This window comes from Anthonomus grandis, chromosome 7 (assembly GCF_022605725.1).
Source record: "Anthonomus grandis grandis chromosome 7, icAntGran1.3, whole genome shotgun sequence".
Classification (NCBI taxonomy): Eukaryota; Metazoa; Arthropoda; class Insecta; order Coleoptera; family Curculionidae; genus Anthonomus; species Anthonomus grandis.
Window position 1 is genome coordinate 5,392,568 of NC_065552.1, and position 144,179 is coordinate 5,536,746.

The 144,179-nt window shown below is 31.1% G+C and overlaps 2 protein-coding genes across 2 annotated transcripts; one reads left to right on the plus strand and one right to left on the minus strand.

Annotated features, from left to right (window-relative positions):
• Positions 1 to 5,099: 5,099 nt before the first annotated feature.
• LOC126738200 (uncharacterized) lies at positions 5,100 to 117,633 on the minus strand. The gene is made up of 6 exons (XM_050443409.1): positions 117,312 to 117,633; positions 63,450 to 63,662; positions 45,816 to 46,003; positions 28,791 to 28,947; positions 14,498 to 14,704; positions 5,100 to 5,994 (listed from the first exon to the last, which is right to left on the minus strand). The coding sequence occupies exons 2-6, from the start codon at positions 63,649 to 63,651 to the stop codon at positions 5,795 to 5,797; spliced, it is 954 nt and encodes a 317-aa protein (XP_050299366.1). The 5' UTR covers positions 63,652 to 63,662; positions 117,312 to 117,633; the 3' UTR covers positions 5,100 to 5,794.
• LOC126738704 (tigger transposable element-derived protein 4-like) lies at positions 85,546 to 97,003 on the plus strand. The gene is made up of 3 exons (XM_050444144.1): positions 85,546 to 85,718; positions 95,812 to 96,086; positions 96,150 to 97,003. The coding sequence occupies exons 1-3, from the start codon at positions 85,546 to 85,548 to the stop codon at positions 96,629 to 96,631; spliced, it is 930 nt and encodes a 309-aa protein (XP_050300101.1). The 3' UTR covers positions 96,632 to 97,003.
• Positions 117,634 to 144,179: the final 26,546 nt, after the last annotated feature.

Here is a 144,179-nt window from a genome sequence, read left to right on the forward strand (position 1 = left end):
GATATGCTAACAACCATCTTAAATAATTATTCTGATTGAATTAAATTGTACGGTAAATCATGCGAGAAAGTTAATTAACTCCAATATGAATTATTTCACCGAAACTATACGATAAAAAATATAAATGAGCCGTTAAAAAAAAACAATTGAAAAATTTCGATGCTTCTTGCTTGCCACCTTGCTATATTGAATTACGTCAACATATGGAGAGGGCACAATTTATCTTCAACATATGGACAAACGCGACTTTGTTTGATCCATATGAATTGGAAGCCGAAAATTACGGATGGACTTTGGATGGATGGTTCGAAGGACCACAATTGTCACCATGAGTCAAAGATATTCTCACTGACAGTGAACAGTCGGAAGGTAATTTTGTGTAAGTAATATGTTATCAAAATGTCAGAAGTGAACCTGATGACAAAAAAATTAAAATGCGAGATATTATGAAGGTGGGAGTGGAGCGCCGACGCTCATATTATTAATAATATATCCGTTATTCTTCCACCTGGACTTCTGACGACTTGCAGGAAATGTCAATTTGAATTATAAAAAAAGTATGCAAAATGTCAGAAGTGTACTTAGTGACAAAATTGTTGCAAAAATTTTTGCAACATTACCGATTTCTGACGACCATTTATCTTCCTCGTAGACTTCTGACAATTTTTTTCCTATTTTCTAATATCGTCTCCTATAATACTAGTGCAAATTGTCAGCTTTGTACCTAATCAAAAAATGCTTATAAAAAAATTACATGCTAAACCCCCTACTCTCACTTATTCCGTCCAGGGCGAGTTTTGACGGTCTGCCCCTTGCTATGTCAGCAACCGAGCCTGTATATAATAAAGTTTCACGTTTACCGAGTGACCAGTCAACCTACGTAGCCAGCTCTCCGTCTATAAGTGTTTATCACTTCCATGCATTTGACGCCCTGCTTTCCAGACTTCTTGCATAACTTTTTATAGCTGCCAGGAATTTCAGCAATACTCAAATATGTAATTATAAGGTTCTTGGTGAACGTACGTGCGTATTCCTGATAGATAATTTTTAAGATTATCCAGTTCTTTTAACTAATTTTTTATCCCTTTCAGAAATTTCAATCAAGAAGTGAATTATCAGGAAGTGATACGTTAAATTTGTCTGTATGTGCTACATTTATTCCCAAATTTACCTGCATAGTGGTCCCTGTTTGTGCGACTGGGGTAGTACCATTACTTAAACCCATTTATGCCCAAGGGTAAAAATAATAAGAAAATTTAACACTTGTATAGAATTTTTTTATTTATTTACCCCTAAAAACAATATTTCGAAACAAAAAAAAATTTTTTTCAATATTTTTTTTTAAAAATTCTGTTGCGAAAACGTATCACTGAGACAATTAATCAAAACTATTATTCTATTTGCATTTAAAAAAAATTTATTGCTGAAAAAAAAAACAACTACAAATAGTCTAGTATTAACTGATTGTATTAAAAATAAACAAATATTTCACAAAAAAAGTGTAGAACAAAACATATTTTAAATTTCATAATGTTGCGAAAACGCATTAGTGGGACGATACGATATAATATTTGGTACTACGTTTTATGACGCCGTGTGATACTCAGCAAAGCATCGATACCTCCTTCGTGCCTTGTCAGGACTATGGGTCAACACATGGCCTATATTGTCGAAATGTAATTCGTTGATTCCTGTTGCAAGATTTCTAATTACCGTGATTTTCTCTGTTTTTATAAGACCAAGTGCTATATAGGATTTGAAATCAAGTTGCGACATTGATGTATCATTGAAAATGTTATAAAATTTCCATGCATTGACAGTTAGGCTGTCAATGGCATTGATGAATATAGGCCACCACCACTTTTTTCCCAGTACATTACACCTGTAATTGGCGATGCCATTATCGTGCAAATCCACTCCCCCCATATACTTGTTATATTGAGATATAAAATTGGGTTGAGGAACAGACTTATTAACTCTTTTTTTCCTATCAAATCTTTTCACACGACTAATAGGCTCAACGCCAAAAGTATTACTAGCAACAGTCACCACCGAATTGTCGTTCCAATGAACTATTGAGACGTTTGATAATTTGTCATATGCCGCTGACACGGTCCTTCTTTCCTATCGACCTAGGATCTTCAACTGGACATTTGTTAGTTCTGTTGTCCCTGATGGTACCAGTAGCAAAAAAGCCATTATTTTTCAAGTGTACAAATAATTTAAATGAGGAAAAAAAGTGATCAAAAAATATTTGGTGGTTTACAGGCTTTTCTACTACCGACTTAAAACGACATCGCCACCAAGTCTAAGTTAAGAGTACTTTTTATTGGGGTCCTGTCCTGCATATGGTAAAGAATAAAAAAGATTCCCCCCAGATGAACAAAGGCACCAAATTTTAAACCTAAATCGAGCGGGCTTGCTCTTCAAAAACATCTTACAAGAGTGCCTACCGAAATAAGGCACCATTTGTTCATCTATAGATAAATTGTGAACAAAAACACCGAATTGAATATTTTTTTTGTTTAAAATATTTAAAAATGGATGCACCTTTGAAAATTTGTCAGTTTTGTCTAGCTTTTCATTGTCTGAAAGATGCAAGTTTCGCTTGATACTTTTGAAATCTATTTCTACTCATGCAATTTTTCACTACATCAACACCTTTATCTTCATCATTGGACCAATAAAGTCTAGTTTGTGGAAGCTTATGATACCCCGATAAAAGGAGAATGCCAATAAAACCAAAAAATTCATCTTTCTGTAATAAAAAGCTATGGCGGTTATTATCTCTAGCATATTTTAGCGTAAACTCTAATACTAGGTTCACAACTTCATCGTCAAAAAATAAAAATAAAATTTCTAATGGAGTCTTTCCACTATATAAATTTTTTAAATGTTCTTTATTTTGAAATTCTACTGAGGTTGGAGAGTGTGTGTAGCTGATCTCACCTTTTTCCCATTTTGCTCCTGGGGATTGCTGAGGCACTTTACCTGTAAGTAACTTTCTCCGAATGGAAGCAAGCGTTTCATCGTCGGACAAATCGTCAATCAAATTCTATTGAAAGTCCGGCGAGTTTAAAGTACCTGGCGAAATTGGCAGATCCTTCTCAGACCTTTTGTCACTGCCCACTGTCTCAGCTTTATCCTGAAAATCCTTGTCTGAGGGACCCTGTAACTCAAATGTCCCTGCTATATCCTTCGGCTCCCCTACTTCGCATAAATTGGCCTCATCATGAAGAGTCTCTTCGTCGGTAAGGACATCAGGGTCTGGTGGGATATAAACCCTATCGATATACCCTAAAACAATTTTTGACAGGAACAATCGAATGTATAAAACAAATTTAAATTTTGTGGAACATAATAAATAAATATCACTAAGTTTATAACTTACCTTCCTCTTGTTCTAAAACAATCTCCTCCATAGCTTCTACTAATTCTTTTTGAGTAACAAATCGCCTATAAGCCATTTTAAACTTGTTTCACGACGACACGAACTGTAAAATACAAATTCTTTCGCTAGACTGCAAATCTAAGCACTTTAGTTCCCGACTATTATTCCTTTCTTGACAGGCTCAAACGTGAAAAAGTCACATGTTGCTTTATGGCTTATACCAGTGATGCGTTTTCGCAACAGCAGATTTTGTTATATTTCTTTTATCGCCAATAAAGATAACTGATTCGTAATAACATATGTACTGTAAGGATTCATGTTCATATTTGAAGAAAACAGTGTTTGCATTAAAAAAAGAAACCCGAAACTATTTTTTTAGAATTTAATATACAGCGAGAAAAAAAGAAAATTTTTTACTACAATTCATCTTGCCGTATTTGACATTGATTTGGTAAAAGAACAAACATTTCCAGGTTTTTCCTAAAGTTGCATTGTAGTTCTCTTAAAATAAACTAGATAATTCAAACAGAAAATAATTAGCTGCCACAAAAAGAAATAAATTAGGTGTTGCGTAAATGCATCACTGGGACAAAATGGGTTAAGCTGAAGTTGTAATGATTTTTACACTATATATATTTTTTCTTTTTATTCTTGGCAAAAAAAGAATTTTTGTCAAAACACACCATAAATGCAGATTTTTTTGTCCTTTCGATATCATAACCTTACTTGCTGAAAGTTAAAAGGACGTCTAAAAACCAATTTTCTTTTTAATTTTTCCTTAGGTAAAGTGAGGATGGAGTTAAAAAATGCAAAATTTAAAAAATCATAAAGGGTTTTCTACTTGAATTCACAATTAAAACCTTAACTTTCTTAACTTACCAAATTCTGTTAAAAGGACTTGCATCACTTCTTTAAGTCATAAGCAGAAATTTCCACACGCGAATCAGAAATTTTAATTTTTTTTTGCGAATCAGAAAACAGAAATTGGGATTGGGATATATAAATAAGAGTTTGATTTTTCGACCTATTTTTCATATTATCGTTTAATTTTCCAAGTAGAGTTTCGAACTTCTGGCATTAGTGTTATACCTATTATTCAATCAACGGTTATACTCTCGTAATGTGTCTAGGTATACCCGAAAAAAAAATTTATTTCTATTCCCTTCTAACTTTCACATTGAGATAGGGATGTATAAATCAGAATTTCAAAGTTTGAGACTTTTCATTTTGTGGGTATAATTGCGGGTATACGTATCAAACTTTTTCATCAAAAATTGTTTTTTTTTTGGAAATCAAACTAACTATAACAGCTGCTTGCTCTCATCATCTACACCACGAAAACACCGGGTTATAACGGGAGTCGAACAGAATTACGGGAATGCGAGCACTTTGAAAATTCGGAAAAAAAGTCATTTTTCGACCTCGTTTTTCAGCTCAAAAATGGGCTCTGAAAATGTGATATCTTGGCTAATATTAGAGCTACGACCTTGCGGATCTTGTTGGGTTTGAAAGGACAAAACTTAGACATAACCGTTGGAATTTTCCGGATAGTGCCTATAAAAGCCGAGATATCGGCCTCCAAAGTTTGGAATTTTTAATTTTTCGGGTATACAATTTATTTACAATTTTTCATTTATCTCTACTGACTTAATGTAGAGTGTGTGCATATTATTTCATGTAAAGGGCAGGGTGAGTCATAGCCGACTAGTTAAATCGCAAGATTTTTATTACATAATTATATTAATATATTAAATAGTATAAAATGCTCTACTACAGTTTTATTAAGGTTGCATTGGGTCCCTCACGTTCAACAGCAACATATATATTATTGAAAACTCTACCATATGAACTCTATTATATAAGAAATATAATATAAAAGCTTATTAAATAATTTTTTATATTTAATTTACAATTTTAATTTAACTGTCTTAAAGCCTAAGCTACACCTAAAACAAATTAGTACTAAATAAAAGAAAAAAAAATTATCACAGATCAGAAGCAAAACATTTCTTTATTTTAAAACCACTGCTAAAAAGGGGATTTTCTAATAGATATTTTTGGCAAAAGTATCACTTTCTTACACCAAAAAAATATTAATGCAAAGTGACTTTTTTACCAATGGGTTGTAATATTTATTTAGTATAGGTCTAGAAACACTTATAACCTACATTAGGTATTTAAAATATTATTACAAAATATAAAGGTTCTCATAAGAAATGTTTGGTTTCGATATTTTAGTAAACTCTGTTATATAAGGATGCCTAACCTATAAAATGTAAAACTATATTTTAACACTACACTAGACGCATTACATAGCCTTACCATGTACTAAATTCATTCTTTTTTCAGTCAATATATACAAGATTCTTTAGGTACTACAAGCTGAATAAATAGATGCCCCATTTAAGAATCGTCCAGCTGATGTATTCTGGGATTTAGTACTCCAGGTGTCCTGGGAAGAAGTTCCTTGAGGGAGTAGTACCTCTCCGTATCCTCCTTGTCTACGGAGGTGATGTGCTGGAAACAGCATGGCTGAGAAATGTGGTTTTTACTAGGTAAAGGAGCGGGTTTTTCTTTTTTCTCTTTCTTCTTCTTCTTTTTGCCTAGAAATTATGTAGTTTAATATTTTGACCCTCGTATACTGAAATATATGTATCATTAAATAAATATTACAAGGCCCTAAACAAATATGTGGGGATTGATTATCTGTTTGTTTGGAAATGTGGGTAACCCGTGAGTCAGGGAAATTATCAGTTGTTTAGGTAAACATTAGATATATGTGGTAAGTGTGTAAAAGATTAAGTTATTTGTACGTTAGAAATGTGTTATATATAAGTGGATTTCTTATTTCTATTTCGAGTTTTCGTTAGAAAAATATGCAATTTTATCGAAATTTATAGAAAATTTACTTTATTTTTAAATTTTAATATTATTGGTTTATATGCAATTTTTTGGATTCTACTAAAAACCTTATAGGAATTAAAAAAGTCAAAATTTCGAAAGAATTTGCAAATTCCGATAAGGTGCTATTTTTTCAGAAATTTTCAATAGTATATTCTATCAAAAAACTTAATAAATATTAAAACAAACGAGAACGCATAAATAAGTACAAAAAAAAATTAAGAAAAAAATTTTTAATATTAAAAAAATGTAAATATTCGTGTATTACACAAATTCTAGAAATAAAAGGTGTTTCAATAAGAATGCAAAATTTGAACGTCACCTGATTATAATGTGATCTGAGATGGAAAGTTGAAAGATGGGCATTAGTAAACATAGAGCAATATACAGTAGAACGACACGTACTAATTGTCAAAAATTATTACCAAAATGGTGAAAGTTTAATAATTGCTCTATTTGTAAAGTGGTAAACTTTTTAGAATATGCTTTATATCCACGTATAGATTGACAAGATATTTAGCAATTTTGAATTAAATCAAGTTGCAGGTAAAATTTATGTAATTTATATCTGAATAAAAAATTCTTACTTATTATAAATTATAATCAATAAAATACTAATCATTTTATAAAACTTTTAAAACAACGAAAGCATGAGGCCTATCAATTTCAGGATTCTGATCAAAAATTAAATACAGTCAATAACATTTTTTAATTATACTTTCAAATATCATTCTTACTACAAACGCACAGAAAGAATAGAAATCATAAGTAAATCAGGACATAAAAAATAACAAGATTTAAAAATAGCCACATTAGTACATAGACACATTAAAAATTAGAAACAATTTGACAATGTACCATAAATTTTAGACGAATTTACACATCAGGACTTTCCGAGTTAGTCACATAAAAACTAACTTTTATTAATTATATATGCCTCGTTTACTTTGTGATTTATTATCATTTTAGAACGTATAAACTTAGAACAATGTTATTTATTTATTATTTACGTATTGGATGACATAACGCAAGTTAAATTTATTTTAATTATGTTTTAAGTTTTTTTTATACAGTAGGAAAAATCCCAAACTTAAACAAAACCCAAAAAATCACTTTTTAATTTTTTTTTACTTTTTTTCAGAAAAAATATTTTGCACTTTCTATTAAAATTGAATGCTGGCAATAATAAAAAAAATTATGCAAAATAAACGGATTATTCCACTGATTTGTTTTTAGTCATGTTTAATTCTTAGGAGTGTCTTTTAATTTTAAAATAGTTTCAAAAACTCTGTTCTCTTCTAGTTAAGAAAAATATGATCTTAAAAACAAGTTTTGTTTTCAAAAAATATGAATAATTTTTTTAATGGATGCTGATTCAATGAAATTAACCTTTAAAAAACTGACTCATCCTTAGAAAATCTTGAGAAATTAATGTACAACTCGCCCGTATCGAAATGGCCTTTGAGGTGCGGGAAGAAAGAATGAGATAGTCAGTGTGCGATGAAGACAAAAAATGATAAACCAACGGCCTAAAGTGGGCTTTCGAGGATTTTGCCACTGCGCACCATGGCCATTTCGATATTTCCGAGCTTTAGTTTGATAACATAATTAAAGACTTGAATACAGATTTGTCTTACCCAATTTCTAATGGAAAATACTTTAATTGTATCATTGCCACATTTTTTCAAAAATACAAGAAATTGTAATAATATTTTTTTTCATTTAATTATTAATAAGGTATTAACTACAATAAATGTTCAAAATGTCTGCCGCCTACCCTTACACATAATCTACATCGTCGAATAAAATTTCTTTTTAACCGTTGGAATCTCCGCTGGTTGTTATTGATCACTCTGATCGCTTCTTCTATTTTTTGACCCAATTTCTGTTCAGTGCGACTTTTTGTAGCGTAAACTAATTCTTTAAAATAACCCCACAAAAAAAAGTCCAATGAGTTAAGGTCGGGGGACCGCGGTGGCCAGCGGATAGTCCCACCTCTTCCAATCCAACGATTTGGAAACTGTTGGTTGATATAAACTCTCACTACTCGAGCGTAGTGTGGAGGAGCTCCATCATGCTGCAGCCACAGGTTTCGACGTGTTTCTAAGGATACGTCTTCTAGTAAGCGATTTAAATGATTTTGTAAAAAATTGAGGTAGCTTTCCCCATTGAGTCGTCTTGGTAATTCAAAAGGGCCAATTAACTTACCCTCAATTATTCCAGTTCGCATGTTTAATCCAAATTGATGTTGGAAATGGAAGAAGTTCTTAAAAAGACCCCTAAATTAAAAGATATGTTTAAGAAATTAACCAACTCGGATACACAGGAGCAGGACGACCGGAAAGTACAGGAAGATTCTTGCTCTGATTCTGTAGATTTACCTAGAGTCCATCTAAGACCACCGACTACATTTTCTACGCCAGAAGATGCGTGTAGTCCTGGACCATCTTCAGCACAAAAAGAAGATCCAAGTACTTGGATAATAAAATAAATCACAACATATCAGAAGATCCTAGTAATTGGATAATAAACGAATATACATGTAACTATATAGCAAATCAGAATTTCAAACAGGATATCAAAAAATTAAATTTTTCAAATAGCAAACATGAATATTCAGATCAGACACGATATTGCCCAATATCAGTATTCGGAAGAAAATTACCCAATGGTGAAAAAACTAGCCGAAACTGGATCGTTTATTCGGAAAAATTAGGTCGAGTGTTTTGTGCTGCTTGCTTACTTTTAAAAAATATTGATTCTTAGTTTGGCTCGGGTGGCTTTTATGACTGGAAAAATATGGTTAAAAGGGTTCAGGAACATGAAAATTCAACCAACCATAAAACATGTGCTTACAATTTCTTATGCCGGCAAAATAAACTCGAAAGGATTGATTTGTTACTTGGTAAAGGGACACAAAATGAAATTGCCTATTGGAGAAGTGTCCTGGAGCGAGTAGTAGCAATTGTAAAGTCTTTATCTTTGCGAGGTTTAGGTTTAAGAGGCAAAGAGGAGAAACTTGGAACGACTAATAATCGAAATTTCCTTATGTAGTATTCTGGGGATTTTTTCTGGAAAGGATAAATGTGGTAAATACATCATTACAAAAAGTAGAGACAAATATAATTCAAACCATTACATTATAATATGATTCTCTAATTGCGTTGTTCAAATCAGTCCGAGACAAATTTGACGTATATGAAAACTATGCGAGGAAATTTGTGTACTAAGTGAATAACGTACGAAAAAGACCACAAACGGAAAAAAATAGCTAAACTACAACCTGGTGAAACTAGAGATAACGAGGTAGTTTTGACTGGAAGAGATGAATTTAGAGTTTCAACCTTTTTACCTATAATTGATTCCCTTCTAGTTGAAATTCTCAAACGGCGAGCATGTTACGAAGAATTTAATAAAAAAATTTCTTTCCTAGATATTACTCAACTGAGGAATATGAGTTCTGGTGAATTAAAAAAAAACTGTTCTGTTCCTACAGGAGAGCTATCCCAACGACCTAGACATAAACTTTGAAGGTGAAGCATCACATTTTCTGGAGCATGTGTTACATTCCAAAAAAGACACCCAGTGCTCCATTTTAAAACTATATGAGTGGTTTACAACCATGAACTTAAAAAGTATATATCCAAATATTGACATTGTATTTTGATTGTGCATTTGTTTACCGGTCTCAAACTGTTCTGCTGAACGAAGTTTCTCTTGTTTGAAACGCATCAAGTCATATTTAAGATCAACCCTCGAACAAGAAAGACTAGAACCTTTGGCAATATTAAATATTGAACTAGATGTGACAAATAACATAAATTTTATTGATATCATTAATGATTTTGCAGAAATGAAAGTTCGAAAAAAAATGTAAGACTTATTTTTTTAATATTTTATTTTTAGTTTTTATTTTTTTGTATATTCTGTGAAATGTGTTTGTTTTAAAGAATAATTGTTGTTAAATTTTGCGTTTTACTTTTGTTAAATTTTGTGTTTTTTTTTTTGTATTTGTGTGTTACAGTTTACTTTTGTTAAATGCTGGCCAGGAATTTCACTATTCACGTATATCCTATGAATATTTTGAAACACTCTGTACAAAATTTTAAATAACTGTCAACAATTAGATAACAACATATATAGTTATTTTAATTCAAAATGACCTCCCCCTTCTCCTCTTTAAGTTTGATCGACGACTTTTGGGACACCCTGTATGAATATTTTTATTTTTTGCAATAGATTTAACGAATTCAAAAATTAAAACTTAAATTTTTATGGTCATTTTGTTTTTAGTTTTTGTCTAAAACTACTGGAAATTTTGAAGTTGAAATGCTCAGAAAAATACAAAATTTACTATAAAAAGGTGTTTTTATTTTTAAAATTGTAACACATTTTAAAGAGTTTACGACTTAACCAAATTGTTTTTTTTTGCAGTATAATGGGGTCATATAAAAAAGATTTAAAGTACATTAAATTGATTTTTTAATTTAAAAAAAAATCACGACAATAGTAAAGAAAACCTGTAAACTAGAAATGTTAATTTTTTTTATAATTCACTAAAACTATGTTTCTAAAAATTTACCATACAATTTTTTTTCAAAATTTGATTTATTTAAAGTCGGAAAATAATGAGAATATTTTTCAAAAATTATTTTATTTTTTTTTTATTAAAAATTTAGAACGTGTGTATTAAACAAAATTTAAAGCAAATTATATCTTTTGGGCTTGTCCATTTGTTAAAATTTTTGGTTTTTCCTGTATCTGTAAAATCTGTTGGAACTTTTCTATACTTTTCATTAATTTGTTAAAAATTTAGTGGAAGTCAAACAGTTGTCAAAAAGTATTTTTTATATAAAAATCATTTAATCTCTATCTAATAATCTATTTAATTTCTATTAAAAAATTAATAAAGAAATTAAAAAAAAAACAACAAAAACCTATTCAAATTTGAAATTTTAAAACAAGGTGAAAATGGTGATAGCAGTTTTAAATATGATTTTTCTAATTAAAAATAAGTAGATATATATGTCTGTTCAGACTGAAAAAATATTCGAAAATTAAAGGATTTTGATGGACTAAGCTGCGTGAATATTATTTTATTTTGAAATTTTTAGAATTTGGTTTTTTGTTAATTTTGTTTTTCACAAACTAAAAACAGAACATTAAGTATTTAATCATTTAATAGTAGAATGCTATAAGCGTTATTTAGAAAAAGAAATTAACTTCTCCATACAAGTAGTGAAAAAATATATAATTCTCAAGAAAATAAATAAATAATGGCTTTATTTGTACTTTTCAATAGTGTACATAGGCGAAGTCTAGCCAAAGGCTAATCTACTTAACCTATTTAAAAAAAGTAAGCAAAATTATTTTAGATAGCACAACAGAAAGAAAAATATTAACATTTGTAATGGTAACACTAATATTAATATAAAAATAAATAGATATACACCCATTGGTCCATAAAAATAAAAAAATTATAAAATAAGAAATACCTACTGACAATTTAGCTATTATGTTTTGTTAAAAAATGCAGCTTTAGTTTTTTCTTGAAACCCGCTACTGACATTTCTTTTATAGGATTCGGAACAAGGTCATTGTAAATTGCCACAGCATTATACAGAAAACTACGACGAAAGAAGGCTGTTCGATATCTAGAAATTGACAACTTATTTATAAATCTCAGATTTGCTTCATGTAAATTTTTCCGAAAAGTAAGTTTTTTGCGGAGGTAGGGAGCAGTAGACGACGCTAGCAGTTTATGCATAAAAACCGCCAATTGCAAAGAGAATAGATTTTCCACGTGCAGCCAACTAAGTTTACATAGCCTTGCAGAGACTCTATCATACTTTCTCAGTCCATAAATAAATCTGCAGCATTGATTTTGCAGCTTTTGCAAACGGTACGCAGTGATTTTGTCTAAACATGGAAAATAAACAATATTGCAGTAATTCATAATAGGTAATACTAAAGACTCACACAGTTTTTTCCTTACCTTAAAATTAATTATATTTCTGTTTGCATACAATGGCTTTAAAGAATAGTATGACTTTTTAATAACATTAAAAATTAAAGAAAATGTACATTAAGTAAATGTTAATATTGTATTAAATACGCCATAAAATTGATTTTTTGGCGAAATATAGAGAACAATCAAAAATTCCATACGACCAAGAAAATTAAATTAAAAATAGCTGAAAATTATTTAATGAAAGTAAAAAAAATACTATCATATACCCTGGGCTTGGTCTTTTGATTAAACGTTTCCTTTTTCGTTTACATTAAAAACAAATAAAAAAATTAAAAGTATACTTTTCGAAAAATCTACACGTATTTTTGGTTACTCATAATCACTTATGAAAAGCAAAAATTTAATTTAAAAAATTTAAAAAAAACTACCAAAATCTTAGTTAATTTTTTTTGGTTCGAAATTTGATATATTTTTATAAATAATATTTATTTTTCACAAAAACTTAAAAAAGTAAAGTTTTCGAAAAACCGAAACATTCGAATTGGAAACAAAAAACAAGATAAAAAATTGACAAACACTTTGCTTTGTATTATTGTTTTTATATAAATTCTTATTAGGGTTTTAATTTTAGGCTTGTTTATATTTCATTACATCTTATTCGGATATTTTAGCAACAAAACCTACCTGAAGTTTTTTATATTTTTGCATTTTTAGTTTCAAATACATTAGTAGTAATATTTGAATAAGCCCGTACTAGTTTTTGGGCCTTAGGAACCTCATGACACCTTTAAACCCAAAGCTTCTTACTCGATAATATCTTGAGAAATGTTTCGTTAATCTGTCAGTGCTTATTTTTTTCAGTTTTTGAGATATTGTATATTTTTGGTAAAACTGACCTCTAAAGCCAAAACTTCTTACTCAATATTTTAGATCACACTCTATTATGAAAGAAACATTTTAGGAACCGGTACTTATTTTAATACGCACTCCTACATACAATTTTTTCTCGAAGTTATTATTCATTTATATTTTCATACGAATAAATGAACTAATTCAATTCCTGTAAAAACTTTCATTTGGTTTGTTTGGTTTTTGGTTCTGCATTCAAATAAAAAAAAGTCTAGTAATTTTCCTGATGCACTTATTTAAATATATATATTAAAATTACGATATTCCTCTAGTTATAATAATGTAGAGCCCCTAGTTCGTTCCTTTTATAAACTTTGAATTATTTTCAATGTTTATAAGGCAATGTTTTTAGAAACCTGCAGTTTCCTTCATGGTAAACTTTTTTTACTGATAAAATAAGCCACTAGTTATTTTTTTAGAGACCCCTAGTTTATTTCATGATTTTTTAACCATAAAGATCAGAAGACCTACTAATTAGCAACTGCTAGTTTCCTCCTTCATACACTTTAAATTATTTTCAATGTATGATGAACCACTGGTAATTTCTTTTCGGTACAAATCTAAATAAATAACTGAAAATTATGCTATTGGAAAAAGACACAACCAGAAGTCGTCATTGCGTAAAATCTGCACGTGGAACGTTCAAGGTCTTAATAAACCTAAGAAAGTAATGATTGTCGAAGAGGCCATGAAAGATTTAGCCATTATTGGCATATCAGAAAGTACCTGGATTATTCGGGATCATTAAAGGGGTACTCTCAAGAATTCAGAGGCACATATTTGAATATAAAGAAGGACGGGATGAATAAAATTGTGATCCAAGGGACAGTGATGGAAAGAGAACGAGATGCCAGAACAAGATTCATAAAAAAATCAAGGAGCTTACAAATACGTCAGTAGAAGAAGTAATGAGAACCATAGAGGATATAGGAGTATGGCGAAAGCTGATACCATAAACAGTCATGACTCTCGAAATTAAGCAATGACTGGAAAGAGATGAGAATCATTTACTCTTCACAAAAAAAGCTAAAAAAATTAAAATATAATCAAAACTTAATTTTGTTTAGCATATAGTATTTAAAAAATATATTTTTTGATTTGTACCTTGAGATTTAACCAGAAAAAAAAATTTTAATGTTCCTTGCTGATTTTTTATTTCATTCAATTATCTTGTCTACACTTTTAAATAATAAAACTTCCGATCAAATTTTTCTCCTAAGTCTCCCTTTTAAGAAACAAACCCCATTTAACCCAACTTTTCAACTCCATCGCACTCAGATAACACCGAAATGCAAAATAACCCCTTTCATTAAACTTCTACCTACCGGGGGTGCTTAGTGAGATATTCTCCGGACACGCCACCAACTTTTCGATGTGTCCCCACATTTCCTCCGCAGCGGTTTTGGTGTCAAAACTGAATCCAACTTCCATTGTATGGTCGCATGAATATCGCATTGTATGGAAAGAGGCTCCGTCCATTTTGTACGAGGAGAGATTGTCTATTGTGTCCGACCATAACATAAAACAGGTACCTGAAAATAATATTTTAAAGCATATAAATAGAGGCTTTTAGAAACTAGAGCTCTTTTATTCAAAGTATAAAAGGTCATATTATTTCTATTCTTATTTTCTACCTAGTAAGATTCTTTAGTCAATATCGTTTGATCTACCGAAGCTTCATTTATCAAATGAAGTTCACCTAAACAAAAATCAATTTTTCTTTAATGTTTGTGAAGACTTTCCAAGCTTTAGAATTTGTACTTAATCAAATACCCTAACCTGAAGGTGAATTGTGAATAATGACTCTGAGTGATCAAACTCCTTAGGGAAATCTAACAAATCTTCTTTAGTAGTCTGATCATAAATATAAGCAACATGCTAAAATACAATATAATCTAGTTAAGGCAACCATAAAATCATCATCTAAGAGATCAACAATTTATAAAATACCATCATCCATTAAATTCTTGCTGAGGTTAGTTGAACTTTGAAGTGTTCACTAATTGATTTCTGATCTACTAAAGCTATAACGATTAAAGAAAGTTCTTTTGAAATAAAATCCATTGCTCTTGGATATTGTTATTACTTTTGTAACTCAAACTCTTATATTTAAAAAGTTATCAGGCCCAAGAGCTACAGATCTGTTTAATGGCCATATCTTACGCGTCTCCATTTTCAAACATGAAAATGTTTTGTCTGATCATAATTAATTAAGGTACAGTTTAAGGGAAAGCGTATCTAACCAAACCAATCATAATATTCTTTAAAGGGATATTCATTAAGGAAATATCATTTAAGTATTGGATGACGTCACTTGGTTCTTGGTGCGTCGACATAGAAGTCATTGAAGAATATCTCCTAACCTACTGATGCTACGATTCTCGAATATAGTTTATTTAGTATATAAATAATGAATCTTTGTAAAAACTATCACATCTTCTAATCTAATATTTCAGGTAGTAACCAGCTGCCTAGTAACTCAACTTTATTAGATATTCTTCAGTATCATTTTTTATATTGATTTAATGATAAATATTAAAATAAGCAATACAATGCACTGAGATATGTAGTATCTAAGGCTGGTTTAATATTTTTTAGAAGATTGATAATTTAGGAAATGTGGTCATTTAAGCTTTGTCTGACATCAGTTTGCTCTTGTTGCATCGACCCAAAAAATCCAGAAATTAGAGAATATCTTGTGATCTACTATTGTTCATCAAATATCGTTTATGTCGTATACAATTGGCCTAGAATTTATTTATAATAACTTAAACCATTAAATTTAATATTTTGTGTAAGGTACCCGGGGGTAATAAGGCCCACCTAAGAAATTATAATTAATATCTACGAGAGAAATTTACTTTTTTAAAACTTTTATTATTATAAAAAATAGAAAAGGGTATAAACAACATTATGGTAATGTTTGAACACAAAATAACCATACTTATATGTAAGTCGAGACGCGAACATTAAACAAATTGTCTTCTCGGCCTTAAAGCCTGCAAGTGCATATAATGAGGCCCATATATTTAAATGAACAAAAAACGAGTCAAACGGTTAAACAACACTAAAAAAATAAAAAGAAAATATTAAAATATTGATATCCAAACATAAATATTAAAAATATCCTTTTGGGCCTTAATATCTGCATTGACATATAATAAGATTTGAATGAAAAATAAAAAAAAGAACAGTTTAACAAAATACTGAGAGAATAAAAAATAAATGTTACACACTAAAAAAACAGTATCAAAGATAGGTAAAATATCGTATTAAGTATAAATCTAATACTTAAAGCATACAGCCTGGACACAAAAAATGTTCAGTATCGTCCTCAGTCAAACCAACACAATCCTCATGGACCCGAAAACCACAAGAAGTACATCGTCTCATATCTGCAACATAGTATTCGTAGCAAATCACACAGTGCCATTCCTCGTTATGTTCTGATGCAATGGAAGACACAGATTCAGATGGCGATTTAGCGGTATTCGGTAATGCTGGAACGGGATCAAGTTAAGACTCCACCTCCTTTAAAAATACGGATCGCTTGACTTCAATTGCTTTGTAATTTATAGCTTTACATCTCGGAGCAGATTTTTTTTGACTAGATTTGGTGTTGTTAACACTTCCGCGAAGGAAATCTTCAAAGGGATTAATTTTTTACGCAATTCACTTAAAGGCAGGTTGTCATCTAAGTCATATTCCGAATTATCGGCGGCGGCGGTCGTCTCCTGGTAAGGTCTCTCAGTTACAAGACTTGGGGCAAATGCTTCAATGGAAAGAACATCCTTATCATAAGGGCATATCCCCGTAGCTCGAAAGCTGCATGTAATATTTCCAATGGACATTGCTTTTTGCCATGTAGGTGTAAAAATTTCAGAAAATCTTTCCCTGTTTAAATCACGTGTAGGATGTTTATCCCAGTACTTTAATAATTCATCGTCCCAATAAGCTTCAAATGTTCGAAATATAGATTTGTCCATCGGCTGAAGCTCATGGGTGGTGTTACTAAGTGAATGTCATGAGCTTCTGCTTTCTCAGCAATGTTAATATCCAAATGGCATTTGGCCCTATCAAAAATTAAAATTACTGGCGGAGGCGACATGTATTCAATGAAATGGTCTAGCCATTTATCAAACGTTTCTATCGTCATGCTCCTTTTAGGACTCATCATAACTTTTGAGCCAGCCAGTAAGCCATCTGAGTAGGTTGGCTTCATTCTCTTGCCCTTAAAAAGAATGACAGGCGGTATGGCATGTCCGAGAACATTAGCGCAAGCGTCAATAGTTGCGTTTTCGGCGTGTTCATGAGAAATGAAATGCACTCGTTTTGCTCCTTTGGCTGCTAGAACCTTTTTTGTTGGTGGTGAAGAGTCAAGCGACCCTTCTCGTTCATATGATAAATTTTTGGTTCATTATTTTTTAATTGAGTGCACTCCAACAAATCTCCTAGTTTTTTGAAATGATCTTCTACGATAAAACGATTTAATTTTTGGGCTCTTGCTGGATTCATAAATTCAGATCGACGTTTTGATATTCTCAGATGATTTTTTAGAAATGTCCTTATCCACTCCTTATCAGCGAGACGTTTTTCCTGATTGAAGCAATGCTTAATTTTCTTTTGCTCAACATACCTAAACACAGACCTTTAATGCTTTTGGTGTAAGAGGAAAACCTTTATCGGCTAGCCGAATTATTTTATTCTCAAGATCAGTTTCTTCATTATCGGTTAAAATTGTTTTTCTATTCTACCTAGTTTTCTCTTCACGCTTTGTGATTCAATGTGGTTCCTAAGTGTTTCTTCCGCATTTTTGTTTCACCCAGCGCTGAGATTTTCCCTCGTTAATATGATTTAATGCCTCTCTCATCATCTCTTCATCCCAATTTGCCCTTATCCCTCTGCCTTTTTTACCCATCTTCTGTAAAAGAATAAATAAATCTAATGAATACGTGTATTCATAGCGGCAGAAAATAAAGCCCAAGCCTTTTTTCAATGCTTTGCAGAAAATAAGGCCCGGGCCTTATAACCTGTAGCACAATAAAATTTATTTTGAGGTTATGAAACAACAAACAAACCCAACATAAAATGAAACTATCAGACATAGATTATCATGCATATGTAATGAAAAATGTACGTATTATTAAAACAATTTATTTGCTAACTTACCGGTCGAAACTCTTATAAAATATAGCACAGCGAAACGTAACACCATAGAACAAGCCAGGAGGCTCATAACCATAGAACAGAATTACGTTTCCGGCCACAATAATACCAAATATTATTAACAGATATAAATATTTTAGGCGCTTTCCATCGGGAAAACCAGCATTGGGCCTTAATATCTGGTGGGCCTTATTGCCCTCGGTTACCTTAATAGTAAACCTAGAAACTGCAGATCTCCTTATTGATTCAACTTTATCAAATAATTCACAGTATCACTCTTATCACTGATTTATTGAGGACGATAAAAAAAGCAATATTGTAGATTCAGGCTTGGTCTATCCAATATTTCTGCCCTCATATTTTTTTATAGGATTAACAGTTTATGAGATACCGCATTTAAACTTTGGATGAGGTCAGTTGGGTTTTGATGCGAGTCTTTGGATGTTATTTTAAGATCTACGATCCTCAAATGTGGATTATTTCATCATCAGTTAAGTGCTCGATGTTCTGTAAAGGACATTTAATATTAAAATGTTTAACATCAAACGTAGAAGTTACGACTTAACTTTATCGGAAGTTACAAGTTATTTGTTGCTCCTAAGTGGTCCATAATTATCAGATAATTTTTCCATATCCTTCCTAATATTGATTTTATGATAAATATTGCTTATAATATAGAAGTCCTTCAAGGATATCTTGAAATCTACTGATGCTACTATCATAAAATCTGGTGTGTTTAGTCTCTAGTTAATTGCTCAATGATTTCTGTAAAAACCATTAGATCTCTCAATCCTAATAATTTTTTCTAACATCAGACGTAGAAGTTTCAAGGATTCCTAGTGATATAACTTTAACAGAAAACCTTCAGTATCTTTTTTATTACTGATTTTTTAATGACTGTTAAGAAATATACACACAATAAAGAATAAACCTGTAATTATAATAATAATTTGGTTTTTATTTTACTTTTTTACAAAGGAATGTAATTTAAAAAATCCTATTGTTTTAGTTTTTTCTTTTCTGTAGTAAAAAATAAACGTGTAAACATATATTTTTGTTTAATTTTTTTTAGTAAGTAACAAGTAAATATAATATTATTTAGTTTAAAAGAAATGTAAATAACATCATACCTATAATAAAATAATCACTTTTACATTATAAAATAAACTAAATATATTGAACTTAAGCAAAATCAAACATATCAGTTGTTTAATTAGCAATAATTCTTATGTTAATTTACTAATAAGGACCAAAATAATATCTATCAAGTCTGTAATACCAAACCTTTTACATGCACTATCATTTATTTTGATTCAAGTTCACAGATGCCCTATTGGCGCGTTTTTCGCATATACAGGGTGATTTTTAAGTTGATATTTTTTTTAACTGTGTATAGAACTCGGTAAAATATACATTTTTTTCAAATAACTTTTTGCGATACACTCAAAAACAAGGGACAAGGGACAGAATAAAAAAAGTGAATATGGGTTTGTTTTTTATCGTCTGTTTATGTTTAGTTTTTGCTCGAATTTTTGTATTATCGATCACGCATTGTACCGATCAGTTAGTCTTAGACACTTTTGGTTTATTGTTGTTAATTTTAAATTTGCAAATCCTAAAAATGGCACATCGTTATGAAAACAATGAACTTGTGGATATGTTGCTTATTTATGGAAAGTGTCTTCAAAGTGCTGCTGCTGCTTCGGTATTATACGCAGACCACTTTCCTTTGCAGAATCATCCTACACCCAGAAGTTTCATAAATCTTATTCAACGGGCTAGGGATACTGGCGATTTACGGAAGCATCGTGGAGGGCATGCAGGAAGATCCAACAACAAGTACTCGAGTTGTTGCAGGGCAGGTCGGATTAAGTCAAACAAAAGTATGGACAACATTGCGCGAGAATAAATTTAATCCCTTTCACGTTAAACGTGTCCAAGCGCTACTGCCTGAAGACTTCCCCCGCAGAGTTCAGTTTTGTGAATGGTTCCTACAACAACATGAAAATGATCAACATTTTTCGAATAAAATTTTAGCCATGGATGAGGCAACATTCACCTGAAACGGAATTTGTAGACAAATCGGAAACAATTTTCGAAATTCGCATGTTTGATCTGTTGATAATCTCCATGCAATTCGCAGAACCAATTTTCAACACCGCTTTTCTGCTAATGTGTGGGGAGGAATTGTGAATGGGATACTTGTTGGAACATTTATCTTACCAGACCGTTTGACGGGCGATGTTTATTTCGACTTTTTGCAAAATAATCTGCCTGTTCTGTTAGAAGACGTGCCACTGAATATCAGGCAAGCTATGTGGCTCCTGCAGGATGGAGCACCTGCCCATTTTAGATAAGAAGTGAGCGAATTTTTGGATATAAGTTAGCCAAATCGGTGGATTGGCCGAAATGGACCAGTTGCATGGCCACCAAGGTCGCCAGACCTAAATCCATGTGACTTTTTTTTGTGGGGGTATATGAAAAGTTTAATTTTCAAGACTCCTATCGACACACAAGAAGAACTAATAGCACATATTGAGCAGGCTGCGGCGACAGTTAGACAAAAACCGATTTCCCTATTGCGTGCCGTTACGGAATAGTAGTTACGTCGAGCAAATCGTTGTCTTGAAGTTAATGGTGACAACTTTGGACAACTTATTTAAATTAGAGAGGACCGTATTGGACTCATTTTGTAACATTTTGGCAATGCAATTTTTTTATTTTTCGGTTTTTTGAATAAAGTTATTTGAAAAAAATGTTTATTTTACCAAGTTCTATACACAGTTAAAAAAAGTATCGACTTAAAATCACCCTGTATATGTCGAAATTTTATATAATAAATTTATTTGGTTTTTCTTGATTGATTCTCATTTAAACTTTGTCTGATATCAGATTATTACAAATTGCAAACCTCCCTATTGACTCTAATTCATCAAATAATCTTGAATATAATTCTCAATGCTGATTTTTGATAATCATAAACAAAATAACATTGTAGATTAAGACATATATTACACCAAAAGCTCTTATAATAATTCTTATAGGATTAACAGTTTAAGAGATATGGTTATATAGGCTTTGGATTACGTCAATTGGGTCTTGGTGCGTCAACCTAGAAGCCGTTGAAAGATATCTTGAAATCCACTGATGCTGCTTTTATTAAATTTGGTTTATTTGGTATTAAGTTAATTGGCTTATAATTTCAGTTAGGGTTATTGAATCTCTTAACCTAATAATTCTTCTAATATCAAACGTAGTAGTTTCAACTTTCAGAAAATCATCTTCAGTATCTTTTTTATTACTGACTTTTTAATGATTATCACTAAGAGCAATATCGCAGCAAAAATGAGCAAAACTGCTATAACATTTTTAAATGGTTAACAGTTTAGTAGATATAGTCATCTAAGCTTTGGCTAACGTCAGTTTGTTCTGGTTGCGTTGACCTTTACGTTTTTGACATCTTTAGGATAGGATATCTTGTGATTTTGTGTATTTTTCGTTTATTACCTTATGAATCTACAGACTATTAAACTTTTTAATCTAATATTTAATCGTAATATCAGACCCGAAAGTTGCAAGACTTCCTAATGACTCAACTTTATCAAAAAATATTTAGTATCTTTTTTTTATTGCTGATTTTCTGATGATTATCAAGAGGAGCAATTTGGTAAACTGAGACTTGATTTGTTTAAAATGGCTATAATATTTTAGATGAATTAACAGCTTAGTAGATGTAGTAACTTTGACTGACATCAGTTATGTCTAAATGTTTTGACCTGGAAGTCATTGGAAAGTATCTCGTGGACTAGCTTTGTCAAATAACTTTAGTATCATACTTAATACTGATCTTTTAATGATCATCAAATTAGCAATAGTGTATATTGAGATCTGGTATATATAAACCTGCTATATTATTTTTTGTAGGATGAACAGTATAGGAGATACAGTCATTTATACTTTGAATAACGTCGGTTGGGTCTTGGTGCGTTCACCTTGAAGTCTTTAGAGGATATCTTGTGATCGACTAATACTACGATCATCAAATACGGTTTATGTGGTACTCAGGTAATTGCCTCTAATTTCTGTAAAACTTAATAAATCTCTTAACCTAATATTTCTTCTAAGATCAGATGTAGGAGTTGCAGGGCTCTCTAGTGACTCAACTTGCTCAAAAAATCTCCAGTATCTTTTTTAATACCGTAGTTTCCCCTAACTTTAGTCCTAAAGCGCAACTATGGTCCAAAGACCGCGTAAATTTAAAAAAATCACGTGTATGTTATCCCCACTTAAACGAACGAAAAATTCAGCTACGCGCAAAGACAACTATTGAAACCGCCTAGAGATTTAGAGAAGTTGTTCCAGTTGCCGTCCGCATAGTCCCAGACGCAGAGCGATTACAAGATCAAACGGCTCAGTTAAGTGTGAGTTTCATAACCTGCGAACTTTGTGCTGTCCATCCCTTCCGGTAAAGATTTACCTTATATACTTTTTCCTGTATATTTATTGTTTCCGCTTATTAAAGATGTTTGAAATTAATATAACCTTAATTTATTTTTTTAAATATTTTTGTTTACGAAAAATGGCAACTTCGAACCTAACAATGACCCCACTGGACCAATGTTGGAAATTTGTGGATCATTGTTGGGATACAGTTTCTTAAAGATTAATATTAACCTATTATAGGTGCCAAACTATTGTTATGTGCCAAAAAATAAAACATTGCATTTCTTAGCTTTTAAAAAACAAATTATTGCTTTTTCAGATGCCTAGATCAAAATTGGAATGTAGAAAAGTAGGGGCGAGGCCCTATTCCGAAAAGGTTTTGGAGCAGTGCATTGGAGATATAAAAAATGGAAAAATGTCTCAAAGAAAAGCTTCAGAGACCTATAATATTCCACGAAGCACTATTATTTCAAAACTAAAAGCAATAAAAAATAACTATATAAACCCACCAGGACGGAAATGCGTTTTTACTGAGGAAGAAGAACAGTATTTTGTTCAATACTGTATTGTGATGTGTGAGTTTGGCTTTCCCGTGAGTCCATTTGATTAAAGATGTATTTGGATAGTACCGGGCGCAATGAATCAAGGTTTCAAAATAATTTTCCGGGAAAACGTTGGATGGAAGGCTTTTTACTGCGGAGAAAAGGGGATTTGTCGAAGAGGCTTTGTAGTAACATTAAGAGATGCCGAGCTGCTGTCGATGATCAAATTATAAACAGCGATATTTAACTACGACGAAACTAATCTGGTAGATGATCCTGGCAAAAAAACTGTTTTAAGTAAGCGAGGCTGCAAATATTCGGAACAAATTAAAAATTCCACTAAAGCGGCAGTTTCTATTATGATGTGTGGCAGTGCTGCAGGTGAATTATGTCCTCCATATGTTAACTATAAGGCCAAAAAAATGTGGGATACGTGGAGCGAAGGTGGACCTGCAGCAACCAGATATAATAGAAGTAAAAGTGGATGGTTTGATGGATCTAGCTTTGAGGACTGGTTTATGTCAATTCTACTTCCCATAATAAAGCGCAGTAGATTTAAATAAATAATATAATATTTCGACCAGGATACAGTTGCTCGACGGCGCTTTTGAAGGTCACAGATGATATTATTCAAGCTATCGAAAATGACGAACAAACTGTCTTTATTCTTCTAGACTATTCAAAAGCGTTTGACAGGATAAATCACACTCTTCTTTTGGAAATTTTAAAATATCTGGGTTTTAATATACATTCATGCATCTTAATTGCTAGTTATTTACAAGGTAGAAGTCAAAGGGTAAAATTGAATGGTAAATTGTCCAATGCAAGACAGCTTTTATTTGGTGTTCCATAGGGATCCATTTTGGGACCTCTTCTGTTTACATTGTATACTTCACAGATGGCCAAATACATTAGATTGGCACTTCTTCATTTTTACGCAGATGATACACAAATGTATAAATCCTGTAAGTTACACCAATTGCTACAAACCATAAATCAATTAAATGAAGATTTAAGAACGCTTCTTTCAATCTCACAGAAACATTGTTTCTAAACAATCCTTCTAAATCTTAAGTCTTACTTTTTGGTAGAAACAGGGCACAAAATTCACATTTACCTAATATTAAATTAACGTTAAATGACGAAAGTCTTATTGTCACCGATTTTGCTAAAAATTTGGGCCTAATTTCAGATAGCAGTTTAAGGTTCACTCAACACATTATTATGTGTATAAAGAAAGCCTTTATCAATTTAAAACTTATATTTAAGCAAAGACACTTATTAACAACTTCAACGAAAAGAATGCTCTGTGACTCTTTAGTGCTTTCCCATTTTAATTTTGCAGATGTAGTATATGGACCATGTTTGCTAGAAAAAGATAAATACCGTATCCAACTAATACAGAATCATTGCGTAAGGTTAATTGGGGGTCTGCGGGGCAGGGAACAGGGAGTATCGGCTAAATTAAGAGAGTTGAACTGGCTTAGAATGGATGAGAGGCGTATTTATCACTCAATAGTTTTAGTTTATAAAATAATAGCAAGGAAATGTCCAGAATATTTATACAAAAAAATTAAGTTTCGCACTGAAATACATAACTTAGATCTTCGCGACAAAGGCTTTATAACCATACCACGTGACTCCACGTCTATCTTTGAGAGATCTTTTATTTATAATATAGCGAAGCTTTACAACAGGATTCCAAATAATTTGAAACATTTGCCGGAAGTGTCTTTTAAAAGAAAAATTAGGTCTTACATTAAATATTTGATGTAGTATATTATGATGTTTTATAGTGGCTAATCTGATTGCAATAATGTTTAGGGTGTAGTACTTATTGATATGAAATACTAAACTCACGAATTTACATTTAATTTGCTTTTTTTTTATATAAATTATAGTACCTATGTAAATTGTTATGTAGTTAGTTTTAGCTTAAGGCATAGGGTTCAGTAGAGTAGCTATAAGCTAGATTGCGCCGTAATAGACCTTAGCAATAAGTTTATATTTTTGTATTATATGGGAAAATAAAAGTCATTATTATTACTATTATTATTATTATTATTATTATTATTATTATTATTATTATTATTATTATTATTATTATTATTATTATTATTATTATTATTATTATTATTATTATTATTATTATTATTATTATTATTATTATTATTATTATTATTATTATTAGTTGAAAAATCTGTCATGATCGGAGATAATTTAAGCTCACATATAAGTCCCAAGGTTATTAAATTATGCGAGGAACATAACATTGCCTTTGTAGTATTGCCTCCAAACTCGACTCACTTAACTCAGCCGCTGGATATTTTTTTTTCCGGCCTTTTAAAAGTCATTGGCGAAAAGTGTTGGATGAGGGAAAAGCTCTTCTGCTGGAAGAAGACAACCTACAGTCCCTAAAGACGTTTTTCCATCCCTTTTAAATGAATTGTTTGGGAGAACAAAAGAAAATGCTGCAACCAATTTACAGTCTGGTTTTAGAAAAGCAAGGATTTATCCTTTCAGTCGGGATCAGGTTTTAGCTAGACTTTCCAGCAGCAACAGGGTTAATGAGTCTTCTGATTATGATTTGATCAATAAATCGTTTACAGCTTTTCTTGAAAATGTCAGAAAATCAGAAACTGTTCCCCGGATTATCAGGAAAAAGAAAAAATTAAATGTTGAGCCAGGCAAAAGTATAGGACCAGATGATATCAACAAGTCTAGTATTTCTGGAACAGAAAAAAGAAAAAAAGTAAGCAGCTTAATAAATTTGCATTGAGTGATTCAGAGGAAGAAAGTTTAGAAGAAATTTCTTAAGGCTCCGATACTCCATCAGAGACTTTTAGTGATATGCTACCAACCTTCATTGATGAACCTTCGTCACAAAATAATCAATCTAGTACAATATCTGAAGGCGATTTTGTTATAATCATTTCTGAACAAAAACATTTTCCGGGTGTGGTCGAGAAAACAACAAAAAATGGGTACATGGTCAGCTGCATGGAACAAATTGGGAATATATGGAAGTGGCCAATATAAAAGGATGTCCTAAAATCTAAAGAAGATATTGTAAAGAAAATAGAAAATTATTTTCTAAGAGTAGACAGCTGTATTTAGTTGCAGAATTGCAAAAAGATTAGGCTAGCTAGAACACTTTAATTTTTTTAGTTAATTTAAAAACAAATCTTGTGTGTTTTGTTAAAGATAAATCTTTTGTTCTCTACTAATTTTGACTGTAAAATGTTTAACCTAAAAATTTGATTTTGCTTTTACATATGAGGAGTTATAAGTTTTCTTTTTTGGTAATTGAAGTGCTTGGATACGATTGATCGGATATTGAAAAGTATGTTAATTTACCCTAAAATACCTTTTTTTTTAAATAAATTTCGAATCTGAGTTTTATTTTTCATTATCGGTTTTCTGAACCATAGTTGTGTTTCAGTATACCAACTTTGGTCCAATGCATCATTTAGATGATATAATCATTCTGGACCATAGTTGGGTAACTACGGACCCAACATTGTACCGCTTATTTTTTATTTATTTTGCTTTATATATAAGGTCTATCTATAATTTGTTTAAAAAAGCTAATAAGGTCACCTAACAGGAACATATCTTAAAACAAACATTTAGTCTATAGGGCTTTGTACACTTGTAAAGCAAGAGAAAATCTAAAAAGTGGACTATTGTTATGGGAAATTACGGTACTCATTTTCTGATAATCATCAATAAAAACATTATCGCAGACTTTATATCAGTTAAAAAGATATAGTCAGTTAAACTTTGTCTAATGTCAGTTGGCTCTTATTGCGTTGATCTAGAATTATTTGGAGGATATCTTGTTTTATAATTAATTTCTCTGTGATTTTTATAAAAACTATCAAACCTCTAAATCTTTACATAATATCAGACCCAAAAGATGCAGGGTACCCTAGAGTCGTAAAGTTTTTTCAGTATTTTTTTTTAATACTGATGATCACCAATTAAAGCAGTATGGTAGACTGAGACGTGATATATTCAAAATTGCTTTAAGATTTTAAGACGGATTAACAGTTTAGTAAATATAGTTACTTAAAGTTTAGATGCGTTTAGTTGGGTCTTAATGCATGGACCTAGAAGTCTTGGTACGATATCTTGAGATATGTTGATGCTACGATGGTGAAATATCGTTTGTGTGGTATTTCGGTAATAGCCCTATGACTTTCGTGAAGATTATTAAATTTCTGCTTCTGTTATCATTAGGTATTTGGTAATTACACCAAAATGGATAAAGGTATCAATATGGGGTTTTCCATAAAATGTAGACTTCGCTTTTATATTTGTAAGTTAAAAGACCATACGGATCAATTTGAAACTTTACAAAAATTTTAGGAAAACTCTAACAATAGTGAACAGCGCTATCTAACTTCTTTTTTTTAACTAACTTATGTCACTGAAAAAGTCCAATAAGAGAGATAAAAATTATCTCTCATATGACACCTTGTTTAATAACATTGGTTAAGAAGTGTACTTTATATAGCGTTTTTAATGACATTTATTTGTTTTCCTCAATATACTGAGCTTTCCAATTGCGTTATCAATCTTAATTTAGTAATTATGGCCAAATTTTAAATTTGTATTTTTATTTTGACACTTGCGTCTCATATTTTTGGACGATTTTTCGTTGCTGTTTTTATTATGATTTTTTTTTCTCCTAATTGGCTAAGTTTAGGGATTATTGAGATATAGATAGTGTACACCTTAACCGAACACCTTGTATAACTATATGCTCTATAATCTTTATAGAGACTATCAAAGCTTTGAACCTAATTCTTCATATTCATTTTCCAGGAGATGTCCAATATCTTAAATAACCAATTAAGATCGTCATCAATAGAATCGATGTTGTAGATCAAGAATCCATTTATCCAAAACTGATAATACATATACTCCTTGAGAGATACGGTCCTTTAAACAATATCTGATGTCTGTTGGCGCTTGGTGCATTGACCTGGAACTCGTTGGCTTATATCATGTGATCTACTAAAGCTATAATCGTTAAATAAAACTTATTTGAATACAAATCAATTGCTTTATGATTTTTGTGGAGATCGTTAAATATATGAACTAAATTAATAAGATATCAGGCCTGTAAGATCCTGCATCAAATTGAGAGTTATAGGAATAAGACTATTTAAAAACTGCCAGATAGCAGTCTTTTCCTGGATCAAGTTAAAACTCATTTTGTGATATCTGGATGTATACTAAATCATGAAATAAAGTCCTTTTCAAAGAAAACGATTTAATCTGAATTAAGTGACTAAAATAACACTAAAACCTACGTGAATCATATTTAGAGACTATAAAATTATCAGGATTGTTTCTATTTATTTCTACCTGGTTCTTTATTATTTTTTACATCAAATACGAAAAATGCATTAATTTCAAGCACCATTTCGTAGGATTCGTATAAAGGGTTACACAATACCTCTTTCTGCCAGAGCAATTTGTATTCGTCGTTTGTCTCGCGCCCTGGATTCTCCACAATCGAGAATAACAACGGGGATGCCGGTGTATTTCAGCTGCCAGTCCTGATCGTTGGGCCCCTTTGTATACAAGTTCGCTAGAGAGTTACTAACGAAAACCTGAAAATTTAAAATAAAACATTTGAATTTTTATATATAATCGAATATTTACACATCTTATTGACCCTTTTTAAAGTAACGCTTTAATAAATTGATTTGTTTGGTTACCAGATTATCAAGAACAAATACAGGCTTTCAGAAGCAAATGATTCTCACAGCACTAATTCTAATTCGTACTAATTTGCTTTTGTTTCTAAGTGATTTTTAAACAATGAACAATTGTTGAGACTGTTTTACTTGTGCTTGGTTATGGTATTTGCTAAAATTTCCCTTAAACAAATTAATGAATTGAAAACGTTATTTTACTGGTTGTGGTTGAGTTGAGCTAGAATTACTTATGAGGTGTTTATCCGTAAATTTTATAATTTTTAATATTTTTCTGGTTCTTTATGGGGAAATTAAATTTTTTTCAGAAGAATCAACTTTTACTAAGAAATACAAATTTTATCAATTTTATGCCAATAAAGATTGATCTGAACCATTCATATTAATTTTCTTATGAATGTGTAATCAATTCCAGGTGGATAATGACTTTTTTGAACCATAACAGTTTTTTTATCACTATAATCCTCCTCAATTATTTGCCTGTTGATTAACAATATTATAAAAATTTATAACAATAATCTAGGTTATTGCAATCAATAATTTTTGAAATTAATTTTTAACTAATTTATGTACACTGCTTAATCAATTCCAGGCGCATGATTTTATTCACAATAAATGCCGCATTGGAGGCATCATTTTAATCAGATCAATCTGGTTATCACGATGATCATTTTTAATTAATTTAACAGGATTAATGTCCGTAAGTTTCATACAAATTATTGCGATTTTTTTTTCTATTTTTTTCTACTGAAAAAACCGTTTAATCAATTCCTGTTGAGATGAATATATAATTGATACGTCTAAGAAATGTGTTAAATCACAGCATTCCTTTTAAAATTATAATATTTTTTATTAATGAATTAATCAATTCAATGAGTATTCAATATTCACCTAAATCTTTCCAATCAATTTTCCTCTATTGATTCTTAGAGGTTTGTTCAATAAATTTATGTAGTAATGACTATTTAACTATTTTCGTCCGTATTAAAATTACTTTTTAGTAGTACATTCTCACAAATTAATAAATTACCGGATATTAGATTTTAATTTTTTAATTAATTCGAGACCAACAAAAGTTTGCACATGCAACATTTTGATCAATTTTTTTTATGATAGGTTAACTAATTTCTGTAGTGAAGATTTTTTTTAATCAATTCTACGTAAATAAAGTATGATTGTAATTAAAACAATATTGCCATCACTATGATTTAAGACAGTTTTTAATAAACCTTACAGAACGTTAATAGATAATAATCAATTCCCGGCCTATAAGTTTCATAAAAATCATAAGAAAATTGTTTAATCATCCTCTATTATGATGATTAAATAATTAATTTCATATACGTGTATTGATTCACATAAATATTTTTTAAAATGCGGAATTTTTATTAATTAATTTCAGGAGCATAAAGGTACGGGTGAATCTACTGTTTTTTGAATTATAACAGGTTTTTTTTCACTATAATCCTCATCTAATTAATTAATTACAGGAAATTAAGAGATAATGATCATTTAATCCATTCGAGGTCAATCAAGATTTATCTGAATAATTCTGTTCAATATTTTTTCCGACTGGTTAATTAATCCCTATCATAAAGGCTGTTTAATCAATTATAGGGAAACAAAGCATGATTTTAAATATAACGATGTTTTTATTAAATAACTGATGATTTCCAGGCGTATATCATGTAATCAATTCCAAGCCCATAAGTTTCATGCAAATTCTAATGATTCTTTTATTGTTGTTGATGCAAAAAAAACTGTATGATTAATTTCTATTTTGATGATTAAGTAAAAAATTCTATGTACACAACAAGGGTCCTATTGACTCACAGCAATTTATTGTTATTATTTAATTTCAGTAAAAGATTAGTCTGAGTCATTTTATTCAAGTTTTTAATATTGATTCGTTGAAGTTTGGTTAGTCGACTCGAGTATTTGACCATTTTGATGCGTATAATAGTTACTTTTTTCATCATTATAATCATCAACATTTAATTAACTACAGGATATTCAGAAATAATAAATATTTGATTAGTTAGAGGCTAAAAAAGGACTATCTGAATCATTCTATTAAACATTTTTTAAACTGGTTAATTATCCTCATTGCGAAGACTGTTTAATCAATTTTAACGGGATAAAGCATAATTTTAATCAAAACAACAATGGTGTTATCAATATAATTATTTTTAATTAACTTTAGATGTTTTTAAAAGATATTGATTATATACTCAATTCCAAGCCCATAAGTTCTCTACAAACCATTCTGATTCCTCTTTTTATTGTTGAATCTAAGAAACGTGTTTCATTAATTTCTATTCCGATAATTACATAATTAATTCCATTGATATTAAAAGTGTGTTAACTCCCAGCATTTTTTTTTAAATTATGATATTTTTGTTAATGCATTAATCAATTTCAAGGGCATAAGGGTTCATCTTAATTTAATTGAATCAATTTTTTATATTGATTCATGCAAGTTTGTTTAATCAATTTGTGTAATAATGCCTATTTAACAATTTTCACGCTCATAAAACTAACTAAAATTATCGCCAGTAGATCAATTCCCGGCATTATATTGCAATGATTATGTAATTAGTTCTATGTACATAAGAAGTCTGTTGTTCCATAGCAATCTTTTTAAAAGTATGTTTTTATTAAATATTAAATCAATTCCAGGCAAGCAAAGAGTCGTCTGAATAATTCTAATAATTTTTTTAATATTGATTTATTGAAGTTTGTTAAATCAACTTAAGTATTTGACCATTTTCATCCATATAAAGATTCCTTTTTTCATCATTACAATTTCATCATTTTAATCCTCACCAATTAATCAATAACAGGCCAATAAAGCTTATTCTGAATTATTCTGTTTAATATTTTTCTGACTACTTAATTAATTCTTAACATGAAGACTGTTTAATCAATTCCAGGCAGATAAAGGATGATTTTAATCATAACAATGTTGTTTACTATGGTCATTTTTAATTAATCTATAGAATTTGAAATGTTAATGATCTGATGATTATAGATTAAATTCCGTCTATACAAGAATTGTATTGACTTACAGAAATATTTTTAAAATTATGATATTTTTAATAATTAACTAATCAATTCTAGGTTCATGAAGATTTCTCTAAATAATCCTATTCAATTTTTTAAAACTGATTCTTGGATGTTTATTGAAATCAATAATTTTAAGATACCCAAAATTTAATTTAATTGATTATTCTATGCTTGATACCTAATACTTAGAACAAAATTATCACCCTAAACGAACACAATCTAATTTACGTCTGAAATTGACTAAAAAAGTCTTAACAATAGGGATTCAATAACCACTTAGACAAATTTTAAACATAATGATTCAGATAAATCTTTATTAGCCTCTAATTAAATAAATAATCATTATCTTTTATTATCCCATAATTGATTAATTGTTAGGGATCATAACGATAAAAATACTATTATGATTTAAAAAAGTAGCTTTTATATATAGACATGAGCATGGTCAAATAGTTATTCATACACCAATTGATTATACAAGCATTCCAGAATCTATATTAAATAATTGATTTAGACGAATTTTTATCTACCTGGAATGAATTAATTAATTATTAAAAATATCATAATTTAAAAAAATTGCACTCTATTAAATACTCTCTTAATACGAAGAAATATAACGTAATTATCGAAATCTTTTAGGGTACTATAGATATTATTTCAAAGGAAAATATAAAATAAAATTTTTATTAATTAATTAATTAATCAATTCCAGGTGCATAATGGTTCATCTGAATTATTTTTTTTTATTTCTTTTAAATGATTTTGGGGTATTTGGTCAAACAATTTAATCATTTTCAGGCATATAAAAACTTTTTTAGATCGTAATTCTTTTATTGGTACAATTATTTTTAATCAAGATTCATAAAATTTATTATGATTCATTACTTTATTAATTCTGAGATGCCCAGGTAATCAGTTTCTGTTATGGTGAGTATTCAAATAACCCCACGCTGATAAGAGATAAATTTAAATAATCAATATCAAATCATGGTTCATCTAAATCCCCCTAATCAATTTAATTTAATTCCTGGTTCATAACAATTTTTGTCATGATGATATATTTGACAAAATTATTAGAGCAAAGTACTTTGAGCGACTTGAATATAGTACACCTGTTTTACTCAGAAACAGTAAGTCTTCCGTAAGCCTTCTTCTGATGTCAACAGGAGAGCAGTCAGTAACATCCTGCTCGTTCTAAATAAAGAGATTGAGACTTTCGAAGCTATTGCTTCAGACCAGTTTGTATTTAGACTTTGGTGGAAAAATTCAAATTTCAAATTCAAAAATCGAAAAAGGTGTAAAATTTTTAGAAACAGGGCCCAGAAGCAGATCGTTGAGTTATTACAAGAACAAATAGGATCCAGGGATAGTTCACAACTTATACACTGGTATCCATCCTATTTTATTAACTTTTAATTTTTATCATGGGCTTATAATGTAAAGTGCTGTTTTTCTGTTTATTAGTTTAGATCTATTATGATATTTATAGACTAAACAATTTAAGTTGGTTGTTTCATGTTTAGTATCATAATTGAATTTGTATTGCACCAATTAATTCAATAAACATCTCAGAATCAGTTTTAGAAAATTTAATAAAATCATTCAGACAAATCTTCATGCACCTAGAATTGATTAATTAATTATTAAAAATATCATAATTTTAAAAATATTTCTGTCTGAGTCAATACAATTCTTGTGTACACAGAATTTAATCTATAATCACTAGATCTATAATCATTACACAAGAAGATCTAAAGATACCTAGACAAAGCAGTGCGATCATCCTTTTATCTTATATTCAATGTATCTAAGACCTGTGACTTGAAATTTAATTTTTTACTATTTAGGCCGATTTCTTCGAGAAAAAATGAACCATTTCTTTGAATATTCAAACGTAAACCTTCTGAGTGAACGTCACTAAAAATGATCTCAAAAGCTCCAAACTTCGGATGATAATAATTGTAAAGAAGATACATAGTAATAAAAATTGAATTTTAACTTTATATCTAATTATCCAATCCTTATTACCCTAAATAACCAATTTGACCTAAAAAAAAATTTGAGAAAGACCTGACGTGCGTTCGTCAAGTGTGGCCGTTTCAAAACACAATAAATTCGTGACATTTCGTCGAAATTCAATGGCTTATCTCGCCTCGAAAGGATATACGTCAAATTAGTCGACAACTAACAATATAAAGTAATATGGAAAATGTCACGTTCTGGCCGTGCCCGCACAATTAGTTCCCCATCTTGCGATACTCACTTTTGTTCTTATTGTTGCAGTCAGTCGGTTACGTTGGGTGTTATGTGATCCTGCAGTTGCCTGTTTTTTTTTATTAAGATTAGTCATCGTAACGTATGATTTATGTATGTGGTTGCTAATCTTGATGCACGTTTTTCGGTTTATTTTTAAATAGTATTACAACTGATCCCACTCATTTGAAGGTGAAGCTAAAGATGATAATCAGTTTGAGGAGCAAAGAGAATCAATGATTGTAATACTAGATATTAAATCGGTACAAACCAGTTCCAGAGAATTTCTCATTATCGTACCGATCCTAATAAGATCAATATCTAAAGGTCCAATTACAATAAGAGGGAGACGTTATCCACAAATAGTGATGACAAACGAGGATTGAAATCAGCAAAGAAGACACCTTAGGAAGATATAAAAGAATAGACTAATATTTCATCATCCCTGAACTATACTGACACATTTTTATTACATATGTACTACTGATGGGTCCTTAGGACCCATAATAATAAAATTGCCATAAAATCAATAAAAAAAATTTTTTTTTCAAAAATTTAAAACGACTTGGGTATATTACATAATTATCGAAATTATAGACCTATATCTATTTTATGCAATTTTTCCAAGCTCTTTGAAATTTGTATTCATAAACAACTGTACAATCAAGTTAAATCTTTCATCTCTATCGATCAGCACGGGTTTGTGGAGCAGAGATCATGTGTCACAAACCTGAGCTGTCTTTCTGAATATGTGTGTCAGGCGCTTAATGCTAGAGGTCAGGTAGATGTCCTTTACATGGACTTTCAAAAGGCGTTTGATCAGGTAGATCTCAGAATTTTATTAAAAAAACTGGATTATCTGGGCTGTTCCACAGGTCTGTTAAGTTTTCTTTCCTCGTATTTCAATGGGCGTAGGCAGTTTGTCGAGATCGACGGCTTTCGTTCTTCTCAATATATAGTGAAATCTGGAGTTCCCCAGGGAGCAAATTTGGGTCCTTTGTTGTTTATATTGTTTATTAACGATCTCGCATCAATCATCTTTTGTTATAAATTGCTTTTTGCCGACGATCTGAAAATTTACACTAAAATTAACTGTTTAGCCGACTGCCAACATCTTCAAGAAGAATTAAATAGTATTAATAGCTGGTGTCAGAATAACAGACTTTTTCTTAATGTATCAAAATATTTTCTTGTTTCCTATTGTAGAAATAAAACTTCTATACAATATGATTACCATATACAGAATCTTCCTTTAACAAGATGCCATGAAATCAAGGATTTGGGTGTAACGTTTGATGAAAATTTTGACTTTAAAAGCCACATTCAGAATATTGTACTATCATCATCCAGGTCTTTGGGGTTTATTATTAGAAATTGTCGTAATTTTAACGATACCAGCGTGGTACTATTATTATATCAATCTTTTGTACGCTCAAGACTCGAGTATGCGTCACTTATATGGCATCCAATATATGAAACTGAAATCAAAAACGTTGAATATATACAACGCAGGTTTATAAAGTATTTGCACTATAGGGAAGATGGCGTTTATCCAGCCAAAGGCACTTGCCAAAATGTCATGCCTGGACGGTTCAATATGAAAACCTTACTCGATCATCGTGTGACAACGGCTATAACTTTCTTATATAAGCTAGTAAACAACAAAATAGACTACATTTCACTCCTAAATCAGATTTGGTACATTGTCCCAAGGATAAACTCCAGAAATTCTCGCACTTTTTATTGCAACAGAGCATTAAATAATATTTTCAAGAGAGCTCCGATTTTTTACATATGTAATTTGTTTAATACGCTTTGTAACTACAACATAGATCTATTTGTTGATACGCTATCTTCTGTGCTGAGGCTACTCAATCAATAACCTAGTATTACAACCTGTAAGTACCTGTCTAATGCTGTTTGTTATTTAGAAGTGTGGCATAAAGGTTTGTTGAGTTCTTTTTTTTTTATTTTTCTTTTCTTTTTGTTTATTCTTTAAATTAGTTTTAACTATTTTACTTTACTACTTTGTTTTTTTGCATTTAATTTTTATTCTGTTATTATTGTTTTGATTTGTATTTTTTTTCTGCACTTCCTGTAAGTGGGTGACCGTTGGAAATAAAGACTTATTTATTTATTACAGTACATAAACCGAAAAAAACCTAAAATCATTTTTCAGAACACTTAGGGCACAATTTCTTGCAGCATTGATTGCAAATGGGCAACTTACATATGTCACACTGGATAGCAGTTTTCCTATCCTTGTTGGTGGGGCATATGGCACACCTTTTTCTTTTACTTTTTTCAGGAGGTACTTGAGGCTGCTCAGAAACTGGATTCGCAACCCCCAAAAGTTCAGCAATGAGGATTTGTACATTTGAGTACACCTTCTTGTTGGCCATTCTGAGTCGCAAATGTTCATGTATTAATTGCTTCCCAAGAGTTTTGATAAATGAGTATCGTTTTATTTCTTTACCTTTTCTTCTGGATACTGAATACAATGCACATTTCGCATCTAATGCGTCAACTTCAGATTTTGTTTCATTATAAAAATGAATTATCTCCGGCTTTTTGGTTGTTTCGTTGACAGAATTGTCATGATGCATGCTAGAAAGTAATATAACGCTTTTACTTTTTTTTGGCACATAGCTCACTATAGTGGTTGAAGAAGTAAATCCAAACGTTGATGAATGAATTGCACGTTTTCGGTTCGGTAAAAATTCAGGTGGTACAGATTTTTTATTTTTTCGTAAGGTTCCCACTTACGTCAAACTGTTTTTCTTGAGTTCGTCGACGAGTTCCACTGAACTGTACCAGTTGTCTCCGGTGATGTTCCTGTTGGTGCCTTTAACACACTCCACAAGCCTAAGAATCACTCTTGTTGGATTTGATAATGTAGGCTTTTTTGCACCATCAACTTCAATTTCGGAACCGGCATAGATCTCTGCATCTAAGAGATAATGCGTTTTAGCGTCAGCCAAAAACTACACTTTAATTCCATATTTGGCAGGTTTGTTCGGAATATACATCCGAAATCCACACCTTCCTCGAAACGGTACAAGCATTTCGTCTACAGTTAGGTAAATTCCCGGTGAATAACATGACTTTGATCTAGCTACAAACTCATCAAATAATTCTGACACAGCGGCCAACTTATCAGTTTTTACTCTTTCTTTTCGGGTTTCTACATTGTCAAATCTGAGACAGCTCAATAAAAACGAAAATCTGGCCAGACTCATAGTAGCACGAAAAATAGGTCTTCCTGTCCCATCTGTTGCCCACATAGAACGGACGTCTTCATGATTAGATTTAAAGATGGACTGAAAGTACAACAACCCAAAAAACGCCTTGATTTCACATATGTTGGTATTTTCAGTAAACGAAGGCCAAAATTTAGTTTGTGACTGAGCAAACCTTTTAGACTTTTTATAGTTTTCTCTGGTGGAGGTTATCTTCAAATTGGTAAAATCAACTAACTTATGTATCATCTCATTAGAAATTAGTAGACTCCAAGCATCTACAGGTTCACGTGGAGGATTATTACGAGCAGGGCCAATAAGGCCAGGCAAGATAGTAACCAAATTATGAGCAGGGGTCCTACCTCTAAGACCTGCTGTTTTTGACCATTTGGTATTGTCTTTCCCATACCAACTGTTCCTGATGGGCAACTCTTCTTCTTCCGAATCGGAGTTTTCTTGCTCTCTTTCGGACACGAACGAATACTGAAGTATGAATCTATGCTGGCGAAATCACGCGTATGGTATTGCGGAGGAGTACCGAGAGAGCGAGTATCCAATGCTGCCAAACTTAAAAAATATACCCTATTTAAAAATAGGATGGGTCCTCAGGACCCATCAGTAGTAGCTACGGGTCATTCATCATTCATTCCACCAATTAATTTATTAGGATGCAACTATATTATGCATTCAAAAATTATTTACTAAAAATATTCAAAACATTATTCCAGATAGTGATTCCAATTTCTGGAAAAAAGCTGAAGTAGACTGAACTCAGGATCCTGGAATCTTTTAAAAAAATTGTTAACAGTAGAAAAATACCGACGATACAAGTTTCCACGAGCCATTATAAATACCATTAAAAAAAAATTAAAAAATAAAAAAAACCTTCAATCCTTAGAAAACTCTTCTGCGTATCAAACTTTTTATTTAGTTAGGATTGTTCAATTAGTTTTTCAGATATAGCTCTTTTAACTTGTTGCTTACTTTAAGAATTGATTTATATCCTTGGACACCACTACTTAAAAAGACTCTTATCTTAGAAATTTTCACTTATATTGCTCTAAATTATTAACATTATTGGTTAAGAACACTCTTTTGAGTATCATGCTTTTTATCTAATTAGAATTATTAAATTAGTTTTTTAAATACAACTCTTTGAAGTTAGTGCATACTTTAAAGATTGAACTATATCCTAGAAGGCCACTTCTCAAAAAGACCGTTATCTCAGAAACTTTAACTTACTTTAGATTACTCTAAGCTATTAACATTATTTGTTAATAACACTTTTGTTAGTATCCTGATTTTTATTTAATGAGAATTAGTTTATTAGTTTTTTAGATACAGCTCTTTGAATTAAGTGCTTACTTTATTAATTGAAGACGCAAGTGGATGAAGGATTCATGTCAAAAAAAAATAATATGACAAAATTAGGTTTAAAGTTTTCGATGTATTACTTTTTTTTTGGAAGGTTTAAAAAAAATACTGTCAGCATATCTAAACAGATGTTTATTAAAAAATTTTAGTTATCTTTATTAGAAACGCATAATAGTTTCTAATTTTTGTAAAAACAATTTTAGTTACATAAGCCCTTTATCAATTAAAAAAAAAACAGAATTTTAATTTACAAAAATTGATGAATGATTTAAGTCACACCATAGGTAAGATAGATCTTTTATCAAACAAGGATATTATATAAATAAACGGAAACTCAAATTGATAAAGGGTTTATAATTCTTCACACTTACTTAAGAAGAGTTTTCTTTGTTTTGCATTTTTTTCTTTTTTTTATCTTGGAGACTTAATCTTCCGCATTATCAATGATTATTTGATAAAAATATCGGAACTCCTCATGGACATTAATAAGTTGCTCTTTTAGGTTTAACATTTTTTCTGCTGAAATGATGTTAGTTTTGGATTTTATAATATTTAGTGTAAAATCCTCAGCCTTAATCCTCTGACACCTAGGTTTAAGAATGTTAACCTTCAAAAAGGGAGTATTCTCATCCAAAGTTGATTTGTATAAATAACTTCCATATTCTTCCACTCGAATCCATTTAATACGGTCACGAAAGCACACTTGCTGATTTAAGGTATTTTTTTTCTTGTTTAGAAGGTGCATTTTCTCGGAAATATCCTAATTTTTTTTTTAAATGAACTGTCATATTAAATACCACAGAGTTCTTAACACTTGCCGATTTGATAAGATCTCGATACTCTTGAGTAGTATAGATGTTTTCGCAGCACCTTTTCTATACGACCAAAGTCCCTGTCAGAATCCATATAAGAGTGCCCTACTTCAGAAAACTTATGGTCAATTGTTTTGCAATATCCTTTTAGAATAAAGTATTGATAAAGTGTAATCATATTTAAATTCTTATTTTGGCCCGCGCATGAATCTGACCATATTATTAGAAAAACTCCCTTTCGTTGACACATCCTCTGTTCAAGTAAAAAAATGGTTTGTTACCTAACTTGCTAACCGCATGTACTCCGAAATTATAAAGCCAGAGTTGTCTTAAGTAAAAACTTTTGGAGGTAGTTAATTTTGGCAAAGGCATCGTCTGTTGTAGATCCATAGTTAAATACACTGTATTGGGGCTTTTTTCGGCATTCATCCTATCTCGTTTTTGTTGTTAATAAGCCTGCTTGTAATTTTCTTTGTGCTCTTCATTGTCTAATCCTGCATCACATGTGGAGCAGGTGTCGCTTTTTGGCTGCCCAAAAGAAAGATTAAAGTGTTTTGAAAAAATGTTACTATAAGTTCACTGTTTCACCAAATATTTTTAGGAAGCTTTTGTTCTTTACATGACTCGATGTACAGCTTATACATTTCTTGTAAATTTAGTAAAGGTGAGAGATATAATTTATTAATATTTTTATTCCTGGAGTAGTGGGACTGCTCTGATGGAAATTTTTGGATGTGAGAAATAATAAAATGTATTACTTACTTTGAATGTTTGTGGGGCCTATTTTTATGAAATCCTCGTTTATCTGGAGTAATTCCACCTAGGTGGAACCCGATTTAAGTTTGTTCTGAATCAGCTGAATTTTTTTAGCAGAAATTTGGTAGAGATTCATAACAGCCAATTTACACACAAACCTTTCCTCATTTTTAAAAGTAAGCCGATATTTAAAAGAAAATAGCTTGTCCTTTTGCCTGTCTGTTCTGTGGCGTGCAACCGGCTGAATCAAAATACTACTAAATAGCAGAGCATTTTTGGAATTAATGTGTAGGGAATAAAATATTTAAAAAATGCTTGTTCTTGCTTCTTCATAAAATTTGGAGTGACATTGCAATCTACATTTGACTCTTTTGCATAAAAGACCAACCTTAATCTTCTTACTTGGAATTACCTTTCCTTTTTGCGACATATAACTCTCTCCCTTCTCCCTAGATATTGCTGCTTTTTTTCTTTTCCATTCATGTTCCCTTCTCTTTCTTGTTCGAGAAGTTTTTTCAGGCAACTCAAATATTTTTCTTTTTACTCTTTCACCAGGATTTAAATCACTAAGTGATTCAATTTGCATATCTGTTGCATCCGGATCTCTATTTTCTTTTTCATTCTGTTCTGCATTGCGTTTTTCCATTTCAATATGTGTAACTTTAACTCCAGAACCTACTTTTTTTTCCTTTTTTTTCTGGCGTTCCCCCTGAGAATCAGAAAAGTCACTACTATCTTCATCAGAGCTACTTGATAGACTATAGTTATCCGAAGAACCATTGTCAGAAAAATCTAAAAAACTATGTTGATGTAGAAAATAAAAAGACAATTAAAATAAAACTTTATCCATATTGTAATATATTTTAACACGGGTCTTCATAGTTAAATCGGGATTTACTGGTGGAACGGCAATATACGGAAGATACATAATGTAACTTTCATCATTAAGTTCTAAAAAAAAATCAACCTTAAAAAACATAAATTCAGACAGATACTGCAGTGGCACTAATAAAAAGGAATAGAGAACTTACCATTAAAATGTATTGGCTCTAAAGGACTAATATTGTATTCAAAGGAGCTTGAGTGACTTAGATCCAAAAAGTTATTTTTTGTTTCATTATTTTGAACTGTTAGTAACGCTTCTAAATAAGGGCAATAAAAAATAAAAGTGCACAAAAATAATGAAAGTGCGTATGTAAAATTCTTACCACTAAAATCACCTGGCGTTCTAAGGTCAAGCCAAAGTATATAGATTTTGTTAGACTGTGGTCAAGCTATGGTTCTAAAACATCTGCGCTTAATATTTCAGAATCTTTATTTCGCAAAGCAGACAATATTGGGGAATTCATACTAACATATTCGTGAATTGGGCCTAAAATATATTTTAGTTTATAAAAGGAAAAAAAAAGAAACAAAATATATTATGTAAAAAGTTTAAAACATACTTAAGAATGGTTTTGTAGACGAACAGCAACTAATATTTTTTGAAGCTGAGGTACAATCTTTTTCGAAAGGTCCATGCTCAGATATATTTGTAGCATAATCAATATAGGAATCTAAAAACACTAAATATATAGATATATTCAAACAAAACTTTTCTAATTTTTGCCCTTAATTTGCTATGGCTCTTATGCCCTTAATTTACAGAGATCCTTATAAATAAAATAAAAATACTTAGCACTATTTTTGCATATGTTTTTTTAAGATAAAAAAACATTTCTTTTCCATTCAAGATTAAAACACGTTTAATTTTCAGGAAATTATAGATTATTATTCAAAACCCCTTCACTAAAAACCCCAAAATTTTTGATTATTTAAATTGTTGTTTTTGTAGCATTGCTAGGGACTGCTGCATGATAAGATTTTCCTAAAAACGTTGAGGTATATATACTTACCATTACAGACCATAATGTTTGCACGTTGCAGCATCAACTTTGTCCTTAATGAGATATTTTTGAAGAAAAACTGCACAATTACCAGGTACAAAATATAAACAAACAACAAATCTTACCTCAATTTACGGATCTGTGTACCGATTAATAAGGTCTAAAATAAAAAGCGAACAAGTTTAAATGGATAAACGATTTATGGAGCTCGTTCTACCTCATTCATGATTATTCATTGGAAAAAAACATGTACATCACTCCTTTATCAGCTAGATATGGTAGCCATTATTGATCGTAGAGACAGAAAACCCAAATCAAACTAGATATCTAAAATATAGGTCAAATACAAAAACTAAATTTCTTTAAAATGTTACATAGATCCTTCATCCACTTGTGTCTTCAATTGAACTTTATCCTTGAACACCACTTCGTAAAAAGCCTCTTATCCCAAAACTTTTTATTTGCATTGCGTTAACGTATTCATATTATTTGTTAAGAACACTCTTTTAAGTATCAAGCTTCTTACCTAATGAGAAATACTAAATCAGTATTTGAAATATATTAATATATAAATTGTTTGCTTACTTTAAGGATTGAACTATATCCTAGAACACCACTACTTAAAAACTGTTATCTCAAAAATTTCAACATGTATTGCTCTAAAGTATGAACACTATTTGTTAAGAACACTCTTTTGAGTATCATGCTTTTTTATTAAATGATTATTCTTTAATTAGATTTATAGATTCAGCTGTTTGAATTGAGTGCTTACTTTAAGAATTGAACTATATCCTTGGACTTCACTACCTGAAAAAACCGGTATCTCAGAAACTTTAACTTGGATTGCTCTAAACTATTAATAGTATGTGTTAAAAGCACTCTTCTGAGTATCATGCTTTTTATTAAATTATAATATTTTAATTTGATTTTCAGATACAGTTCTCTGAACTCAGTGCTTACTTTTAAAATCGAATGTTGTCATTATTTGTTTAAAATATTCTTCTGAGCATCATGCCTTTTATTTGATGAGAATTGATAATTTGGTTTCTCAGATATTTTACTTTAAATTAAATCGTGACCTTGTAAACCAGACTTTGTTTTTGACTTTTTTTTTATTTTACTCTAGACTATTCATAAAATATGTAGAAAATACTCTTCTAAATATTTCACTTTTAAAATAATCATAATGGTCCAACTAGTTTCTTAGATTTTTATCTTTGAATCACAGGGGCACCTGTGCACCTGTGTGTCAGATACACAATAAAAAACTTACACTAAACTCCCTATAGAAACTTATAAGCATAAAATTTTCTATGAAAATAAACTTTTCCTACGTCAAGTTCATTGACGTCACAAGTAAGTTTAAATAAACCTGATGGAGAGCAGGAGTGTCTCATCAATAATTTCTTGACTTGGAGCGATGGCAAACTCACCGCGCCTTTATTTGTTAAATTCAATATCTTTACTTTGTAGGTTAGTAAACATCGCGGTTTTTTTTTGCCACTTATATTTGATTTCCGATGAGTCATGATGGTTTACTAGCAAACCCATTATAGGTCTGTTTACAAGTGTTTAAATTTATTTTAGTCGTAATTATAAGGGTTTTAGAGAAAGCCAGAATGAGAGCTTATTTAAGAAAGTAAGTTTGAAGTAAATACGATAATTTATGCGGGTATCTTTTTTTATTTTTAATTCTTTTACCAGCTTTATACAGACGGAAAAGGTGACCTCTGAATGCTCCTAAGCAAATAAGTGTAATTTTGTGGGAAACCGCAGTATTCGCTTCTGTTGTCGTTCTGCTTTTTGTTGAATTAGCATTAAATTGCGTTTGCTTGTTTTATACAATAGAAATGGTTAATTAACCTACTTAAAACAGTATATTTTTTTAAGTGTTGTAGTGAGGAGTTTGTAATTAATTATCTCTTTTTTTGGGCATTATTGTGTCACTATTTCACTATAATCATTTGTAATCAATTTCAAGATATCAAGATGTAAGTATTATTTAATCAATGCCATAAGGTACACATAAATTATTTTTTACTTATTCCCAGTTAAGTGTTCCATGTATGGTATAACATAACTCAATTCCATGCTATAAGGACTTTGGAATCAAAACAATTTTTTGTGTCATGTGAACATTCTGATTAATTAGCTGAATAATCCTGAGATAAATAAATAAAGAATCTTTTGTAATCATTATGATCATTACTTATAATGATTTTGTTAAGAATTGATTGTATAACTATGCTGATGAATAATTATGATTATAATTTAATCAATTTCATTGATTTAGTACTCCAATTGAGTTTATTTGAATTACGACAATAAAATTATTAAAACAAAACTGCTTTAAGTTGGTTTCTCTTACTGATTAATTAATTCCAAATAGATAAAGCTTATTCTTAATCATAATTTTTAACATTTTCAATTAACTGATTTTAAGTTGATAAGAGAAAATAATTTAATAATTAATTTATAGTCTATAAAGATTAACTTGAATAATTTTACTAAAAATTGATTGATTCTTCAATTACTGTTTAATCAGTTTTAATGTTATTTATTATTTAATCAATTCTAAGCTAATAAAATTTCGAATCTTGTCTAAACATTATGAAAACTATTTATATGCACCAATGTTTATTTTTTCAAAAATTAATTCTTTAACAACGATAATCAATAACTATAATTATAATTTAATTGATTTGTTAATTTAATACTCCACTTTGATTTATTTGAATCACAGTAGTTTTTCCTATTAAAGAACGAGTATGATCCTAGGCGTTTAGTAAATGTGTGATAATTTTCTTAAATTAATTTAAAAGTATATTCGACTCACGACTTTTGTGATTTTTAATTAAATTTAACTTTTATGATTCATTACAATTTTGTTTGTCATTATCAATATCTTGAATCATACTGATTGACATATTTTTTATTGGATCTGAGATGAAAGAATCAAAAATGTTCTATAATTCCTACTTAAAATCAATTTTAAGCAATCAAAAGCCCATATAAATCATAATTATTTTTTTAAGAATTGATTCTGTAATAACGATTATCATTAATTTTGATTTGAATTTAATAAACTTAAGGTCAACAGCTACAATATTTCATGGATTTAATACACCCCATCAGATTATTATTTCAAACAATTAATAACCGACTGATTTGAAGTCAATTTGATAAATTCTAAATCAATTTCAGAGCTTAATAATGATAAAATCAACAAAATCAACTTGCATGATTAGTGAATTAGGATTCTTTGTAATAATCACTATACTAGTCAATTTTCAGCCAGTATTAATGCTTAATAATTTTTTTTTGAGATTTGATTCTGGAATGATATTTATCAATAATAATCACTTGCTTAGACATACTTGTGTTTTAAGTCCTCTAAAGAACGTTTCGACTTTTTGACGCTCCATATCGTTGATATGTCCCTCCAAAGGTTTTCTGTCTTGTGACTCTGAGGCTTCGCTTTCGGCTCTACCCTCGCTCCCTTCGCTGCTGTGTTCTCCATAGCTGCTGCCTGAGCCTGCGATGCTTGAATCTCCACTGTTTTCTCCTGAAATGAAAATATTTTTATGTAAATTGGAAGACATTGAAGAAAGTCTAAATAAGCCTAGTTGTATTCACTCACTTAATAGTAGGTAGATTTAAATATAATGCAAGGATATTCGAATGGGTTTATTATATGAAGTGATTATCACTTGGTAGCTAGATGTAGACTGATTTTTTCTAATTAATGGTATCAAAGCTTATATAAGAGAAATTGGGAAAAATACTCTGAAATGTAAATTTCGGTTTGGATATATTACATTTTCTCATCAATAGAATTGAATATTTCTTAACTTATTTTATGTATATTGATTATATGTATATAATATATTAAACCCAGATCAAAAGCAGTTCATCAAAAGAGTGTTGCTTAATTTTTAATTGATTTTTTGATAAATGCTTAATCAATTTCAGACCAATATAAATTCTTATGAATAACTCAGATTTATTTTTGTATTAGGCTTGGACTAGATTTTTAATTAATATGAAGACTTTGTTGAATTATTATTAATAGTTTTTTATTGGCTTTTAGGCAAATGTATAATCAATCCATTATTAAATATGAATTTCTTTTATTAATTTCAGCAAAATACGATCTATGTTTAATCATAATACACAATACATTTACCATTATAATTAATTTCCGTTAGACTTGGAGTTTTTTTTAGGAGATATTGATAACATAATCGATTCTAGGCTTATAAGGCTTATTTTTTCTTTTAACAATTATCTTCAATCATAACAATTTTTTTATTTTAAAATTCCATGCGTTAAAGACAATTATCATGTTATTAATGCCAGACCGACCAAAATTCATCTTAATTATTACGTATTACGATGGAAATTTTTTACTAGCCAATGCCACTCAAGACTCATAAAAGGTATTTTCATCAATTTACGGTGTAAGATGACCTAATGATATAATCAATTCCTATGTTTATATGTACTTAATAAAATACAGGTTAATATAAAATTATAATTAAATAACCAATAGCTGATCATAGTTAACCCGGAATCAATTACATCTGGATTGTTCTAATCAATTTCCCTATTAATTCTGGTATAATCATTTAATAAACTGTTGTAATGAATATTTGATCTTGGATTTATTCGATTTATTCTGAGCAATGATTACTTGGCCCTTATAATCAATTATTGTTATAATAAATATTTAAATAATTCAAAGCAGAAAAGAACTTTTTTAAATTCTAGCAACTTTGAAATCACTTTGATAATAATTAATTATTCAATTTCAGTTCGCTGAACCTACATAGAAATTAATCTAATTATTTTTATTGATTCTGAAATAAATGTTTTTTTTGCCCCTATAAGCAATTCATATTAATCAATGCATCAATGCCAGATTAATGGAAATTTATCCCGATCAAATTTTTATTAATCCTTTGATGATTTATAATATTTTATATTATCTCATCAATAGAGGACTAATTGAATATTTTTTAACTTGATTATTATTTTAATATTATTTATTTAATATAATCACTATATTGATTATATGTATGTAATATATTAAACCCAGGTCGATAGCAGTTGATCAAAATAGTGTTGATCAATTATTAATTGATTTTTCGATAAATGTTTAATCAATTCAGACTAATATAAATTTTTCTTAATAACTCAGATTCATTTTTGTATTAGGCTTGGCTACATGTTTAATTAATATGAAGACTTTGTTGAATTATTCTTAATAGTTCTTTATTGGCTTTTAGGCAAATGTATAATCAAACCATTAAGAAATAATGATTATATGAAAGCATTAAATTATTTTAGCAATAAATTAAATTCCTACTGTAATGATTTTTTTATCAATTTCAGGAAAATTCGATCTATTTTTAATCATAACAATACGTTTATCATTATAATTAATTTCCGTTAAACCTAGGAGTTTATTTAGGAGATATTGATTACATAATCAATTCTAAGCTTATAAGACTTATTATTTCTTTTAAAGATTATCTTGAATAATTCAAAAATTTTTCAAATACCATTACCATTTTTAATTTTGAAATTCCAGGCGTTAAAAGACAATTACTATGTTATCAATGCCAGACCGATCAAATTCATCTGAATTAATATGATTAATGTTTTATTGGTTCTGAGATATATGTTTAATAAATTTTTATTGTCATTTTCTATTTAATCAATTCATGCCACTCAAGGCTCATAAAAGATATTTTCATTAATTTACGGTATAAGATGACTATATAATCAATTCTTATGCTTAGATGTACCTAATAAAGTAGAGGCTAATATGAAATTATAATTAAATAACTAATGCCAAACTGATCACAGTTTACCTGGAATCAAGTACATCTGGATTGTTCTAATCAATTTTCCTATTATTTCTAGTATAATCATTTACTAAACTGTTGTAATGAATATTTGATCTTGGATTTATTCGATTTATTCTGAGCAACGATTATTTGGCCCAATAATCAATTCTTGTTATAATGAATATTTAAATAATTCGATGCAGAAAAGAACTTTTTTGAATTCTAATAACTTTGGAATCACTATGATCATAATTAATTATTCAATTCCAGTCCACTGAACCTTCATAAAAATTGATTCTGAAATAAATGTTTAATTTTTTTTTTGATTTGTTTTTGCTTCTATAAGCAATTCTTATTAATCAATGCATTAATGCCAGGTTAATGGAAATTTATCCCGATCAAATTTTTATTAATAAATTTGTTTTTTTTATATCACGATTGTAATTTGTAAATAATCAATGCCAGGCAAGCTAAAGGCTTATAAAAACCATTGCTATTAATTTGTAGTCTGAGATTATCGTTTCATCAAGTCCTATTTTTAAGTTCTTAAAAATAATTGTAGAATCAATGCCAGACTTATCATAGTTCATCCAAACCATGCTAAACAATTACTTTATTGTATTCACTTTTTATTGTAATGAATATTTGAATAACTCCAGTAATATGAGCCTCTCGGATATCATAAAATCACTATGGTGATTTTTAATTAAATAATACAAAGGTCATCAAGATTTATTACAATTATTATGAGCAACTGTTTATTCATTCTGATGTTACTTTATGATCAATTGATATTATAGCGATTATTTAATAACTTTTTTTATTAATAATAATTTAATTATAACAATTATAAAATCAAAATGATTATTAATTAGTCAATACTAACCTGATTTAACTATATCTCAATTATTCTAATCAATTTTTTTTATTGATCTTCGATAAATTTTTAAACAATTTTAGGTGAATTGATTAAACAATTGTTACATCATAGACTTTTTAATTAATTGATTGAAGGCTGTTAAGATATAGTAGATAAACAATCCTAGATCAATAAAGATTTATTAAGATTATAGTAACATAATTAATTCCAGCCTTATCACAGTTCATCTGAACCATTATAATCAATTCCTGTATTGATTATGATATGTTTTTGTTATTATAATAATCGGTGTATATTCAGTTCCATTAATATCAGAACTTTCTGATATCATAAAATCACTATGATGATTTTTAATTAAATAATGCAAAGGTCATCAAGATTTAATACAATTATTATGAGCAACTGTTTATTCATTTCGATGTAATATTTTATTCAATCCACGAGTTTTCACACAACGTTCTCATTTATCCAAATGAGAACTTTTTTAAATTATGACAATTATAAAATCAGAATGATTATTACTAATTAATCAATACCGACCAAATTTAAATATATCTCAATTATTCTTACCAATTTTTTTATTGATCTTCGATGAATGTTTGATCAATTTTAGGTAAATTGAATAAACAATTGTTGCATCATAGACTTTTTAATTAATTTATTGTAGACTATATCTTAATAGTAAATGATTAATCCTAGATCAATAAAGATTTATCTGAATCATTCTGATTCATTTTTGTATTAAGTGTGAAATATCAATATCATGCGCATTAGGTCTTTTTTGTATTATTCTTAATTTTTTTTATTGATTCTTAAGTAAATATTTCATCAAGTATCAAACTATTAAGAAATAATGATTATATAAGGATTAGCTAAATCATTCTGTTTTTTTTAATCACTTTCTGCGATGATAACTATTTAAATTATTCCATGGAACTAAGAACTTTTCTGACTTATTACAATTTTGTTAAATATAATTCAGTTAATCAATTCCAGGTTTTTGAGAGATAATAGTAATAAGATAATTAAATCGAAGTCAGTACGTTCATTTGACTAATTTTGATACTTTTTTTATTACTTTCAACCAAATACAACTTTTTTCTAAATGCAACATAAGCTTTATAAAAAATGTTAATATATATAATAACTCTGGACCATAAAGCTGCTTTTGAGTCATTATAATTATTTTTTTTATTGGTTAAGTTTTTTTATATTATGATTATAATTTTTAACTAATCAATACCAGGCTGCTCAAGGCTCATAAAAATCATTCTGATTAGTTTCCGGTCTAATTTTTATAATCCGGTTCTATTTTTGTAAGTAGTTATTAAATTCTAAGCTAGTAAGAGATTACAATAACATAATTAATTCCAGCCTCAACACAGTTCATCTGAAACATTATAATCAATTCCTGTATTAATTCTGGTATGTTTTTATTGTTATAATCACTATATAATCAATTTTATGGACAATTTTATTAACTTTCTGATATTACAAAATTACTATGATGATTTTTAATTAATCAATTTGAGGACCAACAAGCGTTATTGGAATTATTCTAACCAAATATTTATTGATCCTGATGGGACTCTGTAATCAAATCCTATCATTTTTAATAATTCAATCATAGTCTCTTGGATGATAATTATTATAACATTTTAATTAATTTTTTATTTAATAAGATTGCTTAATAATTCACATCAATTTTTTGTATTGATTCTAAGAGGACCATTATCAGTTTCAAACTGATCAAGATTTACTTGGACCAATATTTTTATCATACTGAAGGAACATCAGCAACAACACTATAATCAACTACAGATCAAGAAATGCTAATTAGTTATCATCAAATATCTTATCACACCTTTTTTGGCATATCTAAACAAGAACAATTTTTCTCTAATCTAAACAAGGTCATTTAAGGTGGATAATAATTGATTTTCTTGATTGAATAATTCTGATTTTCTGTAAATTCTGATTATTCTTATTAATTATTATTGATTCAATTTCGATATTTTGGACCTTGAATATTAACTACTAGATAACACAGAAGATAGTTTGATTATTGTTTCCAATTTTCTCTTTAGAATTTTATTATTTTCGCTCGTTTCGTTTTTTATGCGTCAACTCTAGATTGTCTCTTTCTTTTTTCTTTTCAGAACCACCATTTTAGTCTTTATTCTTACCTATTAATTTCTTTAATAAAATCTCCATCTCCATTATTAGCTCCTTATTTTTTAAATTAATTTAAGGTAATATATAGGTTCCCCTGGTTCTTTTTTAAAAATACCTTTTAAAAGCTTGTCCTTCAAGAGGACAAATAAAATATAGAGATAAAAAATCCAACGTTAGCAAAGTAAGTTCAATCATCTACGAATAGATGACGGATGTAGACAGATAAGAAAATCACCATTTTCTATCTTCAACTTATCTATTTTTTCAGTCGTTATTACCAAAGCCGCTAGCACCGACTATAAACTTGCCAATAAACACATCACCATTAAAAACGTCCATTGCATCCCAATGTAAACAACTTAAGTCCCAACTGTTTGCAACTGAATTTCAAAGGCGAGCCGCGGCCGTAATACTAAAAATCGTAATAACACGGTCGTGTTTCACACTTTTTACGAACTTGCTATTTACTTTGGACAATTTCACTCGCTTTCGTATTCCGTAATACTGTAATTAAAACATTTTGTACTGATTAGTCTATTTAGCGAGTCATTAGTTTATATTTAAATTGGTTGAATCGATTTTGATGCCTTAAGTTTGATTAAGTAGAGCAAGAGATATGACAATTACGTGAGAAATCCGCTCAACCAAATACCGGCGGTTGCTCACACATAATTATATCACGTAACCCATATAAGTATTATCTAAAAAACAAAAACAAAAGCTCATTCTTCTAAAATTACGTGCTATTATTTCTACATTTGGTAATCTTGTTGAAGATTCTTAAAAGAATGTCGAAGTACCCTTGATTTTAGCCTCGTATCTGTTGAGGTTTTTTGCTACTAATGGGTTTTATTGTGGTTTCAGAAGAGGTCAATGGATTTTGTTGAATTATTGGTTCTGGTGATTTTGTGGTTAAAATGATCAGCAATTGTCATTTATTAGTTTAGGAAAAAGGAATTATATAACTCTTTAATTTTTGCTTTTTATTTTTTCTTTCTCATCTTGTTACTATTTAATTTCTGAGTCTCTTGTGTCTATTTCCTGATAATTTTGTAAATTTTTCTGAGATATGTTTTCGCATTAGTTGGATGAAGCAAAAATACCAGTGCAACTAAATGGAAATGTATAACCATTTCTATGTTATATTGTATTTTATATGAAATGTATATTTATTAAATTTTGTATATGAAAAGGGTCATAAAGGCTCTAAAAGATCATATAGGGTCAGGAAAGGATTGAGAATAGTTTAAAGAGAAATCACTTAAAATTTATTTAATGATTACAATAATTAAAAAAAATTTAATTAATGCATAATCAAAATGGATGCGATCATTTTTGTATTGTTGTTATTTTTTTAATTTAAGTGGTAATGCCACTAGGCAATAAGTGTGTTCTAGGGAAAAACTATTGGCTAGAGAAGATTAAAATATGTAAAAAAATATGTTAAATAAACATGTTATTATTATTATTATTATAGATGCTATTCTATTGAAATGATGAATTCTATTTTTTATAAATAGTTAATCGAATTTAATAAGTCACCAAATAATATTAAGGAATGTAGTTATATAAGAGAATTTGAACGGTTGTTAAGAGGGTATATCTAGTCACAGCATAAAGAAACCAGCAGTCGCACTTCAATAAAAATACATTGGCTTGAATAAGCGAGTTCGGTGCATGTGTACTAACGCAGGCGAGGCATTTTTGCTTATAGTAGGGATGCCGCTGACACTCGCTACGGTCCACGCGGCTTTTGCCTTGGCTAGAGCCGGACTTAAACATTTTTTTAGATGTTATTATCTTGTAAAATAAAAATACCTACATAGTACAAATATTGATTTTTTAATATAAATAAAGTTCATACATTAACAAAATATTTAAACAAAAATAAACATCGCATTTCTACATCTAACAACGACGATATAGAAGAATACGTGCAGGAAGTTAATTAGGTATGAACCATAACTTTAAGAGACCATTCTTTGAGTAATTTTAAAACAAAAGGTTCATATAAACATATGTCCAGAAATTCTTCGTTCTCAATATACAGGGTGTTAAAATTTAACAACAACTAAAATATATGCCACTGACTTTTGTGCAATTTTTATTATGTTCTGTGGATTATATAAATAAAACTTTTCTGTCTGTTAAATTTTTTTCGTATCTTGCTTAGTTAATAATAAATTCCAAATGAAACTTTTCCCCAAATTCCTTGTGTGATCCAGGGATATGCAATTAAGTGGACTTTTTTTTCTCGAAAAATAAGCGAGATACGAAAAAGTTGTATTTGTATTTGAGTAAATCAAATAAGATATTAAAAATGGCACAAAATTCAGGTGCCCCAATTTTTTTGCCACAAATATTTCTTCAGGTCCCGTACGAGATTACACTGAACCTAATAAATTTAATCATGTTAGGGGGAAATTAGCCTGTTAAATAATTTATGGTACATACTTAATTAACACCCTGTATAGTAACGCTTTTAGATTAACATCTGACTACATAGTAGTTTAAGGATAACTAATTATACAAATAAAGTAATATTTCAAAACAAATAGACACTCTTAGGCCAATAAATAAAGACAAATAGTTGGCAACAATTCTAACATCTGCGAATTTTTGTTATATTATTAAGTACCAACTAAAGTAAAAGTATACAATTTTGCAACTCTTTTAAATATGGCAATACTGTTAAAATGGCAGAAATATAAATAATGTCCTTAAAAATCCAAAAAAAAAAAAATATTACATTGCTGCAACTTTAACTGATGCTTAATTATGTTATTTAAGCCATACAGCCAAATTTGCAGCTATTAAAAACTTTGGCAAAGTCAATTATTTTGCTTCATTAATAATTTTTGACATACCCCTCTTTTAATACAAAAGTTTTTATAAAAAACGCTACGCTTTGTAAAAACGCTATCAAAATAGTCACTAAGTACGGCGCTGAACTAGGCGATACACCTATGAACACAGTTCGATAAATAGTGAGCTCGGCATCCGGAGAACATGGCTGCGGCATGGCTAAGGATGCTATTAGTTCGCTTACATTTTCGAGCGGAGTGAGACTGCTGGTTTCTTTATGCTGTGATCTAGTTTTAATATTTGAGCAGTTTAACGTTGTATTTTACTCTTTTATTATTTATTCACTTACTTTTATTTTTAATTTTTATATTTACTACTTTTATCAAGATATTGTTAATATGTTTTAAAAAATTATAATATATATTATTGTACTTGTATGTAGCAATATGCTAAATAAATAAACATTATTATTATTATTATTATTATTATTATTATTATTATTATTATTATTATTATTATTATTATTATATAAGATTAGTAATTTTTCATTAGGGCTTTAAAAGCATACGTGAACTTCGACCCCCTTTATGTTTGGTAATAATTCTACAAATTTAAAAAAAATGATTTAGTTAAATTAAAGACCGGGTTAGGATGTTCACTTTAAATAATCTAATGCATAACAAAAATGGATATTATAAGAAATTATTATAATATTATTCTAATAATTTAATTATAACTTATTAGACGTTTCATTAATAACTTCCAAAATTAGCATTAAAAGGAGAGTATGAAGGAGTAGAAAGAGCAATAAAATGCTTTGAACAAAGCCATTTAATAAATTTTTAATTACTCAAATAATTTTAGAAAAATCAATATCCAAATTATAAATATAGTGCATAACCAACAAATGGATACGATAGCAATGTTCGCAGATATATATCTTAATTAATTTGATTTTTGGGTTTTTCTCTTTCATCCTTTTGTAATTTTCATCGAAGTTTTCTCTTTGCTTTGTTGTGTTTCCAAATGTTTGTGGACTTTTTGTCATTTATTTTTTTCTAATGTTTTTATGCATTTCCAGTTTCTTCTTTTAAATAATTATATAATTCTTTGACCCATATTGTCTGTTTTCATCTTTTACTTCTGCTGTAATTATTAACATCTTTTTCCGTGTTTCCTTTTAATATAAATCTTATTATTTTTGCTAGAAGTCTAATATCATTCTTTTATCTATATGACGCTTGTAACTGTCCTATTTCTTGGGAACTTTACGTTCTTTGTACTCACCTGACATTTTCAGTGCATTTTTCAACTCTTATTTATTTTCATGAGTTAATTTCGTAAATTTCATTGTTCTCTTCTCTATTTTTACAGTTTATGTAATATATGCTTAATTTTTTGTTTTGTTCGTCATGTTCCCACCCTTGTTCGTCTAGATTTGTCAATCCATATTATGTATAAGCAATACTCAAATTAGTAAGATAGAGCATAACTAAAATGGATGCGATGCTCAGTTTTATATAATTAGATTTTTCTTACTTTAAACAGAGACTAAAGGCAATAAACGTTGCCTTAGGAAAACTAAAAACTAGAGAGGATTAACATGTCAAAGATGATCATTTTAATTAATTAAAATTAGCGGTATACCGGCTAAATACAGAGCAAAACATTTTTTTCTGAAAAAATAATAGGCGTTGGCATAGATTTATCTGTACACTTTTTTGCTCAGTAATATTTCTACAAAGTGTGTAATTTTTCTTGTTCTCTTCTCTATTTTTACATTTAGATATTTGGTTCATTCATTTTTCAGTTTGACTCTTCATCGTTCCAAACTTTATTAAATTTATTTAATAGTTAGTTCATAATCCTCTTAGAACCTGTGAAACATTGTTTTACCCACATTATTGTTTAAATTATTTTCAGATTTCAAGGTGCTGATAATTGCTTTACTTTCAACTAAAAGAAAGAACTAATTATGTGCATTTAGAAACTAATCGTGCGAGAATAGATAAATAAATCACAAAAACGATTAAAACCAAAATGTTATAAATTGTAAAAATATAATTAAAAATAAGAGACAGAATAAGCAAAGATAATTTAGTAACAGAAAAAAAGTACTCAAGAGATATAGTGAAAGAGAATTATAAAATATATATTCTGGAATCTTTGTTTTTAGAATTTGAAAGCAAAATGCATTTATGTAAAGATTGGAACTTATAGAAACTTTATAATCTTTAAGGTGCCTTTCATGTTACAAGTAAGGACAGATGTGTTATGATAAGGCTATTTTTAAGTATGGTACTTCAAAATTATGATTCCTTAAGTCTAAAGCCTTAATCACTTTAAAGCTACTTTTCTAGGACTATGATTCTATCATAAAAAAACTTGAACTAAAGCATAAAACTTTGCCAACAAATCACCCAACTAACCCCACTATCATCCATTGTATTTTTTCCTGGTCGCTAAGGTCAAATATTAAAAAAAATCCCAACATTAATCTTTAAATTATATTTAGCAACGGTTATAAATAAACAAACAAACATCCCACACACACACACATGATAAACAAAAAGGTTTTTTACCGTAATTTTTAATTTGAACCGTTTTCCGGTATAAATAACGGCGCACGCGATAAGCTCTATCACCCTAATGGCATTTCCGCAATAATTCCAAGAAGCTGTGAGAAGAAATTTTTTATTGATGATAAGAATGAGAGTCACGTACTAGTAGTAAACAATTTGCCGCAAAGAGTGAGAAGTACGTGTGAGAAATACCGTATGCGTTGTATTTTAATAAAACATTTTATGAAGGGGTTAAATGTCTTTATGTGTCAAATATAGTTGAGATGTTGTATAATTAAAGCTTTTTAGATTGGATTAGGTGGCATTGGATTGGCTTGGAAGTTCACTATACTTACTTAAAATTTATATACCTATAACTATATACATTTTCATAATTAATTAATTATTATGAATAGAAGTTTTAGATAGATTAGATATGCAAGTCAAATTTTTTAAAGATAAAACAATAATTTAACTGAATAAACATTTAAAGAAAATTATGAATTCTCTAAAATTGAACAAAAAAATATTTACATGGAAAATATACAAAAATTACATTACAAGAATTCTCGAAAATTAGAAATTAACATAAAAGATCTTAGTAAACTTAAAAAAATTGCCATTATAAACTTTTTTGAACAAAAATTTAATTAAAATAAAATAAAAATGACAAAAAATATTAAGGATTTGATAAAATAATAATTATAATAATACTGATGACAGAAGTTTTATTAACTGCCAATAGTCTTAGTTACTACTATCTATAACATTCTAACTTCAATTCATATATTAGGAGTTCTTCAACTCCTCCAACTTTTAAGTTTAGTTTTAATAAAAATTTGTGTTAAAAATATTAATAAAATTAAATATGTACTTAATAAATTTTTGCTCAATATAAATATTACTCAAGAAAAATAACACAAAAAAAAATTTAGAAGTAATTTAAAATAATTAATATGTGCTTAGATTTCATAAGGATCGGATAAAAAATTTAATGAAAACTAAATCGTTAATATTTGTGATGATTTTCTTAAAGCTATCGACTGTGATAATCTTGTTTTAGCGGTATTTTTAGATTTTAAGAGAGCCTTCAAAACGATAAATAGACAAATTTTAATTACCAAACTACAGCAATTAGGAATTAGGGGGATAATGCTTTGAGTTGGTTTAAGTCGTATGTGTCCAACAGAGTCCGTGTAATGTTTAAAAATAATATATCACAGTGTGTTTCTGTTAATTATGGTGTACCTCAAGGAACTGTCTTAGGACCATTGTTATTTCTACTGTACATTAATGATATGGTAAAAGTTTTTGAAAAGTGTAGGGTGGTATTATTTGCACAATGTGTATATTATATTATGCTAAATAAACTTCTTTATTATTATTATTATTAAAACTAAAGAAATCTCTGTACTAAGCCTCCTAAGGAAATGAAAGAGATTTAATTTACATTTTTAGATGCTTAAGGTAATTATTAAAAAATTAAATTACATACGAGAAAACTAGAAAAATCATTAGATCAAGGAAAAAAAATTAATATAAAATAGTAAAAAATATATGTATTTTCTTACGTAATTTATCGAACTATACAGGAAAACCATTACATTAGTAAAATGATTCCTTATATGTCGGGTAAATTGCATACTTACAATAATGAGATGAACAGAATAAAGCTTAAACAAAATAAAAAAGATTTTTTTCATTATTTACAAAATTGATATTTATTAAAAAAAAATGTTTTTTTTTAACATAAAGTAGATAAATAAATAAAAGTACATGGAGGAAAGTTAATAAAAATAGTCTTATACCATTTGACGTTTAAAAAATTCCTGTGAGAGCTATTGAAAACGCTTATGTTTTAAGCTTAAAATTTAAAAAAAAAATGCTTCAAATGCCTGGAATTAATTACTTTAAATACCTCTGAAAAAAAAAGATATGACTTTAATAATCGGAAAGACAAGAAATATCCCAAAAATCCAGAAACAAACGCCATGGCTTCATATGCCTGGAAAAAACTAAGAAGCTTAGTAAAGTCCAGAAATATAAGAAGGTCCTTTAAATAACTTATAATTATATAAGATATACAGTGCTTTTATTTCAAAACGATCCACCCTTAATAACTTTCCTAAAAAAAAAAAAAAAAAAAAAAATCAAAAACACGTCAAATTAGATATACAGGGGGACGTTTAATTATGCATTTACTGAAGTTCTGTCAATCACCTCCTCACTTCCAGCTAACCTTACTTTAATATGTCAAATGGGAACCCCCATCGTGTGATACATCATAGTAAGGAGCGTAAAATTCTCTATTCAACAGTACCAAAAAAATGAAATCGGTAAATGTGTAAGCAAATAGTTAGCGAAAATGTCTAGAAATAATGAATATTTTATTTACGCCAAACTTTGGTATTTTAAATGAATACTTTTAGTGTGGTACCTACATCATTTTAAAATTCTTAAATTTTTTATAATAGATCATCAAAAAAAAATACAAGCAATTTAGAAGTTAAAATGCGTGGTAACAAACAGTACATTTAGTTCAAGCAAATTATTTATTTTTTTGAGGAAAGAATGTGTACCGTTTTTTGCGAGAAAAAAGAGTGTCAATATGAAAGTGAGTTCAAATTTTTTGCAAAAATCTTTGCAGTCTTATAACTTTGTATCTGTATTTATTTCACTTATATTTTTTGCGATAATACAAATACAAATACAAGAGAAATCATAAGAACCCAGAAAAGTTGTCTTGACTTCAGATGCCAGAAAGAAACTTAAAAAGACTTGAAATTCCTAAAGTAATATACAAAGAAAATGACTACAAATGCCTAACAAAAAGTAAATAAAAAATCTAGAAACACAAGGCCTTCCTTGTGTTTCTAGATTATATATCGATCGCAAGATCGAGATATCGTCGCAAGAATCCGCAAATATTTCAAAAAAAGTCAAAAATGATTTCATTGGCCTAAATACAAGATATGCCAGGAATAAATTTAAACTGAGTTTAAATGCCTGAAAGAAAATGAAACATAAGTTAAAGGATTTAGGAACTCATAAAAGTGTTGTCCCAAGTACTTGGAAATTCGCATCAAATTCCAGGAAAAAACTTAAAGTAGTATCAATAGAGTTAAAGAGAATTAAAAATAATTTCATACATCTAGGAAAGCTAAGAGTTTATGTTAAAAGTCCAAAAATACAAGAAAAAATACATTAGCTTTTATTTTGCTAGAATAATTATTTTCATACTTAGTGATACTAATAAATATACTAGTTATTTTAAAATAAACCAGAAAATTTTAATTTTTTTTTTTTATATTTTATTTTCACTTGACAACATATGAAACCATCATTTTAATAAAATTATTTGCCATATATAAAACTAAAAGGGGAATATAGGTGAAAAAAAAGTATATCACTGATTTTCAATTAATTTATATCTATCTATTTTTCTGTTACTGTTTAAATTTTCTAGAGATAATGTTGTTCTGAGGTAGTTTATTCGAATACATACAAAAACCATTACATTAGTAAAATTGTTTCTCAAATTGAGAGGCAGGTATAGGTCAAAATATAGAAAGAATGCTGATTTATTGACAAAAAATTCGATAAAGCCGAAACAGGGCAAAAAAAACATGTTTTTTTTAACATAAAGGCTCCAATTGAAATACTAATATAAAATGTAAAATTCTTATTCTTTTCAATAATATTATTAAACTCCAATAAGTGTTTTGAGTTCCTTTTTTCAAATTAAATAAAAGTACATTGGAAAGGTATAACTTTTAAGTTTAAAATCTTCAAAATAGCTTCAAATGCCCGGCCATTTTTATATTTATTTCAGACATTTAAAACCAGTTTAAGTTTCTTTCTAACATTTAGAGCCAATTGCCGGGTTCTTTCTTGTGTTCCTGGATTCTTCAATTAATTTTTTTTCACAACCGTTTGAAGTCATTTTCTATATTATTTCATGAACTTGAAGTCATTCTAAGTTGCTTTCGAGCATTTGAAACTAATTAGAATATTTAATAATAGATAATTCCTTTTTGTGTCACTGCATTCTTCAATTAATTTTTGAATTTGTTTTAAATATTTGGAGTAATTTTCTACCTTACTTAAGGAATTTGTAGCTATTTTAAAGCCCTTAAACGTAACTTCTTAGTTTTTTTCCAGGGATATGAAGCCAAGACATTTTGTCCTGGGTTCTTCGTATACAGCTTGTATTCCTGGATTCTAAAAGTCATTTATTAATTTTTCCTGGGGATACGTGTACATAAAAAAAGGAAGAAACTTATAAACTGGTTGTAAATATCTGGAAACGAATGAGAAAATTAATATAAAAATGACTTCATATACCTGAAAAAAACTTATAAGTTACGATAAAAGTCCAGGAATACAAGAAGTGCCAGGACGAAACTTGAACTAGATTCAAATGCCTGGAAAATTGAATAAATAATTTTGAAAGGCCAAGAACACAAGAGGTATTTCAAGAATCCAGAGAAAACGAGTCAGATGCCAGAACGAAAATGACTTTAAGTTTCTGGAATAATGAGTTGAAGATGAACATGAACATGACAAACTGCCTTTGCAAAAAAATAATAAAAAATTAATTATAATCCAAATACACAAGAAAGAATTGACAAACAATTAGGAAATTGGCTTCAAATGCTGAAAATACAGGGTGTCATTGAAATGGTGTAAAAAAATTCGGGGGGTGATAGTAGCCCTAAAAATTTTAAAAAAAGTTCCTATAACTATAGGGTGGAAAATGCATATTAAGGGAGTTAGGGGCACTGAAAGGGTAAATTTAAAAAACGGTTTTTTGAAATTGTAGGCTTAAAAAACGAGATAAAATTTCGAAAAAAAATCCTCTGCCATAAATTTTGACCCAAAATCAAATGGTGATACTGAAAAATAATTTGGAAAATCGGAAAGGGTAGTTTTTGCAAGGGTAGGGGGTTAATTCGTGAATAACTTTTTTTAGGTTATTTTCTTCGCAACGTGGGTTCATTTTTTAAAAACTACATACTTTTTCCTACAAAAAAGGTACTCTTGTTGCACATCGCCCAGAACGATGGTTTTCGAGAAAATTGAAGGCAAAAAGTTTGCTCTGATGGGCTGCTAACTGGTTAAACAACATAAACTTATGAATAAGGAATTTTGGTAATTGGTTTATTTCGTTTTTTAAAGCAATAAGATATTTTAAAAATCATAAAATTTAGATTTTTCAATTAATTATTTAATAACTACGTGTTTACTTTTGAAACCCCATAACTTTCATAGGTTTATGTTGTTTAACCAGTTAGCAACCCATCAGAGCAAACTTTTTGCCTTCAATTTTCTCGAAAACCATCGTTCTGGGCGATGTGCAACAAGAGTACCTTTTTTGTAGGAAAAAGTATGTAGTTTTTAAAAAATGAACCCACGTTGCGAAAAAAATAACCTAAAAAAAGTTATTCACGAATTAACCCCCTACCCTTGCAAAAACTACCCTTTCCGATTCTCCAAATTATTTTTCAGTATCACCATTTGATTTTGGGTCAAAATTTATGGCAGAGGATTTTTTTTCGAAATTTTATCTCGTTTTTTAAGCCTACAATTTCAAAAAACCGTTTTTTAAATTTACCCTTTCAGTGCCCCTAACTCCCTTAATATGCATTTTCCGCCCTATAGTTATAGGAACTTTTTTTAAAATTTTTAGGAGTACTATCACCCCCCGAATTTTTTTACACCATTTCAATGACACCCTGTATAGTTAAAGTGGTTGCAAAAGCCTGAAAAAAAAATAAAACTTTTTATGCCTGAAAAAACTAAGAAATGATGTAAAAATGTCTTTAATATGCCTGGAATGAGCTGAATAATAGTTCTAAATGCCTGGAAAAATTAATTAATTGTTTCAATGGTGCGACTACCTATCCGGTATCCAGCGTTCTCTTTTTTAATATTTTAAATTATTTGATCCATAATGTTATTGAACAGGGTTGGACTAAGGCTGTCAGTTTGCATTGATTCGCACTTTTTCAGACAGTCCATTGATTCTTGTTCTACTTCTCCTGTTCAGTTCTTGTATAATTCTTTGGTAACGGTAATCGATATTGATCGTTTAGAAACTTGATTAGATCATCTAGTCGGACCTTATCGGATTATGTGGATTTAACCAATCCTTGGTTAAATTCACAAAACAGATAAAAAGGCTATGTTAAATCATTTCAATATCATTTGGAGCAATATGAATATTGCGTCTACCGTTGATCTGTTAGACCCAAATTCCTGCTGTTCGGATATTGGGACCTTTTCCATGAGCCTATTAACAATGATTTTAGTACAGAACTTAATGACCCAGCCCGTATCTTATTGAGGTTACTTTTCTATTCAATTTTATGTATAGGTATAGATACACTTACTTTAATTATCTTTTTAAATAGTTCTTTCTTTTGATGAGTTCAAACTTGATATTCTTGACATCGTTTTTTAACTTCTGTGTTATTGCTTGATCTTGCACAATTCTTATTTCGTTCTAAAAGTGATTTCATGATATAAGTTGCAAAATTTTTGAAACTACTGATTTTACTGAAATCGAGATAAAAGAATTCGATAAGAGAAACACCAAGAAGTATCCTAAGAAAAGCTTAAAACTTAACATAAATATTTAATTTATAATGAATAATTTAAAAACAAACTTTTGAAAATTTAATTCCTTTAAAAAAAAATTTCAATCAATCAAAACAAACACTAAGATCTACTTTTTACCTGTGGATGATAATCTCCTTCTCAGCTGATTCCTGTACAAAAACTCCTGATAAGAATCAAACTTCTGTGATATATTCTCCATACCAGAATCAGGAGACGTGCTTCTTGTTTCAGTATTTTTCGAAGATACTGACAAGTGTGACATTCTTTTTTCAATCGGTACATACGCCGGGGTATAGATGTAACCTTCCGTTTGGTTCATGGCTGATTTTTCTGCAAAAAAAAACATAAATTACGTCCTATAAAAAAGACTAATCCCACTATCTTACGTAAAATAGGTTCTGCTTTATAATTAACAAGTGTTTCCGTAGAAAGCAATTTTATTCTTGTTCATACGTAGTTCGTAATTGTAGGTATTGCGTCTATCAATAAACATAAAAATGCATAACAATAAAATTGCTTATGTAACAATTTACGAAAAAAAAATTGCAAAGAAAGTAACTCCGTAGCAATCAATTGAGAAGTTATAAACAATAAATTACGATCAAATATTAACTTTCATTTTTCATCCTTTAATTTTGAGAGTAAAAGTGTGAAATATTTATTTCTACATGGGAACGGTACAGACGCACTTAATTACTATTATTATGCAAATCGATTTGTTTATTTAAATATTCGGTTATTAACCTTAAATTAATTGGGTTGTATTTTGAAAGTAAAAGAAAGAGAATTAAATGTTGCTTAAGACTTCTTGCTTTGGAGGATCTATCTTTGGATGCTACCCTGTATATGCTTCGAGTTTCTAAGAACTATGACTATAGCACAATTATTATATTATTCAATTCTTCAATAAATAATTCAAGGGGAATTTTATTATTTAAACAATGTGTAATGCTCCACTCCCATTGATAATAAAAACGTTGACTTCAAATGCGATGTGTAAGCAAATTCATTGAATTTTATATTGTTTAGTTGCTGCGGTATAAGAATAAATACGTTTTTTTTTTTGTATAGAGGGTATTAAATATTTATAGATAAATTAATCGTGTTTGAACAATAGATCATTGATCTACAGAGATGTTCTCAATTATATTTAATTTTTTTATTTAATAAAAAATGGTAAAGACTTTATAGAGCCGGGTTGATACATGGACAGCAACAATTGGAAATTTGGACTTCAAATAATTTTTTTTGTAAAAATTCGATTCCTAAATGGTCTTAATTAGTACAAATTAGCTATTTTATGCTCTCATATCAATTGCATTGAGAATTAAAAAAATAGATTGTATTGGTAAGGACTTTTTGGACCTCCACTCTTCTTGGATCTCTTCTTTCATCAAAAGTTGCTATATTGGATCAGGATTTGGATTAGTAATCCAATACTAAACTTGAATTGACATAAATGAGAGGTATCCTTTAAGCATTTTGTAACAACTTATATATTTAAATCTTTTTTATTTTCATCCTTTCTAATCTATTTTCGACCTTTCATTTGACATATATCAGAAGAAAACATTCACGATTAAAGTCAAGTTTTAGACAAGAAGAGAAAAAAATGAAAAATAAACTTCAACAAAAGCAAAATGGCTTTTAAAATTTAGAAGAAGAACAACAACTTAGGTCAATTGTTGAAAATTGAAGATTAACATACCTTTATTATTTACCTACCTATCCGAGTCACCCTGTATTGTCTTAAATTAAAACAATGCCTTGCTTGGACTTAATGGCAAGAAGCGAGGAAATAGTTCAATCAATAATAATAGAGGGTCTTTTTGACATGGAATCAAACGCTGGGTTATTTAATACCAATTTAAAACCTTATATTAATTTTTTAGGTTTTTTTTCTGTGTCTGTTTGTTTTTTGTTCGGAACTATTTCCCCTGATGATGGACACCACTGTGTTCGAAACATGTCGGGAATTTTTAGAAACTGAATGTTTAAAAAATAAGTGGAGGGATACTGCAGGATTTTCATTTTACCTTAATTACTTCTTTATTATTCCATAAATAACTTATCTACCACCAGCTGATTTTTAAAAAATATCGGAGAAAAGATTGTATGTTCATCATTATAGTTTCATGAGTTCATAAACTACTTTGATCTATATTAAAGCATGTTAAAACACTGTCTTTCTAAAGAAGGATACTTCTCTATTATTTAAGGAATTTAAGGATTCAATTTAAGGAAAAATAAATAATTTGGAACAAAAGCAAAATAGCCTTTAAGAGCCTGGAAGAACGAAACTTACCTAACTGTAAGAAGATTAAAAAAATACATTAAATATTTGAAGCTGAAGAAACAGGGTTAAGAAAGCAAAATTAGGTCTTTAATAGCCTGGCAGGGGATACAGAATAAAGGCAGAAATTGCCTTTAACTGTCTAGAAGAAAATAAAACATAACATGGAACGAGAGCAAAATGCAACATTGCTTCATTTTCCTCTTCATCCTGCTTTTTCTTTATATCCTATTTTCTAATCTACCTTTCTTCCTATAGTTCCTTTATTTTCTATATTTGACACATATCAGAAGAAAACATGTATGATCACAATCAAGTTTTGAGACTTTTTAAGAGTTTTTTTTAATGAGAATGATATTAGTTTACTTCTGTTAAAGAAATCAATAAAATTGATACGTTTTACTAGTAGATGAGTCACCATGATTTCTGTGATGTTCATATTGATAAGCAGTTCAGGATTCTATGACGACAAATTACCACAGGCATGTGTTTTTTTGTACTAAATTCATCTGCTTGAATGCTTTTCATTTCAAGCAAATTGAGACACATTTTTATGGATGTCCTTAATTTTTTCGTACAACACCAATTCTACTTTGTTGTTATTAATTTGTACTTGATCAGTAGGGACCATTGATTGTCAGTCAAATTTCTTGTACGATAACGTGGAGCTCTTGGAGCATGTCTTTGGCCCCTTTCAGATTGTCTGATAAAATAAGGTGTCATCCGCGAAGCATTGATGATTGAGTCTCTCATCATCGATAAGGTTCTTTTTTGTTGCCATGCCAACTTGGCGACATGATGTTATCTTCCCTTTTCATCTTTATCTTGTTGGTTGTAATGTGTAGATTTACAGTTATGGGGAATTTTCATATATATTTTAAGAATATCGGTAATCAACTCTACAATCTTGTAATGCTTTTAGGATGGTTGCTAGTTCTACTGTATCAAAACCTTTTTTAAAGTTATCAAATACCAATTTTACAAGGCGGTTATATCTAATAGTTTTTTCTATCAAGGCTCTCAAGTACTGTAGGTGGTCGTTTGTACCGCGCTTTGAGTGGAAACTAGCTTGCTCTCATGGCCGATAGAAATCTAGCTTTGCCTCCAATTTACCTAATAAATTTCTGGTATACGTCCGGTATATTTCCCTTTTTGTGCAAAAGTATAGTTATTGAATTATTCTACTTTGTTGAAAGACTCTACGGGCGTAGATTAAAAAGTTTTTGAATCATGAACATCAGTATTGATCCTCCTATCCTTGTTCTTGAGTTTGACAATTTCTCTTTTCCCACTTGTTAGTTTGCGTCTCATTATTTTCATGCTTTTGCTCTCCTTGATAGTTTTAACAATTTTCTTTGTACTTTCTTATCCCTCCATATGCAAAAAAATTAGAAATTCAACTACTTCTTTATTGTTTCCGTATAGGATTTGTCTACCACCTGATTGAAAAAAAAATATTGAAGGAAAAATTAATGGAAACAAAAAGGAATTTCATTCGTCAATTTCTGTGGCCCAAAATAGAGCAAAAATGACTTCTCTCTTCAAGATTTAATACAAGGACCTTCTTTATCTAGAAAAGTTTCAAAGTAACTACTTCTTTATTGTTTTTATTAATGGTTTGTCTACCTGCTTCTTCCTCTGCTATCAATTAATGGATGTTTGCGATCATTTCCGACCACTTTTCCTATCTCGTGGTGTGAATTACTTTTTTTGTGGTTCTTATTCCTGTTCAATGTTTGATATTTCGCGGCAACAACATTATCTTTCTCCCTCACTCCTTCTTCCTTCTAATTTTCCTTCTATTTGAATGAGTACATGAAACATATGACTCCAACTCTTCTCTGATCCTAACAGTTCTAAAATAACTTGGGTTGCAACTAGTACCTCTTTCGTACCGACTATCTGCAATAATCCATTTGACCCGGTTTCCTATTTTTCTTTCTTATTCAGCTATAAACGTGAAATAAGGTAAGGCAAAAAAAATGAGTAAAAGTTTTTCTGGTTTTGTGAAATAGCATATTCTATAACTAGTGTAGAATAAGCAAACTATTAGTGGAATAGTTTTTTGAGCCTCTACGTGTAATTAATTCAATTTTTTTTTCGTATATATTTATTAGAATACTTTTTTGGCTTCGAACACCATTCATGTTTTCAAGCTTTAATGTTAGTTGAGTCCAAGTATGAAGGTGAAAAAGAAACATGATTTATTTAAACACATTTACTTTTTAGATTCACTGACTTTAATTCATGGTTTGACGTGTGACTTATAGATAGCGCCAAAGCGCTTCCTTTAGGCAACCTGTTGTCTTTTTGAAGAATGACAGCTATCATGATTCAAAGATCTAATTCAAGATCCCTCTATATCCAGAAAAGCTGGAGCAGCCATTTCTTCCTTATGGATTTTTTATTTGAATCATTTTGATGGTGTGGGAGAACCAAACTAAAGAACATGTAGGGGAAATATGCCTATGATGGATCCCTGCCCATGATGGACCACTAGTTAAATATTTAAATTTACCGTGCAAAATACATTTTCGTCGCATTGGTTAGGTTGATTAAAGCTTTTCTTTAGTTGTTTATATGTACTCGTGCAAATATAAAGTGATTTTATGAAAATAAACAGAAAAGTTAAAATTGGTAAGTACTGATATAACAAAGTAGGTTAACCTAATGTTAGATAACTTTTGTTTTATTATTTGCTAGAAACTGTTTTTCTCACTACTGTTTACGAAAACTGTTTCGTTTTAACTACCGGGAAAAAATTGAGGTTATGGCAAAGAATTTTTTATTTTTATGTGATTTGTGCTAAACAGCCTATGATGGACCAGGGGTCCGTCATTGGCAACAATATACAAATTTAATTATTCTATAGATATATTTTTTTCTATTTAGGTTTAAATATGGCATCCAAAAAAAGGCAACAGTGGGATGAGGACGACATGCAGCAGGCTATTGAGAATGTAAGAAATAGCAATATGGGCTTTAAGTTAGCAGCCAAAATCTTCAATGTACCGAAGACAACTTTAAGAAGACGTTTGGCTAAGCGGGACTGTTCTAAAGGATATTTGGGAGGACGAAAAGCAACGTTCTCTAAAGCCATCGAAGAGAAGATTGCCGAACATATTATTGAAATGGAAAAACGATTTTTTGGACTAACTTCTAAAGACTTGCGACGGATGGTATTTGAAGTAGCCCAGAGGAATAATATAAAACATGATTTTAATCGGGAAACAAAAATGGGCAGGTTGGAAGTGGGTTAGGGGATTTTTAAGACGTAACCCACGAATATCCGTATTGATGGCGCCTACTGCGAGCAACTAAAATTATTATACTGCACCGAGTACCGGACTTAGTAAGCGCTTTTTGATCTATTATCAGAACGTACGTGGCTTGAGAACAAAGACTGCAGATTTATTAAATAGCACCTCTGCGTGTTGGTATGATCTAATGGCGCTTACTGAGACATGACTCGATTCGTCAATATCTGATGGTGAGGTGGTTGCGGCTGTGTACAATGTCTTTCGAGCCGATAGAGATTTTCTAAATACGGGAAAATCACGAGGTGGGGGCTGTCTGATAGCCGTTAATAAAAAGTTTAATGCTTTTAAAATAGATGTAAATCAAAGTGTTGATCTTGAGCCCGGTATAGATATTGTTGGTGTTAAGATTGTATTAGATTTCTCGTCAATTTTAGTTTTTGCTGTATATCTTCCTTCTCCAGTATCTCCTGAAACTTTGGAAAATCTGTTTGAGTGTCTAACATCCCTTGACTGCATTTTTGGTAATAATATTTGCATATTGGGTGATTTTAATCTACCTAATTACGTTAACTGTAACAATTCTCAAGATAAGCATATTTTAATACTGCAAAACTTTATAACTTTTCTTAATTGCAATCAAAGCAACTCTATACAAAATTCAAATAACAGAATTCTTGATTTGGTCATAAACAATAATGAAAATTGCATAGTGGAAAAATCTTTGGATCCGTTGTTAACCGAAGATACTCACCATCCTGCTCTTGATATTTCGTTAAAATATTGCCACTCTATGAATTTTAAGCGTAAGACACTTTTTAACCTACAAAATGCATTTAACTTTAAAAAAGCTAATTTTCCTAATTTGTATGATGCCTTTTCAAAGACTGATTGGTCATTTATGGAAGCTACGGTTTCTGTGGAGCATCAGTTTAAGGTCTTTTATGATTTAATATTAAAGGAATTGGACAGTTCTGTACCAAAATATCCTAATATACCTAGGAGAAATTTTCTACCTTGGTTCACAAATAGTATTATAAGGGATATAAAGCTTAAGAGTTTTCATTACAACAAATTTAAAAAATATGGAAGAACCGATGATATAAACACATTTAAATTGTTACGCAATAAATCTAAAAGAGATATATCTAAATCTTACTATCAATACGTTTCAAATGTGGAAAACAGTATCATAAATAATCCTAACAAATTTTGGAGTTTTATAAAGAATAAAAAAAATACAAGAGATATTCCTAAAGATATGTTTTACAAGGACACTTGTGCCCTTTATAGGAAAGGGCACTCTTGAAATAGTTAATTCCTTCGCTGACTACTTTAAACGATCTTTTTTAAATAATAATTTACACCCTAATTCTCATCATACCCCAAATAACTCTCTTAATATAAATATTTCTTGTTTTTCAGAACGCGAAGTACTCAATGCTTTAAACAAATTAAAACCTAAATTTACAACAGGACCGGATCTTATTCCTGCATTTATTATTAAGGACTGTAGGCATATACTTGTAAAGCCTTTACTTGTTTTGTTTAACAACTGTCTTTTATCGGGGTCTATTCCCGCATTATGGAAAGTTTCCAAGGTTTGTCCTGTATTTAAAAAAGGTAATAAGTCCGATATATGTAATTATAGACCTATATCTATAATTTGCAATTTTTGTAAAGTTTTTGAATTTTTAATTCACGATAGAGTTTTTCCGTTAACCAAAAATATTATTATTCCCCAACAGCACGGATTATTTAAAGGAAGGTCTACGAGCACAAACCTTTTGCTTATAACTCAGAATATTGCTGAGGCAGTTGATAATGGGGAACAGATGGATGTTATATACCTGGATTTTAGCAAGGCTTTCGATCAATTGAATCATAGTTTAATTGTTGATAAGCTTAGTAATTTTGGATTTTCCGCTGTCTCTCTTCAATTGTTTCGCTCATATCTATGTGGTAGAAGTCAGTACGTGGAGTTATACGGCGAAAGGTCAAGCTCCTATGATGTAGTTTCTGGTGTCCCGCAGGGATCTGTGCTTGGACCGCTACTGTTTAACTATTTTATTAACGATATTGGTGATAAATTGGATTGCGATTTTTTACTTTATGCAGACGATATCAAGTTATATAATAAAATAAGAAATCTCGCAGATTGTCATAGATTGCAGTATAATCTTGACTTGGTAAATGCTTGGTGTGTAGAAAATGGTCTAAAGTTGAATGTTTCTAAATGTAATGTTATGACATATACCAACAAATTAAAACCGTTATTATTTAACTACGCTTTAAATACGACTACATTAATACGCACAAATTCTTTTAAAGACTTGGGAGTGTACTTTGATACCAAACTGTCTTTCTCATACCATATTGACACAGTAGTCTCAGAAGCGTCAAAACCATATGGATTTATTTATAGAAGCACTAAGGATTTCAGAAATCCAGATGCCATAAAAACATTATATTTTGCAAATGTACGATCGCGATTGGAATATGCTTCGGTAATATGGTCGCCGGCTTATAATGTACACATTAACAATCTAGAGCAAGTGCAAAGGCGCTTTTTAAAATACTTATGTTTTAAGTGTGATAATGTCTACCCACCTCAGGGTTTTCCACATGATGATCTGCTCCAACGTTTTAATATTTGTTCCCTAGAAACTCGACGAACCTTTTCTGCTCTTATGACATTGCATAAATTACGTAATTATCTAATCGATAGTCCGCCATTAGTGTCAAAATTATATTTTTTTGTGCCTCGTCTTAATAATAGACATCATACCACGTTTCATCTCCCTACTCCTAGAACAAATCTACTTAAATTTTCACCAATTTATACCATGTGTAGTATTTACAATAATGATGCTCATTTTGACATTTTCAATATTACAAAGGAAGCCTTATGTCGCTCACTTGAACACTAAGCCACAAGTAACCTGAGTTTGTATTAAGCTATTTTTTGTAAATAATATAGCCATTTCCGTTAATAAAAATTGAGGCTTATAGTCAGCACATTAGGTTTTGATAGTTTTTGTTACTTATTTTCTATGCCTCTTATTACTTTTTATGTAATTTTTTAGTTAGTTTTAGTTAGCTTAGAAGATTTTTGTAACAAGTTATATATACATTTTTCTTAGTTAGCATAAGTTATATTTATGTATTTGAAGGTCTTTCCTGCCTTGTAGATGGGTATTCATTTACTTGTAAGGCTTGTATTGTAAAATAAATAAATAAATAAATAAATATCTTTGCGATGCCCAGAAAGCAAGTCATTAGCCAGGGCCCAGGCTTTTAACAAGCCAAATATTTAAGCCTATTTTCAAGCACTATCTAATACTCTAGAGCAGTTTAACTTTCTTCCGGAAAACATATATAATATGGATGAGTCATGTTTGACCACAGTCCAAAAGAAATGTCAGAAAGTTTACGCTGCAAAAGGACGCAACCAAGTTGGGGCACTCAGCAGTGCAGAGAGGGGGCAACACGTCACTGTAGTGTGCGCACTAAATGCCATAGGTACTTATATTCCACCTGCTCTCATTTATCCTCGTCAAAGAATGAATGATGAGCTTATGAATGGTGCTGCCGTTGGTAGCATAGCTTTTGTGCAAGAAAAAGGATGGATGAACACTGAAATTTTGTAAATAGCCAAAGCACTTTGTAAGGTATTCAAAAGCATCTAATGAGAACAAGGTTCTTTTACTTTTAGATGGGCACAGTTGCCATAAAAGCCTTGTCTCTAGACAGTTTTCTAAAGAAAACGGGGTTGTAGTATTTTGTTTTCCGGCACACTGTTCCCATCACGTTCAACCATTAGATGTCGGATTCTTTCATCCTCTTCACACCTATTTTGACCAGGAAATCCAATTATGGCTGCGTCAAAACCGAGGAAAGGCAGTCACACAATATAAAATAGCAAGCCTTCTTAATCGAGCCTTTTTGAAGAGTGCTATTCCATTATTTAAAAAGACGGAAATTCATCCTTTTAATCCCGATATTTTCGAAGATTGCCAGTTTGCACCAGCTTTAGCAACGGATAGGCAGATTCCAACGGACGCTCAACTCAGTACCATCGAGTTAGACATTCAAAATCAACCAAGTGCTTCTGGTCTTAACACCTTTTGATGTTCAGTTTTAAATGTGTCACTGAAAGAAACTTTACCTCTACCTCAAGCGGTACCTGGGGGCGTTGAAAAAAGAAAATGCAAAAGTCGTGCAAAAACTGGTCATTTAAATTCCACTCCAGAAATTCAAGAACTCAAAGAAAAAGTTATTGAAAAGGAAACGAAACTAAGAAAACAACAAGGTAGGGCAGTAAAACGCCAACTTGTCATTGAAAATTACAGTTTATCTTGGGGGAATTCTTTAAAAAAGGTAAAGAAGATACATATGATGCCAGTTGCATTTACTGCAACGAGTTATTCTCTCACTTATGTAGCAAAGAAAAGTGGATTCGCTGTCAAGTATGTAAATCGTGGTGCCACATTGAGTGTGCGGGTGTTAGTTACCGTTGCAAATAATTTATTTGTGAATTATGTTCTTAATTTTTTGAGTTTATATGTATATTTTTGGATCCCACAAATAATTTTTTTTATTAAAGCTTAAAAAAGAAGTTAATAAGATAAGACAATATTTATTTACAAAAGGGGCCAACATGGGCACATAATGTGCCATTGATGGACCCCTCATTTTTTTTTTAAGGCGTTCATTATTAAAAAAATATATGTATATTAATACAAAATTCACTCTTTTTTATATTTGACATCCAGATTGATTTTTGTATAAAAAAAAATGGAAACAACAAAACTAAAGAAATGGTAACAATAATTTCTTAAGGGGTCCATCACAGGTACACTTCCCCTATCCTTAAAAGTGGTAGAATGGACGTCAGAGTATAGAAACGAATTAAGCTAACTACGTTTCTAATTAAAAAAATATTCTCGAAGAAAAGTGTTGTCTAGCGTAACAAACCCAACAATGAAGAGCATACAGTTAGACCCAGCCAAGATAATTAAAACGTATAAAGTAATAAAACATGCGGGATGGAATGTCGGCCGTAATACAGTCATAAAATAATGTAAAATGGCGTACAGAAGAGGTCTCATCTCCGTTAAATTAATGACGGTAATAAAAAGGCAGGTTCAGTGCCCTTCGGGCCGATCCTGTATTCCGGATTATCTGCACAGCCCGAGACAACCGTTCTTATGAATTTTAATTAATTTTAATTAATATAATCATTCTGAGGACCTGACGTGCCGATCCGAATTTATGAGCATGACAGGTTTTAGGGCCGAGTTACGGTATTTTTTTAAGTTGCATCTTGAGTAAAATGATGCATGTAGGGACGAAAGATTTTCAGCTGTTTTTCAGCTTTTCTAGACCCAAAATACGAAATGGTAAGAAACTTCTCATTATGAACATCTTTTGATCTGATTAAGACTCTATTTATATGGACGTTTCCAAGGTATACACTGTATATAATAAATACTAAAATAAACAATGTCTTGACGAATTAAAGGAGTAATATACTATCGGTAATCGTTCAGTTGCAGACAGTAAAGAAGAGACCGCTCGGTGAAATTACTTTCTTCTTTTTGGCCGGCGGCTAGCGATTAGTCACTTTTTAGGTCAGTAGTACGAAAAATGAAAAATTTTACTTTTTGTTTTAGTAATAAATAAAATAATAAAAAATAATTCATGCGCACTGTTTGATGCATCGCCGTCTCACGGAAATTAACATAATGGCTTTAGAAACTTTTTCACAGCATTGTTATTAACACAACTGCTTGAAAGAAGACAACAATTGCTTAAGACAGAAACAAAACCGCATGGAAGGAAATAAAAATTATTTCAACAGATTTAAACTAAAGCTAAATACGTTTTGTATTTGCAAGATTACCTTTAAGTGACCGCAAGGTACAAACATTATTTGAAGCGACAACCTTACTTACGTTGTTCGAGTAATTGAAATATAAATTTTAATAAATACTTAAAATTGTACACAATAATTTTAAAAAAATCAGATTCGAGTTTTTTATTCGAATTTTTCCGGAAATTGAGATAAATCGTTTTTTGCCCTTACAAAATCCCCTGCCTCCACTTCCCGACCTAAGATCGCCCGTAAATTATTTTACCTTTTATTTATATTTATATTTATTATAATTTCTTCAATTTTTAATAGGTTTCATCTTTTTTTTGGTATTAAAAATTATCAACCTGGTCTAAGCAGGGAAATATAAATTAATAACATTTTTTTATAAAATTACCCCATTTTCTCATCGAATTTGTCAAAAACCTAATATTAATACGAAATTGTTATTTAGTTTTTGGTCATTCATTATTTTCATTATAGAGACATAAACAAAGCTTTTTCTGGTTGGCATCAATTAAGTTAATAGTTAAATATGATTAAGCCATATTTAGTTTTTTGAACAATTGATATTTAAATATGTTTAGAAATATAAGGTATCTTATATAAGTAAACTGTTTTAATTGTCATTATAATAAAATTATTTCTTAAAAGTGATAGTTTTTTAAAAAAAAACTGAGATTTAAAATAATTAAAAAGTATTGACAATATCTGAAATTAAGTTTTTATTATTTAAATTACCATTTTATCGATTAAGTAAAGTGTTATTTAAATTAATTATACTATAAATTAGAAGAATATATTTAAACCAAAACAATTCAAAAGAGCCTAATTTGCTGTTATAACTGGAAGTATTGTTTAAAAAATAAAAATATATATATGTTAAATGCCTATTAAAATAAAACCAAAAATCTTAAAAATTAAAACTATAAATAGCTAACATTTACGGCTATAAATAGAGTAATTATCTCAAATATTAGTTAAAACTTAAACATTTTGGTTAAAAAAAGTACCGATAATTGTTTATTAGAAGGTTTGTTAGTATTTTTTTATTGGATAAATATATCAGAGGACTCACACATGTTATATCTTAAGCTTCTTTTTTTCACATTTATGTTGCTAATTTATTGAAATAAGCATTACTTAAATTAGCAATACCCAGTTTTTTATTAATGCTACTGAAGTATTTTTTAATTTTAGTTACTTCACTTAAGAATCGTTTTTTATAATTTTGGTGTATAGAATTTACATTTTGAAAAAACAGAATCAGGACTCATATCGTTTGGTCAAAATTTATTTTTATTATTATTACTTATTACTTAATTTATATTAAATCATTTGAAATAAATTTTTCAGTTGAAATATAGCTCTTAATGGCATTGTTTCATCCAGACAAAACAGCTAAATTACCTTGCAAAATATCTTTGTATATGAAATTATCCATTTTCCAGTATTGGACCCATACCACAAGCTGAGAAACATCCCCATACAAGAATATTTCCTGCTCCATGTTTAACTGTCAGGCAAATATATTTTTTCTTCAGTCTTTGACGACTTGAACTCTTAATGTACCTCACTCCATCACTTCTAAACATGTTATTTTTGGATCAACCTTCATTTAATTTTCCAAGAATTTGGGATGATGATAGAAATGGATTTTCTTTGGAAAGTCATAGCAGCTGTCTGTCCATTTGTAAAGACATCTTTTTTGGCCTTCCAAAATAGTTTTTGGAGCAAATTTGCTAGTAAGTTAAAATGGCTTATAAACTCCGGATACAATAGATCTTTCATATTATATTACTTATTATTACTTATTATTACTTAATTTTTTAAGCTGAATTAAAAAATTAAGTTGAATGCATTTTGCTGACCAATTGACCAACATTTTGGCTTTCATTTAAAAATGGCCATAAGGCTTAGTTTCCTTTTTTAACTTTTTAACTAACATTTAAATGGCTATAAGTTGGTGCAAATCAAGAAACTTATGGCTATGGATTGTGAAGTTTACATTTATAAAGTGTATATAGAACTAAAATCTTGGTAAAAAAAATGGCCAAAAAAGCTAAAAAGTCACTAAGGTTTGTCTTGACTAAAGCCTTGTTCTGTGTTTCTTTTGTTAAAAATTACTCAAATAAATATTAATAGTGTAATGGTAAGTTACCCTTTTATGGCTCATTCTCATTTAGCTGAAGTTTGGCTTTATTAGGTAAAACAAAACATAAAATAATATAGTTTTAAAATGGTATTTTAAAAAATATCAATTTATCCCCATCCTATAAATTGCCAATTTATATACATATAAATTGGAATTTAACTTTTCCTCTATTTTATACATAATGATTAAATTTTATTATTAGTATCTGGATCGTCTGGAAATAGTGTTTTTCGAGTATAATTAGTCCAACTATATAAAAAAACACTATTTTATTCCTATCCTCCTCTAATTTTCAACTTGAGAAAAGTATATAAATGAGAGCCCTACTTTTCCTCTATTTTCTACATCATGCTTTTATTTTATTAATAGGGTCTAGATCGTTTGAAAATAGTTTTTTTCGAGTAAAATTGCTTCAATTATACAAGAAAAATATCATTTTATTTCAATACTTTTGGACCTACATAGGGATATATAAATAAAAATTTAACTTTTGTTCTGTTGTCTATATCATGGTTTGATATTATTATTAGTGTCTGAATTATTTGGAAATAGTATTTTTCGGATATAATTGGACCAATTATATAAGAAAGATATCATTTTATTTCCATCTTCCTTTAATTTTCAAAATGAGATAGGGTTATATAAATGAGAATCCAACTTTTTCTCTATTTTCTATATCATAATTTCATTTGATTAAAAGTGTCTTGATCGTCTGGAAATAGTGTTTTTTGGGTATTATTGGTTCCTTTATACAAAAAAATATTATTCTAATTATATCCTTTTCTAATTTTCAGACCTATAGATAGAAATATTTTTGATGTCAGGTACAAAGGTCTTAAGTCACTTTTTGAAGAAATCCCGAAAAATGTTGGTCTTAAGTCAAAGTTTTTTGCTCGTTCTGGTGATATTAGAGACTTAAGTCGTACCGTTTTTATTTAGGTTCCATAAATTGGTACAAAAGAGTAAAAAAAAAATTCTGGTCTGGTAATAGAGTCTTAAGTTTACATAAGACCTTCGTACCAAAACAGCGTAAAAGGAAAGTAGTGTCATAATGACTTAAGTCAATTTAGGTCCTTTATATCAAAACGTTATTTTTAAATTTAAAATTGCATTGCTGACTTAAGACTTTCGTATCAATTTATCATTATTATGTATGTGGAATTTACACGTGGTTAGAAGTTAATGTGTAATCGTTGTTTGTTTATCGTAGAAAATCGTTAAGTTAACATGAGTGCAAGAAGTAAACTTATTTTGCAATTGACAAGAAAATGTAAAGAAACAGGTAAATATCATTGTTCTAATTTTTAAAATTGTCTTATTTTTATTATTAGTAAAGTATTTTAATACGACATAACATAACCTCATTATAAATTTACAAAAACATAAATTATTAATTCCAGTTATACACAGTTAAACTCCCATACACCGGATAATGATCACGAAGAAATGCCTAATACTGATTACCCAAGTTACAAAATTTTAATGCCTTCTCCAACTGTTAATTCGGATTTTTCAAATATTTTGGACTGTGATGAGAATTTTTTGGGTGAAAATTATATATAGTTGGATACAGCAAGTAATAAAGGTGAATGCTTTTAAAACGGTATAGTAAAAGAACCATTTTTGCTTGTCATTTTATCTTGTAAGAAAAAAGAGAATTGAAAAAATTCATTCTGGACAAAGTTACGTGAATATAAGCGGTAAAATGGTAAATGCAAGGCATATGAAGCCTTTAAAAGATTGTAGAAAAAAATGCTCACAAACACTGAATGAAGACGTTCGAAAAAAAATTTTTGATGAGTATTGGTCCTTAGGATCCCATAGCAAGACGGTAACATTTATTGCAAATCTAATTAATTCCAAAGATACCCAAGTAAGTCGTAAAAGAAAACGCAACTCTTCCAAAAACAGAGAAGTAACTTACGAATATTTTTTTGAAATAAATGATAAAAGAGTATCTGTTTTTGTAAGACTTTGGATAAAAAGGAAAAGTTTATAAAAGTGGTTTTAAAAAACAAAATACAAAGCACTTCTGGCATTACTGTTGTAGATCAAAGAGGTATCCCACAAAAAAATCTGAACAGGAATTAAATGAAGTGCGTACACATATTAAATCGTTCCCTTCTCACGAGAGTCATTATACAAGACGTACAAATGATAAAAGGTACCTACCATCGCACCTAAATCTGCGAATTATGTACGATCTGTACAAAGAAGGAAGGCAAAATCCCGTGGGAAGAACGATATATGAAAAAGAATTTCACAAATTAAAACTATCGTTTAAAAAGCCATATGTTCATACCTGCTATAAATGCGACACTCTTAGTATGCAAATACAGGTTGCTTCTAAATCAGGAAATAAAGAAGATGAAATTCGTTTACAAAAGGAACTGGAATTGCATCACAACCAAGCTAATGCTGAATTCGAAGCAAAAACTAAAGATAAGATGGAAGCTAAAATAAATCCCCATAAAAAATGCTTTAGTTTTGATCTCCAGCAGTGCCTTCCAACACCCTTTATGAATTCTTCAGTAGCATTCTATTAACGTCAGCTCTGGACGTATAATTTAACAGTGCATGATAGCAATGGAGAATCGACGCATTACATGTGACATGAAGCATTGGCTGCTCGGGGAGGTAATGAAATTGCTTCCTGCTTGTACACTCACATTAAAAATTTGCCCAATGATGTAAATAATATAACTTTTTACTCCGACACCTGTCGCTGCTATGTTTATAAAGGCTCAAAGTGAAAATCCCAATTTAATGATAAACCACAAGTTCCTAATATCTGGGCATACACATATGGAATGTGTTGTTGATCATTCCATGATAGAAAAGCGAAAAAAGAAAATGGAAGTTCCAGTATATCATCCACACGATTGGTACCAGTTGGTGAGAACAACTGGAAGAAAAAGACAATTTAAAGTCATTTAAAGCAAAATGGATTCTTGGATTTTTCCGGGTTATTAAAATCAGTAATGGTCAACAGAAAGAATAATATATTAGGCGAACAGTTTTATTGGCATAATGTGCAATGGCTACAATATAATAATGGTACGTTACAAAAGTTCTATATCTGATACTAAAGATTTTAAAATTATAAGCTTTCTGAGACGGGGCAAAAGTCAAAACCTCAAAGATTTGGTAGTTAAGGAACTGTATACTGAAGGGGGGTTACTTCCAATACCAAAGGAGAAAATGAAAGACTTGTGTTCGCTTCTTTCTTTGGTGCCACCAGTGTTTCACCAATTTTATCAAAATTTACCTACCGATACTAAAGTAATTGATAATGACCCAGATCTAGTGGATGAAGCAGTAGAACAAGAAGAAAATTAAATACTTACTTAGGCTAAATGAATCAATTAGTTTCTAAGGGAAAAAAAGTTAGTTTGTGTTTTTTAAAACAAGTATTTTGATATTATTTGCCTTATTAAAAGTTAATCCATTCCGACATTGGTCCTTTATTAAAAATCAGTAAGCTAAAAAAATCTTTTTTTTTTTATTCATAAAGACATGTCATTCAAATTTTGGAAAATACACTTTTGTAGATAATGAATAATATTTGATCTAAAAAAGAATTAAATACTTTGACTAATATCAAAAACTTCAGGCTTTAAATTAATAATCCGATTTACAGCAATTTTCAAATCCGTTTTTTGAAAAACTATATTTTTTGACTTAAGCCCCTATTACCTAACATCAAAGATATATAAATGAGAATTCAACTTTTTCTCTATTTACTATATCACGGTGTCATTTTATTATTAGTGTCTGAATCGTCTAGAAATAGTGTTTTTCGGGTATAATTGATCTAAATGTACAAGAAAAATATTTGGTTTCATCCTTTCCTAATTTGTTAAATGAAACAGGGATATATAAATGAGGATTTAACTGTTCCTCTATTTTCTATATCATGGTCGAATTTTTTCAAAAGAGGCTGGATAGTCTAGAAATAGTGTTTTTCGAGTATAATTATTCTAATTATACAAAAAAATATCATTTATCACTTATGTTATTAAATAATTAATTTATTATTATAGACTTATAATCATATTTAAATGGCTACATGTTGCTATAAAGGATACAACTTGCGTTCATAAAATGTATAAAGAATTTGGTTAAAAAATTGTTAAAAATAGCTAAAAAATCACTAAAATTTCCATAAATTACAGCCTAATTTTAAAGTTTTTGTGGCTATATAAAGTCGGTTTGGACACAAAAGCTCCTCGTTTATCACTTTTTTTAAATACCCATTATGGCCACGTGGCTAGTTTTAAATCAAAAGTACCCTTCGATTCTCTTATATAAACTCCACCAACCCACCACAATTATTTCCATTGGCATTTTCACCTTCTACACATTAAGCAAAACCGTCATATAATCATTTTTTTCCGATTCGGAATTTCTTCGGCTCACTCACGTTGCAGAAACATTAAAAGACATGCATGACATATGCATGCCTTAATGCAATCCAGTTTTTTTTTTTCGGAATACTAAATGAGGGCAAAACCTAAGAGCAATTTGCATACATTTATTATTTATTATTCGCATTAATGCAATAATAGTTCCTGTCAGGATTTATTTGCGTAGTATATTGCAGTCAATGAAATATATGTGAAAATGTGGGCATTGGAGAAATTATGCTCATTTGGGTACTAAAGATGTTTAATATTTATAAGTCGCAATATGTTTTAGGTGGTTCCTAATTGAAAATGGTACTGTGAGGAAATTTGCATTTGAAAGTTTATGTGCACACGACCAACAAATAAAAGTAAGATAATTTTTATATTTATTAAGTTAATATAAAAGCTTAAATTAAATTAATAATAACAGTAAACAAACACAATTAGATCGTAACAAAAACAAAACGATCCCATTTGGAAAAGCTACACTTAAAGTGCAACCCGTTTCCGTTATTACACACATGAGTACACGCCATTTCTGGCATTTCATTGATGATTATACAGTGCGAATCATGTGTAATATATGGTCGTGATGGGTAATTGAATAAATGCGGTATCTGGGACAGAGTTTACTTAAGACTGAACGGTTTGCCGTCAAGTTTTTCACACAGGTGTCACAGTAATATACATTTATAAGTGACTTCTTAAATATCAAAGTTTTACAGTAATAATTTATTAAGTCAACTTGGGTTTTTATTGGCAACAATCTAAGTTGCTTATGGAAGTTTTTATGAAACATGAAAATCTTCTCCTAATGTCCACATAGAGTCTGCAGAAATAGTCAGAGACCTGTGGCTAACTCTATAGTCTATGTTTGATTGCAGTGGTTTTTCAAGAAGAATTAGCTTCATATGACTTAAAGTGACTTAATTATATAAACCAAATTGTAGAAACCAGTCAACGTCTCAGAAATGCAGATTTTAATATAGATGATATGTGGAGAGGATCATTAATGCTTCCAAAAAGATTTTTGCTAATGTTAATGGCAATCGAGCACTCTTCAGATATTATTAAGACAAAACTTTTGAATATGGAACAGTTCCAGATATCAATCAATTTCCTGGAAGAGGTTTAAACATATTTAGAAAATTATTCCGAGGACTCAAAGTGATTCAGAGGTCAGACCTAGATTTACTAAATTGGCCTTTAATTGCCTGAAACAGGGTTTAGACTAAAAAATATGCAATTTTCAAGAAAAACTCAAGAGGCATTTCTTAAAGAGAATTAAATTTCCTTTAATTTAATATGAATTGCAACTAAAAACGAGGCAAATAATTTTTTAATGTAAAAGAACTAGGGGTACGTATTGGTTCAGTTGTTCCCCATTGACTCAAAAACTATGCATTTTCAAAGAAAAACTCACAAGACACTTTTTCAAAGAAATTTAATTCCCTTTAATTTGATATGAATTAAAATTAAAACAGAGGCGTATTGATTCAGTCATTCTCATTTCACTATATTCACAAACTATGTAATTTAAAAAAAAAATCTTTTAATCTTAGTTACGTTTAAAAATAAAGAAGCAAGTTAGACATTTATTCCAGGCATTCAAGTTGCCTCAAATGCCTGGAAGAGAACACTCAATGTCATTTCACTAAATCCATGGCCATTTTTAGAATTAACTTTTAAGAGTAATTGGAAAATTAGTCCTAGCGTATAAAAGTGAGTCAGAGGCCAATAAGGAGACCTTTAAATTACTTAAAATATCCAAAATATAGCTTTAGTTTCATCGTATTAACAGAAAGATATTTCAGGCACTTAAAGTAATTTAAAATCCTGGAAATATACTCTAAAATTACTTTGCTCTCACTGTATATATACTTTATATTCAATTTTCTGGAAGAAGTTTAGTAATTTTAGGAAATTTTCTCAAGTATTTAAAGTAATTCAGTAGCTTTAAAAAAGGCAGAAATTACCTAAAATTTAGCGATATCACGATTAAATCAACAAAACTCACCTTTTATTCTCACTTAATCATGTTACTGCTCCAGAAGGTCATTTCCTTATGCCATTTTTTAACCTTCCTCCCTCCCTTTTCATGTCTAAAAAAATAATCAATAAAGGAAGAAATTATTTAAAAGGCCTGGAATAAAATCGAAAATTATCCCAAAAGCTAAAAGATCATCAGTGTCTTTTTTCTGTAATGTTGCAAATGTACCGAAATTTTTCGATAATCCAGATTCGAGAAAAATTTCTCCTTTCAATAACTCAATCAACCATCAGCGTCTTGGAGCAACTGTACTAAGAAATCGCTAAAATGACGATAAAAGAGCCTATAGTTCTCCCCATTTCGCCTTACAAAATTTGACACAATTTGCGAAACCTGTAACGTGAACAATCAGTAGTAATAGTCATATCTATAAAATCTTCTCAATTTAACAAAATGGACTTACACATACAAATTGAAAAAATTTATAAAATTCATATTTCCATTTATTAATAAAGTAATTTTTAGCAATTCTGATCTACAGAACCGGACGGTACCACACATCAAAAATCATCCTAAAGTACGCCCACGCTTTAATCCATTTAATAGCCTTTCTATGCTCAATCGTGGGACTTGTGGCAGTTTTCGACTCGCATAATAGAAAAGGCATTCCCAACATATTCTCGTTACACAAAGTTGTTAAAGAAATCGATTGGATATTTATGGGGGGTAGGAACCTAAAAGAAGATTTATTACATTTTCAACAAGACTCTTCTTCTCTGAGGCAATTTTTACAAGATGTGTTTCCAGATCAGTGGATTGAGAGAAGAGGTCCAATGGAATGGCCGGCGAGATCACTAGATCTAACACCCCTCGACTTTTTGTTCTGCGGTCACTTTAAAACTTATTATGTTTAAAATGCAACCAGCTTCACTCGATGATGTTCGGCAATGAATTATTACAGATTGTGCATCTATTCCACGAGAACTGTTTTGAAATGTGAGAAATGAATTTGAAAATAAATTATACTTTTGTTTACCCTAAAATGGAATGCATTTTGAGCACCTGATTAAATAAAATTACACTTAATAAAAACAGAGTTTTAATTATTTAACTTGTACTTTCTTTGACCCTATATAAAATTCTTATGCAGATGAATACTACTTAAAAATGCCCTGAATATAAGAAATAAACTGCTCAACAATCGAACTGGATATTTTATAAATTACCGAAATTTGCTTAAAAAAATAAAATTCATCAAGTTGCGTTTTATGCTATGAGTAAATCCTGTTGATAGCAAATATTTTTTGTAATTTTTTCCTTTTTTTCATACATTCTTATCTCTTTTAAAGAATTCGGTTTCAAAATCCTAACAATTTCGTCACATAAAAGTGCTTGTAGAGACTTTATTATTCTCATTGTTACCAATAAATCTCTTTACTTTCTTAAAAATAATGGTTCTACGACGGTTAGAAACAGTGCAACTCGAGCAATTAGTACGTTGGCTACAGGAGGGCCTAACTCAAGAAGAAGTTGCTAACCGGCTATATGTAGAGACTGGGTCTGCAGCTAACAGGCATGGTGGTGGCCGAAAATGTGCTACAACTCATGCTCAAGACCGCTATATAACAGTAACCGCAAGAAGAAACCGAACATTTACGGCTTCGAGAATTAACAGCTACTTAAGGCATGCTACTGGGAGGGTAATTTCTAATCAGACTATTAGAAGAAGATTACATGCATCCAATTTAAGAGCCAGACGACGCGACGTGCCACACATCCACGGTTAACGGGGAAACATCGTGCATGCAGAAATCGGAGGGCAAAAGAACACAGTAATTGGAATTTTCAAAACTGGAGGTCTTGTATGTTTACGGATGAGTCCAGATTTTGGTGTGATGGTCGAATTTTGGTGTGGAGGGAAAGGGGACAGCAATACCATGAAAATTTGATGGCGCCCACTACCCTTTTTGGTGGCGGTTCAGTTTGCGTTTGGAGAGGCATATGTTTCGATGGCCGTAACGATTTAGTGGTGTTAAGAAATGAAACAATAAACGTTATACGATATAGAGACATTATTATAGAGAACATAATTGTACCATTTTTTGGTGCAATAGGCGAAGAATTCGGTTTAATCGATGAGAATTGTCAATGATCGCATTGAATTTCATGGCATTACCAGAATGGACTGGCCACCACATTCACCCGACATGAATTGGATTGAACATGTATGGGCCGAAATGTCTCGAAGAGTAAACCAGCTCGAACAGCCACCTCTAACCTTAGAACAACTAGCCAATCAATTACCGGAAATATGGCAAAACATTCCTCAACACTACATTAACAACTTAATAAGAACTATGCCAAACAGGGTGATAGCACTAAGACGAGCCATCAGGGGTGGACCTACGAGGTATTAATTTTCATGACAGGACTTTGGGGCACGCTTTACAGGGTGTAATTTTATTTTAATTTTTCCTCTTGTTTGTTAAAAATTCAAATTTTTTAGGAGATATCTGTTTATTTATTTTTTTTTGGGGCTAATGTGAGTGAACTTAATAGAGATTTATTTAAGAAAGAAAGAAAGAAAGAAATAAAATGTGCTATATTACTCTAGGTATAGTAGACACAGCACATACTAGACACTTGTTGAAGATAGTGCAGGGGATCAATGTTACTACGAATACCCTTGAGCAAGATATTAGGTATATCACAATAATAGTCGTTTAAAATGTCAGGTCTTAACTCCGGTTCAGATACTTTTCTATGGCAATGTCTACATTAATAATCGACCAACACTCTCTTTGCCTATTTGATGACATATTTAAGCGATCCCTATAATAATTAGATTTTGCTGCTTTAATTGTTTTTCTGTACAGACTACGGTATTTCTGATGATATACAAGGATATTTTCATTTGTGGTATATTTTCACAATTTAGTCAAAAAACGGAGGTTTTTAGCTGAAATTCTAAGGCCTCTTGTAATCCATGGTTTTCGTTTCTTAGTTTTAAGCCTCATTTTAGGAAAGCACTGATTGATCTTATCACACAAAACTTGAAAAAATAAAGTAAGTGGGTCAGAAGCCGTTTCAAGTGCATTCCAATTTACCGAAGCTGTAGCAGCAGAAAAGGCATTGAAATTTCTCCTGCTGAAAATTCTTCCCATATAATGAGATGAAGATGATACAGTATTATATGGCATTTTAGCAAGAATAGCTTCATGGTCGGAAATACCAGATGGGAGTACTGTACAGAAATAGTCAATTGTAGTTGCAGATGTAAAAGTTATTCATGTGGGAGAAAGAACGTGCATTTTCAAGTCGTAAGAATTTAAAATACTTAAAAGAGAAGTACGTGGCAAGGTTTCATCAGTGTAGTTGATATTAAAGTCACCAGCCAATATAACCTTAGAGTGTAGGGACAACTGGGATAAAAGAAAATCAAGTTTGTCCAGAAACATAGCAATATCTCCTGTAGGTGGCCTATAAACACAAAAAATATATAAATTAAAACGCTTACAAAAAGAAAGAGAGAATTCAAAAACATTCTCTAAAAAAAGATTATCATACTTATCAATATTATAAAAACTCGTTTCAATTGTTTGCCTAGACAAGATCATGGTTCCTCCATGTATAGATTGTTGACGACAAAAATTTGATATAGGAACATAATCAGATATTAAAAAACATTCAGTAGGCCTCAACCAGTGCTCAGTCAGAAGTACAATATCAGGAAAATTACATGTGTCCAGCAAAAGATGAAGCTCATCCATCTTATTTCTTAGGGATTGTATATTAAGAATAAAGATACTTAAGCTTTTCGAAGAGCTAATTTCAATTTTACTAGTAGAATATAAACATGAATGAGATTCAACCTTCGTGGACATGTCTATAAAAAAGAAGAATTCAATTCACGATCAGTAATCAGTTCAGACTCATTAATTTGATGATTCAAAGACAATTTATTGGATGAAATATTAATTTTAAAATATTTGAAAATATGTGTATATAATAATGATGCCAAATCTGAACCAAAGTTACTGGCGTGATTAGACTCTAAAATCCCATACAGATTAATATTATTTGCATGAAAAGTACGATGAAGGGCCTTATAGATAAATATTAGATTAATAGGGCCTTAATAGATAATAGTATAGATAACATTATGGCTTAAATAAGTATAAGGGCTTGTCATCACTAAAGTGTTTGTATCAACATGATTTTGAATTAAATTTTTTTAAACATCAGATGAAGAACAAATTCCATTTAACATTACTTTTAAAAAATCTTCTTTCGTAGAGTCCTTAACTAAATTTGATGCTGTCCTAATCACCTCACTGCTTGAACTGCCCGGCTTCAGACACTGGACCTTATAGTAAGCTTCAAACTTTAAACGTAAATGTTAATGTTAATGATTTAAGTAAAGCTCCTCAAATTCGCAATACTGTATCGACATTCAAAGACGTCATCAATTTTTATCATCATTTTCTCGAAAAAAAGGAAATATGTGCCTAATATTAGTAAGTATTGCAAATTTTTAGGAATACTTTCTCAATGTTGTCGATATACTGAGAGTACTATCTATCTAAGGAAATAAAACAATAAAAAGAAGCGTCTTCCAGTAACATTTATAATTTGTCTTACTCTTATCTCAAAATATTCCTCCTATCTTGGTCTGATGGTCTTAGCTTTATAAAACAAATTCATAAAATTATTAAGTTGGCAAAACATTATCAAGAAAATGTTTTTTTTTTAAATGAGACAAGTTAACTGCAAATTAAAAGTTAAGATTGGAACAGCAAAAACCCAGCTGTGCATTGTCAAAAACATCGCTCGAATTATTCCGCAATTATCTGATGACGTCCCATTTTGGAAAATGTCGCTTCTGATCCTTTATTTAGATTCTTTACTAGAAACATCCAGTTACATCCAGCTAACATAATGAAAATGGAGATTCAAGACTTTTTGGATCTTTCTTAAAACTGATTTTGAAAGCTTCACAGGAGAGGCGGAATTGTGGTATCATTATTGGAAAGACTAAAATTCGAAAACTGAAGATGTTAGACTGTGAGATATTGCTTGAGAAACAACAGTGTTTTTCCAGCTACGGGATTAGCTCTACTCATTGCCAATGCATAACCTTGTATAATGTACAACAAGTTCGATACATTTACTACATTGTTAGTACAAGATTTTCCGAAAACCAACTTGTCAACCAACTCAAGCTGTTTGATATTTGTATAAGTAGGTATATAAATACACAGTGTTTGGTACATGTACACATAATGTTGATTGAATAAAATGCAGCTTTAATATATTTTGGATGTAAAATGATCTTGATCACTTTAATTCCTGCCTACGCCCTTGAAAATTATTAAGAAGACATAAAAAAAAAATAAAAAAGTTGCGGCAACAATTGGGATCGAACCGGCTACCCTATGATCCTTATGGTTTAAGGTTCAATTCATTTAACATTTTTTTAAAATTTAATATAATTTTTTTAAATCTTAAAAATATTAAAAAATAACAAAAAGTTAAAGGTATAGACAAGGTTTAAGAAGTATAAAGGTGATACCGGCGACAACTAGATTCGAAGTAATCCAACTACTGACAACGGAATTTTTTTTAATGTTGTATACAGGTTAGGGAATTAAATATCACGCATTGTCTAAAATAATGGTAATACCGCTTTCACAGTATAATATTTATATTATTCAAAATATCGAAAAGATATACCGTACAAATGAAAAAGAGAGATATAATAGATAAAATATGAGCAAATTAAAAGAACTGTTCTTGTCTCTAGAGATTAGAAATAGTTTAAAAGACGGATGAATCGACACTGATTCAACGGATCCATACGAATATCCTCAACTAAACTCTACGGGGGGAAAAGACTCGAATAAACCAAAAATTAGACTAACAAGACAGAATGTAAACAATGGTTACAAAGCAAAGAAGTTGAATATGAAATGTCAGAAGCATGTTTGAAGTACACAAGGCCAATAACATTCTACAAATGAGTTATCTAGGAATCAGTAAAAGATAGTGAATCACTGAAAAGAAAATTGACGGGTACCACATTTCCTACGCAGGAAATAATAATGGACATCACAGAAATGGCGTTACGTTGATGGTCAATACCGAAATCCAAAAATCACTGGCTGGTTACACTGGCCTGTAACTGAGGACTGATTTTTGGATTGGCGTGATTGACAGCCCGTCAATCTGACGATTGTTCAAGTATACGCACCAGCTTGTTACGGTAGTCTGAAGTATGCTAAATCATTTTACAATTAACTATCTCTTGCACTCAAAACATGTAAAAACTCTCTAATAGGGTAGTGAGAAAAGAGATCAGGAGACGTTAACTCCACTCATAATCCACTAGTAGCTTCATTGCACCTTAACCTCAAAGGAAAGCAATATTGCGGTTAGACATGAGGCTGCTTAATTCTCTTGAAGTCTGAAACAGCGTTGGTTTAAAGATCAATGCAGCTATAGAGTCACTGAGCATCGAAAATATACCAGACACTGAGAAAGCATGAATTAAAATGAAAGCACCTCCTGTGAGTACAAAATAGAGCTCAATCAGTCAAAAAATGCCAGCGGAACTAATGGAATTTCGTCGGAAAGTATCTAGACCGTAATGAACAAGTTAGAAGGAAAATAAAAGAGGCAAGAATTATAAGAGTCTAGATGCGAAACACGACACTTTCAATTTACACAAGAAAATCAAAGATGCCGCTGGAACTAAAAAACGTAATCCTCCTATATCTTAGACCTTAACGTAAAGCTAGAAAAGTAGAATAAGTATGTCGAGGAATGTTTCCCTTATGACCATCAGCACGTGGACATTTGCGACAACCTCTGTAATGCCTCAGAAATAACACATACGAAGGTAAATAAGACAGCTAAAATTAGAAAGTCCAAGGGACCAGACGACTTCTCTATGGAAGTAAACTTTTCAACGACCAATCTACAAATAAATTGGTCAGCTTGTTCAACCCCATCTATGTTTCTGGGAGAATTCAAGTTCAAGTGATTAGTCTGTCTATATCACACTACCTAAAAAGAAAATGCCAAGAACATGCGAAGACTGCAGCATGATAAGTATAATAAGCCATCCGCTAAGAATATTCCTCAAAATAATTAGGGTCTAATGTGAGGAACACCTCTCTGATAGTTAATTTAGAATGCGTAAAGGTCTTGGAGTGAGAGAAGCCCTATTCGGCATAAAGGTCTTAAGACAGAGATGCCGAGACCTGTCTACCGATTTATATACACGTTTTCTTAATTACCAAAAAACGTTTGACTGTGTCAATTGCAGGAAACTTATAATTTGACTTATAAATTCTTCAGAATATGAACTTATATGGCAGAGAGACGTGCGCATTATATAAAATCTGCTTAAAAATCAAAAATCAAATCAAAATATTCAAATCGCTGCTCTCAAACTCGAGGGCATGGCTCTCGAGTATGTTCGTATTTAGCAAGGTATAAGGCAAGCATGGTTCATCCACTACTCTTTAATGTATACTCTGAGCAAATATTTGCCGACGCATTGGATCAAGCAATGATAAGGAATTGTTGTCCGTGGAGATATAGATCTACTGAAGTGCTGATCACTTACAGGCGTTTCTAGATAGGGCTGTAGCTAAAAGCGAAGAAAGAGCGCCTAAACTTCTGTTTTGTGAAATTTCATTCCCAGTAGTACCCCCATCAAAAACAGACGCGTACTAAAAAACAACGACGTAGTAGGCGAATAGCAGAGCACACAAAATGCATAAGTGCGCGTTTCCATACTTCCCCTTTGAGCACCTCTCTACGCGTAGCGATCGGTTCCCCAACCTGTATATTAAACAAGTTATCGAATAGTTGTGGATAAAATACAGTAGAGCTTTTATTAATAATTATTTGAGAAGCCAAGGTTCAAAAAAATTTATTTCCTGATAGTCGTTACTACTTAAAAAAACAATTTGGAGATGAAATTCATAAAAAACTTTGGCAAATATTTTATTTTGTCAAATCATGCACGCAAATTAATAATTTTAGGATTTTTTTTTGACAACACCCGACATTTAATGCCTGTCAAAATGAATGCAAAAACCCGTCAGCTCTACTTCAACATAATATTCAACGACCCGAAATGTTGATTTTTATTTATAACATAATTATTGCACTATTTGCATTAATTTTCTTGATACTTTGGAACCCTCCTTTAAATTTTCTGCTGAATCTGAAATAATTTATTACGCTACAAAAAAATCCGCATCAAAAGCATTTTTAATGAATCAGAAACTAATTATTATTCCTTAGACATGGCAATAAACATTCGGTTTGTTATTACTCAGCGCAATAATTCATGGAACCCATTGAAATGCGCCTTGCATTAAAATATTTTTATTACCTTAGAATTATACTTATTTAGCAAGGATAACTTTTTTTTTGTAAATATAAATATTGCCTTGAATAATAAACATTTTTTTAAAGTAATATAAGGCAAATATTAGACCTCCATATGTAAAACTGCGGTTATAGTTTTAAATAATAATAAAAATGTAAGATGTCAAGTGTAATGGCAAATATACATAAAATATTTTAACAATGTTTAGGTAAAATTACGTAAGTGAGAAATGTAGCAAGATAAAATAGTAATTCTACCAAACGTTATCTAACTGAATTTATGTATGTTTATTTCAGTTTTATCTCTTTAATTAGCTGATACGACAGTTTTTCAAATCTATTAAACAATAAGGTACTTAGATAAGATGCCCAATAAACATGATTCCTGTTAACTATCAAAATAAATTTATTTATTAGCAATTTCGCTAATCTGCTAGACACGACTGCACCTACACATAAATAATATCTTTAGGGATATTAATTTTGATGATTCATGTAATGAAGTCATTGTAATTAGGCGGCGATAGATAGGGAAAATATGTATAAAAACTTATAAGCCATGCCGTTTTTTTTTAATTTATAATAACATAAACTTGAGTTAATTGCAACAAGGTTACGACAAAGTAACGTTTCTGGTTGTCATCAATTAAGTTGATTGCACTCAGTAGTAATTTTTATGTTCATTTATCGCAGGATTAAAGCATATTTATTTTTAGACAAAAGAGATATCCATGTTTAGCAATACACCAGCTTATCTCAGTAAAAATTTTAAATATAAAGAATTTAATTTTTTAAGCTAGAGCAACTAAATTTACAATTTTATTACTTTTTCTTAGGAAAATTTTGTTAGTCCTGTAAGTTTGTGTAGTTTCCGTGACACAGGAACGGTACACAGCTGATTCGCAGTGGAGGACAGTAAACGTAACCTGACCTAACCTAAGAAACTGCTTTGCATTTTCTTAAACAGCCATAAAGAACCAATAAGGTTAATGGTGAATAGCTTGTGTATGTATTATAATAATTGTTGCCTTCCTGTTTCTTTGTATTCCGCAAAGAATAAGAGGAAATTATTATTTACTTTCAGATAATTACAATACACTTAGGTATTTATTAATACACTTTATTCAGTCAAAGACTCCAAGGAAATAGGAACACATAATAAATAAAAGTGATTCATGCCACATTAAGTTATGCATAAATTTTCCCAAAAACAATATAACCATAGCAGGTATAATATGAATAAATAACATTTGCATGCAATGAATTTTAAGACACGACAAAGTTATTCCGTTTATATCCCTTATAAATAAAAAATTAAATCAATAGACTGCATAGCAACGTAGAAAATGTTCTAGTGAGAATTTCCGTATAGTAAAAACAATAAATTCATTATTTTAATTGATTCATATACCTTTTGAATTTAAACAAAAAACACATAAAGTGTATTTTTGTATAATTTTTATGTTTTAAAAAATAATTAAATATAGAACTGCTAATTTTTTCTTTTAAAAACTTGAGAAGTAACTAAAACTCACTGAAAATGAATTGAACTGAAATGAATAAATAAACGCGATTCATCTTATATTAAGTTATGCTCATATTTTGCACAAATATAAAGTAATAATTTAATAAACCTATCAAATTCTCTTACCATTTTTTATTATTAAAATACGATTCTATTTATAGCAAAGAAGAAATTTAATCAATAAAGTTCATAGCAACGTGGAAAGTGATTGAAAACTCCTTTAATGTAGAATTTTATGATATTCTCTGCTTATAAAAGATTTTTTTAAATAATGCAAATATATTTAAAAATAAAATTGCTAATATAAATAATTAACAAATTAGCCTAAAGCTCTTTACAACTACCTTTTATGAGCTTTAAAATAAAGATTACTCCCTCTGAACGGCTTGTACCTGAAAACTCTTTAAATAACCCTTAAAAAGCAGTTTGTCCTCGACTTTGTATATTTTCTTACTTTTATGAGGTGCCGAAATGTTTTTCAATAGAATATCTTAAGAATGTCTAGACTAACTGAGCGATGAATAATACGTAAACAGGTAAAAGATGAATAAATAAATAAAGGAGTTTGAAGCATATTTCGGACTAAATTTTTCTAGGAGGTCCTCTGAAAACTTGAAAACTGATCATTTTAGGAAAAAGTTACTAAAATGTTGTTGCATCATACTTAAAATTATAATATGTTTTGACAAAAGAAGTAATCACTGCGATGTAAACGTTTTACGAACATAGTGGTAAATACGAGATTACAAAAGAAAGGAGAGATGCTTCTTGAAGACGGTGGACCAACGCAGATATCGAAAACTGTTCGATCTTCTTAGCTCCAGGCTGTGCAAGTTTTGTGTGCGGGCAAGGACTGCTTGCATTGATGGTACTGATATGGTATAACATTATAGGCAGTATTAATTGATGGTCTGTCTAGTCAGTTTTTGTCAAATGTCTTGGTTTCTATAGGTCCTGTCAAGAAACTTATGGAAAGATGAGTTATAGATTAGATCTTTGTTTATTAAAATTATTGCAAACATTTTTTTGAAAACTTAATACATTTTCAGAAATGATGGAATTTAGGACTCGGTTATTTGTCAAGCAAGATTTTCCAAATATCTCAGTTTCTATTTATCCTATCAAAAAATTCATAGAGAGTTAAATTGTATATTGGGTCTTTAAAAACATCAAAATGGTAATAAACAGTTTTCTCTTAAAATTAAATCTCAGTTTCTATTTATTTAATAAAAAAACTTATAGAAGGTTAAATTAGAGATTAGGTCTGTATTTCACAAAATTATTTTAAAAATTCTTCTTGTAAAATTAATACTTTTTCAAAAATGTCAGAATTTAAAATTCGATGATCTGTCGAGCAAGGTTTTGCTTAATATATCTGTTTCTATTTATCCTATCAAAAAATTCATAGAGAGTAAAATTTAAGATTATGTCCTTGTTTATCAAAGTGATAATAAACAGTTTTCTTGTAAAATTAATTCTTGTTCAGATATTTGAGAATTTAGAATCCGATGATCTCTCAAGTAAGATTTTGCCAATTATCTGGTTTTCTATTTATCCTATCAAAAAAACCTATAGTGTTAAATTGTATAGTATATCTGTATTTATCAAATTATTATAAAAAATTTTCTTGTAATCTAAAGACTTTCTCAGAAGTGCTGGAATTTAAGATACGATGATTCGAGCAAAATTTTGTCAAATATCTCACTTTCAATTGATCCTATCAAAAAGCTTGTAGGAAAATAAATTGTACACTAGATCTTTTTTTATAAAAATGTTTTTTATCAATTTTATTATAAACCCAATACTTTTAGAGGAATAAGGAAATTTATGACTTAATGGTGTGTTAAGCATGTTTTAGCTAAATATCTCACTTTCAATAATTGATCCTATCAAAAAACTTATGAAGACATAAATTGTAGTCTAGACCTATTTTTGTAAAAATGTTTTTAACAGTTTTCTAGTAAACTCAATACTTTTAAAGAAATGAGGAAATGTATTATGATTAATAGTGTGTCAAGCAAGTTTTAGCCAAATATCTCACTTTCAATTGATCCTATCAAAAAACTTGTAGAGAGATAAATGGTAGACTAAACCTTGCTTTCTCCAAATGTTTTTTAGCAATTTTCTTATCAACGCAATACTTCTAGGTAATTGAGAAAATTTATGACCTAATAGTGTGTCAAAAAAGTTTTAGTCAAATACAGTCAAACCTCCCGATACGGACACCTCCAATAGACGGACAACTCCCTTGAGCGGACATTTTTTTTGGTCCCATTGAAAATACACTAAATTCCCATATGCTTTATCGGACACTCTCTCGGGCGGACGCGGACACCTAAAAGTGGTCCGAAAAACCGCTAAACCTTCTCTTGAGCGGACACAGAAAAAATTTAAACACGCAATCGGGGGTTGCATTGGCGCCAGAGCCAGGGTTTTCCCCGATACGACGGTACTCCTTGCATGGCGCCGGTTTGTCGGAATGTTTTTGTATTTTGTTAATGCATTTGGCTTTAGTTTATTGTCGTATCTTCCAGCGTTATTAGCGTAACAACCGATATGTGGTCGACACGTAAAGTGCTCGAAACGTAAAAACTCTTAAAGAAAAAGTTGACGTAATTGAGATTTTTAATAAAGACAAACTAAGCGTACGCGACTTAGCAAAACGGTTTGGAATAGGAAAAACACAGGCAGCTGACATTATTAAAAATAAGGATGTTTTATTAAGTAAGTTCCACTCAAATATAAATGTGAATGAAAAAAGAAGCTTCCTAAGAGAAGAGAGCAGAAATATTGACAGACAGTGCTATGAGTGGTTCATTAGAGCTCGAAGCAAAAATATTCCATTATCAGGTAACATACTTCAATTATTACACATATTACTGTATATTTTACATGTGCCTATTATCTTTTTAGGTACAATTGTTAAAACGAAAGCCAAAGAAATCGCTGATGGTTTGGGGTATAGAACTTTCAGTGCATCAGAAGGTTGGCTGCAAAAGTTTCGTACCCGGCACAACATTGCTTTTAGAACTATCAGTGGGGAGGCCGCAAGTGTGAACTCTGCCGATGTCACGACATTTTGGGAAAAAGTACCATCTATAATTAAGAACTATGCTCCGAAAAATATCTATAATGCTGATGAGACTGGGCTATTTTTCCGAGCAGTGCCAAACAGGACTCATTTGAAGCGAGAAAGATGTATTGGAGGTAAATTTTCAAAAGAGAGACTGACTATACTTTTTTGTGTAAATATAGAGGGACACAAAGAAAGACCTCTAGTGATCGGAAAAATGGCCAAACCAAGAGCATTTAAAAATATTAATGTGAAAGAATTGCCAGTTACTTATAGGTGGAATAAAAAAGCTTGGATGACCGGTGAACTAATGGCCGAATAGTTAAATCAATTTGATAAAAAAATGATGCGTAAAAAACGAGAAATTCTATTATTTCTCGACAATGCATGTTGTCACCCAAAGGATATAAGATTGAAAAATATTAAATTGTTTTTTCTGCCTCCAAACTGCATTTCGATTGTACAGCCTTTAGATCAGGGCATTATTAAGGGTTTTAAAACATTTTATAGGATAATCATTATTAAAAAACTTTTATTAGCCATAAATACTGCTGAATTCGCCCAAGAATTAGCCAGAAAAATACACTGTCTAGATGCAATTTACTTTATAAACATTGCATGGGACCAAGTCACAAAGAAAACGGTTCAAAATTGCTTTATTAAGTCTGGCATTACACACTCTAATAGTTCAGAAAATACAGCAGACAAACCTGGAAATCTGGGAAAATGAAGACGACCATTGTCACTTTTAGCTCAAATGTTGAGGAATAAGGATAATTTTGGAATGATAAACAATAATGATATCAACGAATTTTTTAATGTAGACAATGATTTAATATTAGAGCAAATTGATGACCTTCCTCTGGAATGGTATCATCCGATGAGTCAGAAGAGGAACACGTTGAGGAAGAAGAGGAATTAACTACCTATCAATAGGCTTTTAATATGACGCAACAGTTAAAACGCTTCACTCAGGCTAGGGGTGACCTATCTGCTCTAGATTTACTATCTAAGCTTGATCTTTATTTCCAAGATACTTTGCTCAACAAAAAAAATCGACAAACGTCTTTATTAGAATATTTTACATAAACATAAATTTTTTTTATTGGATCATTAAAACATGATTAAAAATTTATTAGTATTGTTAATAATATTGTTATTACACCTTATCAGCATATCATAAATAAAAACAAAATACCAAATAAAATGCAAACACAAGTATCTGAAGAATTTATTTAGTTTGCTAAATATCATCGGTACTTTTTTCATAAAGCAGCATTTATTTAAATAGTTTTAAATTATTACCCAGTCTTTTACGTGTTAAGCGTGAGGTTCGAAATGCTGTTGTTGTCAATGAAGCAATGCAAATAACTGTCCTAGGTCAACTTCATGCCGAGCCAGGAATAGGTGTCAGAAAATTGGCGACGAGTACAGGAGTAAGCAAAAGTAGTGTTCATAGGATACTTAAGCATAATAAATTCCATGCTTACAAAATTCATCTGGTGCAAGAACTGAATGAGGACGATTTTGAGAGACGAGTGCAATTTTGTGAATCGCTTAGTGATATGATAACTGTTAATCCGCGTCTTATTTACAACATTTGCTTTTCAGATGAATGTACTTTTTTTCTTAATGGCAACGTAAATCGTCATAACTGCCGCTACTGGTCAAATGCAAATCCGGGCCAGTTTCGTGAAGTTCATACCCAGTTCCCTGAGAAGTTAAATGTTTGGGCGGGAATCTTGGGCGGCTCCATTATTGGTCCGTTTTTTCTGCCCGGAAATTTGAATGGAGAAATGTACCGAGATCTCTTGGAAAATGCCGTATATCCAAGAATAGTAGAAATAATGGAAGGCGGAAATCATTCTGATGATGATCAAGTCGTTTTCCAACAAGATGGAGCGCCTCCACATTATGCTGCTGGTGTGAGGCAATATCTTGATGAGATATTTCCTGATCATTGGATTGGAAGGAGAGGACCTTTTATGGAATGGCCAGCTAGGTCACCCGATTTAACCCCATTAGATTTTTTTTATGGGGGCATTTAAAAACAAAAGTTTACGCTACCCAATCCTATTAAAAAACTTGTAGAGAGCTAAATTGTAAACTAGACCTTTCTTCAAAATGTTTTTAGCAATTTTCTTATAAACCCAATACTTCTAAAAAATTGAGGAAATTTATGATTTAATGGTGTGTCAAGAAAGCTAAATATCTCACTTTTAATTGATCCTATTAAAAAACTTGTAGAAAGATAAATTGTAGACTAGATTTGGCTTTGTCCAAATATTTGCTAGCAATTTTCTCGTAAATCTAATAATTTTAGAGAAATAAGGAAATTTATGACTTCATGCTCTATTAAGCAAGTTTTTGCCAAATACCTCATTTTCAATTGATCCCATCAAAAAACTTGCAGAAAGGTAAACTTGTGAACTAAACTTTGCCTTATTCTTTTAAGCATTTTTCCCTTAAACTTCTCGAGAAATGGGGAAATTTATCACTTGAAAGTCTGTCAAGCAAGTTTATGAATGTTTCAAATCTCTCACTTTCTATTGATTCTTAGATTATAGAAAGCTAAACTGTAGATCTGATCTTTTCTTATCAAAATGATTTTGACTATTTTTCACCTAAATTCACTATGAGGTGTGTTCAGAAAAGAGAAATTTTTAAATTTTGCGGGTTTGGAATTTTTTTTTTGTAATGTTGGTAGACGTGTTTTATATTCCATATCATGTTCCATATTCTAGCTCGGCAAATTTCATTTCCTAAAAAAAAATAATCAAATAATTTGTATTAAATTGTGCGTAAAAAATTACGTAAAGTGTTACGAGTGTTATAAGTATTTCCAAAATGACAGTGAAGACGCTTTAGCATATCAACATCAACCTTACCAATGAAAATGTAAAAAAAGTGAAAGAAGTGGTTATAAACGATCACTGAATCACAATTGAAGAAGTCGCTGATGATAATGAAATATCAATTGGCCCTGATTAATTTTTAGTATGAAATGTGTCAGGAAAATTTGTTCTAAAATTGTTGAATTTTGACAAAAACCAGCGTCGAATGGAAGATACTCAGGAGTCACTTAATAAATTCAACGACCATGCAGAATTACTGAAACATAATATAATAGACAAGGAAACATGGGTTTATTAATATGGCGTCGAAACTAAGGCTCAATCCACAAGTGCAGCCGAGTATTGGCATAATGCATCGTGAATTGTTACCTCAAGGCAAAGAAAATAATAGTAAACTAGTCTTACTCTTAATAGTAAAACTAGTCTTCGTTAGTATAATTATCTTTGCTCAAGGTCAAACGCGCCATAAGGAGTACTACCAAAGATAATTAGTTTACTATTATTTTCTTTGGTACTACCTACAAGTTCAAACTTTTGCACCATGATAAGGCACCTGTTCACTCTTGATTGCTTATTCATAAATGTTTCGTCAAAACCAATACTGGAACGATGTCCCAGCCTTGATATTCGCCAATTATTTTTAAAAATTAATAAATGAACCTTATAATGCGTCATTTTACAAGCATAGATGACACTAAAAGCGCATTAGTGTAGACGAATAACAATATTTTTTTTAATAAAAAACACAATTCGTACTTTTCCAGAAATGTGGGAGCTTAGGATTCGATGATCTGTCAAGCCAGTTTTACCGAATACATCAGTTTCTATTAATCCTATCAAAAAACTGATAAAAAGTCAAATTGCCGACTTGATCTTAGTTTATCAAAATGTTTTAAATCATCTTTCTCGTACACTCAATACTTTTCAACAATCGTTAAGAGAAAAAGCAATATTTAGAAGCTGATGATCTTCAATGATCTAATTACGTCTACAACCACATACTTTGACTCGTTTATGTCATTAATAAATCCCACTAAGTAAACGGACCAACGGTATTTATAAGGTACAATGACCCATATTAAGTCTGTATCTTAAACAAATTAAAAAAAACTCATTGGGTCACATTATTAAAAAAAAACTTATATCTAACTCTATAATCTATACCTATAATATAGATATATGTTATATTAAATATTGTAATATTTGCATTAAATGCTTATATCTTATTTTTATACACCTATTATTAATAAGGAAAGTATAGTACATCTTTTGGAAATATTAGACAATACAAGGTGATTCGGATAGGAAGGCAAATAATATTAAAAAAAACATAGGGAGTGCTTTTAACTAACATATATTTTAAGTTCTATGTATAATTTTATCTAACTTATCCTAAACTAATATAGTATACTATTATAATTTTATTATTCATTATTGCAAGTCTAGTTGCAATGTGAATTTTATTTTATTTTTACATAGCTTTAAAAAATTAGAAAATTTCTTTCTAGTTCTTTATTTGTGATAACTTCTACCATAAGGGTTACCTGGCATAGTGTAAGTAAAAAGAGTTTGCCAAGTTCTTTATTTACATACAGTGACCGCTTAAAGTTCCGCAAAAATTCGATAAAAATTAAAGACATGATTTTTTGCGAAAACGCTGGGACCCGTCGATTTTTATTTTAGATTGCGCAATATTTCACATAAATTTTTGTATACAGGGTGGAACAAAAAAAAGATATGATGTCATCGGTAATTTTTTTAAATGGAACGCTATATTTTTTATTGCATTTATGAAATATAAACGAAAATCCAAGCAAGTTTTGTATAACACACCTTATCTCAAAATGCAACTATTTCCGAAATTATTACATTTAAATAACAAGAAAACAAATAAGAACGTCTACTTCGGCACGAGCAATCGAAAGAAGAACAGGGATACCGAAATCGGTAGTTAACGACATCATTAGGCGATTTCAATATCACCCTTATCATGTTCAACGAGTGCAAAGCCTACTGCCTCGAGACTACGAACCACGCCTAGAATTTTGCCGCAGAATGTTGCAAAAAAATCAAGAGAATCCGAATTTTTTAAATAATATACTCTGGTCGGATGAGAGTACATTCAAAAAGGATGGCTTCATGAACATGCACAATTTGCACACTTATGCGTTGGAAAATCCCCACTCTATTCGAGAAGAAAGGTCACAGTACCGATTTAAAGTAAACTTGTGGATCGGTATCTTGAACGGACGTGTAATTGGCCCATTCGAATTACCAGAAAATTTGAACTGGCAGGCTTATTTAGATTTTTGTCGAAACAACCTACCAATTCTTTTAGAAGATGTTCCTTTGGCCAGTCGCCGAATAATGTAGTTCCAAAATGATGATTGCCCCGCACATTATGCCCATGAAGTTTGTCGGTATTTAAACCAAACATACCCCAACAGATGGATCGGCCGACTTGGTTCAATTTTATGGCCTCCCAGGTCTCCAGACCTAAACCCCCTCGATTTTTTTTACTGGGGTTGCATAAAAGAAAAGATTTATGCAAGACCAATAAATAATATTGCTGAATTACGGCAGCGAATAAATGATGCAGCCCAAGATCTTAACGCTGCCAGGAATGCAAGATAGAACAATAGGTCATTTATTAAAAGATGCCACGCCTGCATTCGCGTTGATGGTAGACAGTTCGAACATATTATTTGATTTTGAAATTTTTTTTAAGTTAAATAAAAATATTTTTTGAACATAACATAATTATAAATTTGTTTTATTTTTTTCATAAGGTAGATTAGGTTTATCTTTCACTCTACCACAATAACAGAAAAGCTTTTTTTAAAACATATTGGGTAATTTTAAAATTAAATTAAATGAGCAAACTTTTTAAGGTATTAGCCGGGTTGCCGCACAATTTTTCGGTCCAGTATGAGCGGTCAAATTCCAAGTTTAAAAAATAAAAATAAGTAATACTTTATTTTAGAATAGATTTCTTATTAAATTTTTTGGCCGCTTAGTTTAATGTTTGTCTTTGATTAGTAAAATAGCTATTCAGTGTTGCATAGCTAAAAAGAGATTCTAAAAAATATCTATTTTTAAGGCGTGACAATCGAAAATCTGATCCAAGGGTGGGATTTTGGTGACTTCCACTAAAGTGCTAATATCTCGAAAACCATCGATTTTTTACTAAGGTCATTTTATGTTTTTCTGGGTGCCTATGAGTTGCTCCATCAGCCCCTTCAGTATTATCGTTGACTTTCCGGACACCCTGTATAGTTTATTTATCACATTTGCATATTTCTGTGTCTTTAATGTGTATTTTATACAGGGTGGTTTAGTTTAAATGTCATCAATTTTAATATGCAATAGAGAATTTAAAAAGAAAGAGACTATCGTCATAAGATTTTTCCCAGAAATGTTTAACAACAAAGATACAGGATGTTAAAGTTAAAAATAATTATTCGATTTCCTTTTTTTTATAAATTTTTGCAACATTTTAGCTGGTATTTCTGAACAATTAAATTAAGATATTTTAAAAGCAGTGCCTTAAATCATAATTTTGCAAGAGTAACTTTTTTTTCCAAATTAAATGAAGAATCTAACAATTCACTTCTTATAAAAAAATACTTTATCACCTCGCAGATTTGAGACAAAAAAGACCAAGTTCCTCCCAGTTTATTCCTCTATTTCAGAAGTGTATAGAGCAATAAACTGGGGAATTCCGTTCTGTTTGGCTACATTTCGTGGTAGTTCATAGGCGCAGGTACTTATAATATTTATGAATTTAATTTTCACGGATTAAATGCCTTTATTTTGAAAGAGATTAAATACTAAATAAATACTTTTAATCCTTTTGTATAGGTACCTATCTTTTAACGCTTTGTAACATGCAAAAATGGGGTCAGGTAATATATACAGACTATAAATACTTTTAAATCATATTTTAAACGTTAGTAGTCACTGCTACGCTGTAGTGTAATCACAATATTATTATCCCAATATTTAAAAAATGGAGGTATTCAGTCCAACGAAAAGATGTACTAAAAATTCTCCACTATCGCTGAGTGAAAAAGTTATTATTTTAAATGTACATGATTGCATAAAACACGATTACCCTAGTTTTACTGTGCAAGAAATTGTTGAAAAATGTTCTCGAATGAGTGGAATTGGAAAGTCCACCATTTTCAAATTGTTGCGGGAAAGAAAAGTAGCAGGTCAAGTGGAATCTCCCAAGCAAAAGCCAGGACGACCTACAAAAGTCCTTCATGAAAATGCTAAATGTATAATTCGAAGAAAAGTTCACTCTTTTTATTTTAAAAAGGAAATACCCACCCTAGACAAAATTTTAATGGAGCTTGGCCGAAATGACAGTATTCCGTTGATAAGTAGAAAACTTTTATGGAAAACTTTAAAAAATATGGATTTTGCCTGGGAAAAGCATAACCGCAAAGCACTTATACTGGAGAGCGACGAAATTGTTTGTTGGAGACGACAATACTTGAGAAGTATCAAGCAGTACCGCAGGGAGCAAAAGAAAGTTTTTTATCTTGATGAGACGTGGATTAACGAAGGTTATATAGTCCAAAAAATGTGGTAAGACAAAAATATAACCAGTGCTCGCCAAGCTTTCATAGAAGGCCTGTCTACGGGTATTAAAGTACCTTCGGGAAAAGGAAAAAGACTTATAATCACACATATTGGAAGCGAAGAGGGATTTTTAAAAGAAGGTCTGCTAACCTTTGAGTCGACTCGCACAGGAGATTACTATGAAGACATGAACTCAGACGTTCTCGAGGACTATTTTGGTGAAATGATAAAATTTCTTCCGGCTAATTCGGTGGTGGTTATGGATTACGCAAGCTATCATTCACGACGAATAGAGAAGACGCCAACTTCAAGTTGGAGAAAGCAAGAAATTATCGATTGGCTGACTGCAAAAGGTATTGCGTTTGAAGCAAATTTGATAAAAAAAGAACTGCTGGCAATAGCAAACTTACATAAAACTCGTTTCATGAAATACGCCGTGGAAGATATAGCCGAAAAATATAATATAACTGTACTGCGCTTACCGCCATATCATTGCGAACTAAATCCTATAGAACTGATATGGGCGCAGGTAAAAGGATTTGTAGCAAGACAAAACACGACTTTTAAAATGAAAGATGTTAAGCTACTGTTTGATCAAGCCATTACGGAAGCGACACCAGAGAATTGGCGAAAAGCAGTCCAGCATGTAATTAAGCAAGAGGACAAAATGTGGGATCTTGACAACCTCATCGATCAGACAGTCGATCCTTTAATTATAATGTCAAGAGGTGATGACAGTTCGTCAGATGACGAAGAAGACTACAATCTATTATAATTTAAAATTGTTATACACTGTTCAAAAAGTTCCAGATCCAAAAGTGACATTTTCAACTGTTTTACTCTACATATTATGTTCAATAAATTTGTGAAAAAAATATATTATTCCATTTAAACAAAAGTAACTTTCTAAAATAAAATAGCATTTAAGTACATTAATTATAAGGTAAAAAACAAGTCCCAGTTGCACGCCTTTGGCGAACCGTTTTCAATGTTTATCACTGGGTAACAATGGGCAAAACTCATAAATTGACCCAAAACCGGGTGGCACTACCTGCAATCAACGAAAAGAAAGAATTTTACATTGAAACTAATACCCAACTAAGGTAGTGGCATAAAATATTGGTGGATCACCAGGTACCACTTTTGCATACCTAATGAGGTTTTATTGCTCTACACACTTCTGAAATAGAGTATAATATTTACCAGAGTGGCTCTAATTTTGAAAATGATTGGATGATTTAAATTATGTCCATTACCTAGTGTAACAGAACTAAAGTATTAAAAGGAGTATTGACATTGTTTACATATTTAACAGCCTTTAATATAGCCAATGCTTCCGCCGTCAAAATGAAAGAATTTTCTGCACATCTAAAACCCATTTAAATAATTAATTTAGGAAAAATAAATGCACATCCGGTGCCTTCTTCAGTCTTATAACCAAAATCTATATATTTCAACTATTCAAATATATATTGAAATATATAGACTTTGTTAGAACCATCTGTGTAAAATTGTATTAAATAATATATTCTTATTTGTCATAACACAATCTGTAAAGTTAGGTATTAAAATACGTGGTCAAACCGCTATATATTTAAATATATATATAAAAATCAGACCCATCGTGCAGTTTATCCGGTCCCGCTTCCAGCCGGTCTTTGACCGTATATGACCAATGCACAAGGTGCAAAAGGGCCACTGCCTGTCTCTCTAGAGTTTCTCGAGATGCCAACCGAGTGACGTCACTCAATTTTAACTCACGAAACGTGACGTCCGATAACATGAAGAATTTTTACCTGTCCGAATACCCCCTAAATCTGAGGCAGTAACAGTAGTTTTTCAATGAATAAAGGTACAACAGTACGTGCTTTTAAGTGGTTCTTTTTTTTTGTAGAATAAAATTTGCTTCGAGATTTATAATATCACTTCCGGTCATCATTTTTGGTAAAAGAATAATTTAATTGCTAATTAATCGTAATTGCGGTATCTAGAGCGTATTTTTACATGTACCATTGCAAAACAAAAATTTATGCAATTCGTTTTAAAACATTTATAAGTTGTGACACTCGATACGTTTTATCGTTATTTCTTTTTTATTTAAAGTGGAATAACACGAATTTACCTTGTGGGTATTTACGCAATATTATAGGGGTAATACCCCTATGTTTTTTTATATGTGCTTTAAATAAGGCAAGAACCTTAATTTATTTTATTTTAAGGTTTTTTGTACTGGTTTTTGTACACAGTAGTGTATTAAATTTTTTTTTAAAGACTAGAAGTCTTTCGATGTTCTTAGGATTGAACAAGAAACAATTTTAATAAACGGAATTATGTGAAACATCCCTTAAACATAACGACATAACACCACGTCAAACAACGTGGTGTTATGTCGTCTTTATTGTAAATTTAGCGAGAACAAATCAAGTGTAAACTAACAACAACAAATATTCTACAGGCTTATACACTAAAGGTGTATGACGTCTGGTTATGTATAAAGTGCATTAGATCTTGCAGTGTTCCTATAGTAGAGGTCTCCAAATGTTATAAATATCAACACTAGGCTGACTAAGGATTCCTTTTATCCCGTATTATAAGTTGCTTGCATGAATGTTCTTTTCTCTCAATATTGCTCTTTGCACAAAATATTATCTCCTGTGAAATGTATGTTGTGGCTATTGGACCAAGCGTGTCCTGTTATTCCTTATCTGGAAACCTCTCCTGTTCTACTTTCAATGTTCTTTTCTTCTGATTTCTAGTAGTCGCTTTATCTCGTATATGTTAGTAGTAAGGCTGTACTCAGATGAGCTATCTCAGTACAACCTTCTGCTCATATAAAGGATATTAACATGCGTTCAAGTTCTTCAAATAGTCACAAACCAGTTGCAGGTAGTTAAATAAATTGGAACCAAATGATGGTCCAGATTAACTAACTCTTCTGGCTATTATATAATATGAATTACCACTTTTTTTTGAAAACACTTCATATATTAAAGCAATTATCTGGTTACAAAATTGATTTTTTTTTAAATTTTTTTTCTTAATACATATTTATAATATTGCCTATTTCATAAACTTAATAAACACACAAGTCCAATATATGAATAAACTTCTAAGCAATGCTTATATTAGCATTGGTACCGAAGTTACATTTAAAAGAAATATGTTATTGTAACAATGTGGCCATAGAATTACATATTAGTAACTTTGTTAATAGTGTAAGGATTGCTTAACCATTCTAATAAATTTATAATAAGAAACTTCTTGTTTTATTTCATAAGACAGATCATTATAGGTTTGTGTCGCTGCGTTGATTGGGTTTCTAAGGGCAATGTTTGTTCTAGCACTACTTAGTCGAATATTGTTGTTTCTTAGATTATGTGCATGTATTTCACTAGAATAAACAATAGTGTAATTTGATTTTTGTAGCTTATTAATTATTTTAAATATTAATTTTGCTTGTTCTATTTTAAGTATGTGACTAATTGAGTGGATTTTCAATATTTCAAATATGTCCCCCGCATGCATAAAATAATCAAGATTAAATAAAATCTTGAGTACTTTAATCTGCAAAATTTCAACTCTTTGAAAATTGTACTTACAACAGGTTCCCCACACTGGAATTAGGTACCGCAAGTTTGAAAGAAAGTAAGCATTATATATTTTTTATTTAGCTGCGTTACTTAAGAAGTGCTTACATTTATAAAATGCTCTTGTAAAGGGAATTATCTTACTTTTTAAGTAGTCAATATGAGCGGTCCAATTAAGATTCTCATCTAGTGTAAGTCCCAAATATTTTATATTATTTACATTTTCTAAAGTCGCACCATTTAGACATATTCTAACTTGATTTATTGTCTTATTTTTCTGTTTAAATAGGATATATTTGGTTTTGTCCAAATTTATTTTAAGATTATTTTGTAGTAACCATTGACTATATTTAGTTAGATCATCATTTACCCTATTAACCAATCTGTCACAATCATTATCCGAATACAATAATACAGTATCGTCAGCAAATGTATAATATTGGGCGTCTAACCCTGCTACCCGTAAACTCAGAACATACAGTGAGTACAGTAATGGTCCCAACAGTGACCCCTGAGGGACACCACAGTTAAATGCTAAGATATTACTTTCTTTATTATTTACATGTACATATTGTCTTCTATTAAGTAAGTATGACCCAATCAAGGACAGTGCAGATCCCCGAAAACCCATTTCTTCCAGCTTGTTTAATAATATGTCATGATTAACTACGTCAAATGCCTTTCTTAAATCGACAAAAACTGCTATGACAATTTTGCCTTGATCTAAATTAGCTGACACATAGTTAAGGAGATCTATAGTAGCACTTAAAGTGCTGCTGTTTTTAAGAAACCCATATTGGTATAAATCGTATGAGATATATTTTTCTATAAATGACATCATCCGCCTCTTAATCACTGTTTCGATAATTTTTGAAAAGACACTTGTTATAGATATAGGCCTGTAGTTATTTAATTGGGTTTTAGGACCAGATTTATGAATTGGACATACTTTACATATTTTGAGGTCAGGAGGAAATTCGCCTATGCTGAATGCATTATTTATAAGTATGACTAGTATATTTAATATGTACTCTTTTATATTAGTTAGATCAAGTATTGTAATTTTATCATGGCCCGGAGCCGCATTTCGTTTTAGGCTTAATATTATGTTGCTTATTTCATTACTGTCTGTCGGCTCAAAAAATATGCTATTATCACATTTAATCTCCTTAAAATCTTGTTTTAATATATTTTTTGTATCAGTCCGCATGTCCTCGATTATGGTCGCACCTACCTCCGTAAAATATTTGTTCAAACTATCTGCAATTTTTTTATCATCATTTTCTAATAGACCATTAATTTCGATTTGGTTTATATTGCTTTTAGTAGAATTATTATTTAAAAACAGATTTATTGTATCCCACTGTTTTCTTGTATTTTGTGCTGCTTGGGCCCATTTGTTTTTAAAGTACGCATTTTTTAATGCTTTTATTTTATTATTTAGTGAATTTTTTAACCTTGTAAAATTTAATTTGAAGTTATTATTTTCTGGAGCTTTTTTATATTTCTTATACGCCAATTCTTTTTCTTTAATTAAAATTAATAAGTCTGGTGTTATCCAATCATTGTTTTGTCGACATTTAATTTTTTTATTAATTGTTGATTTTATTTTACAATTGCTAATTACGTTAATTAAATTTTGAAATAAATCTATATTTTCTTCTATTAGCTTATCTTGGAGTTTTTGTTTAAATTTTTGTATATTTAGTACGGGACGTTGAACAAATATTCCAGGCTTGAATTTCCTTATATTTGCGCTTATTTCTAAACAAATTTTTCTATGATCAGATAAAGAAGTATCTTCTACACTAATATCACATTCATTTTTTTTTGTTAGTAGTACAAATCACATGATCTATTATTGTTCTACTTTGTGAGACTCGAGTGGCGCTGGCAGGACTAATCTCATTGACAAAACAAAAATTATTTAATGCAACCATATTTTTATAGTCTTTAGTAATTATAGAGTCTTGATCTAAAAGATTAATATTAAAGTCACCTAAAATAATATGATTAGACCTATATTTACTTATCACAGATTCCAGCTTATCTAGGAACTCATTTGGTGAATACCATGGAGGTCTATAGATTGCACTCAGTTTAAGTTTATCTAGTTCTATACACACCCAGTTATAGGGTTCTGTTTGATCACTGCAGTCTATTTTGTTAAAATGCACTGTATTCTTAATGTAAATGCTCGCGCCCCCGCCCCTAGAGTCCCCACAGGAATGAACTGCCTGATATCCATCGATATTATAAAAATGTGTTTCATTTGGATATAACCATGTTTCTACAAGAACAATGATATCGCTTGATATGCTTTTTATGCTGGCTTGGAATTAATCAAACTTATTTCGGAGACTTTGGATATTATAATAAATTATGTTAAGTTTATTTTGAGGTATAATTAGTTTTTTAAGTCGTTGGAGTCCTGCAATAGTTCAACCTTAGTATTATCATCTTTACGCAGCATAATTTTCCCATCATTAATCCATAAGTACTTGTAGTTGTTTTCTTGTTTAAATCGTTTAGCACTTTTAAAAAGATCCAGATTAAATTTGGTCAAATCATGGTTTATGTAAATTGTTTCGCGTTTATCAGTATATCGTTCTAAATCATGTGTTGTTAATGTTTTTGTTTTCTTAGCTGTCATCCACTTTTTCTTATCTTCTCCTGTTCTAAAACTAACTCTTATTGGTGATGATTTGTTGTCTTTTGAAAACTTTAAGTTAATACCAAGAATCATCAACAGTTATGCCAGAGGAATGTCGTTGTGGCCATCAAAGATTACCCAATTGATCAGTATCTCAATAAAAAATGTCACTCTTCACATGAACCTGTCTTTATTAAAAATTACACTACAATAGCAAGATTTAACAGAAGTAATTTATCCCATTGAGGTACTATGATAATGTCTACTTAAATGATCGACTGAAAAATCATCGATTTTTCACCAGTAACTAAGTTTGATAACTTATTATCTGAAAAAGTTTTTAAATTTTCCATCGTTCACCATAAGTTATATGACCTCTATATTGTTTGTGTTTATAGAACACCTGACGCTGATGTACAGACTTTCTGTCTAAAACTTCTAAGCTTGCTAGAATCCATGCCTCTAAAAAGTAAATTAATTTTGTGTGGCGACTTTAATATTGACTACTCCAATGTGTGTGTTGCTCAAGAATCTCTTCACTCTATTTTCGATTCAATGGGTTTTTTAATGTTCCAGCACCATTGACTATATCGTGTCATCTTTTACTCTGAATTTTCAACAAGTGCACTGTTCTCAATTCAGGTTTTTCTGACCATGAAGCTGTATTGGCCAGATTTACTATTGATATTTTAAACAAAAATAATTTTCGTAAATTTTTGGCTGAAAAATTTTTTGAAGTTCAAGAATCTATGCCTAACAGCTGCCTGGGGTCTTATCTCTGATGACATCGATGGTGAGTTTTCTAGATTTGTAAAGACCTTGTCAAGTATTAAGTCCCTTGTTAAGCGAATAAGTCCTTTCCTTATAGACTCATCAGAATTAAGCATCATAAACCCTAGTCCATGCATTAATGATGCTATGTTCTCCTTTTCTAACAGTGTTTACTCCAGTATAAATAATCATCATTCAACAGCAACTATTTTCTGTAATTTCTCCAAGGCTTTTGATTGTGTAAACCATCTTGATGAACAAATTACAGCACTATGGGTTCAGAGGAACGCCTCTCGAATGGTTTAAGTCCTATCTTAGCTACAGAAGTCAGCTTGTAAAGGTTGATAGGACCATGTCTTCTAGCAGACCAATAGAATGTGGGGTACCTCAAGGTTCAGTTCTGGGCCCAATTCTGTTTCTGCTGTTTATTAATGATATGGCCCATTTGAACATTAGCGGCAAAATCTGTCTCTTTGCCGATGATACTAGCTTTACATGGAGCAATACGGATGTTACGGCACTTCATGCAACTATTGCTAAAGACCTTATCATCAGTAAATCGTGATGCGATTCGAATCTTCTCTGCTTAAACGTCTCAAAAACTGAAGTCTTATCTTATAAAGGTACTATCTAACCCTTGGACGTTGTTGAATCTGTGAAATTTTTGAGACTTATTGTTGACAGCTCTTTGAAGTGGCAATTACATATCGATGTTTTACCTAAAAAATTAAGTTCAGCTTGTTTTGCCATAAGATCAGTTTCCATGGAATTAAATCTTTCGTCATCAAGAACAGTGTATTATGCCCTTTTTGAGTCCCATCTTCGTTACGCCCTTCCATTCTGGGGCACATGCTGTGTAACTCAGTTTGAGCGCATTTTTAAACTACAAAAGAGAGCGGTTCGCTATTTACTAGGACTTGATAGTCGAGCTCACTGCGAAGAAATGTTTAAAAGATTTAAAATATTAACTCTTCCATCTTTATTCATTCTTGAACCTATTTGCTTGGTTCGCAAGCATATATCAGAAATTCCTAATAGACCATCTCGTAATTATCCACTTCGAAACGCAGAGCATGATCTTTATGTGCCAATCTCAAGGTCAGAATTAATAAAAAGCTCTGTTCTTTACGGAGCTAAAAAATGCACAATCATCTGCCTTTGGAAATTAAATCATTGAAATTTTTTCCTCGATTTCGCAATGCTTTGAAATCATATTTACTGGAGAGAGCTTTATATGCAGTAGATGATTTTTTTTTGTATTAATTTTTGAGTATCATGCACGCACTGGCTAATTATTAAATTTTTTACGATTTTTTACGACAAAATATTGCTATTCTATAGCAATATTTTGTATTGCTAAATTTCTATAAAAGATATTTCTATAAAGATAAATTACTATTTTTATTTACTTTCCTATTTTCTTACTTTTTACATTTAGTATAAGAAATTTGACCAAGTACATTTATGTCTTTTGTACCCAGTTTTGTATATATTTATTTAGTACTTGTATTTTGGTTTCTATATTTGTGTGTTTTGCTTTTTATGTATAGCTTTGTCTACAGAATATTTAAGTTTTTTGACAATAAAGCATATTTGATTTGATTTGACATTCACAGGGGATTTGGTATAGGCAGTTTTTCTATACACATGAGTTTTGAAATTCAAAAAGCAATCAAAGTTCTAAAAACTGAATACTATACGCAGAAACAGGATGTGCGTAATCTCCCGAACGAAAAAAACACAATCAAAGTATCTGAGAGAACTCTGTCTAATACTGAGGAAAAGGTATTAAGCAAAGAGCTTAATTTCAAGAACTACTCTGAACAAACTAGTAAGGACACCACCTCCAGACAACAACTCCAACAACAACGTTGAAGAAGTTCTGAATAAAGGTGAATGTGAACTACTAACCAAAAATCCTACACCAACAGTAGAGGGAAGAATTTACAGCTTATCACTCTGACGCACTGCGGAACAAGACACCATATTTCTAAGGTCTTCCTAAAATATACAACAAAGAGATGCCTTTGCGACCTATTACCAGCTCTAGAGATCGGAACTTGCCCAACCCATGTTGAGCATTACCTATCCACTGCAAGGTAATACACACACATTTCGTCGAACTGCTTCAGGCTACAAACGTTCCACCTACCGATGTGCCCATTGGAAAATTCCTTAACACCATCAGGAAAAGACTCGAACAAGACGTAAAACTTGCAGAACGCACTGGAAGGAGTGAGACTTTTGAAAGTTTGTCTTCGCAGGTTCTACTTTTAATTTAGAGGTAGGTTTTACACACAGTATAAAGGACTTCCAATGAGCTCGCCGTGATCTTCAGTTATGGCCAACATATTTATGGAGTAGTTCAAGGAGCACGATACAAAGACAGCTTAATCTAAGCCGAAGGTGTGGCTTCGATATGTCGATGATACAATTATTATTTGGGACAAAAGCGATACAAAGCTAGTAAACTTTCTGGAACACATTAATAATATTAGGCCAAGTATCAAGTTTCGAATGGAGTTAAACTTAGTCAGCACTACCCTTCTTAGATGCTCTTGTAAATATTAACAATCGACAAGTAAGGACATTAGTACATTACAAACCAACTAATATGAATACAACAGGAAATTATTAAAAATCATTCTATATTGTTTTAGTACTTTTACACCATCTCTCGTATGCCGGTTATAGTGTGTGTGGGCTAATAACACTGACCTCTGATTGGCCGCAAGCCACCGTTACCATGGAAAACATGGCGGACAAGTTCGAATACGAGGGGCAATCGTTAGCTAGTCATTGTTTAATTATTCTTGTCACATAGTATCAATGAATTGATACAGGTTTTGACATGTTTCGCGAATGAGAACTGCTAAGGTCAGAAAAATTCCGATTTCGGATTAAATGATTTTATGTATTAAAAAAATTGAACAGGTTAGAAAATGTTACCAAATGACTTTCCGCAGTATCCAAAAGAGCCTTTTGGATATTGTGGAGAATGGAATTTTGGAATATTGAGAAAAACAGTTTTTTAATCAATTAATTGCGACTAAACCTATTGAGGGTACACAAAAAACATTAACGTATTTATTTTCGTAAAAGGGTGAAAATACTTCTTTATTCCTTATGATAATCATTAATTAGGCTACTTAGAAGAAATCAATTATAGATAGTAGAAATAAACTGCATGTCTGAAGGCTGACTTAGAACGCCTTTAACTGACTAAAAGGAAATCTCAGTTTTAAACCTTGTAAAGGACTGAGGTATGATTTCTTTTATTTGTCTGGACGAAATTAATAAAGGCACAGAAATTTTTTTTAAAGGAAATTTAATCCCAGAAAAAATCCTTTTAATTGCTTGGAATATTAACTCTATGCCTAAAAAAATAACTTTTAATACTCTTCTAATAATTGCCTATAAAAGCCTGAAAATGTTAAAATAAAATCGAACTGCCCGAAAATCCTAAAAATGGTTTTAGAACTTAATAAAAGGAACAAGGTTAATTGACTCGAAAATGGCTAAACCACCTAAAGATGTCTTCAACATCCTGGAATTTTTTTTTAAGTCTTTAAGAGTTTGAATGCAATAATCTGTAAAAATGGAATAAAAATATATTTAGTTGCTTAAAAATGAGTCAAAATATTAATGTCCTAATTGCTTTAACTGCTTGAAAATAAGCTCCAAACGCCTATAAATAACTAGTCTGGAAATTCTAACCAGAAACACTAATGGCCCATCACTAGCCCTTTTGCTGATTCCCAAGGATTGAAATACGTAAGGAAGTTTATAAGGAATAATTAAGGACTTTATAAGTATTTTTATTTTAATGTAGTGTCTATCATGGAATTGCTAAGTTATAGTGTTGTTATTTTTTCTACATGCGGTTTTTAGCGCAACATATTTTTTTTTGTTATTTAGATTGAAATTATTCATTTGAGGCTAAGTTTTAGGCTAGACATCGCCTTCTTGGAGTATTATTGTGACCCAGTTATAAAATTTTATAATGTTTAATTTGATTTAATAAAAGACGGTTATTATTATTATTATTATTATTATTAACTGCCTATAGAACGGACCAAAAAGAAAGTGAAAAATAGCATTTTGTTTGTTCTTAATATTAATGATCTGTTCGAAGATTTTAGATATGAATGTATTGTACATACTTAACTAAACACTCAACTCGCTTTTTACCAAAAAAATTGAATTTTAGCTATACAGGGTGTCCGCTAATTAATGGTACATGAAAAAACCACAGACTCCTGCTGTAAAAATATTACGATTTAACTATATTTACCTATATCCAAAAGTTGATATTAACTGAGATACAGGGTATTAAACTTAAAACTTTTTTTTTGTTTTTCCCCAATAACTTAAACAAAAGTTAACTTTTTTTCACAAAAATTTGTAGTTAGGGGTTTTTTAGGTCGAGAAATTAATTTTTTTAACAAATTGAGTGTACAATGTAGGTGGCGCTGTCTGCGACATTTTTTTCTCTTTCATAAGGTCATAACTTTTTTGTGCTTAACTGTATTTAAGATTTTATTAAAAATAATACTTTTTTCATATTTTTTACGTAAAAAAGGTATACTACTTTCGGGTCGCTCGAAAGTATTATTTTCAATAAAAACTTAAATACAATTAAGCACAAAAAAGTTATGACCTTATGAAAGAGAAAAAGATGTCGCAGACAGCGCCCCCTACATTGTACACTCAATTTGTTAAAAAAAATGAATTTCTCGACCTAAAAAACCCCTAACTACAAATTTTTGTGAAAAAAAGTTAACTTTTGTTAAAGTTATTGGGGAAAAACAAAAAAAAAGTTTTAAGTTTAACACCCTGTATCTCAGTTAATATCAACTTTTGGATATAGTTAAATCGTAATATTTTTACATCAGGAGTCTGTGGTTTTTCCATGTACCATTAATTAGCGGACACCCTGTATACAAAAAAATGTTCTTGTTTTAAAAAATGTTTAACCATTTTTCAGAAAATATAAGTTTAATGTCTACATCAGTATCAAAAAAGTGGACTAAAAACAGATTATTTATTAAGTAATTTTTTATATTCATTCAAGGAGTTTTTTCAAGGATCTGTGGCAGTGTAGTTTCACTAGTTTAATTATCTGTTATTTTTTGTTATATTAACATTTTGAAATATAATAAGTGGACTTAAACCTTTATAAAGGCAAGAACACCAATGAATAAGATAACTACAAAACTGCCTGAAAAATTAAAAGAGATATGTATATTAAAGACACGAAAAAAAATTAACGGTCTGCAAAAAATATATTAAACCTAAAAAAAATAATTTTAAATTTTAATAAATAATTAGTAAGAACAAAAATATTTAAATGCCTCAAAATATGCCTGGACGAGTAAAGTAAATAACGGCTTTAAACTAATGTAAATCGTGTTGTTTTTCTTATTACACTTGTTTATTAATTAAGTCGTTTTGTCTGTTTTTCATTTTCTTCTTGTTGTTACTCTGCTGATTAAATTCTATCATTTTCCTTTCCTCTCATTATTTTTTGTAAGTTGCATGCATAATTTTCCTTGTTCTCTCGCTTTATTTTTCCTGTTTCTATCCTTCTTCCTCTTAATGTAGTATTCTGTTTTTTGTTCACTTTACTCCTCTTTTAATTTTTTTTTATTTGGTATATATTTCGATTTAGGAATTTAACTGCTTTAAATAGGAAAAAATGCCTTAAATTGTACCTGGACGAGTGAACCAAATGAAGGCTTTAAACGCTAAAGAAATTATTAAATGGTGCTAACTGTCTGAAAAAAAATCTACAAAAGGTCCTAATACTCCTTTATTCTCTGTAATTAATACTTCCGGTGTCTAATAAAATGTAAATTTAATTCCATAAATATCCAAAAAAAGGCCATTGAGTTGCCTGGAAAGGATCAAAAATGAAATAAACTACTTGAAAGAAATAAATGGTTGTAAATTCTTGTTCTTGTGATTTTTTATTTAAAAGACTTTACATAAATTGCCATCAACCCATTCCTCAAATTCAAAAAAGTAGTCCACTTTTCTCTAAGAGACCTCTTAATAATAAAAGTTGGGAGATTGGAGAGATACAAAGTCAATGGTCTCAGATTATGATTTCTTTTTTCTTAAATATTACACGTGTTTTGCCCTAAGGCATCATCAGATCAAACAATTTAGTATAAAAAACAACAATGCATAGACATGAATTACAATTTTAAGATACGACTTACCGGTAAAACTATTAGTTTAACACCACAAACATTTAAGTTAAAATAAAAAATAAATATATAAAAAATATTGCTGACGTTCACATTATATACGGTTTAAAAATTAAATTAAATAAAAGTAAATAAAACAAGCAGAATTCTGCTTGTAATGTAAATGTCAGCAATAATATTTTTCATTTAAAAAAAAAACTATAATCTGAGACCATTGACTTTGTGTACCTCCAATCTCTGGATTTTTAACTTATTCTTTAACAAAATTGTGGAAGAATACTTTAAAAAGGCAAATAAAACAATAAATCTATGCATAACTTAATCGACTTCAACTCACCTTTTCCTTTCAATTATCCGGAAACGGTCCAATAAACCAACCCTAACACCACATAATCCTGTCCCAAAAAGTCACCACTCCGGAAACAAATATGTCAACACAAAAACAAATTAAAAAATTATGAAAACGCGCGTTTTTTAATATATATTATGTTTTTTTTTACGGTAAAGCGGCAAAAGCGCGTTCGCTTAACCGGAATCGAGTGACTGAAAGCGCGAAACCCCCGGAGCACCGGAATATGAACTTTTTATCGTCTCGTAGTCACCGTATGTACGGTCGAACGAATAATGAATGCTGGTGTTCACTGTTCAGTGTTCAGCTTGGCTTGAGAGATTCACCTGACAACTTTGAGCCTAAAAGCGAATATGCGCGGTCGACCATCGAGGTATGATTGATGGAAATTTGAAAAAATGCATCAATAAGTACCATTGATTTCAGTTTTGTTCAGGACACTTATTTGATGACATGTTCAATGGAAAACTTCTACTGGAAAGCCGCTTTTGAAAGTTACTAACCCTTTCATATCATAATTAGTGACCTCCGAAAAATGAGTATTTTACCCGAATTATTTAAGATTTATCAAGAACTATTGTGTTTCCAAATGTATAAATTTCTTATCGAAAATTAGATTTGACGTATTACGTAGCCTGGCTTTAGTACTGATCAATATTCGTATTGATAATTAATCATTTGAAGAAGTTCCAGATTTCAAATCTAATAGTCTGTTGCAAATCATATAGTATTCTGCATAAGTATAGCAACAAGCGATGTTTTCAAAAATATTATTTGCTCCTTTATTTATTTCATATTATTTCTTTACTTTTAAGTACACGCCTCGGTATTATTTATAAATATACCTAGATATCATAAGAATGCCAATGCAGAGTAAGGAACTTCATGTTTGTTTATTTAGACAATGTGCATAAATATAGCAACATTCTTGTTTCGCATTTATTTTATCAGTTAAATATCGATTTACCTGCTGTAAAGTTGTTATTTTTGAATCTCAGAATTAACTTAAAATGGGTCGCTCAAAAACCGTCTCTGGTGATGTAAGAAAAATTATTGTGGAGCATTACGAAAATGGTGCTAGGCAGAGTGACATTGTAAGAACCTTACGGCTTCACAGGTCAATCGTATTCAGAGTTTGCAAAAAATTTCGCCTTACTGGAACAGCTGCACCGGCGCCCATTCCTGGTAGACCCAGAAAAACAAATTTGAGGATGGATAGGCAGCTGCTACGAATTTCCAAAGAAAATCCTTGTTTGTCTTCTTCCCAAAGGAGTAAACCTCAGTTCCAGTACCGTAAGGAGAATATTACTTGATGCCAACTTACCTGCTCGTCGCCCCGCCAAAAAATCGTTACTCTCAAAGAAGAACGTCAAGGCTCGTTTTCACTTTGCCCAATCTCATGTCCACTGGTCTGTAGCTGATTGGAAGAACGTCGTATTTAGTGATAAATCTAAATATAATTTATTCAGGACTGATGGAGTGATGTACGTCAGACGCCCCAGTGAACAAATATTAAACAAAAAGTAAATTTGCCCCACAGTTAAACATGGAGGGGGAAATATTCTTGTATGGGGATGTTTCTCGGCTCGTGGCATGGGACCCACAGTAAGAACAGTGGGCAAAATGGATCGTTTCATGTACAAAGACATTTTGCAAACACATTTAGTGCCATATATGGATGAAGTCATGCCGGTAACAGCCATATTTCAGCATGACAACGATCCAAAACATGTTAAAAAACTGGCTCAGTGGTCAAAGATTGTCCAACGATGAAGAAGTGATGTCTGCAGTTAATGTCTATTTTGAGGCGCAATACAGTTTTTACTATAAAAAGGGTATCGAACTTATAAAACATCGCTGGGAAAAGTGTATAGAGCTGAAAGGAGATTATGTTGAAAAATAAATACATTTTTTCCCAAAATTTTCGTGTTTTGTTTCTTGGGTCGGGTACTTCTGGGATCACTCTCGTATTCCTTTTTGACTTCTGGGAGCTTTCAGTTAAATTCTAGCTACCCATTATGAATCGTATGTAAGATGTTTCATTTATTTTGATCGGAAAAGTACTTAATCTTTAATATTCCTTTTCTTATAAATAATTTAGACCTTTGAATAGAGCTGAATAATTCAGCATATCCAAAACATCCAGGTATTTACATTTGGCATTTGGGGGAACTTCAGTAATGTTATACTAATAATAATTCGGATATAAATTAGGCCTTAATCTAAACACAGAATGCGCTGTTAAAGTTTAGTTACGCTAAAGAGTATAGGTTTTTCTCTATTCGTCTATTGTTCTTTTCTATTATTCTTATTATTTCAATTTTCCTTTTCGTTATACAGGGTGATTCAAAATTGAGTGCAAAGATTTCAAGGGCGTATTTACCAGCCAAAAATAAAAAACCTTTTTTCATATAAACTTATGTCCTAACTTGCCTGGGTTTTTTAGATACAGGCTGTAAAAGTTTTTTAATAAAATCGTCTTATTATCAATTGTACACAAAATTCTTTTAGCCGATTTAAATAAAATTTGGTCGGCTTATTTGTCGTCATAAAGGCCCTTCTTTAGTTGGAATAAAATAAATTTATTAATTCCAGTGGCGTTTCAGGGGGCTACCTACTTGATATTTATAGGTAAAACTAAGTAACAAATACATATAAAAGCAGATTTTCATAACAAAAAAAAAATTATTAAAAAACTTTTACACTCTGTATCTAGAAAACGAAACAAATTAGGACATACGTTCTTATGAAATTAACTTTTTGGTCTCACGTTCTTATTTCTTATCTTATTCTTCTTTTCATTCTATTTTCATAACTTCCTTCTGTAAATATTTTAGATCTTCCTAATTTAAGTTCACCTATTTTTTCTGTGTACTTTTTTGCTACTAATTGCTTTTTCTTCTCACTGCTTATTATGTCTCATTTAAAAGTTTTTATTATTTAATTTTTTGTTGGTTTTTGTTTAGTATTTACACTTTTCTCTCCGATACCTACTTTGTTACTTTGTTTTCGGTTTAATTCATTTTATTCTCTACTCCATATTTTATTGTTCTATTTCCTTTTTCAGTCAAGTTTTCCTGTATGTAGAGTAAACATGTACCAAAGTTTACAGAATAAAATATTAAAGTATTTTGCTATTATACCTGTACCCTATATCCATCCTTATTCTTTGTTCCATTTTCAAATCTCTTCGTCTTATTCTTTCTCTGTTTCTATCTCTTTTTAGAGTGGTTTATTTCTTTTTTTGTTTCATATTTATTCATTTTAACTTTAGCCTTTCTCTCCTTTTTGTTTGAAATTTTAGCAAGTAAATAATTGCATTAATATCGTGTTGGTTTTGCTCATTTTTTTTCCAATTATTCCTTTCTTACTTACATGTATTGATTTGTGATTCTATTATAAACTCTGCTTTTAGAATAAAATGGAAAATAACTTCTATTCCAGGCCTGGCTTCAATCAAGCCATTTATCACGATCACGTATATAAAACCATAATTATCTGCTCTATACATCGCAACTCGTTGATACCAATAAAATAAAAAGGAATAATTAGACGCATGAATATATTATTGCATATAAATATATGCAAGGGAAATGCAATGGAAATGAGCATAAAGGAGATACGGACAGACGTTTCCTGATTTTCTTTTTTTTTTAGGATTTTGCAATCCCTGTAATTACTTTGCAAGGAATATATGAAATATGACTTACTTATCATAAGAAATAAAATTAATTATGGCTTGATTTATTTAAATAATTTTCTTATACAAATTTTATAGTTTATATGTTATTCTTATAATTAAAATCAGTATTTATTAATTCTTATGACTTTAGATGTATATTAATGAAAGGCCTTAATTTATCTATTTTTTTCTGGCTTGAGTTATTTAAAGGCATTTTATTATTTTCCAGCAGTTGATTGCCTGGTTTTAATTTTGCCTTCATCCACCTAAAATCATTTATTCCAAAATAGGGGATCAAATGTACTTTTTAGATTTTTTGGACACATTTTTTAAATGAATTTCTGGACGTTTAAGTCAGTGTTTGTTGCTTGTAACTGGCTTTTTTTATCCATGAATTTAAATGAATTTTTAACTAGACATCCCGAGACTAACTAACGGCTTTTTTCCTTCTTTCCAGACAGTTGAATCCTGATTCCACAACTCAAACGTATTTTTCCTCATATACATTTACATTTCCAAATTGTAAATTTCCTCGTCTATATACCACCCACGCCATTTTCTAAAATTTCACAACCAATTTCTCCTTATATACCGATACAATAATAAAACAATACATCCAGCTGATCGAAGATTCTCAAAACAGATAAGCATGAATTATGAGAAATTTAAAATTGGAATTGCGGAAGGCACATCGGTACCGAATGTGGTAATTTCACGATTGTTTACATGATGCGTCAGTTGCATCGGGACAATATGACGGCGTAAAACTGCACGTGTGCATTCTAAAAAAGTTTTTTAGACAGGAAGTGCTCAAATTATACTTTGTAAGCGGTTTTTTTTTCTTCTCTGTACTGGTGGTCCGCCGATCATTAAATTTATGACATCCAGAGCCTCGTGGGTGCTGTAAAGTTGATTTATTATTGATTTTTGACAGGTTATGGTTTGGGAATGCGTTAATTTGTTAAAACGTATTTTTATTGTATCTGCGTATGTTTTTTTGTAGGAACATTTTGAATGACTTACAACTTTAGAATTTCTGGCAATACGACATCGGGCTGCTACTTTGACTTTCATCATTATTTTATTTCTATAGTATGGTCTGGATTATCTGGAAAATATGTTTTTGTGGCCATAGCTTATCTAATAATATTTAAAAAAAAACATTTTATTATCATTCTTTATAGTACCTCAGACTGGATAAGATAGGAGCTATTTTTTGGACGATTTTATTAGATATTTCAGACTACGATGCCCAAACAGCGCAGATACGTACTGATGACTTTTTTGTACGTATTCCAGGACATAATGTACGTACACAGTATGCACCCCAAAAGACGTATTACGTACTATGGACGTATATAGAATGTCCATATTCCGCATGATTCTACGTACTTTTATGACATTTTACGTCATCTATTGGACGTAATATGACGTATCTAGGATGTTTAGATGATTCCTTTTTTTGTGTGGTAAAATGTATTTGGGAGAAAAAATAACTCACTTATAAAAACTGCAAATATATTGATTATAAAAAAATACATGAAAATATAAAATAAAGAAAATATAAAGAAAGAACATTTGTCTTCAATTTTCTTTGTGCTTCTAATCCCTGCTTCTAGTGCTGCATCTTAAAATTATATTTTAAAATAAGCAAATTATCAAAATAAATAATTCATTACTACTAAAATGAATAAATATGCTCTTACTTACCATGAATTGGGCTAGAATGTAGTAGATCCTTCCTATCACTGAGTGAACAGTAAAACTAAATTCAAATGTAGTAAGGAAATGTTATTATAAACCGAATTTTGATAAATCATAACAGGTGTGTACACTTTTATCACAAAGGAACAACACACGCCAATGTTGCCAAGTCTTGCATCTGTCATTTGTCCTAAACACTGTCAACAGTGTCAACTCCCTCATGTTGCCAATTACTTATTTGATAGTCAGAGGGGGCAACAAAATCACTGGGTTGCTTTTTCGACCGATTTTGATAAGTTCCATATATTATTATGACCAATATTCCCTTATCTATACTTTTTAGATGTTTTGAAAATCCTATACCTAAATACTTTTCAACTAGATCAACATGTAAATTAACTAAATTTATAGGGTGTGTTCGTCCTTTGGAAAGAGGAAATCTCGATTTGGCAGTTGTCTAATTTATACCGAATTCGTTTACTTTTTTTATCAAAGTAAAGAAACATGCACATAGTTTTTTTTTCTGTTTACCCTACTGAAATTAGAAATATTGAAAATAAAATTTAGAATGTATTTAAAAATACATATTTTTTGTTTTTTTTTTTGTTCTTGTATAAACCATAGGAGCTAAGTATTTATATGTTTTATTTACACTGTACATCAATGGTCTTTTTTCAGTTATCTGAAAAGATAGTGTGGTATGTTTTGCTGATGACACCTGCTTAATAATTGAAGATAGCAGTTGGGAGGGAGTCAAAAATAAAGCTGAGTCATTAATATCAAGGGAAAAAAGTTATAAGTTATAGTTTGATCTTAGTCTGCTAACTTTAAATACCGACAAAACAAGGTTTATGTGGTATGCTAAAAATAATTCTAGTCTGCAAGGTTACACTACATTAAGAATTCATAACTTTGATTGCCAAAACTATAATTTTTGCCAGTGTAACACTAAAATTGATTGTGTCAATAGTGTAAAATATTTGGGAGTATTTTTTGACAACTTACTAAAATGGAATGTACATATTAATTACATAATTGGTAAAATACGTAAGTTGTATAGGTTTTACATATTAAGGCATTCTTTGTTAAAAAAGAGAATCTTGCGGAGTCTGTACTTGGTTATGGTATAAGTGTATGGGGTGCTTCTTATAGGTCTATTCTTGATCCTCTTTTTATTGCTCAAAAAGTATTGCTGAAAATTTGTTTATTTAAAAATAATTTGTACCCATCAACTCATTTGTTTAGTGAGGCAAGAGTTTTTTAGCTGCATCACATTTATGTAAATTCAGTTACAAGACTTCTTTGTAATAATAAAATAGCTAAAAGTAGACCAGTATTGCCCTTGGCAATCAGGTTTCAATCCTCTATCCTTTCCTAAAATAAATTTTACTTTTACTAAAAGATCGTTAATTTTTATAGCTCCAAAAATTTACAATATAATGCCTCTTGAGTTGAGAAATAAACCTTATGCCAGGATCAAGTGTAAAATATAAACTTGGATCATTCATATTCATATTGATTAATTGTTTGGTTAATGTTAATTGTTGCTAGCTTGTTATCACTATACTGTTCACATAATATGATGAGATTTTATTTTATCTGAACTTGATATATCTATATATTTTGAATGGGAACACGCACAAACTAAGTAGTTAATTGTGTTTCCAACTATATTCTTAGTTACTTTGTATAATTGTTTTTTCGAAATAAACATTATTATTATTATCATGTATGTACGTCCGCGAGAGGTAACTAATGTACGTACGAACTACGTATCCAAAAGTACATACTAAATACGTTATTTTTATAACAATAGACGTATGGACATAAAAATTACGTACCCAGAACATACGATGCTGTTTTGGTGCCCATACCTCTTTAGCATTGCATGATCTAGCAGTTAATTTTAGGGCATTCCCAGGTAATAATAAGTTTTTTCTAGCAGCTGGCTTATATCAAGATGCTTCAAAGGTGATACCTCTACAAATCCCTTCTTGATATATAGTTATCCTTGTACACTTGTCGAACCCGCGAAGTTCTGGCTGTAGTCCCTGACGATGTTTATCAGTTTAAAAATGTTGTCCCTTATCTCGCATAATCTAGGTAGAAAACGTTTAGACTTAGTATGCTCTTTTAGACCTGCTTAAGAACCACTGCTTCTTAACAACTACTGCCAATAACATCCAAAATCTCTTTAATATTTAACTGCTTTTTCCAAAATAGTATGCAACAATGTTGCAATCTTGTTGAGTTTTTCGCCCTCAAAACAGATGCTTTCTCAGTATTCTTCAACCTTGTTACTATCTATAGTAGCAGCCTCCTAATGTTCATCTTTTTTTCTAGTTTATGCAAAAAAAACGTTTTGTTTCTTTTTCATTGGGCGAGTTCGTTAGATCATCTTCTCAATCTTCCCCTCTTAGTTTAAGTTTTTTTTTGTGACTTGATCCATCTGGTTTCTCAGGTCTTTAAGAGTCAACTATAGCCTGCCTTGTTATATCCTTGGTTTTTCTGGAGATTTGCTTTGTCGGAGGTACTTTATCGTAAAAAATAAGGTTTCTGATAAATGCACTCTAACACCACTGTTACAGCAACATATAGCAAGATGGATATCTTGCAAGGTGTGGCTTCTACAGAGGTACTTGTTTAGCACATCATCAGTGGCAGATATTGCCTAATCTCATCTTGCATCTCTTATGTAGAATTAACAGTTTAAGTGTTTATTGGGAGTTTCCTTATAGTACCCTTACTCAAAAATTGGTGACTCTCCTACTGTTTGTTAAGTTGTTGATCTATAAGTTTAGATGTTTCTGATTTTGTAATCGAACATGTTGTTTCTCTAATTGTTCATCTGCTCGTTGATTGATATTTTCATTTTCAACATTTTCTCTTTGAACTACAAGTTCTTGCTAAAAGTTGTTTTGATACCGAAGGAGGTTTCTAATTTCTCTTTTTATGTCATCCATTTCTGATGGTGTTAAATACTTTTTCAATCTGACGAAGTTCTTACAGTCCGCTATATTTTGTTAAGTTACTTGCATTTCTGGGTTTTTCCTAGTGATTTCTGCCCGAAAAGAAAATTTCCATCCTGGTAGCGGATCATCTTGGCATCTTATTATTGTTATTACGGGTGAATACAGGTCACAATGAAGCAAGCAAGCACTGGAGCTACCATTAAGAAAGGACAATCCAGTCACTCGTTGTATTAACGATTATTGTCTTTTGCATTTGCACCTGAGTGTTTTGAGCTATTTTTATTTCAGATAGTTCATCTTTCAATTTTTTAGGTACAACGCCAACACTTGAGACAATCAGTCGAACAAGTCAGAGTCAACCCTGTCCATCTCTCATATTTGCTGGATTTCTCGTACCACTAGTTCATCTGTTTGGACCTATTTGCCTAGTTTGGCTCAATGTTATCGTTATTCGGGATAACCACGTCGATGAGTCAAATGAAGTTCTTTTGTTGTTTTTGTCAATTAAAGTTGTCTGGTCTGTTGTGTTGTATTGTTCTATTTTTGTGAGTATACCTTTGTCGCAATATATTTTAAAGTTAGTATTTTCTTCTACATCCTTTTAGGGGTTCAAGGTGTATGATTTTTGCTACTTGGTGATGTCTTTCAATACAATGTGGTTTTGCTCTTCTACTTCACCCTGATGTTATCAGATCTGTGGTTGCGAGTTTTGTTGTTTATTTTTTGAGTGAAGCTTGCTCACCTGTATCATCCAGACTTCTACAAAAACCTGTATATTTGAGGCGTAGGGTAACTCAGTTTAGATAAAGTGCTGTTAGTTTATCGTCTAAATATATGATTGTACTATAAAGAATTGTGTAGGTTTTTTTTGTGCAAAAGTATTTCTGCATATTCTCTTTTCTTGTTGCTAGAGCTATTTACTATTATTATTATCAAAAATGAAAATTAAGCTTTTCCACGTTTTTCCTATATCATCAATTAATTTCCAATTTATGTTCCAAAATATATCATTTTTGCTCATTATTTTGAATTTTATTTTAAGAATTTGTTGACTACTTCACTGGGTTTAACGTTCTTGCTATCTAAATGCTGTTTAATATTCTGATCAATTTATTAATATTGTGACAATATTGAAAAAACCGAGAAGTCAGCTGGATCTCCGTCATACCGGAATGACACAACTGGTACACACACGACGTCTCGAAAGTTAACGAGAATCTTCCGGAGCCGCGTTCTGCCGAGTATATAAGGAGCCGTCAGTTCAGTGAAGTAAAGTTCGGAATATTCGCGGGAAATTTAAATAGTTGTAAATAAATACAGTAAAAATAAATGTTAGTTGAAACAATTTTCAGAAATAATTTTTTTTGTAAAAAACTGAAGAGGGAGAAGAAATAATCAAAATGCATAAAGAATTGTAAAACCCTCTTTTATTAGAACACGGCTCTCGTTTATTAAAATAATTTTTTTTTACAAAATAACGAAAAAACTAAACTTATGCACGCTGTTACAACTTGCCCCAAGTCGGGGTCAGTTGAAACTGGACTGGGGTTATTTGAACAGTAGGTTTTATTAACCTATATTATTTTCTATAGATGTTAAAAACTATAAAAGGAACTGATAGGAATATAATACTTAAAAACATACAAAAGGACAAGACTAAATACATTCTGCAGTTAGTATGCAATCTACATGTCATCATCGGAGTCGTAATTCTGATATACGAAAAATGGCGTTTTCTTAGTACACTCCTCATGGGCCCAATAATGGCACTGAGTGCACTGCACCCATTTTTCTTTTGGGCGAGAATTATTAAAAGACTCGCCACAAATTAGGCAAAATGTTTCCTGTTCCTCCTCCTCTGAGCTGCAGGGTGCCTTCGATTTTCGAGAAGGGCGGAATTCTGTTGTAGTCTCTGATTTCGATGTTTCTCTTTACCTTTTTTTTAATTCTTTTTGAATCTTTTGCTCATGTATAAGTTCAAGCTCTCCAAGGCAGATTTGCCGGGCTTTCTGCCTTTTCTTGTACCAGTGCGTTCTGAAGCCTGTGGAGTGGGTCGTAAATCTTCTGGAGTAAACCGATGCTTTTCAATACTAGTGGATGGACCAGGTTGTTCTATAACTTGCGGTTGTACAACTTCTAACTCATCGTTGTTTGGAGTCTTCTCAGGAGTATTTTCAAGGGTAGCAAGAAGTGGGGGCAAGTAAGTCTGTGCTTCCCCATTTTCTTCTACCTCATGGGCAATTACCAGTAGTCGGTCACTAACTGCAGAAGGCAGAAACTGGTCCCCACTAAAGATATGCCGATTAAAAGGGTATATTCCCGATACTTTCAATCCTGCTTGGATGTTGCTCGGTGTTGACGCTAATAGTAATGCTTCTTTTGCAATCGCAGGAATGTTATATATCGTCATTGTTTTGCCTGGATTATTTCGCATCCAGGCATCACTGGCAGCATTGACATATTTTTTTAAAGGCCCGTAGACAGAGCGGTCTAGTGGCTGTAATTTGTGGGAACAATGCGGGGGCAAACTAACCACTATTATCCCATTTTCTTTACAAAAATTAATACCGTTTAAGAATAAATGGGATTCATGATTATCCAACAGCAGCAAGACAGGTTTTTCCCTTGTGGCTCTAGTGAGTTTTCCAAAATGGCTGCTCCAATACATCCAGGCGGTCCATTATTAACAAAACACTCCCTGTAGTTTTTTCTAGGGAACAAGAACATTGGAGGAATTAAGTTTCCATTTGCGTTAACTGCAAAGCAAAATGTGACCAGAGTCCCTCTTTCGACCGACGTCATAAATCCTACTTGTTTCGTCCCACGTTTTGCAATTACCCTGTCCGACTTTTGTACGGTCGTCATGCCCATTTCATCAACATTATATATATCTTGGGGCTCAAATGTATAGCGGTCCAAAACTTCCTGCAAAAGGTCAAAAAACTTTGCGACATTGTGTTTATTAAAGCTCGTTGCACGACTAAGGCTTGTTGCTTCAGGACACCTTAGAGATAATGTGGGATGACGTTTAAGGAAAGCCGACAGCCAATCTGTTGACGCCATATGATTATCTTTCCAATATGTTCTTACTTCTATATTATTGTGAACGGCATATTCATAGGCCAATCTGCGAACTTCGCGGCCAAAATGATAGGCCAAACTATAATTTCGACTGTTCGATCAAATAAGATGCCAACTCTTCCTCCGTGTCGTCAGGCAAAACCTGACGGGGTCGTTTGTATCCAACATAAAGCGGTATATCTAAATCTAAAAAAAATCAGCCGTGAACACAAGACCAAAGAAAATAATCACTGGACAACACAACAAAACATTAAATTAAATATTCTTATTTTATAGGTAATGATTTACCATCTTCATCCGCCTGCTGTTTTCTTTTGCAAAAACGTCGTAAGGTCGAATAATTAATGTTAAAATCAGCAGCCGCTGTTCAGAAACATCCACAGGCGTCTTCCCCCTTTCAGTTTTTCGCTTGTAAGTTCGCATTTTATACCTTAAAAAAACACATAAATTGTTGTGGGGAACATGCCAAAAACAGAGCTTCTGACGGTGTTAGCCTGCGACCCAATAGAGCTACAAATTTGTTACGCGCGCGATGAATATCGGTAATATCTCTCATATGTATTATTCGTTCTCTCGATATTTTATATGTATAACGTACATACAAAATCGTTTGGGGGTAAGTTGAAACAAGTGTCAACTTACCCCCACAGGACTGTTTCAACTAGCCCCACAGGACGGCATTTTATTATATTTTTCATAACTAAAACTAAACCGAAAAAATCATGCATTTGAGAGTAGAATATCATAAAACATACCTTCGTTCACTATTTATCCAAAAATATTAATAATCCTTAAGGTTTTTACACTGTTATGAAAGAAAAACTGCGTCGCACTCTATTTACTCGACCAGCTTAAAAACATAAAATGTGTGCTTGCTCTCACAGTTGGTAGCCCACTGATCTACGGGTACACTCGACGGTAGAGGGTCACAAGGCGAGCTAAATCGATATTTTTCGATACTCCTGCCATCTACCGTTTTCGCGTGAAAGCGGATGTTTCAACTTGCCCCTGTGTCAACTAAACCCGGTCTCCCCTACTATTAATTGACATTTCAGAGTATAAATGTTTATACTATCAGTCCGATAGTTATTTGAGTCAAATATGCTAAAACACATAAACTTTGTTTTTTCTATGTTAATCATTAAGCGATTTTCACGCAATCGTTTACAAGCTTTTGCAAATTAATTTTTAGATTATTCTACTGTTACATTCTAGGAAGTTCTTTGTATAAGAAGAGCTGTGTCATCAGCATACGATATAAGTTTGTTTAATGTATTTATACTTTCAATTGTTTCTAACCTACATACTTTGATTATCTTTAATTTTAACGCACTTAGAAAACTCCTTCGATGCTATAGTGGCTTAACTTGTATACAAGCGAATACAAACGATTTGTCAGATTTAAAAATAAAAAATAAAATAAAAATTATTTTTAATATTACTGTAAAGAAACTTTGTTACTTAATAAAGTACATCACTGGGGGATCTTTCTTGTCAAAAATCAAACTGCTTGAATAAAGTAATGTTATTTATATGAAATGCAATTCTGTTATCTATGCATGTTGCGATACAAGAATAAAATTTTCGACTTAACCAGTCTCTAATTAATTTAGAATTGACACTGTGTGAATGATCCCTTGACTAACTTACTAGGCAAAACTAAATGAACCACTCATAAAAAACATCTAGGGAAAATATCATGATAATATTAAGTGCTTGTTGATGTTTTAACACTTCTCTAGGTTCACATGTATAGCCTTAAATACCTGTACTAGACCTTGTATAAAAAATTCATTTGTTGGTACTGTCGATCACTCTCATTCTTTCCAAAATCTACGAATATCCAGAATATGTTTCTCTCGAAAAAACCTTTTATCTGCAAAATTTAACAAATGTATAACAGTTTCTTTCAATGAATCTTCTCAGCTTAAAACTATTTAATTTTCCATATATGTGTCACTGATGGAATATTTTTTAAACCTATTGACGAATCCACATAATAAATCACCTAATTAGCTGGCAATTTACAGAAAAAAAACAACATCTGAATCACGTACTTAGCATATGTGTATATTAACAATAATCAATGTTTTTACATCTTTAAGTCGTCGTTAATGGTGAGGTCAGCACACTAAAATAGTTTATTTTAAATAATAATAGTCGGGGTTTTGTTTTAAGGAAATAAAGGGAAGCTACCCTCTGTGAACTGCATCATATGTTTCATACAAGCCTTGTTAATATTCAAGCAAATAACCCTTCTCCTTTTATCAACCTGAACGTGAAACTCTGAACTGTAAACTTAATTTAGTCATCACAATCGATATTACCATACTATATGTGCTTTTTTCTTAATTAAGTCGATTTTGTTATATATTTTAATATTTTATTTATATCTGGAAGACAGATCAATACCTCTATATAGAGCTCTAATAGATTATAGAGGCCCGATAGCGTGATAACTTACGGAGGGAGATGACAACATGTAAATTTGATTTACGACCAGCAGAGCGTTGAAAATTCTGTATAAAAATATGATTTTCCGTTTAAGGCAAGGAAATCGGCTTTTCAAGACGCTAAATATAAAATGTTTTATAAAAGGGCGAGAGCCATTAATGGATGTTTCGCAAAAAGGTCAGGGACAGGACGAAAAAGTGTTTTTCGGTTTTTCTAAATTTGGAAATTGATGAACTCGAAAATGGTCGTTTTATATTTGATCTTTATAGAACGACGTCAATTGAGGAGTTTGCTGCAAGATGGATGCGGCTTCATTTTTGGATATTATTGGGAAATTAAAAAAAAAAACATTTATTTTGATATGTCTTTTAATATGTCATTCCATGGAGATAATACAAATTAAAAAGCTTATTATTGTCAACGAACGGAAATTTCTATGCATAAATCTCGGAATAAATATTAAAAAAATGAGAACCTTATTCATGTTCTTAAAAAGGACAAACAAACCAAACTAGTGTGATATATTATAAGTACAATATAATACTAAAAATAGTAAATGACATTAACGCAAAGGAAAATAAGCAGTAAAACCTACTTAGTTCGTACGCTGCTCATGTATGTTACTCATCTGCCTGGTCGTCAGCCTCTGTTCGAGATACGTTATCAGGTTCTGGGGTCGCTGCCAGTATTTCACTCGTAAGCTGGTTGTAAAATACCATTTGGTCTAATGGAACAAATCGTGTAGCCAACTGAATTACATCTGTATACTTCGCTTTTTTTAAAGGTATTGGTTGATCATAGACTGGGATATCTAGGTCCAGTTTAATATCGTTTTGAATATCCCTCAATATTTGAAATTCAATAAATATTGGGAGACCAGTAGAAACACTTACTCTTATATAGTTTAAATGTTCCTTACTATACTCAAATATTCGGTATTTCGAAATTTGGAATCTTTGCCGGTTAGCACATAAGATTACTTTTTTGAAGTGGCCGTTAAAATTGTTACATGCAGATTTTGCCCTAAGCATGTAACATGGGATTTCATATAAATTCGGGCAAAAGTTTATGGGTTTTGGTGTCGGCTTGAAAGGGTTGTGTGATTTACAGTTTTATAAATGAAATTTGGGGTTTGATAGTAATGCAATTTATTTTTTTTAAGGCTTTTGGGGTTTGATTATTTTTAGGAATGTATTTACCTACCCTATCCTGTCAGCACACCTCGGTGGAGTTAGTTGTATTATGTTTCCTTAGTCCCTATTCATGTACCTGGTGTTGGGAACTTTCTGACCTTTGATTTGTTTGTCAAGAGTTTCTATGAGGCCGGTATATGTCTGGGGTATGGAGGGACTCCTAGAGGGTGCTGTTGTGCCACAGATTGCGCTATGAGTGGAGTAAATAAGACCTTTTAGATGGTGATCCGTTAGTGTAGGAAAACTTACAAATACTTTCTTCTATAGCGGAATCATGTTGGGCAAGGTATCCTAATTGATTTGAAATTGGCCTCCCCAGTTTTGCTTGCTATATTTCCCTTCAATTCTTCGAGTTAAGTTTTAGTAAATAAACGTGCCTTGACATCTGGGCTGGGATTCTAAAATCACGACTCGATCTCGATACGATCACCACTTCGAATTCGATCGCGACTCAGTCGTGACGACAAGGGTGATTCTAAATTTCAATCGTCGGCTAAACTCGTTTTATTCGATTTGATTTAGGTTTCTTGGTACATATTTGTTATTTTCCCTAATATTTGACAGACGGAAACGTCAATTAACATTACTACGTCAATTAATACAACAGTAAACACTAAGAATTTTCATTTATTTTGTAAATTTTTTCGCCTTCGTGTTTTTTTATTTAAATAAATGCCTATATCATTTCTATAAAATAAAAAAATTTCGTTTAAAACCACCACTATCCATTGGAAAATAATAATTCAATTCATGGAAAATCACAAAAACTTGTTCTGTTCATCCAATTTTGGTTTTAATATGGCAACATGGGTGCAATCAATAGGACCTATAACACCAGGGAAATTAGATCTCTCTATAAATGTTAATTTATTAATTTCTCTCATCTCTTATATTTGAAAAATTAATCGGTCAGCAAGGTGATTGTCAATAATTTCAGTAATTTTATGGATTTAACGACTTGCAGTAGTTTCGCTAATTCCAAATTTAAAATCTTGTCCAATGCTTCTTTGGTAATAATCCGTGGCATCAAATCTTGACATACTAAAACTGCCCATTCAATGATAACTCTACTTCCTCTGCCTGTATTATTAACAGAAGGTTGTGGAAAATAAGGTCGAATTAAATCTATTAGTTGTGTTTAGGAAAGCTTCTTGATATACTAATGAAAACCAGCTGGTATGACTATTGGTAAACAATAAATGATACAAATACGTTTAAAAAAAGATGCTGTCACATTATGCACGTATTAAAAAAGGAAGAAGCTATATCGTCTGGTGTATACGATATACCCAAGCGTGTCGTCGACAAATCGTTAATAACTAGGCAATCCGCAAGACCCTCACGACTGAAAATTTTATTTAGAATCAGTCATATCGAGTAATCGTGTCGAATCGTGATTTTAGAATCCCAGCCCTCGTTCCTAACCCTACTAGCCGATTGACAGTGACTGTGATTGACAGTAATGACCATTGACACACTTGTTGTTGTGGAGGTTTGGCAGCGTTGCTGTTTCCCCTTAAAGTTTGGTTTCCGTTTGGCGGATGACGGAGCGTCATTAGGGATGTGCGACACTGAGGAAAGTACCGGTATTTCGGATCGTATCGTATCGTTTTAAAAGTACCGGTTGGTTACAATATCGACAAGATCAGTACCGATATTCCAAGTATCGGTACGATTTAACTAAATATATATATTTTTGTAAAATGTTAAATTAGCGCGGACTGGTATGGTCAATACTGATATTTTTCGTATTATTTATTAACAGCATTTATTTCGAAATAACTACAAGTGAAAATTTGAAATTTGTCGTCACTTAAATTAAAACCGAACAACAGAAAACATTAAAACGTAAGACAAAAATAATTATTCTAGGAATTGAAAAATAATAGCCTTGAAAGTCTATCTCCAAGAAGTCTGTTACGGCATTCATCCATTATCGCATCAGCCTATGAAATATGCGTTCAGAAAATAGGTTGCATCTGACAACACTACGGATAAACATAAACAGAAAGACAGAAGGAAACAGGAGTAAATCCGTGCTTCACTGCTTCATTTATATTAATTTATGTGGTATCTTTTTGATTAAATTAAATTTATTGCATAGCATTCTTCGATACGGGATACGATAGGTACTGCATAAAACTCAAACGGATCGGACCGTATCGTACGTTAAAATACCGGTATAAAATATCGAGTATCGGAAGAAAAAATACCGGTACTCGAGAAAATCGTATCGTATCGCACATCCTTAGTCATAAATCAGGCAGAGCGACGAGGAAAATTGGAATTTCGTAGCCCCGTTGAGAAAATTTTGTTAGTTTTCCATATTTTAGTATCCGAGAAGTATCATTTTGCTGTGGTATCGCGGAATTTCTATTTTGATAGAGTGAGGCTCCGCGTAGTTTGCACCAAGAGGCAGGGTCAGATCGTGTCGAAGAGAGAGAGTGACAAGTTCACTGCTAGTGTCACCTGTCACTGTCTGGTGGGTTGTCAGTTCCTTGTCCGGCCTGTAGCCATCCCGTTATCAGAAAGAACAGTCGACATTTTGTGGTTTTAAGGAAAATTTAAGTTCATCTTGCCGGGAATTCGGTTGAATGGAAAAATATTCCCCCCAAGTTTTGGGGTTTAATTTGATGAACGTCTAGTGGGAAGTTGTAGCCGAGAGGATTTCGGGTTGACCTGATATTTTTGGATTTGGTCGGCTGCTCCCACACCATTTATGGGATTTTGAAATTTTCTAACCACAAAACGAGACTCTAGGCCTCGCTCACCACCTTAGGTATGTAGCAACATGTTGGTAATTGCCATAGAATTGATTGTGTGTTTATTTTACTGATTTTTTTGTCCTCTATTTTAGAGGCCTCTCCTTTTTCTCATTCTCTCCTCTATTCTCTGGTCTCTTCCTATTCTCTGGTTTCTTCTGGTCATCCCAACACTGTTGGCAACCGGCTGAAGTGAGCCTCAACACAGCCTGGACTGAGCATTGTACTGTGGCTCTGCGATTTTTGGTTGGAACTTGCCTGAAATCGACTTGCCCATGTGGTCGTTACCTTGGTTGTAGCTGACTGGTTCCAGAGCTGTCGAGTTAAGCTACCTTAGCCAAAATACACAAGAGATTAGAGGACACGCAAGTTTTTGCACATTTTATTTTATTTTTCTTTTATTGAACGGTTTGATTTAGGGTTGGGGGTTGATTTATTAATTTGAATTTTATGGGTTTATTTTCTTTTATGTAAAACAAAAACGTTAAGGGGTTCTTGCTAAGTCTATTAACATTAACCTGAGGGTTTTCATTTGAGTCGAGCATCGACATAATTGAGTTTGACATTGAGCCTGGATCACCTTGTAAGGGATCGGCTATTTGCTACAAATAACATATTTAGTCATAGTGTTGGTTGTTGGTTAATAGGTTTTATTGCACCAACATACCATTAATAGGCTTTCAAATTCGAACCTTACTATTTAAAAGTTTTATTTAGATTAACGTGACTTGACTAGAGTTTGTAAAAGGTATTTAGGGCCAGTGAGGTATTGTGAATTAAGCTTTGAGACATGATCACGTTTTGGATTTTCCCCTTGAACAGTAGTTCAGTGCGGATTTGTTTTTTTTTACTAATTCCTCGCCTTAAGCATACCTCAAGTAACTCTTATCAATTCTTTTATCAATTTTTTATTTATTTAAAATTACTACAGTATTACATTTTAAATAATTATCTAAATTTAAATATCTCAGTGGAATTAAATTTTTTCTATATAAATGGAAGTGACTATGTAAATTCTTGGATGATTATATCAATCTGGTGGACCTATGGATTGTTATTTCAGTTTTTCGCAAATTATTTTCAGCTTTTAGGGTCTAGGTACAAGCATAAATATAGGTCATCATTTTCTTGATTAAGGGGGGCTTATATTACCATCATAATATATCAGGGTTTGGTGTAAAATATTTAAATCAAGTGGCGCTCTTATTAAAATTTCTCCCACTACCTTCTCCACTGTCTAAAAGCTGGCGGCCACCAAATCTCTGAATCTTTTAAAACAAAATTTGCTTGTCTGGACTTAGTAATTTTTTTTGTGGTTGGATAGTAGGTATGACTCACACGGGTTGGAAATAAATTGGTTTGAACCGAGTTACGCGCTACAAAATGAGTGCTAAAGTTGAGAATCGTGTTTTGATTCACTAAAACGGGAATAAACTGCTTCGATGCTTGCTTGATATAATCAACGTACTGTTGGGGATTAAAAACGTAGTCCTTCTTTCTTAAAAATTTTTCAATGACACCAAAGCATCGGTCACACGGTAGGAAGCTATGACCCGGCTCAGGAAAGCGATGAACAACTTTTTGAATAGACGATGTGCGTACAAGTAAATACAAAAACTGCACCATTATTGAGTTTTTGTTTTACGCTGCCGCATTATCCGAAAATAGGTACAAAACCTTGACGTTTTGAGGAAGTATATAGGTAATGTAATGATATAAAAGTAACACTACTTCATTAGGCGATTTTCGAGCCGTAGTTTCATCATATAGAAAGTACGCTTTGTTAGTGTAGGGCCAGACTGAATTGCGGGCGGGCGTGAAACAGGCGATAAGCGAGCGAGCGATTTTTTGGCCATACTAAAAATAGAAAATCGCAGATTGGTGGTGTTCTGTCGCCAGTAAACATGCCGCCCTTATCAAAACTAAAAAGAAATATTTTAATAGACAGTAACCCCTATATGAAGTGGAAATTATTTTTGGAGAAGTCTCGTAGATATGGAATACATCCTATTAATAAAAGGAGAAAAAAATGTGGAGAATTTCACCACCTATACGTCGAATTAAGAGAATGCCCGGAAAAATTTTTTGAATACTTAAGAATGTCCATAAGTACATATGATTTTTTATTAAGTAAGGTTAATAGGAGGCTTACGAAAATTACGACAAATTATCGATCTCCTATATCAGCAGAAGAAAGACTGGTAGTCACATTAAGGTAAGAATATATTCTATTTATATATAATAATGAAATGTTAGTTATAGAAATAAAAGTTTTAATTTAATTTTATTATAACAGGCTAATTAACCAAATTTTTTAACGAAAACTACATTATATAATATTATACGTTAAATATGAACCTGGGTCGTTATTGCAGCTTGCTTGGTTTTCCAAGTTACCAGTTTCCAAAAGCGGAAGTTGTAAGATCTCTGCTGCTGCTGCTGCTCTGGCAGCTTTTTTTTCATTTTCTTCAAAATTAATGACATTATATCCGACTTAATTTCCAGTTTTTCAAATTCTGTGAAATCAGCCATATGGGGCAATAGACTTTTAAAGAACTGTAAATCGGCGTTATCGCTGTCTTTCGCTTCGTTTTGCCACATTTCAATTTTTTTAGTTTCCAAACTTAAAAAATCTTCTTGGATGTCTTTTTTGGTCCTTTTGCGTACTTGAGAAATTGAACTGCTTCTAGATGGTGTTCGTGGCGGCATTGATGAGCAAGTTCTTCGATTTCATTTGAATCTTCATTGCAAGAAAACAAATTCCCCTGTGTAGGGGAAGGAGTAACGAAATCTTTTAAAAAATACATTTGTTCAAAATACTGCCACTTTGGTTTTACAGATGGTGCACTGGCTCCCGATCTGGGAATGGGTATTTTTTTCACCTCCTTTCTAAACTGATCTTTTAATATTTTCCACCTGTTTTTGGCATCCGTAACTAAAAAGAAAATATAATTTAAACACTATTATAGCTAATTTATGATTTTTATATTTACAAAACTTTTGGTGATATTTATACTTATTTATAGATTTTTTTAGGTATTTGGCAAGGGGTTTATCGTTCAGATCGTTAGCATTTGCTTTTCGAATGAGAAAATCTACAGTAAGCAACATAGTTTTCGAAACCTGCCAAATTATTTGGGAAGAACTAGTGGAAGAATTTATGCCAATTCCAACTGAGAACTGTTTAAAGAAAGTTATAGCTGACTACTTTAATCGATGGAAATTTCCAAATTGTTTCGGTTCGATAGATGGAAAACACTGTCAAATAAGATGCCCACCAAATTCTGGATCTCATTATTTTAATTATCTACATATTTCTCTGTCGTGCTACAAGCTGTAGCAGATGCGGACAAAAAATGTTTAACCATTGAAGTTGGAGGCCGTGGTAAACAAAGTGACGGTGGAACATTTGCAGGATCGACGATATTCAATTTGTTAGAAAGTAATTTGTTTAATGTCCCTCGTCCTACTAATTTACCGAACACAAATATAGCATTGCCACATTTTTTAATAGGTGACGAAGCGTACCCTCATCATACCAAAATCATATTTAATGAGGCCTTATCCGAGACGCGGACTTAATCCCAAAAAAGAATACTTTAACAAATGCCTCTCCTTGGAATACTGTGTGCCAAATGGCGTTTTTTAAATAAAGACATAGAAACACTGCCTGACAAAGCTTGCATACTTATTAAGTGTGCTTGCATCCTGCATAATTTAGTAAAAGTTAAAGATGGCGACAGTGATCTCCACTATCGTCACATATCGGAGCAATATCAGGAAAATAATCAACCTGCCTTTAATGGAAGAAAGAATAATCGAGGGAGTTCAAGAGCAATTGAAAATCGAGAAAAACTTGCTGACTACTTATTCCACTTGCCAACTTAATTACACATCTACTATGTATTAAATAATTATGTGATTGTGTGTGTAATTAAATAATTATATACGTTCATATTGATAAGTATAATATAGACCTGTGTTCAAAAAAAGCATTTCCTTACCATTAAAATTACATGCTTCGGCCACTTCTTGCCATAATTTATCAACAGCATTTTTACTTTTATATAAAGGGTGACTGTTTTGCCACAAAGGTCTTCTGGTATGAACTTCAGATATCAGGAGCTCCTTCTCTTCATGTTTATTACTGCTACACATTTTATTTCTTTTTATTTACATCTGTTTTACGAGAAACACAGCAACAAACTATCCAAAAATCCAAACACGCTCGCTAGAATTTCAAACAAGTTTAATTACTCTTTTATCGCACGCTGCACGCTCGCTAAGCGTCGGTGTGGCTATAATGCATCTGTGCATTAGCTTTTGAAAAAATCGCTCGCTCGCTTATCGCCCGCTTCACGCCCGCCCGCAATTCAGTCTGGCCGTGCACTTTAGTCTTACCAGAATGGATGCAAAAGTTATATGTCCACAACTGGCGTTTGTAGGAAGCCTCACCAACAGGAACTTTTCGGAGAGGAAGATTTTGCTGGTAGTCAAAAGTCAAAACTTCCACTTCATCGCTATTTTTACACAAGCCAGTCTTTTCTTTTAAATCCTTAAAAAACAGATCTGCCTTAATTTCGTGACTCTCCTTATCCATTTCCAACTCCTTTCCTTCATTTTCATCAAGGGTTACATCCTTAGGTTTGGTATGCAACATATCACATTTCTTACACGTGTCCGAGCGAGGCGCACCAAAACTATAGTTAAAGTTTTCTTTAAAAAATCGATAATAAAAGTCATACGTGACTTGAGGTTTGTATTCAGAGTTGCTCGCACTTTCCGGCTCATAAAGTTCATGCATTTTTTTGACACTTAAGCTCGGAGACAAATAAAATCGCCGAGACTATAGTGGGACTCTCTTCGTGGAAAGCTTTTAGTATGTGTGGTTAAATTTTGCAAGATATCCTCTGATTTTCGATTAGGTCTAGTTTTATGCTTTCCTTTGTTACAAGGCAATGCTGCAATATTCCTGGCACGAAAAGTTTGCGCAATATGGTCTACTCGTTTCCTTGATATACCGTGAATCGAGCCAAAAGCATGTCTACAAACTCGTTTGGATTGTTGTCCCAACTTTACAAAATATTTATTAGAACAATTACGATCTTGTCTTTGATTGTTCTTTTTACGAACTCTTTGAATAGATGTGGTTTGAATCAGACCACCTAAATAAGTATTTTGCAAATTTCTGTCACCGATTTTGTTAAATTTTTCTAAAATGGTCTTCCTTGTTTCTTCATCTATATTCTGAAAACACTTATACCTACAGTTGCAGTTAGTACCAGTTGATCTCGGCCCTTTCTCTACGCCTTTCCAATCAGTATATATTTCTCCTTCTGCAATCGCCTTCTTTTTAACGTTTCTTTTCCACGCAGCAGGGTTGGCACTTTTTCTGTTCTTCATCACAGGTATTGTGGGCTCCTCTTCGGATACATCATGAGAACCACCCTAAAGTTCCGGAGTCTTAACGGTTTGTTTGTTCAAAGAAGTACGTTTTTTCTTTGGATATTTCTTGTCAAGTCAGTGGGGTGATTCTGTAAGAAAAATAGGGAAGGCGTTAAATTTGTTATATCAAGTTTATATTTTTTTACTTTTTAAAATACACAAAACTACATCCGAATTTAATAGTAAAGTTTACAGTATTTACACATAAGAAAGTACCAGCGTTGATTGAATAATAGGTTATTCAATCAACGGTATTTAAACCTATTATTCAATCAACGGTACCAGGATTAGAAAAATCGTTGGTAATAACTATTTACCTTACAGAATTCCCCCCAGGACCTCAACAAGGCTTTCATCAGAGCTTGATGGCACAATGGGCCGTTTTTGTAAAACAACCAGTTTTTTTCTTCCACTTCGTTTTCTGGATGAAGGCCCAGCCACTTCAGGATCAAAAGTTTCGTCTAAACTTGTAGGCTCATATGCTGAGCCACTAGGAGCAAATGGAGCTGACTCAGATTCACTTATTTTTAAAAAGCACCAATGAACCACGAAACTGCAGGTCAAAACGAGTCAACAGAGATAGAAGCAGATTAAACTACGCAGAGCCCAAAACACGTGTTTTTTATCGCGCGAAAGCGTACCGTACTCACAAAATGCAAATGATATACTGGATGAGATTATTAACATTGCGAGTCGCGACGCGGCGCAGCCGACGGACTATGCGCAATCCCAACGAGCATTTACGATCGCTTGGTGCAAAAAAGGTGCAGCTCCGGAGCTGATTTGGATTCGCTGATTTGGACTGCCATTGGATTCGCTATATTTTTTACATATAGCGTACGTTTTAACATAAATTGACCAAAAATTGGAGCTGCACCCATATTACAGCAAGGTCCTCAATTGCAAGATGAAAATGTAAAATAATATTGAGTCTAAGAAAAAAACATGATATTAACGAGAATGTTCTGTATACAGGTTGGGGAAATAAATACTACACAATGTCCAAAATAATAGCGACACCGGAGTTGTGGGGGTAGCTTCAAAATCGAAATATCTTATCTATTATTTAATTAAATAAATAATAATCAAGTGGCTACTCATTTAAAAGTCAAATATCCCTTACGCTCCCGAGTCTACTTTTTTTAGAATTTTAAAATAAAACTTTATGCCAATGCTTATTATGACCTCATTAGAGATCCAAATTTTTTTCAGAAAAAAAATCACATTTGATAAGATTTTAGGGACTCTCACGATTGAGCTGGATAGGAGTCAAAATGATACTGGCACAAATGTGAAAAAAAAACGAAAAATATATTGAAAATGTTTATTTCTACGAAAATACACTAATTAACATGAAATGTTTTGAAGCAATTTTGGTTTTTTTTTGTAAACATAAGTAAAAATTACACTTAATACATTTGATTCTTGATCTACTTTGACAGGATTCCAGGCGACAAGTGTTGGGATTTTTTTGATCCTCATGTACAGGCCAATGATCAAACCCATCGAATCTTTTATCTTCACAAGGTAGAGGTGTATATCTTACCTTCTTGGCAGAAGGTTCTTCATTTTCATCCGTTTGAGCGTGTTCATAGTTTAGATTTCTTTTTTTTGTTCCACAAACCATAAATTCTCCTAATGCTAGTCGAAACTGCAAAAAATCTAAGATTTGCTTTGAGCTATATCCATTTTTTTACAGTCATTTCGATATTCCATCCAGCTATTCACAATAGCTATGTCAAATAGAATGGTTTTAAATGTTCATTTTCGGGTTTTAAAGTATGTTCGATAAGCCTCAGTCATTTGATCACAAATATCAACTTCGCCCATCTTTTCATTATAAACTTTAATTACATTTGGACAGGATACTTCTATATGTTTTTTTGTGTTTTTATCCCATCTTTGAACAGTTTTTACTGGTTCTATTCCAAAAGCCGTAGATGCCATGCCGACTGATTTGTTATCTTTCCATTTTGTCAAACATACTTTCGTATCATTTTTTACGTGCACTTCTGCGTCGCCTCTTTTCATAGTAGCATCTTTTTGAAATACACATCCTTTTACTCTGTTTGTCATTATGGTTCCCGTTCCTTCCATTTTTAATTCTTTTAATTTTTCAAATAATGGAAAAATATCGGTCAAAAAAAATAAAGCTTCCAGATGGCAAGGTTTCTATTAAACGAAGAATAACTGATGGCCCTAAACCAAGTTGTTTATCTGGCAATGGCGTCAAGGAACCCTGGTATATTTCGAAGTCCAATATTGTACCACAAGATGTTGTAATGACAAAATTCTTAAGTCCAACCGGCCTTGGTTTATTTTTGACAAATTGACGTATAGGACATCGTCCTCAACGGTATTATTTGCTCATTAATTAAAAAACAACCATTCTCTGGCCTGTGAATTTCAAGACATCTTTGTCGAACTCGGTCTATCATTGTTGGAACTTCCCAGAGATGATTCTTCTTTTTGATATCATCCGATACTGATAGATTATCGACTACGTGAAAATTCGTTCGAAGTTTATAAAACCTCTCACGCTCCATAACATTAGCTATGAGAGGTAATCGACATTTGATACTCCAGTAAAGGTGGATTCTAGGAAACTTAAAACGTCCCATAATTACATGCATACCAAAAAATTGCCTAATTTCTTCATGAGTCAATTTTGGAGTGATTTCCCTACCATGTTATTAACCCCATGGACTCAAAACTGGCTCAGGTTCATGGTTATCAAACATAGTAGGGATTTCTTTGCTTCAAGTGGCTGCTTTACCCATGTTGGAGCAGAAGGCTTTTTTTGGCTGGTACTAGGTCTAGGCGCGTCCTCGTCACTGCTGCTGCTATCGCTGCTGCTTTCGGACTCTTCATCTTCCGATAAAACGCGTTCGGGTTAGGGTTGCCAGATTTCAAAAATTGATAAGCGGGAGGTGGGTTGTGCATTTTAGGATTAAATAGAGGCGCAGGAATTTTTTTTGAGGTGTCATGCCTTAATTATGCCACATTTTAACATAAAAAGCATGAGAATGTTGTTATAAAACATAACTTTAACAAACTTGAAATAAATATAATTTATTTGGAAAGTATTTAACAAATTCTTGACCAATTTTTCGAGGACAAAACGAATAAATAGAAACAAATCAAAACGTGAAAGAATATATTTAAAACGTTAAACTAAACAAAAAAATATATTACATACAAAAAAAAATTAGTTAAATAAAATCTTCCTAAAAAGTGGGATACACTAAATATGTTTATGTATGTAATGTAATAATAAAAATAAAATATCAGTAAACATTGTTAATATTTTTCGCTAAATTTAACCTTTTTTATATTTCTGCAATACTACACTTTCTTAAAATTTAGCAAATTATTAGCAAGATTCTGTAAAACTATGTTTGACCATTAACTCAGCTTCTTATGTTTTTATATCCAGTCTGTTTCTCCCTTTTCTCCATGCCAAACCCATTAAATTAAAAATTCTTTCACCTACAGCATTTGCATGCGGAAGGGAGAAAGCTACTCAGCAATTTTTTAAAAAATTGGGAGTTATTCTTTTTAAA

What these genes read in the sequence shown, in the direction of transcription:
- LOC126738200 (XM_050443409.1), bottom strand. Translation starts at nt 63,651, where the DNA reads ATGAACCAAACGGAAGGTTACATCTATACCCCGGCGTATGTACCGATT. An exon ending in AAGGAGATTATCATCCACAG is followed by an intron (nt 46,004 to 63,449) that starts GTAAAAAGTAGA and finishes TTTTCATTTCAG; the next exon opens with GAGAAAACAGTGGAGATTCA. An exon ending in AATTGCTCTGGCAGAAAGAG is followed by an intron (nt 14,705 to 28,790) that starts GTATTGTGTAAC and finishes TATTATTTTCAG; the next exon opens with GTACCTGTTTTATGTTATGG.
- LOC126738704 (XM_050444144.1), top strand. Translation starts at nt 85,546, where the DNA reads ATGTCTCGAAGAGTAAACCAGCTCGAACAGCCACCTCTAACCTTAGAA. An exon ending in ATCAGGGGTGGACCTACGAG is followed by an intron (nt 85,719 to 95,811) that starts GTATTAATTTTC and finishes CGACACGTAAAG; the next exon opens with TGCTCGAAACGTAAAAACTC. An exon ending in CAAAAATATTCCATTATCAG is followed by an intron (nt 96,087 to 96,149) that starts GTAACATACTTC and finishes TTATCTTTTTAG; the next exon opens with GTACAATTGTTAAAACGAAA.